This window comes from Morchella importuna (genome assembly GCF_003444635.1).
Source record: "Morchella importuna strain M04M26 chromosome Unknown Morimp01GS001, whole genome shotgun sequence".
Classification (NCBI taxonomy): Eukaryota; Fungi; Ascomycota; class Pezizomycetes; order Pezizales; family Morchellaceae; genus Morchella; species Morchella importuna.
Window position 1 is genome coordinate 3,033,282 of NW_025763398.1, and position 127,243 is coordinate 3,160,524.

The 127,243-nt window shown below is 47.3% G+C and overlaps 24 protein-coding genes across 24 annotated transcripts; 16 read left to right on the top strand and 8 right to left on the bottom strand.

Annotated features, from left to right (window-relative positions):
• Positions 1–2,941: 2,941 nt before the first annotated feature.
• Positions 2,942–8,835, bottom strand: LAJ45_00770 (uncharacterized protein; the record flags this gene model as incomplete). The annotated part of the gene is made up of 3 exons (XM_046110371.1): positions 2,942–8,200; positions 8,262–8,330; positions 8,401–8,835. 3 exons carry the CDS (start codon positions 8,833–8,835, stop codon positions 2,942–2,944), a joined length of 5,763 nt encoding a protein of 1,920 aa, XP_045977064.1.
• A 2,966-nt stretch (positions 8,836–11,801) lies between these two features.
• LAJ45_00771 (uncharacterized protein) lies at positions 11,802–14,940 on the top strand (the record flags this gene model as incomplete). Its single annotated transcript, XM_046110372.1, has 5 exons — positions 11,802–12,094; positions 12,140–12,452; positions 12,554–13,374; positions 13,428–14,712; positions 14,776–14,940. The coding sequence occupies 5 exons, from the start codon at positions 11,802–11,804 to the stop codon at positions 14,938–14,940; spliced, it is 2,877 nt and encodes a 958-aa protein (XP_045977065.1).
• Positions 14,941–16,483: 1,543 nt separating this feature from the next.
• Positions 16,484–18,825, bottom strand: LAJ45_00772 (uncharacterized protein; the record flags this gene model as incomplete). Its single annotated transcript, XM_046110373.1, has 10 exons — positions 16,484–16,561; positions 16,638–16,710; positions 16,773–16,789; positions 16,857–16,871; positions 16,935–17,357; positions 17,418–17,750; positions 17,803–17,960; positions 18,011–18,104; positions 18,188–18,623; positions 18,707–18,825. 10 exons carry the CDS (start codon positions 18,823–18,825, stop codon positions 16,484–16,486), a joined length of 1,746 nt encoding a protein of 581 aa, XP_045977066.1.
• Positions 18,826–19,302: 477 nt separating this feature from the next.
• Positions 19,303–20,295, bottom strand: LAJ45_00773 (uncharacterized protein; the record flags this gene model as incomplete). The annotated part of the gene is made up of 3 exons (XM_046110374.1): positions 19,303–19,778; positions 19,832–19,972; positions 20,043–20,295. The coding sequence occupies 3 exons, from the start codon at positions 20,293–20,295 to the stop codon at positions 19,303–19,305; spliced, it is 870 nt and encodes a 289-aa protein (XP_045977067.1).
• Positions 20,296–21,280: 985 nt separating this feature from the next.
• On the bottom strand, positions 21,281–21,779 carry LAJ45_00774 (uncharacterized protein; the record flags this gene model as incomplete). Its single annotated transcript, XM_046110375.1, has 3 exons — positions 21,281–21,317; positions 21,375–21,428; positions 21,475–21,779. 3 exons carry the CDS (start codon positions 21,777–21,779, stop codon positions 21,281–21,283), a joined length of 396 nt encoding a protein of 131 aa, XP_045977068.1.
• Positions 21,780–26,969: 5,190 nt separating this feature from the next.
• LAJ45_00775 (uncharacterized protein) lies at positions 26,970–28,084 on the top strand (the record flags this gene model as incomplete). The annotated part of the gene is made up of 2 exons (XM_046110376.1): positions 26,970–27,044; positions 27,110–28,084. The coding sequence occupies 2 exons, from the start codon at positions 26,970–26,972 to the stop codon at positions 28,082–28,084; spliced, it is 1,050 nt and encodes a 349-aa protein (XP_045977069.1).
• A 946-nt stretch (positions 28,085–29,030) lies between these two features.
• On the top strand, positions 29,031–30,512 carry LAJ45_00776 (uncharacterized protein; the record flags this gene model as incomplete). Its single annotated transcript, XM_046110377.1, has 2 exons — positions 29,031–29,805; positions 29,863–30,512. The coding sequence occupies 2 exons, from the start codon at positions 29,031–29,033 to the stop codon at positions 30,510–30,512; spliced, it is 1,425 nt and encodes a 474-aa protein (XP_045977070.1).
• A 2,018-nt stretch (positions 30,513–32,530) lies between these two features.
• LAJ45_00777 (uncharacterized protein) lies at positions 32,531–32,908 on the top strand (the record flags this gene model as incomplete). Its single annotated transcript, XM_046110378.1, has 1 exon — positions 32,531–32,908. One exon carries the CDS (start codon positions 32,531–32,533, stop codon positions 32,906–32,908), a length of 378 nt encoding a protein of 125 aa, XP_045977071.1.
• Positions 32,909–33,773: 865 nt separating this feature from the next.
• LAJ45_00778 (uncharacterized protein) lies at positions 33,774–35,045 on the bottom strand (the record flags this gene model as incomplete). Its single annotated transcript, XM_046110379.1, has 4 exons — positions 33,774–34,520; positions 34,599–34,612; positions 34,669–34,839; positions 34,895–35,045. 4 exons carry the CDS (start codon positions 35,043–35,045, stop codon positions 33,774–33,776), a joined length of 1,083 nt encoding a protein of 360 aa, XP_045977072.1.
• Positions 35,046–35,736: 691 nt separating this feature from the next.
• Positions 35,737–37,142, top strand: LAJ45_00779 (uncharacterized protein; the record flags this gene model as incomplete). The annotated part of the gene is made up of 3 exons (XM_046110380.1): positions 35,737–35,802; positions 35,862–36,036; positions 36,103–37,142. The coding sequence occupies 3 exons, from the start codon at positions 35,737–35,739 to the stop codon at positions 37,140–37,142; spliced, it is 1,281 nt and encodes a 426-aa protein (XP_045977073.1).
• A 2,227-nt stretch (positions 37,143–39,369) lies between these two features.
• Positions 39,370–41,952, top strand: LAJ45_00780 (uncharacterized protein; the record flags this gene model as incomplete). The annotated part of the gene is made up of 2 exons (XM_046110381.1): positions 39,370–40,192; positions 40,241–41,952. 2 exons carry the CDS (start codon positions 39,370–39,372, stop codon positions 41,950–41,952), a joined length of 2,535 nt encoding a protein of 844 aa, XP_045977074.1.
• A 919-nt stretch (positions 41,953–42,871) lies between these two features.
• LAJ45_00781 (uncharacterized protein) lies at positions 42,872–45,956 on the bottom strand (the record flags this gene model as incomplete). The annotated part of the gene is made up of 5 exons (XM_046110382.1): positions 42,872–42,996; positions 43,050–45,533; positions 45,595–45,654; positions 45,718–45,764; positions 45,820–45,956. 5 exons carry the CDS (start codon positions 45,954–45,956, stop codon positions 42,872–42,874), a joined length of 2,853 nt encoding a protein of 950 aa, XP_045977075.1.
• A 3,103-nt stretch (positions 45,957–49,059) lies between these two features.
• LAJ45_00783 (uncharacterized protein) lies at positions 49,060–50,192 on the top strand (the record flags this gene model as incomplete). Its single annotated transcript, XM_046110383.1, has 2 exons — positions 49,060–49,640; positions 49,703–50,192. 2 exons carry the CDS (start codon positions 49,060–49,062, stop codon positions 50,190–50,192), a joined length of 1,071 nt encoding a protein of 356 aa, XP_045977076.1.
• A 3,113-nt stretch (positions 50,193–53,305) lies between these two features.
• Positions 53,306–55,308, bottom strand: LAJ45_00784 (uncharacterized protein; the record flags this gene model as incomplete). The annotated part of the gene is made up of 2 exons (XM_046110384.1): positions 53,306–54,888; positions 54,954–55,308. 2 exons carry the CDS (start codon positions 55,306–55,308, stop codon positions 53,306–53,308), a joined length of 1,938 nt encoding a protein of 645 aa, XP_045977077.1.
• An 11,494-nt stretch (positions 55,309–66,802) lies between these two features.
• On the top strand, positions 66,803–67,993 carry LAJ45_00786 (uncharacterized protein; the record flags this gene model as incomplete). Its single annotated transcript, XM_046110385.1, has 4 exons — positions 66,803–67,105; positions 67,178–67,357; positions 67,424–67,598; positions 67,677–67,993. 4 exons carry the CDS (start codon positions 66,803–66,805, stop codon positions 67,991–67,993), a joined length of 975 nt encoding a protein of 324 aa, XP_045977078.1.
• Positions 67,994–77,123: 9,130 nt separating this feature from the next.
• Positions 77,124–80,561, top strand: LAJ45_00787 (uncharacterized protein; the record flags this gene model as incomplete). Its single annotated transcript, XM_046110386.1, has 7 exons — positions 77,124–77,169; positions 77,679–77,861; positions 77,931–78,012; positions 78,112–79,529; positions 79,611–80,142; positions 80,191–80,388; positions 80,447–80,561. 7 exons carry the CDS (start codon positions 77,124–77,126, stop codon positions 80,559–80,561), a joined length of 2,574 nt encoding a protein of 857 aa, XP_045977079.1.
• Positions 80,562–81,635: 1,074 nt separating this feature from the next.
• On the top strand, positions 81,636–86,342 carry LAJ45_00788 (uncharacterized protein; the record flags this gene model as incomplete). Its single annotated transcript, XM_046110387.1, has 4 exons — positions 81,636–83,600; positions 83,660–84,431; positions 84,500–85,738; positions 85,792–86,342. 4 exons carry the CDS (start codon positions 81,636–81,638, stop codon positions 86,340–86,342), a joined length of 4,527 nt encoding a protein of 1,508 aa, XP_045977080.1.
• A 2,215-nt stretch (positions 86,343–88,557) lies between these two features.
• LAJ45_00789 (uncharacterized protein) lies at positions 88,558–93,954 on the top strand (the record flags this gene model as incomplete). Its single annotated transcript, XM_046110388.1, has 5 exons — positions 88,558–90,961; positions 91,015–91,464; positions 91,514–92,154; positions 92,211–93,495; positions 93,551–93,954. The coding sequence occupies 5 exons, from the start codon at positions 88,558–88,560 to the stop codon at positions 93,952–93,954; spliced, it is 5,184 nt and encodes a 1,727-aa protein (XP_045977081.1).
• Positions 93,955–95,483: 1,529 nt separating this feature from the next.
• Positions 95,484–97,182, top strand: LAJ45_00790 (uncharacterized protein; the record flags this gene model as incomplete). Its single annotated transcript, XM_046110389.1, has 5 exons — positions 95,484–95,550; positions 95,626–95,670; positions 95,729–96,009; positions 96,085–96,846; positions 96,937–97,182. The coding sequence occupies 5 exons, from the start codon at positions 95,484–95,486 to the stop codon at positions 97,180–97,182; spliced, it is 1,401 nt and encodes a 466-aa protein (XP_045977082.1).
• A 1,126-nt stretch (positions 97,183–98,308) lies between these two features.
• On the top strand, positions 98,309–100,131 carry LAJ45_00791 (uncharacterized protein; the record flags this gene model as incomplete). The annotated part of the gene is made up of 2 exons (XM_046110390.1): positions 98,309–99,474; positions 99,597–100,131. The coding sequence occupies 2 exons, from the start codon at positions 98,309–98,311 to the stop codon at positions 100,129–100,131; spliced, it is 1,701 nt and encodes a 566-aa protein (XP_045977083.1).
• A 651-nt stretch (positions 100,132–100,782) lies between these two features.
• Positions 100,783–103,611, bottom strand: LAJ45_00792 (uncharacterized protein; the record flags this gene model as incomplete). Its single annotated transcript, XM_046110391.1, has 12 exons — positions 100,783–101,016; positions 101,131–101,316; positions 101,383–101,475; positions 101,538–101,647; positions 101,715–101,766; positions 101,826–101,869; positions 101,941–102,347; positions 102,417–102,517; positions 102,585–103,000; positions 103,052–103,270; positions 103,345–103,399; positions 103,453–103,611. 12 exons carry the CDS (start codon positions 103,609–103,611, stop codon positions 100,783–100,785), a joined length of 2,076 nt encoding a protein of 691 aa, XP_045977084.1.
• A 1,188-nt stretch (positions 103,612–104,799) lies between these two features.
• On the top strand, positions 104,800–108,899 carry LAJ45_00793 (uncharacterized protein; the record flags this gene model as incomplete). The annotated part of the gene is made up of 14 exons (XM_046110392.1): positions 104,800–104,802; positions 104,873–104,955; positions 105,028–105,037; positions 105,369–105,431; positions 105,493–105,633; positions 105,724–105,816; positions 105,874–106,096; positions 106,169–106,635; positions 106,771–106,846; positions 106,897–106,992; positions 107,042–107,083; positions 107,431–108,623; positions 108,741–108,777; positions 108,862–108,899. The coding sequence occupies 14 exons, from the start codon at positions 104,800–104,802 to the stop codon at positions 108,897–108,899; spliced, it is 2,565 nt and encodes an 854-aa protein (XP_045977085.1).
• Positions 108,900–114,130: 5,231 nt separating this feature from the next.
• LAJ45_00794 (uncharacterized protein) lies at positions 114,131–115,368 on the top strand (the record flags this gene model as incomplete). The annotated part of the gene is made up of 2 exons (XM_046110393.1): positions 114,131–114,487; positions 114,541–115,368. The coding sequence occupies 2 exons, from the start codon at positions 114,131–114,133 to the stop codon at positions 115,366–115,368; spliced, it is 1,185 nt and encodes a 394-aa protein (XP_045977086.1).
• A 7,998-nt stretch (positions 115,369–123,366) lies between these two features.
• On the top strand, positions 123,367–123,842 carry LAJ45_00795 (uncharacterized protein; the record flags this gene model as incomplete). The annotated part of the gene is made up of 2 exons (XM_046110394.1): positions 123,367–123,638; positions 123,695–123,842. The coding sequence occupies 2 exons, from the start codon at positions 123,367–123,369 to the stop codon at positions 123,840–123,842; spliced, it is 420 nt and encodes a 139-aa protein (XP_045977087.1).
• Positions 123,843–127,243: the final 3,401 nt, after the last annotated feature.

Below are 127,243 nucleotides of genomic sequence, written 5' to 3' on the forward strand. Positions count from 1 at the left end.
GTCGTAATATTTTTTTGTTTGTTTGTGTGATATGAGCGGAGAAAAAATGTTCCTCTCCAGCACACAAGAATTTCTGAAACTACATATCGCTTTTTATTTTGCATAGTTCATAGCATGTTTTGAGATTTCGTGTTTAGCTGGTCGATCATTTGCGAGGCTTGTCTGTGATCACTTGGCTTGTCAATTAGAATTCGTCAAAAAAACGTAATATATCACACGGAGGCGTTTTTTTAAACGGAATTATTAGTTATCCCTCCCTCTTTTTTTATTTTATTTTTACTTATCTGAAAAAGTTACTTTATTTTTGTTCGGCGGAGACAATGCCGTACTACGCCCCCCTCATTTCTTTAATGTCGTCCCCAGGAGAACCCCGCATTGATATTTGAGGGAAAAAGAACCGAGCTGTCTATTTGTTGGGAGGCAATATTCGCTAGATTCTCAGCTTCTCCGTGTATTCCCGTCAAGCTTAAGTGCTATATGATATGATGGTTATACGTGTCTCTAGAGCATTATTGCTCTCTTGATATTGGCTTTAGCCACTGGTTGTTTTTGTACGTGCATAGTAACTGAATAACTAGGTTTGCGGATGAGTGGTTAAGATTCTCGAGTCTGACCAACGGCCAGGAAAGCCATGATCTCCATGTAGTTACCCTGTTTTTAGAGTAGACTGCGCCTACACGTTCCTCAATTATCTGCGTCCAGTAATCAGTTAGGAAACCCAGGTTTCTAGCCGGAGCATTTGATAATAATCGGGTCGACTCAACTTCATTGCATTTCCCCTGAATTGAACGCCTAACCTGGGATTACATCAGTCCAATAGTAATAAACAACCTACCTTCACGGAGAGTACAACCCCTAAGTTCTGTCTCTCCCTAGTGTATGAGTAATTCTTAGCTCAACCTATAGTAGCTGAGTTTCTTGGTTGGTCAGAAGATAAGTTATTCATGTGTTCCACAAAGCGAACTTCCGAAACCCGGGTAATGATATACGCTGTTACCCTGGAGCTTTTATTGGTATATAAATTGTTGAAGTGAAGAATTGCCAGTCAGCCGGTATATAATGTGCACTTCGGGATGTATTGTGCCTGTGCTTATGCAGCCAACCTTTTAGCGAGAATCAGCATCTCCTGCACTGTAATAGATGGGGCGGATGTCACCTCATTGCCTGCTGCACATACACTCACTCGCTCGAGGAAGGTACTCAGGCTGTGATGCTGCTGCTGCTGCTGATGACTGGAACAAGTTTGATTACAATATGCACAGAGGGTGAATAGCGGTAGACCGGGGAAGCTAGGTCTTGGCCTATCAGCCGTGTCTTCACGTCACTTAGTACATCCACTGTACGCTAAGCCATAAGCATGGTGACACCTTGCCTCATGTAACACACCTCAAGGCTACAGCACCCGTTACTTTGAACGGTCCCGTCGATCATTGGCAAAGCTACATTTACTCACTCCCCAACGTAGCGTGACTACGTACCAGATCTAGCGGACGGTGGTACAAGGTTGCCTTCGAACACCTAAGACTGAACCAGAGAAATCTTAAACCCGATGCATTTGTGGAAAAGGATATATATACAAGTACATGTAAGAAGTATATGTATATGCCCCCATACTCACGTGTAAGGGGGATCTAAAATCACATGTATACTGATTTGTAAGTTACACCCATCCTTTTCTCCGGTCCATTCTAGTGGCAAAGATGCGTGCGCATGACCTGCTCTGATGATAAGAATAACCATCACTAAGAGTTTCAAACTCAGCTATGTACACTATATCGATGAGAAACTGAGGGAAGGAAGATCGAGAGATATAAAGGCATAAACGGAGGGTGGCGTATGTAGAGCCACCCGGTAGATGTATTATGGTGAGGCCGGAAATGACTACTTTACGCCTATAGGTCGGTATCTCAAGAGCTAGGAACACCAAAAGATATAATTACACTGCAATCCTTATCTTGTCAGCCCTTATAGAAATTATTCACAGACAAACACATATACACGCACGGGTGTTACTTTATCATACCCGGGAGCTTAATTAAAGAGCTTTTGTTTCAAAGATCCGATCGGCATCTCTCAGCGAACTCTAGTCTAACCAGCCCCCACGCACCTCCCCTATTGCTATTACGAGATAATTTGAGCGCATCCCTTTGACATTAAAATTCATTTCACAACCATGATTAAACAGCGTTTTTCCGAATTTGTATGTAGTATCATCCCTCCATGTGGGCTGGAGTTGGTCGGTCATGTAGTAGCACTCGTTCTTGGCGCCATGGCGCTTAGGGGATTATCAATGTTTTCCGAAATGACTTTTCGTTCGCAAATTACCTACGAATTACGATCACGATTATGCCACAATGATAAGAGTTATATAATATAACCGAGCAATTAAGCCAAGCAATATACATATGTAACGGAAAGGGTCTAAAATGATATAGTTGTCGATAGACGCGATGTAGACATAGTAACACATAGACAAAATGACACGCTTCACAATTGATATCTGAAAGACTGATATGAGGACAGGTGTTGGATGACTGGCTGGTATGGGAGGGTATACGTATGGCCATGGCATCAAGTAATTAAGGAAGCTTCTAGTCATAATATATCACTCGGTTAACAAACCCAGAAATTAGGAATATAATATGAATTATAATAATAAAGATACATTACACTATGGGAGGAATAATTACCGCCCAAATTCAAAAGATATACCCGTTGCTCCGTAGACAAAATATAAACGCGCCCTAGCTCCAAGACAACAAAAACAACATGAGGACGGTGCTCATACCATCTAAATACTTATAGAGTACTTTAACCATTAACTTTTGAACATAAACATGCTGAAGGTAGAATAAAAACAGAAACCCCCCCTTTGACTTTTTGGAAAATAAAAAAATAAAAAACTAAAGTGAATAAAAAAAAAGAAAAAATACCTCCAGCATCAAGTATACCTTAACGAAAGATGAAAATCTTCTGGAACGTCCGCAATACTACTCCTACCACTCTGCAATCCGCTCTGTAGGCCCATACTTGATCTCCCAATCCCATGCACAGTACTCGCGCCGGTAGTTGGACTTCCCGCCCCCAGTGGCCCTAGCACCGGACTCGCCAGCTGTGCCGGGAACACCGGCGGCTCAATTCTCGGAAATTGCGATGGAAGGACACGGCTACTGCTCATACTAGCACTCATGGCCCCAAGGCTGGCATCATCATACGTGATGACATTCTTACTACTAATCACCACGCTCTTGAAAAATTTCTTCAACGTCTCGGGTTCGTTGCAAAAACTCTCAAAGTCGGCCACAAGAACTTCTGGTGTAACCTCAGGTGGAGGTGACGGACCCGATGGAGGAGTTATACGGTTAACACGGGTTGAGTAGCTTCTGTTAGCCATCATGAGAAAGTGACCTTCGTCATTAATTTGGACGAAGAGGGAGCCAGTCTTGTGGATGTATTGGCTCCAGCGGTAGTTGGGAACGCCCCAAGAGTATTTGACCTTGACATCGGCAGGGAAGTTTCGTGCGCTTTCGATGTCAAGGACAAACCCAAATTTTTTCAGAGCCGCTTTGTGGTAAAAATGGGGATCGTTATTTGCGGGTGGAGGTGGTGGTGGCGGGAATGGGGTGAGGATCGTTGACATCTCCATATTTTCAACCGTTGGTGAGGATGGTTGGGTGAATAGTGGCGGATGCTGAGGCGACGGCGGCGCTTGTGGAGGAGGAAAACTGAATCTGACGACATAGGGGCTTCTGAACGGATTTCTGATCGGAATAGTTGAGACCTCGTCAATGGGCGCTTCAACCAGTTTCAATCCATATCGATCGACTGTACGAGCCCATGAAGTCAACGAGTCTTCAATCAGCTTGGATGTAGTATTCATCCAATCGATTCGAATGTGATAACAATTGTCCGGGTTGTGCAGGCGGTCGTAGTGAAGGTTGATGATTTCCTTGCGGTAACTCTTTTTCCCTGGATCTACATCATATTTCATCACTTTACTTAACTCAACCTCTGCCTTCTTCTTCGGAACTGGAGTAGGCGTGCGAAACCCCGATGTATAAGATCCCTCAGAGCTATCGTCAGTCGTCATTGTGTTGCTTCGGCTTCTTAATGGGCTGATATTTTCATCTTTCACACTTGACGGAGTCGCTGGGACAGATTTGGTATTGAACCCCCCGAACCATCCGGTTCCTTTTGATGTGGGCCTAGGCGCATGGATCGCATACTGTTCCGCGATGCGGTAAAAGTAATTGCCGTCCCTAAACTCGTGGCGCTTATCGACGTGCTGGAAAAGCCCTGCCTTAAAAAGCCTTGCCCCGATATCCTCTGCCTCTGCGCGAGTACAAACTTCTTTGAAATTCTCGAGGATCCAGGTCACCATCTCATCGCCTACAAAGCAGTTTGTGTGATACCTAAGATGCCAACGGCGATTCTCCAGGCGGACACCACGGGGGCCTTGAAGCTCCTGCGCAACTCCTGGGATATCGAGAATCTTCTTGTCGAACTGTTCAGTGGATAGCAGTTGGCTACGGCGCATGTTATTATTTTCCGCCGGAGGGAGACTTTCAAGCTCTTGCGCTACGACAACACTAGGATCAAAAGTTTTATATAGAATCTGCAGGGGATCCTTTTCCTTTCCTTTGGATTTGCTAGAATACTGGCGCTCCTCTGGCGGGATATAACGGTTGCGTTGGAACAGTTGAGTCAACTTCTTGATACCCTCTAGACGGATTTCCTCATCATTTAACTCAGTGATATGTTCCTGCTGACCCTGGTCATGTCGGCCAGGGCGGTTGAACATCCCACTCTTGCGCGCAGACTCTGGCGGATCATTCGGGATAAGAACAAACCTGGCCCTCCAGTAGCGCAATTGCTCCGTGAGTGAATCTTCGTAACCTCCGATATACTGATCGACGTAGTTCCAATTATACTCGGTGATGGGTAACTTGAAGGACGCTTTGACAGGCAGATACTTATCGCTCATGATGGTTTTCATGTAGCTAATATACTCATTGCTAGCCCCAGCACCAACTAAACCTGAACCTGGAATTGCCGTCATTGGCTTCCTGACATAGCGCTTCACCTCAACATTGTACTCCTCATCGCAGATGAGCTGATGGATTTGACTCCCCAGACTCATGAAACATGAACTTCCAGCCTTAACCATATAAGAAGGCTCATAGATATTTGTATCACCGCCGCCACCAGTTGCTGCCTTTACACTGGTCCCAACAACTATCTGGAAACCTTGTGCGAGACGCTGCCCAATCATTGCACGAACAAGCTCCTCGCGGTTGTTTCCCACAGAGTCTTCAGGCTCATCAATCTCGTTCTGACAAATGACGTAGGGATTCTCCTGATATTCGTCGCGGAGCTGCTCAGCGGTCGGGAAGTGTTCGGTTGTGAGTGGAAGCGCAGCTGGAGAACAGAGGCTCTTCCATTTGACAGTCGAGATCTTTAGCGGTTTGGGAAACACATGGTGCCAGCGACGGAACTGGTTCACAACGCTGGGAGGGTTCTTTTTTGGATTACTCGGGTTAAGCACCTGAACCCATGGCGCGAGAGCGCTCGTAGGAGAGACAGTTGGGATAACAGCCATTTTATCTTGATTCGTGGCGATGTCAGTAGCTGGACGGTCCCGCCTCTGCATACTTGCAGCCTTTAAGATATCCATATTTCCGCCTCCACCCCCACGGCCTTCAAGTGGACTCCCAGCGAAGGATCTTCGCCGCTCTCTTTCCCTACTAGCGGCCTCTAGCGAGCTAATTGCGTTATTCTTGATAGAAATTGGCCTACTCCCCCAGCCCAGTTTCTCCGGACTCGGGGCTCCTGCACTACTCCCGTGATCGCTCATCCTAGGGCTCAACGGACTCTTCGGCGGAGCTAGGATACTACTCTCGCCAGTATCAAACCCTCTAGTGACCATAACACCACCTCCCGGGTTACTAAACAACCCCGTTCCAGAAGTGGTTTCTGTTCCCACAAGCCCCGTCTTTGCAGTCGCCTTTGCAGCACCCCACTTGAATCCAAAACTAATATTCCTCACCAACCTAGTTGGTTTGCCCAAGATACCCCCGGAGCCTGGCTGCGGCTGCGGTTGCGGCTGTGACTGTGGCTGCGGTGGTTGAGGTTGTGGTATAACCGTCATATCATGTAGAGTAGTCGGGCCCACATGTGTGGCCTCCACAATTGTAGCCATCTGTGGTTGTGCAGTATGGTGCGGCATAACATCGTTCTCCCGAGCCTCAATAGGACTATCAAGATCAGCCGGCTGTCTTTCGGCTTTCATCTTCCTATCAAAGAAACCAGATGCTGCAAGACTAGCCAGCTGCCCACGCTGCGCCTCGCCATGGAAACTAGTTCCAAGAACCATCGGATCCTCTTCCAGCTTCAATCGTAGTTTTTTATCGTCACTTTCACGGCTGCCAAGCTTACGCTCGCGGGCAGCTTTCTCTAGTTCCCTGAGTTTGGGGAGCGGAGCAAACACAGCTTCGTCGTAGTCATCCATCCATTTGAAAGCGTCTTTAGAATATATTACCTTCCCCTTCCCCTTTCCAGCTGCTATTGACGTCCCGGGCCCGATCTCATCTACATCTGGTGATTTTATAGGCGTCGGCCAAGGTTGCCAGAACGGACTTTCATGTATAAATGGAACGGAAATCTCAGAGACCTCAGTCTCCATAACCCCCATCATCTGCAATTCGTACATCTTACATCTAGGTTTGAAACCATGGCTCTTGGGTTTGGTTTTGATTGTATCTTTCTTTTTTTCGAATTTCCCTGTAAGGTTGTTTTTCTTCTTGACCTTCTTCTCAGAGGCCGCGGACCAAAACGAGATATCGATCCAGTGGGGGACGGCGAAAACCCATTCCCCCAATTGTGGAGGCTGTGGTTGAATCGGTGGTTGGGGAGGAATACTCGAGTTCTGGGAACCGATTGTAACCTTTGGAGGTGAGACGCCAAGGAATTTAGGTTTATCATCTTGGTATTCGTGTGGGGTTGGAGCGGGGCGGGGTGATGGATTACGGTATTTGAAGAGGGGGACAGTGTGGAGTGGGACCTTAGAAAGGCAGACTAGGTCCACGCCCATGCCGTTCATAATGAGGCCATCGGTAGTGGCTTTCAACATGTCATAATCGACCTCGAAATGGCCGGTCCCAGGGGTGATAATTACGACACTGATACCCGTACGAACAAGGTCACGGTCAACATAATCTTGGCTAAACTGAAATGTAGCAAGATTGATAGCCTCAAGAATATTACCATGAATAGCTGCGGAAGGACGACCAGCGATGATTGTTTTCCTTTCTTTCGGCTTTGGCGCTTCCTTTTGAGGCGGGATTCTCGGGGAAGGCTGGGAATTAGTGGATGAGGAAGCAGGCCGAAGCATTTCTGTGATCTGGAGGGGGAACGCGGCCGGGGTCCCAGGGCGGGAAACTGCGGTAGAGATAGCACTGGTAGATATGGGTGTACTATCTGCATCTGGGCTTGGTTCGTCGTCTTCAACAGGCTGAACGAGTACATCCCTTAGGAATACAGTGAATTCACGTTTCAGTCGATGAAGAATAATAGTCCAGTCTGCCGATGCCATTGAAGATACTACGACGCGGTAAAAATCCCGATAACGGCGGCCTTCGCCTATTCCGATTCCACCGGGGGTCCCGAGAAATTCTTCGGATTCTTTCCCGCCATTGAGGATACCTACAGGTTCACCATGCTCATAGACGACTCGGGTGAATAGAACTATCGAGACTAGGTGGTGGGCGTTGATGCGTTTCCACCTTTTAAAGAGCTCTGGGAGGAAACCGTTGACAAGCTTGTTGAAAACGATTTCGCCTCCAACACCAACACCAGCACCAGCACCGCCCGTGTCCAGCCCTTGATCTCCCTCCCCGCCGTCGTCGGTGTCAAAATGCCACATCTCGCGTGACATCTGCACGAAGAGAACATAGTGCGCTGATTCTGAACGAAATATTGGGACCGTATGTGGAGAGAAGTATGCTGACTGAACCTTTTCGCCGCGAACCCAAATATTTCCCACTGTACCGCGAACGGACTGTATAAAAAGAAGTTTTTGGGCGTTGTAAGGACATGTATCGGTCAAGAGAGCAGTGGACATGCGCCACATGTCACTTCGAGAGATATATTGGTCTCGGAAATAAATTTCTATATGACTGGCCTCATGATGTTCTTTTTCGACCTTTGACTCTTATCTTTAGCTCTTTAACTACCAGTGACGAGTAATGGATTAGGGAACTCACGATCGAGACAATCACCGTAGCTCTAGATGGGAAACCAAATAGATTTGCGACATGATTTGCTAAGGAGATCTGTGACCCATAAAATTAAGCATTCCACCCTAACAACCTATTGGAGCTGATCAGGAAATCATTGACATACCTGCATATTGGGCTTCGACCTTTGTTCCGCCGTCAGTTTTCTCACCACAAATAAGAACCTCTTCTCCCCTCTGTCATTCTTCGGCTGCATTGGGAACCCTCTCTCCGTCCCCTCACCGCATCCATTATTAGAAACACTTCTCTTCCTCTCCATATTCTCTGCAGCCACGCCGATCCCCCCCGCGGTTGGAACATCGTCACCGGTATTGTTCCCTGGCAATAGCCTAACTTCCGCAATATCCCCTGGTTTCGCGATACCAGGCGCAAACAACTCGTAATTAAGTATCGCATCTTGACGCGATAGCGTAGGGTTTGCATCAGGATCATGAATCCATAATGTCATCTGCCTTGACGTCTGTGCACCTGGTGTCGGGGTCGCCGGGGGCATGTGGGAGGATGAGGAATGGGGAGGGTGGAGATTTGTGGTAGTCGACATTTTGGGTGCCGCAAAAGAGACTCTTTATCTACGCTTTAGTGGTGGGTCATCGGCATTGAAGAAGTCAAGGAGGGAGGGATTTGACCGCTGTAGGTGAGGAAAGCGAGCTTGGAGATGCCGCCGCCGTTGTCGGGAGGTGCCATGTCGCAAGGTTGAAGATTAAGCGACCCAATCGGTGTTGGCAATGTTATCGGATCCGATTAGATTGTGTCAGGGGTTATCTGAGACAACCTGGGGTTATGTTCCTTATCCCGGACCAGTCTGTAGGTAGGTTATTTGATATCCCGGACTTCCCTCACAACCCCTCCCAGTGTCTTGATACCCGCTTGCATGTAGGCATTGTTATCATATTCTATATGTACCTCATCCGTGCTTTTATTCTATCTAGCGGGTATTACTAGGATCAAGTTTGAATGACTAGTACCCAGACAAACTTGTAAAGGCCCCTGGAATGGGACCGATATACCATAGCCACTTAATTTATGGAGGCTGGTATGAAGAAAAGACCTTCTCCGTGTAAGGGCTCTATATATAATCTTAGGTTGGGCAGTACTTGTGTTTCTTTTTTTTTTGACGTATCGACACCGGTAATAAAGATGAACAGATAGCAGGTTAGTGACCATACCCGGAGGTTATCATGATAGCGAATCGTCATTCATTGGTTGCTTTACGATTATGCTCTCAATAATGATTTATATAAGCTAATCACGACCTATTCGATAGATTCGGTGCGTCATTCATCGTCACTCGGCAGATCAATCATTTACTATCACTCGACAGTGCACTACATGTATGTATCATAACATGGTGGCACTCTCACCAATGTTTGTAGCTGGGCAGTTTATTTGCTTTGAAGACCAGACTGCTGTGAAAACTGCCCATATTGAGAGTGGGCAAAGACAAACCGGGCCCCGAAGTTCAGGTATACGTACTACAGCGACAGCCATGCCTCTGCCGGACCTATAGACTACATGTACATACTATGGGCATCGTAGACTTCATAGTAATTGCATCATGTACTTATAATGTGCATACTTGTAATTAATGACCACGCATACGGCAAAGATAAAGGCCACGATCTCTCATTTTGACAACTTCAGATAAATAGATGCAGCCTCCGAGGAGAACTACATAACTCCTTGATTTGAATATGGTTTAAAACCGGCTCAGCGCTGAGGCTAAGTGGACAAGGAACATGTACATACTTGTGTTGTAGTCACATGTAGCTACATGAAATTCAGTATCTCTTAAACCACTGCCTGGATTTTCGTTGTAATTTAAGAAATAAGAATGATACAGGCTAGAAGACCGATCACCCCTTAGTTACCTAAGCCGATTAAAACAACCTGTCTTGGAAGTTATTATAGCCACATGACACGTAAAACATCATCGAACGTTCAGACCATAGTTTCTTATGTATGTATACTCCTATGGTATAATCTGATGGTGATTACCGCATTTTTGTAAAACACAGGCATCAGCCGGTGCACGCATTTTCGCGTTTGTTACCTCCCCCAGAACAGCCATAATACTATGGGTGGGTAGTGATATTAATTTGACAGTTAGACAATATACCCTTCACCTTTCTGATCAGATTTTCCCACATTTTTAAGGACCTGCTCATCTTGAATTCTGAAACACATAGGCAATTGTGTTCAAAATTTCTCATAGTGAATACTCGAAGTGTTGATTTGTGCCTTTCTAAAAGATGCAGAAGAGGTTTATGATCCCCTAAGGCAAAATTTTCGAGGGTCAACTCCTTCAAGTGTGGCCAGAAGTTCCAAGCACTTATCAATGAACTGATGTGAAAGCAGTCATCTCTGGGTCTGTGGTTGATTATATGGGTAAATCTAATACGGAGCTGCACTAGGTTCTTTGCCATATTTAGGATATCAGTGTTAAAATCTACCCCCCCTCGCACAGGCCGAATATGTAGAGTTCGGATGTTCTCTAAAACATCTCTGACACTGGCTCGGAGGACCTTCTGCGAATATGGAAGCCAACGCTGGTGGTTAAAAATGAGAGATGTATTAGTTGAAAGGGAAACTAGTTTGTTCTTTAAAGTGCTCGCGGCGATCATGATTGCACAGAGCTTGTAAGTTGCTTCTGCTTTCGGCCGATAATCTCCTTCAATAAATCCCCCGGGTTTGACTGGTTCCTGATAAATTTCGATGGCCATAAGCCGCGGTAATGCAGAAAAACACTCTGTGAGAGCCATAGCACAGTTTCTTTCGTGTATACTTCTGAACCACCGAATCTCGGTTTCTGTCTGAAATGGTTTCCATATTGCGTGATAATCTACCGTGGGATTCCCATGCTTCGGGACCAGATTTTGTTGACAGATTCCATCTATTATATCTTGCGGATGTTTAATATGTATAATCACCTCCTCGACAACATGGGCAAATCTCCGCACTTGGGATACTTTCCTAAGTCCGAAGTCTGTCAAGCTTGCAAAAGTGGGATTAACGTGAAGAACTTTGAAGAGTGACCTGGACCCAACTTCACCACAAACTCTGCTAACCAGCCGCATGTTCCTTATGTCTGACCTTGAAGATAAGAACCCATATATTAGGGATATGAGCTCAGGGCAAAGTTCATCAATCATGGTAGGACTTGATGCAATGGGACTAATTATGAGGTGTGATCATCATGGCAAGGCGAAGCCAAGATGGCTGTAGGCACTTTACCACGGCCATATATTCATGTAGGGTTAGGGTTAAAAGGCATACGAACTAGGCTTAATGTGGCAGTAAATGGGTCCCCCTTAATTGGTTGGCTGTTTTCGCGTTTCCTCGTGTCGCGTCTCTCTTTGTTGAATCGTGATCCACTCAATCTGCTATCCCCCTCCAAGTGCTCAGACCCCCTCCTTATCAACACAACCACCAAATTTTCTGCTCAATCCTTTATATCCAAAATATATACCACCACCACGTCGAGCTCAATTGAAATTTTCCATCTCCACAATGTCATCTCTAGTAGACTCCATTTTCTACTCAGATCTCCCCACCCCCGGGGACCCTGCAACTCCCCGACCACCGCCTAGACGTAGTGGTAATGCAGGACGATCATCCTCTCGTGCGCCGGGCCCTACAAGTGATGATGGCGGAATGGACATCGATCCTGAAGATGAAGTGGTTGGATCAAGAGATCTTGCAGGGAGAGCAGGTCGTCCTCGAGCAGACTTGAGTGCTGTGCCAAAGGTATCAGACGAAGCCGGGGACCAGATCATGAACGCATTCGTTGGGTTTCTCGAAAAGTAAGTATCATTGTACAGTTAATCAGAGCTTTCTGACAGGATTAGTTTTGTCGAGGACCCGGAGAATCCACTCCCCCCGCAATCGTCAGCTCCTTCTGGGACTGCACCACCGAGTACGGATAAATACTACATTGCGGCAATTCACAACATGGCAGCGATGGATCTGAGTACTTTGTTTGTCGACTATTCACATTTGGAGTATTGGAGTAAGACCAACGTGCGAGGTTTTGCTGAGGCAATCACTGAGAGACATTATCGTTTCCTGCCGTTCTTGAGAAGAGGATTGGAGGCGTGCATCAGAAGACATGAGCCGGAATACTGGGGAAAGGCTGGAAGAGGCGTCGGTGGTAATGAAGGGGTGAGTTAGTTTTGATTTACTATTCAATTCAGGTTTTGGAGCAATTGATGTCCTCTCGACCATTTAACGCCCAACAGATCTCAAGCTAATTTCCTTTAAAGATTGATCCAGCTGCAGATAAAGTTTTCTCAATTGGATTCCACAATTTACCTCTTACAACCCGTATCCGTTCGCTCCGCACTGCGCAGATCGGAACTCTCACTTCTATCTCTGCAACTGTTACTCGCACCTCCGAGGTCCGTCCAGAGCTTCTTCTCGCTACATTTACCTGCGAAGCCTGCCGTACTGTAATACCCAATGTTGAACAAACATTTAGATATACGGAACCTGCACAATGCCCCAATCTCACCTGTGGTAACCGTAGTGGGTGGAGATTGGAGATAAAGCAGAGTACATTTATAGATTGGCAAAAAGTACGTGTGCAGGAGAATTCCGGAGAGATTCCCACGGGAAGTATGCCTAGGACTCTAGATATTATCTTGCGCGGAGAGATTGTGGAGCGAGCGAAGGCCGGCGAGAAATGCATTTTCACTGGAACATTAATTGTAGTTCCGGATGTGAGCATGTTAGGCCTTCCGGGGCTGAAAGCTCAAAGTATGAAGGATGTGAAAAACGCGTCGAGAGGAGGCGCAGAGAGTACTGGTGTCACTGGTCTGAAAAGTTTAGGTGTCAGAGATTTAACATATAGGCTGGCATTCTTGGCATGTATGGTTACAAGTGATACAAGCGGGGTTCCAGGTGCAAGAATGAGAAAAAGTGAAGAGGAAGAGGAAGTCGCTGGGCTACTGAGGGGAACTCAGGCAGGAGTTGGTGATGACGAGAGAGAGCAGGAGGACTTTTTGAACAGCTTAACACCGGCGGAGATTGCCGAATTAAAAGGGATGGTACACAGTGATCATATTTACTCAAGATTGGTAAATTCGTGAGTAGTACTCTCATAACCTCTTAAGACTTCACTGCTGACACGACGAATAGTCTGGCACCAACGGTGTATGGACATGAAATCATTAAAAAGGGTTTGCTCTTACAACTCATGGGCGGTGTTCATAAAAAGACACCAGAGGGTATGAGTCTCCGTGGTGATATCAATATCTGTATTGTCGGCGACCCTTCCACCAGCAAATCGCAATTTTTGAAATATATTTGCTCTTTTCTCCCACGAGCAGTATACACCTCTGGAAAGGCTTCCTCAGCGGCTGGTCTTACTGCCGCCGTCGTTAAAGACGAAGAAACCGGCGAATTCACTATCGAGGCCGGTGCACTCATGCTTGCAGATAATGGTATATGTGCCATTGATGAATTTGATAAGATGGATATCGTTGATCAGGTTGCCATTCACGAAGCTATGGAGCAGCAGACAATATCTATTGCAAAGGCAGGTATTCAGGCAACTCTCAATGCCAGAACATCAATTCTTGCTGCAGCAAATCCTGTAGGAGGACGTTACAACCGGAAAACAACTCTGAGGAGTAATATCAACATGTCCGCTCCTATCATGTCGCGTTTCGATCTCTTCTTTGTCGTACTTGATGAGTGTAATGAAGCAGTAGACACGCACCTTGCTCGTCATATTGTTAACATTCATCGCAATCGCGATGCTGCCATTACGCCGGAATTTACAACTGAGCAGCTTCAACGATATATCAAATTTGCACGCACATTCCGCCCAGTATTCACAGAGGAAGCCAAGGTACTTCTTGTCGAGAAATACAAACAACTTCGTGCAGATGATGCACAGGGTGGTGTCGGTCGTAACAGTTACCGCATCACGGTACGTCAACTTGAATCTCTCATCCGTCTCTCTGAGGCCATTGCGAAAGCAAATTGTGTGGAGGACGTCACTGAGGCTTTCGTAATTGAAGCTTTCGGTCTATTGCGCCAGAGTATCATTCATGTTGAGAAGGACGATGTCGAGGTTGATGATGACGAAGACGATGTACCAGTGGGAGATTCTGAGATGCAAATGGATGCGGAGGAAGAAAGCACAAGGGACCCCACCGCGACTCCAGGCCCAGCACCTTCTACAAGAGCTAGCCAACCTCCAAGGGAGAAGACAAAGATTACCTACGATCGTTACATGCAAATCCTCAATCTATTGGTTAGGAGGGTAAATGAAGACGAACTTACGACTGGACAGGGTGTCGAAGAGGAGGAGTTAATAACATGGTATCTAGAGCAGAGAGAAGAAGAAATTAACGACGAGCAGGAATTGGAGGATGAGAAGGTACTAGTTAAAAAGGTTATCAAGAGGATGGTCAAGGTTTGTATCCCCACTTCTCTATGCGTAAAGTCTTGTCGTAAATTAATTTGTTCGTGTTTACAGGACAACATCCTCATGCAAATCCGTGGTGAAGGCCTCGTTGGTGAAACCGAAGAAGGAAGTAGCTCAGCTGGCGGTAGAACCGTGTTTGTCTTGCACCCTAACGTTGCATTGGAGGAACTGGGACAGCCTACAAATACCTCGACTGCGGGAGTTGATGGAAATTAACTATCGTGTTGACGCTGTGACGCAGTTATGCGAATCTAGCAGACAATATGTTCTTGTCTAGAAAGCATGGATTACTTTGATACCCAATGAATGCAGTTTTAAATACAATTATCTTGGATAGAAAAAAGAGAATAAAAGTATCGAGTGGAGCGACCAAAATAATAGTTGCCTTTTACAAAGGGTTCATAATCAAATACTCTAAATCCGAATAACTTCACACGTCAACTCGTTCAATAAGATTTCTTCATAATTGTTATCATCTTGGAGAGAATTAATGAGGGAAGCTATAATAAAGGGGAGTATGTAGATCGGATGCAGACTGTATCGTGGCCAGTTGAAAGCACACTAAATAGCCTTTGTATCGCTACTCGATTGGCGTTCACGGCCTTGGCGCTCTTCGCCGTCTTGACACTCTTCGTGACATAGACACTAGCTAGAGGGCACCCGTAGAGCAATATAAAGTGCTCTATCGATTCGTTATGGCTGTTACTATTATTGCCTAACAGAGGAAGATATGAAGCTATGTACCTGCTTCCGGAGGATAGGAGAGATCGAGGTTTTTCAATCAGTTACTACGTAAATACTTTTGTCTATCTTTTCCGCAATCCTCCATTCCCTCTGGAGCCCTCTTTTTTCATTATTTACTACTTGTAAATACTACCAGGTTGGACCTGCCCGATCATTATCCTGGCCGAGACCTGCTTTCGGCTTGAATCTTCAGATTTATACTACCCGCCTCGAGTCTTCGAGTAATTGCATATATCTATTTGTTTAAACAATATAGGTCACTGGCCAAGCTAACTACACGTATGCCCACAGCCCGAATTCATCCCGCCTGTCGTCCGTGGCTTCATAGTATTGGATCAATGAATGTATCAAAAGATCAATAGCATTCTATGTCAATTGAGATGTCCAGTATAAAAGAATATTTACATGTTATGTTCTCATGCAACTTTCACGAAACCACAACTACATGTATCTACATTACTCCTACAGGAACAACGAAATACCCAACATGTCCACTTTCGGACGTGAAATGGTCTTGCAAAGAAATAGGCTTGTAGGAGGTTTTCTATCCTGCCTGTTCTCCATCGAATTCGTATCTAAAGAAGATATTGATTATTCTTTAATGTCGCTTTATGATATCTGCACCGGGAGGTATGGTGGTATCAAATACGGGTCATCTCAAAAGTACATTCTGGGTGAATTGAGGTTATACTCCCAAGGAATAATTGAGAGAATGACTGGACGCCAATTTAATCACGACCAAGCTAGCTCGATTTTAGAATCTCTGCTCTCAGGATCTGGTGGTCGACTGCTATCAACGCTGTTCATAAGAGATATAGCTCCTATCGAGAATGAAATCCTAATAAATGGTTGTACGCAAGCAATATGTATTCTTGGTAATCTTGCTTCCGACGCATACCAAAGGTACAATGAAATCACAGCACGTATGGAGCACCTTGATAGCATATCGAAACTGCCGCATTTTTTGGCCTTCCAGGAATGGGAGGTCTACATCGAGATTTTTAAGATGCTTCAACTATTGAAAAGGGAGGAGGAATCGAGGAGGAATCTTTTCAGGATTCAGCTCATGAACGAAACACAAATTTTTAGAATCCTGAAAGGACTGTGTTAATTTGGGGCAGCTGGAGTTTATTAATCACTGGGTTTCATCAGAGTGTATGCATACTTACTTTATGATTATGCGTTAAACAGTAAATTTCTCTCAATTTGTTTATTTTACAAATACAACTCGCGCAAACGACACTACAAAGGACAATTAGTCTTATATCATATAACAAGAAAGCGGGGGCTAAATAGTCCGGGACCTTTTCATTCTAGTTATCTAATAAAGTTATGAAGTAAGCCTCTCTATAACAATCAGGCACATTTATCAATAGTTTCAGGCTCACGAGTTCCATGTAACTCTACTCCTTGCGTCCCCTCAATTCAATCTTCGCATTCTTCATCTTGATCTTTGCCCCCTGAACCTCAATCTGAGCGCCCTTTGACGTAATCTTGGCAAAATCCATCTCGATCTCAATGCCCTCCATATCCACGGTCCCACCCTCAAGTTTAACCTTTTTCACGTTTTCGTGAAACCTCTCTCCGCCACTAGCAGCACCACTGTCAATATCTTCAGTAGATTCACTATCCGTGTCTCCCTCTCCATCATCCTCTTTCTCATCCTGCTTATCTTCAAGTCTCTGTTTGATTTCTGTGGCAAGGTCCAGAAGATTTACATCTACCCCCGTTTTCTCTATGTGGCTCTCGCGGAGACTCAAATCCAGGACTTTGACTTTTTGCTGTTGCAGGAGCTGTTCGCTGAGTATTACTGCAAAGGGAATACCACTTTCTCTCGCGGTTGTCATTTGGTGCGAGAGTTCTGGTTTTTTTTGATACGAAAATTCAGCCTGTCTCCATCAGTTCTTGTGTTCCGTTTGGAATATGTAGAAATTCCAAGTACTGCAAACCTTAAAACCTGCGCCCCAAAGTTTTTTGCAAACTTGAATCCGCTCTCTTAGTAGCCCGTCTCCGAAAGACATAACATACACCTCGGTTTCGCTCTCCCGTATCTCCTTCCGGGATGATGTCGATAGTTTCTTTTTGATGATATCAAAAGTTTTGTTCACATCAAGTGAGAAGGAAACGACTTGTATTTCCTTTTCCCTTCTAAAATTATTTCGACTACCGGTTGCTAGACAGATACTACCCTCGAGATCTCCGGTGGGTTTAGTTATTTGAGATGGTGACGATTCTAAAGATGGATTTGGTGCTACGACCATGAATACCACTCCAATCCCTGCCTAGAATGTATATGAGAAGCTTTCAATATATGGTAGAATATCAGGTACTTACGAGTGGGGTATAAGAAAGATCAAAGTCAATCCTATCCATTACACCAAACATCTCAAGATAATAAAAAAGGAGTCCCATTTCACGGAGCCCACTTGAGAAGGTCTCATTGACAGTCAAATCCTCCTCAAGTAACAAATCATACTGAAGATGCCTCCCCCCTATTAAAGATTCAGTATGGAAGATTAACTGGAGAGATTATCTTTAGAACCTTTTCTAGATAAGTATTGTGACAGAATACGGGCAGTCTCCGGTGATAGTAGCTTTTCCAGTTCTATCTGGAAATCATCATCCGATTGGAACTCCTATCGACTGGACATCAGAGATATTTTCACCCGAGAAACTACACAGCGGTCGAAAAATACCAAAATCGGAGGTTTGAAGATACCTTCTTTAGCCGCAACAGTGAAATAGCAAACCGAATTGATGCAGACGCATCCTTAGACACCCCACAACTCTCGAATATTCCGTCAGCAATCTTCCGATGGTTAATTCTTATCTTATAATCGTTTATATCTAATTTGCTCAATATTTCTGCTAAGGTCCCTAAGATTTCGGCGTCGGGAAGAATATCGTCGTGTACACCGACAATACTGAAGTTGCATACAGGATCCTCGGGGCCGTCGGACGGATCGATACCGTCCCAATCAGAGCAAGGAATCCGCTGAATACAGTCCCTCATGATCATGTAGCGCTTTGTAGATTTAACCTCTGGGTTCTTTAGAAGCCAGCGTTCTATAGACTCTAAAAGACGGACGCGCGCACGCAAGTGTAAAGCCTCGGGACTCAAATTGTGACGAGAAATCTCTTGCGACGCGACATAACTATAGTAGGTTATCCACTTGTTGGCTTACTTATCCCAGCATAAGTTCGTTATGGTCATTTTCTGGTTTGCAAAGAGGCTTACGGAGTATCCATTCGCACACCTCCATGACGCTTAAAAACCTCTACGGCGGTGTTGAATATCTTGTCGCGGATAACAATGTCTCTTCCGGTCCATCCTTGTTGATTATATGAGTCGTCCATAACACAGGATATTGTAGCCTTCTTGAATGTAAACGGATTGGTTAGTGAATTTTAGCGTCTTATAGAGGATATTGATTATCGATTGGATGTAAAGAGTTCGTTTGAATATCCCGCGTAATCGATGAGATGAGGGGTAACCATGGAGGGCGTCCAGAAACGTCACAGCCTCCATGTTCTTCGGTACCTGCATATGTGTACCTTGTCTTTGAGGTACTATTATGGCCATAATAAGGTAGATAGGTGATAGGCTGTAGGTACTAGAGCAGAGTTAGTCTCGTCTCAGACATTGGGATGGTAGCCCCACATCCCTGGACTACTTTGATTCGACAAATTGATCAACATTTGTTGCCGAGCCAACACTTATGAACGAGCCAGTTTCAATTATTAGATACATAGGTTCTACTAAGTTAGGCCCGTATCCATATGCATAGCTTCGAACATTCCACAAAAACTACTGTACATGTAGCCAAATATTAGCTAGCCCTGTTTCTGTTTGCAGCTCCTATTTTCAATCAGGGCGATGAATTCTAGCCCGTGGTGTAATTGGCCAAAATCCCAATTCTTTCCCTCTTGTTCCAGATACCTCAGCGCGGAAAGTGCATCATCATGCGTAAGCATGAGCTTTGTTTCGACACAACAAACGATCCCATCATCGTCAGGGTTGCGCGGAATTTGATTGAAGAGCGTGCCGCGGAGTACCACATCTTGGTGGGTTTCGATGATGGATCCCTGGAGAACATCTCTGGCATAGGCCTGCGTATAGGACAGATCATGGTAAGAGACTCCGGTCCCTAGAATAGCCCGTTTCAACGCCATGATCACGGCAGGGTGGTGTGACATAATGCCATATAAGACGTCTGTGTAGGTTTTGAACTTTGATAGAAGAGCAGTCGCGAGGCCTACCCCGCGATAGTTTTTATCAACTACCACCTGGGTGATCCAGCACACATCACCTGTAAAGCTAGTGAGTACTTAGCACCGACAATTGCGATAATCATCAACATACCATCCCGCTCATGGTGGGGCCATCGAGTTGCGAATGCATAACCAACAAGCTTGTCCTGAACATAAATCCTAGCCAGAGTTGTTTCTTCGCAAGGAACGCAGTTTTCACGAAGGGTTTTCGCATTCGCCTCCACCGCTGAGCCTGTCGACCATAGTATCAGTAATCACAAACACAATTCGTCGTAGTAATGTCCAGGATCAAGCGGGCGTACCTGGTACACCTTTGTTTCTCTGATTTTTAGCCAGCTTGCTCCACGTCCCAAAATTGGCGTTGAACAGCTTAACACATTCTGCAAGGACATCATCCGTGATCTCAGCTCCTTGAATGACTGTTTTGATGGTCTTTATAGCTGCCCAGCGCTGTGCCGGGGGGGTCCACGGGTTCTCGATCTGCCCCTGGTAGAACGGATTCTGTGGTGAGTATGGAGGCAATGGTTTGTCTTCAAAACCTGTTAAACAAGGCATCGTAACGCTTAAAGCGACAGGCATTACTACCCTGGTTGTTGGTAGCGCTCTCTTAGCGGTGGGTCGGATCGTTGATGGTGATGTTAATTTAAGCTTTCTAGTTCTAGTATACGGCCATACATGTATGCATACTACAGCTAGTTTTGTGGCTAGGGCAACAACCCGCTTAGGGCTATCAAACTGGGGCATTGGCGATTATACATTCTATATGGAAGCGGCATGACTCTTTGCTTGCATGTCTATGTCAGTTATCGCAATAACATTGTTACATCTATACAACATTATAACTTATCACTTTTTCTATGCTAGAATGAACGGAAGTGCACAAGGTGCATCAGCTCTCAATCTGATTGTTTGAATGTCTCAGGTACTGATGATAGTCTACTTACGTCATGAACTACATGTAGACTATAAACCTACATTTTGTACTTTGCCCTGTGATGTTTGCTTGGGCCTGGTTAGTCTTATGCAACAGCCATAACATACGTGTAATCTCACCATGATGCGCAGGTTCTCTGCAGGGACCAGCCGTTTTATTAGTAACGTTTCATGGTTGCCGTTTAAAACAAGCCCCCATCAGGCTCACTCATCAATAATCACTCGGTTCAATTCTCCCACCATGTTGAGATGTTGAAGTCTAGTAGGGCAGTCAGTATTATGGACAGTATCCGGATATATCCCAGCAGTCCGAATCACCGGATATATGTGTCCGGAATGAGTGGTTATAGGCGGTGGTTGCTCTCTTGCACAAAAAAAAGTTTTTTAAGATATGTAATTTATGATATTTCGTGCCAAATTTCTCAAAGTAACCATTAGAGTATACATGCAAATCGTACAGTATGAAAATTAAATCTCCCGGTAACCCATCCAAATCCAGCCCTATGACCAAATTCCTCCATTCCTATGTTGGTATACAAATCGTACATGTAACCCGCCTCCCCTGCCCCTTGCTTAACCTTTCATTTCGTACGTATAAGGTATCATATTATCTTATATGAACCGCCACTTGAAAAGTTTGGAGGCTAATTATAGAGTTAGAATTAAAATATAGGTGTAAGGAATAGAAGGTTTATCTGCACCTTTTAACAAGCAGTCTCCGTATAAGTAACATCGACTCTGCCCAAAGCCACACCCTGTCCACCAGTCAAGGCGTTCAAAGCTGCCAGGGAAAGAACGAACCCAGAAGCCGCGTGGTCAACAGCAGTAACTTTGATAGTGGTAGAGCCATAAGTCACACTATAGCATTTGCCGCAGTTGGCAGAGTTCCATCCCGCAACGGTCTCGACAGCGCCAACGTAAGGGTAATTGGGGACAGATCCAAGAGTTTGATAGCCTTTGGTGTAGAGGCCGTTGACGCCGTCAGAACAGGCGAGAACGAGGGTAGAGAGACTGCTAGTGTCATAGGTAGTGTCGTAGGCTGCAGTAACAGCGAGGGCGCTGGTAGCAGCGGAAACGAGAGTGAGGAGGATGGTGGAGAACTGCATTTTGATAATTGGTTTGGGGAGGTGGAGTTAAGTAATTAGAATTATTGTGAGAGTGGTTTGTAAAAGCGAGTGAAGAGGTAGCGAGTGGAATGTGACTGTACTGAACTCGATGGTGAGTGAGGTGAAGAAAGAAGTTTTGAGGTGGACGAGGACAGTAGTTTATATATTCTGTCCTTTCCACGATATCTTGATATCTTGCCAACCTGGCGATATACTACTAGACTGCAATTGGGAAAATTATATTAATCACGATACTACATTCCCCAGCCATGTTTACCAGCCATCACAGCTCGTATTTTCCATTTCTCCCATGTCATACGGATAGATAGAGTCGGTTATACCGCTTAGATAGTGTGGTGTAGTGACATCTTGCAAGGTTGGTGTACTGGTAGTCTATTTTGCACCACTTGTGGTCATGGTGTTCTAGAAGATTATTACCAAATTGGGTCACGGGGGTACTCAGTACGAGATTCGGATGTCGGGTACATCGTGCAAGGGTCCGGGGTAAGCAGACAGACAGCATGTAGGTAAAGTACTCTAGAGCACTTTACCTTACCGCAACCGGCCGTTACTACCTTCCCCGTCAATTGGAAAGTCAATATGCAACCCTAATTCTCGTGATGGATAACCGTCGGTCCGGGGATGTGCGGGATATTGATCGGACTACAACCCGTATATCTATTTACATGACGGATCTCTGCCGTCCGAGATCTTGTAATTGTGAATTAATCCTAATATAATATTCAGCTCCAATACTGTACCGATGATACTTGGGAATTCACTCCTTTACGATATCGCAATTGAACATCTTAATGGGTTAGCCTGTCGTATCGTCTCGATCTCGTGATGTTTCCTCACAGAAACGACTAAGCTTCTCGCCCCAGGTTTCCCCAACTTTTAAAATCGCTCTAGAGTACATAGGTATGTACTAATAATCCCATATCGCACAAAAGGTTGTAGATCTTCAAAATATTTGCCTGAATTCTCATGAATAGATGAAGGTTAACCAGCACGCCGCCAGAAAGCAGATGCAGTATGTACCTGCTAGGTACGTACATATCCGTAGAGGACCCTATCACGGAAAATAAGACTCAACGGGGAAAGAGCTTATGTTACACAGGGATTCCTTCCAATAATAACCTTCCCTGTCGATCAGTGACGTAAAAGGGCCGTGCGCAGAGCCCATTTATAGAAACATAAAACTCCTGGAATCGGCTTCAGGCACTTTGGGCCGAGGGATAATGTTTTTGTCGGGGTCATCGTGCCCGAAAGAAGGAAAGCCAGTCCCTCGATGTAGATACAGTATAGGGTTTGTTCTGATTCTAACCGATGCTTTACGATGTTCAAATATAACTGCACCACAACTTTCTTCTCTATTGTTATTGTAATAGTTCTAAAGAAGTACTAAGGCCGACTTTCTCCGTACTAAACTGTTGATATCAGACCACGGCTATTCTTTCTCCGGGTTGCTTTCGGAAGGTAAGTACATGGTGTTGTAAGATTCCATACGATATCCTCAGCAGAGAGTAACTTGCCTATTTTCCCGGGGTATTTTTCGAGCTTCGCTTATATCCATGACTGCCTAAACGTATGCCGTGAAATAACGAGATATTGTCATGAGATCTCTCCCGTCAGGACTACCAAGCTTAGTGGGGGTAAACCCCTCATTCATCACAAATTCTGACGGGAGTCAAGTCAAGTCTCGAGCTGTTTCTAGCTCATTCCGTGGTAGCGTTGATCTGAGTGAGATACCTCGATAATGAGGCGGGGTTGAACGGAATTATCTTGTCTATGAATAACTGTGCCATTTAAACTTCCCTATTTTAACAAGCTTATATCAATAATATCTTGTGACCTATGACAACTAGGAATATGGAGCCGCATTAGCTTAGCTACATGTAAAAGTAATCATTCACATCTAGTTGTCATAAATAATCACTCGAAGTATGTGCAGGTCTCTTTGTCAGTCCAACTTGTCTTCATGAATACGAGTCCATCAGCTCACCATGTAGGCAGTGTAATCAATACTGACAAATTTGGTTGAGTAAATTGTGAAGAGTTTTTGTATACTAGGCGAATAAGCAAGCAAAGCCCAATTCCGACAACGGATGAAGCGGAAGCCCAGCGGCTCTTGGGCCGGCTGATGATGATTAACGTTCTTGCTTTTGGTTACGCATGTTATGATGTTTGCTTTTAAATTCTTGAAATTCTAAATTCGAGTGATCGTCTATGACTTGGCCTTCTTCCCCGCCCATCCCATCAAGGGAGTCCTCCAATTCTCTTTATTTCTCCGTTAAAGTGTTGGCATAAACAAACTTGATGAATCCAAGATTGCTTGTTTGACGAGTCATCTCTTGAATTGGAACTCCTTTCTCAGATTTGACCATACTAGTCCGGCGAGCTTCCGACAGGAAGCACAGCGTCTTGCGGATACTCTCATTAGATATGACAACTGATCTAAAGGCTATGGAACTAAGTTCTTTCGAAGCGTTTTCATACTTAAGACGCGCTGGATATTGAGTTCATAAAAACTCCCCGGGGGGGGGGGGGGGTTCGGACTATGAACAATAACTTGGGCTCCTCTGGTAAGTGTTTCGGGCCGTTCTCGAATGCAGTTGTTCGTTGGGAATAGTGATGGGCACGAGACGAGACGAGACGAGACTTGGGGAAGCCTCGTCTCGTCTTGTATTATTTGGACTAGGTCTTGAAAATCTCGAGACAATGGTCTAGTCTTGTCAAAGTCTCGAGACTTTTGGTCATGTGACTTTGTTTCTGGGAACCTCTATAATCATGATAGTTAATGCAAATTAAAAGTTGATTTTCTTTTTTGGAACTCGATGAAAAGCTCAACTTTTCTTGGAATCGTGGCTGGGGAGCATATTTAGGTGTGGAAATAAAGTCCAAAAAGTCTCGAGACTTGTCTCGAGATTTTCAGGCCTAGTCTTATCTTGTCTGGTCTTGTCAACCCTCAGGTCTCGTCTTGTCTTGCCGAAAGTCTCGAGAAAACTTATCTCATGCCCATCACTAGTTGGGAGGGAGTGTATCTTAATGCTGTGGTTCAGGAGAGTTCCTGGCCCACGAGCTCTACGTTGGTGACGGCTATACAATATCAGTTAGCTAGCTGGCCTTATTTTCAGCACTGATTTGCCCACTGGCATACCAATAATTAGCACTTCGTCCGAACCGTTTTAGGGGAAGGGGCTTCTCATTATGTCGGGATGACATCCCTCATAATTTCAATCCTAAAGAGCCACGAACTGTTGGGAAAATCGGCTTGTTGTCCCCCTATCATGTATGTTTACCCCTGATACTACCCGTCACCGTTACCCATTCTTCCAGTGTCGGGCTATTCAGGGTAGTTATCGAATATCGTACTGAATTCCGAACGGCTATCAATAGAGGAACGTTCAGTGCAAGGGGATCGATGAATAACCTGGTCTGTCAGGGGATTGTTCCGTAGTAATTATGCTGCCATAAATGAAATTACATAAATGCGTATGTGGAGGGGATGAATCCAACCAGACCGATTGTGTAGCTAGCAAAGATGCAATAGACACCCTAGCCAAGGAATCCTAACCAACCAACCTAACTTGGAGCATACATGTATGGTACACCTTGACATATTCGATCTCATAAAAGACTTCCATTGAACAAGGCATGACCCGCGCTGCGATTTCTACTGAACCAACACTAATGACCTATACTTCATCGTGAACGACTCTAAGCACCTAAAAGCCCTGAACTTGGTGCTCATCTGAATAATTCGGTCTTAAGACGGGGTGACTGCGAGGTCGCGAATAGAGACTATGGTGCGAGAGGGTTTAGGGCGACCCTGTCAACCCTTTTCACATAGTATCTTAACATTGGCTTTCATAACCATAGAGTCGAGTTAAGGGTGAAGCTCCTAGGACCTAATGTTTGCTTCCCGGAGCCAATGTGGGAATTACTTGGAGTAGCGTGCACAGGGACAATATCTGTAATGCAACTGAGTACTCTACTAGTATTTCGCTGACGTTTTTGAACTGGGCCATTATTGCATACACCCAAAATCATGAGCTTGGCGTATTTTTGTATGGCATGCAATATCAGTCGCGTCCACAAACGTCAGAGAAATACGAGTACGTTCAACTGTTGGTCTCACTCCCCCGCCATGCTTGTCCCTATATATATTATGATGTTCATATATGTCACGTCAGTAACTATTAATGGTAAATGAGACTTAAGGGTTTCCGTCATCAGTTGGAGAAATATGGAGATTCTTCAATGGTTTTAAGGTCGGGTTAAGACAGAAACAGGACTCTAAAAAAATGGGGTTGCATGATTAGGCCAGAAAAACGAAGAGATCACTCGAAGTATCTGCTTCTGAGAACTTCTGGCTACAGAGCACCCCGCAGCTGAAGAAATTTATTTCATTTAAATACAAAGGTCGTGATACTAAGCACATGTATGTATGTACCTGCTAGTTATCTGAGACAGGTTGATTTTAGGAGAGCTTATCGGCCTATCGAATACGCCCACCTACGTCACTACCCGCGCGCTGAGTTTCAGCCTCAGTGTTTGTCTGTAAAGAATGAGGGTGGAGTCAAAGCATGCGTCGCTAAGAAATGTTCGTAAAAAGTCCTATAGCCACTAGTCCTACGTCTTGAATAAATATAATGGTAAATTGCGTAGCTCTGCAACTTTTGTGTTAACTCGGCATTGTAACGTCAACAATAGATCCTATTTCAAACATCGAGGTATTTCACGAAAAATCACTCGCAAACTCAAACTACACGGTACTAACATCACAACATTGGGTCTGAGCTCCTCAGCCCAATTTGGGATATGGCTTGGGCCATTTCGAGGGAAGAATGAGTTGGTATAGTAGTCCTTACATCCTGTTGGCTGGCTAGATTTCCCGATGCGTCTTCCCGAATCCACTAGCAGTATCAGTACATCAGTGCAAGTGCCTTACATGTAGTTACTCGCCACCCGTGATGGATGCTAGTTCTAGTTTGTTCATGGATTTAATTCTGGCGGGGATTTATAACAAACTTGTATCTTCGGCCTTCCAACGTCTCTTCATTCTTGCTTTCAACCGGGGCTTCTGAACAACCTTTAACATTTGCACATCCCACTATCTTGGGCTTTCAAATCCAACTGTTATATCAGCGTCTCATCAGCGTGTTGGAGACCAACAAACTTTGAAAGATGCCTGCGAAAGCCCCTCTCGACGAGAATGTCAAGTTTTTGTATTCATGCCTTATCCGTAGTGACTACAAGACTGTATGTCTACCTGAACATCCATTAATAATCTTCATTTAATAGAATTCTAATTGGCATATATACAGATTGACTTTTCCCGTGTCGCTGCGGACTTTGCTATCAACCCCGCTGCAGCACGCATGCGTTGGAGCCGTCTGAAAAAGTCCATCAACCCCGACGATACGCGGCCACAGTTCGCCTCCGATCCATTGCCGAAAAAGGCTAAGAAAAAGGTTCCAAAGACGCCCAAGGAAGAGAAAGAAGAGAAAGAAGAGAAGTCGATTAAGGAAGAGGTGAAAGAGCTTGAGTTTGAGGATGCTATCGAGGATAAAAGCACCCCAAGAAAGGCCAAGCTTAAGGCAGGCAAAAGAATTGGAGTTGTGGTCAAAAATGAGCAGACTTCAGATGTGGATGATGATATGGGGGGTGGGGTTAGTTCTGGGGACAGAGGTGATGATGAAGAAATGCTTCGGGCACCGGGAAACGAGCAACCCGCCGCTGCAGCTGTAACGGCAACGGCATCGGCTCCACAGATCCAAGAACTTTTCAAGACTGAAGAGCAAGATGACGCGGGACCACTCCAAATTATGCCAGAAAACACTCAAAATAACACCAGAGACTTGCAAACCACATCGTTTTTGAATCCGCCTGACATGTTCCCAATACCTCCAGCAACCTTTATTTTGCCCCCAGTTACCTCACTCCTCGATCAAATCGCAGTTCCAGAAAAATCTGGCGAAGACGACGACGATGATGATGGTTGGGGTGCGACAATCATAGTCAAGCAGGAACCGAATCCTGATCCCAAGACCCCCACTAAGAGAAAGTTCTCTGCTACTCTGGGCAGCACTTCTCCTGCAAGTTCTGTGTCCTCTTTTTCTCCCCCATCTCCCTCTCACAGCTCCCCGTCGCCGTCGCGCACCCCTAGGAAATCTGAACGCACTCCTCAAAAATGGCAGGCAATCGTTAGTAGAAGTCGTCAGCCGCGTAGTAAGTCGCGGAAAATTTACAGTGAGGAGAACGAAGACGAAGATGAAGACGACTATAATCTTGCGTTATAGTCACCGCTTTCAAGGGTGTGTTATGCAAGTTATATGTTTGTGGCTGCATCCTATGGACAGGATCTATATTCTTGTCTAGCCATGTATGCATATGTATGCTCTAGGAGATTAATAATGATCAGTAAGAGGGGAATATCGGGACCAGATATGTCGCAACATTTAAGGCTTGGGTCTAGATGTCTGGAGTGAGATTCATAATGTCCTGCCATGTTTCATTTTCTTCATTTCATTTCGCTTGCTTTGGTAGTAACTAAGGGCCCGTATTTCCTATGATAATTGATATGTCTGCAAACGCCTTTAAAATCCCCCTATTGGTAGATGTGAAGAAATCTGCGCCTTCTGATGCCTGTTGAGCTACAGATCAAGTCTCAACTAGAAGAAAGCCTGTTCCAAGCCCTCGACTATAAGAGTACATATAGTACTTGTGTCTTTTCCAACTTCCAAATCGTTAAGTTCAGCTCAGTTACACCTTTATTCCCTTGGAAAACCTCTTTGATTAAATCCTGATTCACAGTGTATCACTCGGCACCGGCGTCATGAACTCGCGCACTCTGTCCAATTGAAAGGCATACGTAAGGGAAAGTTTTACTGGTGTAAAATAAGCCTAGTATCGAATGAGTATCTACTCCTACAAAAGAAAAAGTGACAGGGGATGAGATCTGAATCTTCAGAGCCGTATGCATGGATTTGAACCCTCAACCCTAAACCCCAGTTCTTTATCAATGACATTGATGGTGGGGCATAATTGTCTTGGCAGGTGGGCATCTCGCACCCCGCAGCTAGAAACAGAAAAGAGTCATCGCGCGCGGTCTCCTAATCAATAAACGCTTCCAGCACAATCTTCAAACTGAATACCTCAGCCCTTCTCCGTAAAGCAGCCCGCGTACTTCCTCGTCGAGTTTCTGTGCTCCTGCAGCTCATACAGCGAAGATACACAACCACAAAGATGGCTGGCTACACACTCTCAGTCGCACCAAACGACAAGCCACTCCAGCTTCTCATATCGTCATTCAAGAACCTTCTCACTCCCACAGTCACTGTTTCCGAGTCTACCCCGGCAGTGTCCCAGCTTGTGTTGAGCAACGCCGACACTGTTGCGGGAACAAACACCATTGTTTCGCACCTGTCAACACTCATTCCCGCGTTCAAGGAGGACCAATACACAGACCTCGAGAAGGCCGAAATCACCCAATGGCTCACCCTCACTGCTTCCTCCCCGATCATTGAGGACACTCTGCGCTTGTTGAACGATGAGCTCAAGCTCCGCACCACAATCCTCGGCGAGAAGCCTTCCATCGCAGATGTGGTTATGTATGCCCGTCTCAAGGACGATGTTGCCGGATGGACAGATGACCAGAGGACTGGAGAGACTGGCTACAGGAACATTGTCCGCTGGGTCGACTTTATCCAGAACTCGCCTGTATTTGGGCTCAACCTGCCAGAGGGTGAGAAGGTCAAGATTGACCCCAGCAAGGTATTGGTGTACTTGAAGCCTGAAGAGGCTGTTAAGGAGAAGAAGAAGGAGGGCGCTGAGGGCGAGAAGAAGGTTAAGGGAAGGGCTGGTGCTGCCGAGAAGGCTAAGGAGAAGGTTGTTGAGGCCAAGGAGGTTGTTAAAGAGGAGGTTAACAAAGCTGCAACTGCTGTTGCCGGCGACGGTAAGAAGCAGCAGAAGAAGGAGAAGAAGGAGAAGGGCCCTCGCAGAGAGGCCCCACCAAAGGAAGGCCCGTATATACAAAATATTTTACTCATTGGAAGGACACCGCTAACATAATCTACAGAACCTGTACTTTCACCCTACCAGATTGACCTCCGCGTCGGTCACATTCTCTACTGCACTCCTCACCCCAACGCCGACTCATTGTTCGTGTCTACCATCGCCATGGGTGACCCAGCTGACTCGGCTCTCGTCACTCCTCCTGGAACATTAACCCTCCCCGAGTCTGTCCTCGCTGCGCATAACCCTCTCCCTCCTGTGCGCACAGTATGCTCAGGTCTTAACGGACTTGTCCCCCTGGAGGCCATGCAAAACCGCAAAGTTGTTGTCGTAGCCAACCTCAAGCCCGTCACTATGCGTGGTGTTAAGTCCGCTGCTATGGTCCTCGCCGCCTCCCCCGTCGGTGACGACCACGGCAAGGTCGAGCTCGTTGCCCCCCCAGAGGGTGCAGTAGCTGGTGAGCGTGTGTACTTTGAGGGCTACAAGGGTGAGCCTGAGGCAGTGCTGAATCCAAAGAAGAAGATTTGGGAGGCAATCCAGCCCGGTTTCTCAACGAGCGAAGAGAATGAGGTGATCTTCGACCGCTCAAAGGCCGGCTGGGAAGGTGATGCGGCAAAGGGCAAGGCGCCAGGTGAGGGCCCGGTTGGGAAGCTGATGGTTGAGGGCAAGGGAACATGTCGCGTTGAGAGCTTGAAGGGAGCTACTGTGCGGTAAATAGTAAACAAAAGGTCGGGTTGGAGCACGTGCTAGATTTTTTGAAAATTGATATTCTTTGCTGCTTTCTCATATTTGTATTCTACTAGCATTGCGACACCAAAATCAAGAAATCGCAGATAGAGAATAGAGAGTTCCTCTCCGCATTCTCACCCGACTATAACATTATATCCTCTTTATTTATACTTTGCCGAGAATGCACTAGTAGTAGTCTAGTGTGGTATGTCGGTTATTTCATGGGTGGACTGTATCACGTGATGGGCAAATAATTTTGTTTGTTATAGGCCCTTCGGTAAAAGGTCAATGATAATTTCAAACGACGGATGGTAAGTAAACTGTTGGACTCAAAGTCCAAAGAGCACTCACCCAAAATAAACTGTCAAGTTTACCCTGAGCAGTCTATTCTGAGTTTTACAGAAGTACATGCATTCGGGATCTACATTTCTTATTCTCAACACTCGGGGTCCATTCGAATGGATGTATGCGCAGCTCAACCGTATACCTGCATACTCGTATGAACCTGTACTGTTGACTTATTCAGTTGATACAAGTCGAAACCTTTGTAACTTGAAAACCTTTCACCATGTATGGGAATTATATCTCGGGGTGAGAGGTTGGAGTTTGCTCCATGGCTGATCACTCGGCCCTCCGAGTGATGAGCGGTGACTGTATCACAAACTCTGTTGGATGACCAATGATGAGATGGTAGGAAAAGGAGGATTGCGGCCTTTAGACTTTCAAACTTTCGCACTTTCAAAACTTTCTCTGCTTACTGTTTTGACCGGAGTAAATGTGTGCCAGGGACATAGAGCGGTTGTATGGACCTACCCTCTTGACCTTACGCTACCTACACAGGCCGCCGTCGTTAGACGGGCTACACATGCGTCGGCCTGAATCTGGAGCTGGTGTAGACTACTAGCTCTACGCAGGCTAGCTAGGTAGTTGCAATCGACAAAAAGCTCCTTCCCCCCTTCCTCCATTCCCTCCCTCCTCTTCCCCCTTTTCTCTATCCACTTCCTCCTGACACGGTTTATCCCATCCGCCATCATTGAAATATCTTTCCATTTCGATAACAGATTCAACGACTTGACTTTGAAGATATAAACACACATTTGTGACGGAGAGACTTGGGTTGTCTATCTTCCTCTATTCCTTCCCTCCGCCTTCTTCTCACATAGGTATTTGTGACGGAGAGAGACTTGAGTTTTCTATTTTCCTCTACCCACTCCCTCCTCTACCCACTCCCCCCCCCCCTCCGCTTCCTTCTCAAAAAGACCTTTGTGACAGAGAGACTTGAGTTTTCTACCTCTACTCCTTCCCTCCGCTTCCTTCCCACATTGTTCATCTCATCATCATATCACCTTTTCATTTCGATAACAGACTCAACTTCTTGAGCTGTTATTTGAAGATATAAGCATATACTTGTGACGGAGATATTGGAGTTTCGTCGAACGATTCGAAGGTATGTTACCCACCACCACTTTTCAACCACTTCTCCCCCTTCACTGCATCCCTATTTTCATCAATTGCAAGACTGACACTTAGTTTCTTTTACACAGATAGTAAAAAGAGAGCGTACAAAAAAAAGGAAAAAAAGAATAAAAAGAAATAGTACTTATTTCGACTTCTGTCAAGCACAAGGTCTGCTATTCCTAATCCTCTTTTCAATAAAATCTGATATCCCGTTCACTTCATCCGTATTTTAATCTTATTCCGCTTATTTGAATAGAGTTATTAAGTCTAACACTTATTACGTTTCTTTTGCACAGATAATAAAAAAGAGTCGATAGTATACAAATACAAACACCGCCTTATTTAGACTTCTGTCATACCTAAGGTCTATTATTCCCGCTCCCTTTTCAATGAAATCTTATTAAATTTCCCTCTCACGTCATTCTTATGTTCATCTTTTTTCTACTTATCATAAAACCTTGCCATGCATCAAAACTAACTCATTTTATTTAGATTTTCATTAAAAAAAAAAAAGAAGAAAAAGAAAAACCACATCCATACTAAAAATGGACTGGACAAGAAAACTCAAAACCAAATGCCTCAAGCTGATCAACGCCAACAAAGAGGAACCTACCCCCGAAGATCTAATTCCTCTAGTAGAAATTCTACCCCGCCAACCAAAACCCAAGCCCGAGGCCCGCATTGCGGGCAACTCAAGGCTCCCCAGATCCGGGGGTCCCCGCAGCAGACCGGGACCCCCCAAAAAGGGTCATCGCCGCTATAAATTTGGCGATCTGGAGAAAAGGGAGACGACCGACGAAGACGAGGGCCAAAACCAGGAAGAAGAGGAGGAGGATGACGGGCACGAGGCGGAGATGGATGCTATTAGCATCGTGCATATGTTGGATGATGAGGTCCCTGGAAAGGGGAGCGCAGCGGAGTAGGCTATGGCGGGGAAAGAGATGGGTCTGGTACAGGGACTAGCAATGGGGATGTTGTTGGGGATGCTGAGTAGTTGGAAGGTTTGTTTCCCTTTTGCTTTTTCACTCTTTTTCTTTATGTTTTATATATATTGATTCGATCGTGTGCTAATCTTCGTTTTTAGGCTGGTGACTACACATTACTAGTACCATGGAATTTTCCAACGATTATGTTTAGTTTTACGAGTCTTCCGGCATTTCCTCCTATGTTTCCTAAATCTCTCGGATTTCTGTAGCCATCTCTCCTTGTCTTTGCTTGGGTTTTCTGGGCTTCTGGTTTTACGTTAGCTGCCAACCTCTTTCTTTCTAGCTGTATCAATCGAGTATATATTGGTTTCCTTCTCTCTGGCTTTTTTTTTACTGTGGATAATTCTGTTTCCTCGTTACTTCCTGCATCTTTACTATACCCTCCCTATTTCTTCCCCTTACACCCTCCCTATTTCTGCCCCTTATCCCCTCCCTTCTTGGGCAATGATGCACATGGCAGCTACATGTAGCTTTGAATAGTTCACACTGAGATCTCTTAAACAGCATGTATAACCGTTAGTAGCACTACCAAGACGATAATAAACACAGTAGCTAGCCCCACAACCAAGGAAAGGAACCCACTACGTGTAACTTCCAATAACTAATATAATATCCCACCTCCCCAACACGAGCTCGATGTGATACCGATACATATAAACACCCCCTCACCCCCAAAGAAACAAAAAAAAAGAGACCAAACTCAAGCAAGCAATAAGCAGCAAAAGAGGAAAAAAAGAACTAGCCATAAAACACCCCTACGCTACGTACAATACACCTCCACCATCTACGCCCCACACCACGTCTAACCAAACATATCCTCCGCCCTATTCCTCCTCGCCCCACCCCTCCTCCGCCCCCCCTCCTCAACCACAAGCCCCTCCCCCTTCGCCGCCCTCAACTTCTGCGCAAACAAATCATCCCCCCCTCCTCCACCACCACCCCCTCCCTGCCCCCCACGGCCCTTAATCCTAAACCCGTCCCCACTACTGTCAAGATTAATCCGCTCCTCCAACGACTTCTTCACCGGCCCCACAACACCACCACCACGCCCCGGAAACAGCTCCACCGGCCCTGGACCCGGAGAAGGCGAAACCTCAAACCGCGAGCTCGCCGCCGGCCGCCGCGGAAACAGCTCCACGGGCTCGCTGCGCACGCGTCCACCCCCACCCCCACTGCCACTACTACCCTCCTCGCTGCGTAGCCTCCCGCGTTCGCCGGCGGCGGCACGCTCGGGGAATAGCTCGCGGTTGCGGCTGCGGTTGGGGAAGAGCTCGATTGGGGAGCGCGAGCGGGTGCGTGTGCGTGGGCGGGGGCGGGGGCGCGGGGAGTATGAGCGGTCGCGCGAGACGTTGCGGGAGTTGCGGGAGCTGGGGGTGTTGTCGTCGTCGTCGTCGTAGAAGTCGTTGGTGTAGGTGTGGCTGCTGTCGGCGGCGGTGCGGCGGCGGTCGTGTTCGCGGGGGAGTAGTGGCGGCGGTCGTAGTCGTGGTCGTGCTCGGCGCTGCCGGTGCGGCGGGGGCGGGTGCGGCGGGATTCTTCGCGTTCGCGGCGGCTGTGGGGGGGGGGGGTGTTAGCTTTGTACTATACTGTTCTGTGTATGTAGGAAGAGGGGGGGGGGGGGGGGACAAACAGGCGTGCAGCTTGCTCGACGCGGTCCTCCTCGGGGTTAAACAGGTAATACCGACTACGGTCTCTCGCACCCGCAATCTTCTTATCGCTCTGGCGCGCGACCCGGACCTCGAGGCGCGAGTCTGGGTGCGACGCTGCCAGCCTCGCGGGGCGGAGCGTGAGCGCGGGTAGCTCCTCGTCGTCGAGTGCCAGGGCGCGCAGCGCTTCCGCGGCCTCGGTGGGGGTGCGGTATACTAGGCAGCCTGGGGGGTACTGTTAGCACTCCGCAGAAGAGAGAGAGGGGGGGGGGGGACGGACAAGAGGAGTCGTCGATCCATTCGACTTTGAGGATCGGGGCGGCGGTGAAGTGGGTTGAGGCGAAGGACTTTACGTTGGCGGTGGACATGCTGTCGACGCCTTTGAGGTAGATTTTTTCGGGGGCGAGGAGCTCGCTTTCGATGTCTTGCATTGGGTCGCCGGCTGCTGCTGTGGATATGGGGGCGGTGGTGGGGGGTCGTCGTAGTCCATGAGGATGTCGTCGTCGTCGTCGTCGTAGGAGATTTGGACGGTGGGGTGGGCCATTGTTTGCGGTGGGGGAGCGGTGGTGGTGGTGAAGGGGTTGGCCATGGGCGGGGTGTGGTTTTATCTCTGGCTGTGAGTGGGAGTGGGAGTGGGAGAGGGAGAGGAGAGAGAAGGGAGAGGGGGGAGGGGGGAGATGGAGAGGGAGAGGGAGATGGAGAGAGAGAGAGAGAGAGAGAGAGAGAGAGAGATGGAGAGAGAGAGAGAGAGAGATCAGGGGAGGGGGTGAGTGAGTGGGTGCTGGCTGTGGTGTGGTGTCTCTTGTTCTTCTTCCTCTCCTATTCTGTGTCTCCTCTGCTGCTGCTGCGTGGTGTTGAGTCTTTGTCTTTCTGTGTCGTGGAATTGATTGTCCTTGCTTGGGTTGTCGTGTTGGTATGACGCGCAGGTGGCTTGGCTGCGGTCACGCACTGAGTGCAGGCAGCAATGGGCATGGACATGATTGTGCTGGCAGGGCGGGTGTTGTGATTGACTCGCCATCTACATAGATACATCTACAACACCCCCCCCCCCACAGACTGCAGACAGACAGCATCCATCTACACCATCCATCTACACCACCCATCCACACACCTGCAGACGCAATGCCCGCGCCCGACTCCCCGGTGCTCCTCGTGGCCCGCTTCCTCAAGTCCAATGGCTACGACAAGGCAAGCTCCCAAACTTATCTCCTCAAGCTCACCTACTAACCAACAATCCCGCCCCACAGACTCTCGCAACCTTCCTCCAGGAGACAAACCTCCCCGCCTCCAGCGTCGACCCCAAAGACCCCACCACCGCCCTCAGCCTCGAAAAGCTCCTCGACGAGAAGCGCCTCTTTGACCTCTCCCTCACCCTCGAAAAGGTCGAGATCCTCGACCACGAAGAAGAGTTCACCACACCCTGTGCGCCTCCTCCCCCTCCCCCATCAGACACTCTATATACAACCCCCCACTAACCCCCCACCGCAGACCCCACAATCCCACGCCTCATCGCGCCCCCCAACACCCCGCAATCCAACGTCCTCTCCGTCACCCTCGCCCCCACCCTCGCCCCCTGGCCACACCCCGTCCTCATCGCCACCACCGCCGACCGCTTCCTCCGCCTCTACACCCCCACCGGCACCCTCCTCGCCGCCCACCCCGCCCTGCACCCCTCCGCCATCCTCTCCGTCACCGTGCTGCAAAACAAATGGCTCATCACCACCTCCATGACCGGCCACCTCGCCCTCTCCACCCCCACCTCCCCCACCCCACTCTGCACAACCCGCCCCCACACAAAATACGCCACAAAGGCCGCCCTCCACCACAACCACAGCACAAACACAACCCTCCTCGCAACAGCATCCTACGACGGCACACTCGCAGCACACACCATCCTCTACGACCCCGCCACCGGCGACCCCTCCTTCGCGCACATCGCAACCCTAACGCTCCCGACCCCGCCGGAGGCCCTCGCAATCATCACACCCCCCGGGGGTGGGGGTGGGGAGCCGCTGGTGGTGTTCTCACGCCGCGACAGCACAAGCCTCTACTACCACGCCCTCGCACCGGGCCTCCCGCACCGCGCAACCGCGAACCTGGCGCCGGCGGCAAACAGCTGGGCGGCGTTCCACGCGATGGATCTTGCGCCGCACCCGACCGACCGGTCACTGCTGGGCGTGGTCACGTCGCATGTGCCGGCTATGAAGTTCATGCTTGTGCGCGTCCCCTCCAGCACCGGGGAGGGGGAGGGGGAGGGGGAGGCAGGGGCAGCGGTGCTGAAAGAGGTTTTCGTCGGCGCGCCGCAGAGCGCGTACTCCAGCGGCGCGCTGGCATGGCGGCCGTGCGGGCGCGGCGTGTGGGTGAATGGTGATGACGGGGTTGTGCGTGGGGTGGAGGTGCGGAGCGGGAGGGTTGTGGCGGGGTTGAGGGTTTGTGAGCGCGGGGAGAAGGTTAGGGCGTTGTGGGCGGGGAGGGTCAAGTCTGTGGATGAAGAGGATGGGGAGGGGAGGAGGGGGAGTGGTTGGTGACGGGGGGCTTCGATAAGGGGTTGAAAGTGTGGAGGGTGCGCAGGATGGGGGAGGAGGTGGGTGCTGCGGAGTTGGAGGTGGGGGAGTTGATGAGGTAGGTGGGGTAGGTGGGTGGGTCAATGATTGGGATGCAGGTTTATGGATTTATAGGTTTGTTGTAGACGGTGAAACGTGATTCTTTTCCAGGTGAAGATTGTGAAGAGTGTAGATACGGGTTTTTTTAAAAAACAGTATCAGGACCAGAATTTGTACAGAGTCGTCGTGCGCACGATAACTTACTACTGCTACCGCTCGCGATACATACTGTACCAATTGCCCTCGCCGCAGTTGAGGCATGGCATGCAGTGAGAGGTTTAGGTTTCTAAGTATCCCTTACAACTCCTTTCAACGCAGAGAAACATCGAGTGTAGATATACCAATTCCCCTACCTACTAACATGACATTCACAACCTCTCCCACCACTATCCCCCCCGGGCCCAAACCCACAGTCCTCCCCCCCCCCCCCAAAAAAAAAAAAACCAGCAAGGGCAAACAAAAAAGAGTAAAATGCGACAAACCCGGATTGAACGGGCCGTGACCTCCAGATTTATTTATTGGCACCCCGGGTAGTTTTTGTAAACCAAAGACGGCTTCTCCCAACCCAACTGAGCTATTATCGCGCGCGTTCGCTGGCTGGGTTCTTCGTCCCATCTTTTGCGTGGTGCAGGGGTGCGGGGGCTAGCTGGGGTTGGGAGCGAGCGGCCAATTTAGAGTGGGTTTGGGGAATTGGGGCTTGGCGGGGCGTGCTTAAAAGGCGCGATGGGGGCCCTTCCTTTCGCACTCTCGACTTTGCGACTCGATGGCGGCTCTGCGCTCATGATCATGTACATACAGTAGCGACTAAAAAATCGAATCATCACAGTCTTTTCCCTTCCTCTCCTTCTTCTTTTTCCTCTCCCTTCCTCCCTCCCTCTTGATATGATACACACCCTTACCAACACTCTGGTTCAAAGCCCTGATCGTGGTTTGTCCCTATTTTGGTTGTAAGGCAGATTAGTTATCATTATTACAGACTCTCTACTCACCGCTGCCTCCCACTTAGTTGATGGGGGCGGGGGTCCTTTTCATGCAGTCGACATTTCAGATTCGTTCTTTCTTGCTTGGTTTGTAGTTTTAGTACATATCAATTTTAAAAACTCTTCCTTTGGGACTTTTTTTTTTTTATGTGTCTGGGGTGTTTGTGTATGTGCGCTTTTGGAATGAATGGAATGGAATGGAATGGAACGGAATGGATGCTCACGAGTGTGTGCTAGATGTGGGGCCCGTGTGAAACTTGAGCGCTCGCGCGGGTTATGGACTACAATGCGGCGCGGGGCGTATCTACAAGTGCCTGGTCTGCGGCAATGTTTGCTTGCTATCGTCGAGCCGGCGCACATACAGCGGAGTCTCGTTAGCAGCATGTGGCCGGGAACGTCATGCACCTATCGAGAACATGCTTTCATCAGGCGGTCATTTTGTTCATGGGATGGGAAAACGATATGATGATGCTGCTATCGAGTAATGCTACTACCGGGCCTCCGCTGCGTGTAGCTACATAGCTGGTGGACGTCGACCTACCAGAGTCTTCAGGCTTCAGTTGTTGGCTGGCTGGGTCTTTGGAAACGGATTCAACACTTTTGATGTTGCTATCAGAATCGCGGATACATATCTTGTGGCCCGTCGCCGACAGACTCGCCAGTCAGGAACAGCAGCATTAAGAATTGCCATCAGAGGAACTGCAGATATCTGGTGGCCAGACTAGATACAACCAGAAAAGGTCTACGACTCGTGCGGGCTTGTCGTGGATGTAACGTTCGAACCTGTCGTGGATATAAAGCTCCACGAAAGACTACCAGAGCAGGGCCACAATGAGAAACTGCTTGGACTGGACCTGTCACTACCAAAGAAAAGGACCCGTCATCCCATAAGTGGACATCACGACATCAACTGTGTCTTTTTTGCAGACCTCCACCCCCCCCCCCCCCCGCCGCACCGAAAGCTTTACTGCACTGTCAGGCCAGCCAGTTATGCCTCGCACCCAGCTAGCCAGCTCTATCAATATCGTTATCCCACCCACCCTCATTACAGAAACACACACAGCCAGATCAAAAAAGGACCATACATAGGTCACAGAAATAACAGCCATCTCACACTTCCCAATCTTCAAGCCCGCGGAACTTTTACCTATATAACTTGGCCTCCCCAATATATGCCCCAACACCCACCGAGCAACCATGCTCAGTCTCCTCACCAGCCGCTCCACCTCCCGCTCCCAGCGGCGCCCGGACTCCCGCCCCGCCCCCTGCACATCCCGGGCCAGTCCTCAAAAGTCCAGTCCCTAATCGCCTTCTTCAACCTCAAGTCGCAAGAGCCCGTCGTCGTCTCCTCGCGGCCCTACTTTGACCGCCACAAGATCCCGCCCAACAAGGTGCGCTCCATGGTGCAGAGCTGGCTGCGCGTTGCGTCCTCCGCCCCGTCGCTGGCCAGCGAGGGTAGCGTCGGCGTCGTTGTCGCACGCACGTCACACACCTCGCCCATCACGCTGCGGGGCATGATGGAGTTCCCGCTGCAGGAGGTGGATGGTAGGCTGCGTGGTGTCAATGGCAAGGGGTGGAAGAAGTCGGGGTGGGGCGTGAGGGAGGAGGCGGAGGAGACGGAGGAGGCGGGTTATGTAGTGACCCCAGAGATTGAGAGTGGCATGCCGTTGTCGCCGCCGGTGCCGATGCCGGAGGTTGTGCAGCCGCTGACGGCGCCGAGGTTGAGGAGGTTGGAGAGCGAGATTACGAGGTCGTCGTCGCTGAGGGTGGAGGTTTCTGCGTCGCCGAGTGGCAGTGAGAGGCCGAGGACGCCAGAGAGGGGGGATATGAGGAGGTTTATTGAACCTGGGGAGAAGAGATATGTTGAGCCTGCAAAGAGATATATTGAATCAGAGGGAAGAAATGATCCCAGGGCGGCTTATGCGGGGCACATGTCGCCGGCTTCGAGGGCGCTGTCGGTGGTCTCGAAACGCTCCACGAGGAGCTCCTGGAAGGGTGCGTTTCAGTCTGTGAGGAACACCTTCAAAAGGAGACCCTCTGCAGCTGGATCCTCTGCCATGACGGGTTCCTCTGCATTGACGGGGTCTTCAGTTTCTGTTGCTGGATCCCCCGCCAGGGCTGGATCCTCTGCCTCAAAGCTGTCTGTCGAGCTGAAGCCTGATCGTGATCGTGATAGCAGAAGCAAGTATACCAAATCCATCCCCGCCACTCCAAGCCCAGGCCCACCAGCAGTGGGCTACATCACGGCGCCCGACACCTTCGGCGCCTCCAAGAACCTCATGGCCGCCGTGCAGACACACGTCACCCGGCTCTCCCTGATGGAGCAGCCCGCCGCGGCCTCTGAAGAAAACCTTGTCCCCAGCGACGCCGAGCAGCACAACGGCGCAGCAGTCAATATCAATATCAGCAGAGCTTCCCACACACTTCCACCACCACCGCCGCTCTCACAGAGCATCGACGAACCCAACACCCTCACCGCCGTCGGCGAGCTCTCCCGCTGGGACAAGAGCCCGCGCTCCGCCCGCCCGCGCGCATACACAAAGCGCGCCACCACGGAGCGCCGCGCCATCCCCGAGTCCTTCCGCCGCCGCCCGCACTCGCCCACCCGCACCCGCACCCACCCACGGAAAGAGAGCCCACTGAAACCAGTCTCCCCACTCCGCGTCATCAAGGACAAGTCCGCACAGAGCACCATCACCCCGTCCACCACCACCGCCTTCACCACCGCCACCGCCACCGCCGCCGCTCCGCGCAACGTGACATTCACCACAACAATCCCAAACCCGGACCCATCTCGCCTCACCCGCGCATCCATGGACACGCTCACGTCGTTCGAGCTGCAGCCGCCGGCATCACTCAGCTCGTCCAGCGACGTCCACGCCCGCGAACCCCCGCCGCAGCCGCTGGGGAAGAGGGCGCCGGCGCCGGCGAATATGCGCTTCGAGTCGCTCAGCTCCCTCGACACTCCGCCGCCGACGAACCCGCCGCAGCCGATCCGCTCGCCGACGCTGATCCGCGAGATGGCGTTTCCGGCGCTGCGGATGCGTGGGGATGCGGGGCAGGATACGACGCCTGCTGAGGAGGGCGAGGGGGGGAGGGAAAGGGGCAGGGGCAGGAGGAAGGGGTGGAAGGTGAAGCGCGGGAAGACGGCTGCTGCTACTACTGCGGCGGCGGCGGTGGCGAGAGCAAAAAATTTGCCTAGAGAGAAGGAAGATAAAGGGGAGAAAGCGGTGCCGCCGAAGAGGGTGATATATGCGGATACTGACTGGCGCACGGATGCAGACGCTGACGCTGCCCAGGCGCTGATTGATCTGCAGGGTATGCAGATGCAGTTCAACGACGGGCAGGGGGGGAGCCCCGCCTCCGCCTCCGCCTCCGCCCCCGCTTCTGCTTCTGACGCGCAGCAAAGTAGTCCTCAGGAAAGCAGCCCCCAAGAAAGTGGGAGTGTGAGTAGTCAGGGACCAGTAGCAAGGAGGGATAGCATGAGCCTGAGCCTCAGCTACATCATGCCCGTACCTGACGATGAGGAGGGCGGGTCAGTGGAGGCGTTCCGGGACCTGGAGATGGGGCTGCCAGTGGCGGGTGCTGGTGAGCTTGAGCTGGGGCGGGAGTGGTATGGGTATGGGTATGGGGGGTATGGGGTGCGGCCGCTGGGGGTTGTGGCGGCGGTTGGGAGGGTTGTGACGGCTATGGAGGAGGAGGAGGGGCCGGTGGCGAGGGGGAGGAGGAGGAAGAGGAGGGGGGTGGGGTCTTAGAGTAGTTAATAGGAGAGTAATGGAAGGGGGAAGAGAGGGGGGGGGGGGTATTATTATCCTTTTTTTGTTGTTGTTGGTGGGACTGCGCTTGGGTTGGGTTGGAGAGTGCAGTGTTGGTTATGATGGATGGATTAATTCCAATATTGAAAGAATGGCAAAGAAATGGAGAAAGAAAAAAATTGAAATAAAAATGATTAATATGATGAGGTTTCCAATCCAGGTCAGCGCCCCTGCCACCAACCATCTATCCTCTCCCCAATGTGATCAGTTCTTAGATACAGTATCTCCCCCTTTTTTTTCTTTTTTTTTCCCAAATCGTTCTTTTGGATCGATTGTCACATTGCCATTAAAGATGCAGTCTTGATCGTTGAGTTTCCAAGCTGGTGTTTTGTTGGAACAAGCAGACCAGCCAAGCAAGCGGACTTCCTAGATGGGCTAGAACAACGAGAATAGTGCGCGAGTGATACCTCATGATGTCAACTTATAACGTCGGGTCTTTGGGGATCCGTAATAACGCGCGGTGTTGTGGGTGCTTGCTGCTATTCATCCAGCTTTATTTTCGCGGGTTCCGGGCTGCGCAGCCTCCCAGCTTATCCCCGACCTTGTTTGCTGATATGCGCCAGTGCTTTTGATTTCGTAATCTCATGGCTTCGTATTAAAGCACCTTTTTTTTTTTTTTTTTTTTTTTTTTTTTACAAATATCGCTTCAAGGTTCTACAAATTGGAATACGCAGTATACATCTACCTGCCGTAAAAGGAAAAAAGAAAAAGACAAAAAAAGAAAAGAAAGAGTCATGCCTTGAATGTCCATGAAATAAGTTTTAGCTCCGATCAAATGCCATAAAAAACTCCGTTCACCCCGCAAACCCGACCAACCCCCAACCCCCAACCCCCAACCCTCACCCGCTTTTCAAATCAATCACCAATGCGACCACTTGCCATCCTTCAAGAACCGCACCTTCTCCAGCACCTCATCGAGCTTCCCCTTCCTCCTCGGCCCGCCATCCTCCTCCATCGTGCTCAGCTCGCCGAGGCTCGTGGTAACTTTTCAGGCACGATTAGAACACCCCCGTCACGGAAATCGGAGCGAGAGCTACCTTGAACAGCCGCACACTCTCCGTTCAAAGCCTTGATGATCCTATTGAGGCCAATCTCCCTCGCCATCCTGAAGGCCGTCTTTCCCTCGAAATCCTGCACGTGCGGGTTGGCATGGTACTCCAGGAGGAGCGCCACAATGGCCTCGCTGCCAATGTCGACCGCCATGTGGAGCGCTGTCCGGCCGAGAAGGCCCATGGCGTGCACGTCTGCGCCCTTCTCGAGGAGCTGCCGTGCAACGATGACGTGCCCGTTGAAAACACATACGTGGAGCGCGGTGTTACTGCTTGTGTTGCGGGCAGCTGGATCGGCACCCCGCTCGAGAAGGAGGTTTACTGTTGCTGCGTGCCCGTTTCCTGCGGCTACGATTAGAGGTGTTTGACCCTCGCCGTCTTGGGCTTCGATGTCGGCTCCACACTCTATGAGTAGCTTTGCTACGCCTTCATGGCCGCTGAATGCCGACAAATGCAGCGATGTGTTGTTCTGGCTGTCCCGGGCAGAAATATTGGCTCCTCGATCTAGAAGGAATTTGACCGTGGTTCCAAGTCCATTTTGAGCTGCCATCATTAGGGGGGTCAGGTCCCAGATGCCCTTGTCTTCAATGTCAATGTCAGCTTCATCATCTAGGAGTACTTTTGCTACGGTGTAGCTGCCATTGAGTGCTGATAGGTGCAGGGCTGTATTCCTGTCATTATCGCGGGCGGTGATGTCGGCACCCTTCTCCAAGAGAAGTGTAACGAGAGCTGGATGGGCGATATCTGCTGCCATGTGGAGCGCAGTTTTACCAGTATTATCGCAGGCAGTAATATGGGCTCCTCTATCTAGGAGGACCTCCGATGTGCGTGTATGCGAGTTGCGTACTGCTAAATGGAGTGCGGTATTTCCGTCTTTGTCGCGGGCAGTAATATCAACATTGTGCTCCAGAAGGAGATCTACTGCTGCTTGGTGTCCCTTCCTTGCCGCCCAGATCAAAGGTGTTTGATCCCTATATCCCTTCCGATTGATTATACTAGCTCCTTTATCCCGCATGAGCAGCAACCTTATCGATCTCTCGTTACCATGTAATGCTGCACAGTGGAGGGCCGTATCGTTGTCGTCGTCGCACACTGAAATATCCGCCCCGTGCTCCAAAAGAAGCTCCACCATTTCGTCATGACCTTTTATTGCTGCCCATATCAATGGGGTTCGATCTCTATAACCTTTTTCGTCTATACAACATCCCTTCGCTTTCAGAAGTAACTTAGCAGCCCCCACATTACCGTTCAACGCTGCAGAGTTGAGGGCCGTATCGTTATCGCCATCGTGAGCAGAGACGTCGGAACCTCGTTCCAATAAATACTCTACTGTTGCTACGTATCCCTTTCTTGCAGCCCAAATTAAAGGTGTACGGCCTCTGAACCCCTTTTCATTGACAGAAGCACCCTCCCTTTGCAATAGTAATTTTGCTATTTCATCGTGTCCATAAAAGGCTGCAAAGTGAAGAGCCGTATCATTGAACTTGTCGCGAGCAGAGATGCTAGATCCCCGCTCTAAAAGGAAATTAACCATATTGCAATGTCCCTTTCTTGCAGCCCAAATCAATGGTGTTCGATCGAGCTCCCCCTTCGCATCAATATCAGCACCAGCTGCTAAGAGGTGGCCCGCAACTTCTGTGTGATTTTCACGCGCTGCTAAATGAAGGGCCGTGTTATTGAATCTGTCCCGGATAGAGAGATCAAACCCTCTTTCAAGGAGTATTTTTACCACCGATGCGTGTCCACTTCTAGCCGCCATAACTAAGGGCGTCCGATCGTCAAGACCCTTCTCGTCAACAGCAGCTTCTTTTTCTAGCAACAGCTTCACCACTTCATCATGGCCATTCAATGCAGCAAGATGGAGAGATGTATTGTGATTGTTAGAATGGGAGTTAATATCAGATTTCCACTCCAAAAGGAGTCTCGCAATAGGTGCATAACCTCTGGCCGAAGCTCTCATTAAAGCTGTATGGCCTTTGGGACATGTATCATCAACACAAACACCTTTCTCGAGCAGCAATTTGACTATTGCTTCCTGGTCCTCGCCCACTGCATGATGTAGCGCTGTTTCTCCCGTCTCACTTCGTATATGAACGTCGCCCCCGTTTTCAATCAGAAGTCTCACAACCACCTCGTGACCCTCTTTCGCAGCCTGAATCAGGGGCGTCTCCTGACAGAGGTCCACCTCATTGACATACGCACCCTTCCCCAGAAGTAGCCTGACGATTTGCTCATGTCCATTTTTCGACGCAACATGGAGAGGCGTCTCTTGCGTGTCTGGGATTTTTGTTTGCAGCGGGTCCGCGCCCTTCTCAATTACTAGCTTGAGCAACGATTCGTTTCCCTTTTTGGCAGCCCACCAGAATAAATCATCCTGGTCTTGACACTTGTCGATGGAGTCGTAGAGCAGAGATATCAGGACATTGAACATGCAGCGACTAGTCTGGATAAGCGAATTGAGGTCCTGTCGGCCTAGTTCCTTGGCGATCATGAAAAGTAGCTCGTTGGGAAGTTCGGGTAATGGCATGGTGACAGGCTTGGGGGGTGGGGGAGGATAAAGCCTGGGTGAAGCTGAAGAGGTGTCTGCCTATAGCTACATGCTGTTAGCCGGAAGCAAAATACATGGCATGGCGTGAAACGATATGCCTAAACATACCTACTTTACTTGTGTAGCAGATATATGCGTGGCGGCTCTCTACGCTGCTATCAGCTCAGGCGATGGCACCAAGTTTTGACGAGGCTACAGAGCTTTATTTACTCCAGGAATGTAGCTGGGTGCGTCATATGCTGTGCAGCCTTGGCGGTTGGGCTAGGGTTTTGGAAGGACCCCAGCAGCTGGTGATTGATATAAACGAGTTCTGGAGAGCGGATGGTCAAATTATTTGTGGTAAACATATATGAATGGGAGTTTCATGTGGTTGTTACATGCTTGTCGGGGAAGTGCGTATGTCTTAATGTGCTAAGAGCTTATTAGCTTTGTCCAGCCCGCCCACGAACTCCACTTACCCATTAAACACTTTATTCAAACAATATGATAGGCTAGGGCTAAAAGATCTAGAACAAAGCTAACTGGTTGTATAAAAAAGAGCATTAGTATTTATTAAAAGCCTATAAACTGACTTCATCTATATTAGTTCAGCCTAGAAAACACCTTTCTCCGGGGCATATTTACCTATTTGCCCATTGTGGAGTGTCTGCCCCAGTACCCGCCCACAACCAAGCGAGAAGACGCCCAATATCCAGTCTCACACGGCGATAGATTTGTGTAAGCACTAGTTTTGAGGAGAACTACAAGGAGCCCGGCACTTCTCATGCCTTTATAGCAGTCATTGAGGCGATTAGACAATGCTGAGTGATTCTTCATGATTCGACGCCGCTACGTGATCATCGATCGATCCTACATAATCCAGAACACTGCGTGATCCTCCATGACTCAACCCACTCTATGATCGCATATCTCTGAAATTGTTCCACCCACTTGAGCCAACACTTTGAATCGTTAGCTACATGTACTTATGTAGCTAGCAAAGCCTTGCAAGTATATACACATATACATTGTAGTTTATCCTGTTCTAATTATCAACCTTCTCCTGGAACTATCCCGGAGCCCTCTACCTTATTTCTCTTGTATTTTCGGGGTTGATCAACACGCTGAAGAACGTCCTTCGAACGGTTAGTACCCCGAATAGACCATGATAGCTCAATCATGAAAGATCACTCATCCCATTTCGACCTAATTTTGATTTCTGTAAACATCACATCGCCTATGATAAAAATTCTCTAGAATAATCCTCAAACAATCCGTGGAGTTCTGAGTATCCAGTGAATAGTATTTAAAATAATACGTGAAATAACCCTTGGGAATTTTGGTACTGGTAGTAATTCGAGACTACTTTATAGACTCTAATTCGGCGCTAATCATCGAGTATGTCGGTTAGATGATTATTATAAGAGTACATGACAGGAATATTCGGGGTCTGGTCAGCTTACTTTCCACTAATTGTTACCAAGGACCCCTCGTCCCCTTGGTATTGGTGTTTAGTCCCACCTTTCCCGGTTCTAAAGGTTCAGGCCTCCCGTCCACTTTTCTAGGATATATAATGATCTAGAAGAAAATGAATATATACAGATAAACATTAATCTACGTCTTTTGATTTCCAGTCCATGAACATAAACTTTTAATTAGTTCCTCCCACAGGTCGTTAACTAATAAACCTCATGCGGTTGCACCTTAAACTCTCTCCCGTTCTCCCGAACACTTTGCCGCTTTTTATCGCGCTTCATTGGTTTCCGCATGTCTATTACATATATTAGCACCACATAGTAACAAAGAGAGAATAGTTGCTTACCATATGCATCTTCTTCCAGTTCTCCAGGGCCGGCTGAGTAGTATTCTTGAACACATCGATACACACTATACCCCAACCCCTCGTACATATCTATCGCCAGTCTATTGGAAACGCGGACGTATAGGTCGACAAAGTAGCCATTATAAACGGTTGTAGTAACACGTTCGAGCTCGTCCATCATGGTTTTGGCCAGACCGAGACGGCGAAAGTCGGGTGCGACAGTAACAGCAGTTACATGGCCATGCCATTCTGTATATTCACCTTCGGCTTTCCCAAGAACTATTTAAACAAAGAGCTTCGTTAGCAAATCCTCATAAACCCCTAAGAGAGTGATTGAGATGAGTAGCAGAGAAGGCGACATACTATACCCCATAATCTTCCCACTAGCACTCTCCATAACCGAACACAGTGTTGGCCATTTTGCAAGATATTGAAGATAGAAGCTTGGGACGTAGTTCTCAGTTAATACATCGAGATTTGTCAAGTTGAAACGGAACAGGTCCAGCGCATGGAAAGGTCGTAGCGAGCTCATTTTTGCTTTTTCGTTTCTTCTTCAGTTCCGCTGTCCCCAATCTCGACCTTCTGAGTTCTTGGTTCGGTTGTTTCTTTGTTTTTGTTTTTGCGCAGGTTTAGGTATGTAGTTGATTTTTAGTTCAGGGAAAAAGCTTATGTACAAAGGGGGGAGTTGGGGCGGGTGCGGGGTCCCGCGTGTCGTGTGTCTGTTATCGATAAAAAAAAAAAGTTCATTGAGTTTGGTGGGGCTCTTTACATGTAGCTGCCAACAGAAAAACGTGACTTGATGTCGTGACGTGTGGGGTTACAGTCCTTTCTATGTCAATGGCGAATGCGCGCTTAATGGCCAATCAGAAACCCGTACTGGCCCATTTTGCAAGTTAAAAGGAGTGTGTAATTAAGAATAATGTCTAGCCGTTTAAACCGGAAATGCACAGATGATCTATCCGGATGAGACAGCATGATCTTACACCACTGGCTGGTTTGGTCATTTGCCGTTGGTCCAAGTTCGCCATTGACCAAGAAAGTACTTTACACCAACAGAGATGGGTGAAGCAGGAAGGGGCATGTCCTAGGTGACGTTCTTTGCTGGTACCTGGCCATGTTGGCATTTTGTGTTATTATTTAGACTTCATCTGCACAGATCCTAATATTAAGGATAGGATATTGCTTTTTTTAATGAAAATCAAACCAAAAAAAGATTGCAACTCGGGTTTCATCTGATGATCGTCACATCACGGCTTACTAACGTGGGCATTTCTCACGTGTAGCTAGCTGTAGGGGTCAACCCATTGCATCGCATATCAACGCAGCCTTCTGGGTTTCCCCCTCATAAGCGCCCCTGCTTCCCCCTCCCCCACCCTCTTCTCTAGACTCCTGTTTCGCGAAAGGCCTGGTACCTGGTTTCTTTTTCTTCTGTGCATAGCCCCCCGGCCTACTTGTGGAACAAGCAGAAGTTGAGGAGCACACCTTAAGGCATCTACTCTCGTCTCACCAAGCTCCTTTTCTCCCTACATCTCTCTCTTTCCTTTGCGCATACCCATATCTATCTACACGGATACATTACGGATAACGACAACGAATAAAATTATAAACTTATCTCAAGCACTTACATCTGTAGCGTTTATTAAAGAAAAATGGCACACTCACTCTACGAAGTCACCGGCCTGGACGAGTCCTCCCCCCTTCCCAATTTCACTGACGAAGGTCCCTCCATATCGTACGAAGATGACAGCATGCTCATGCCCTCTACTTCAAACCCCCCGGGCCACAAGGACGATGGCGGCGGTCTCGGTGGCCTCGGGTCACTTGCAGACGAGTTGGCGGGTGCCATGTATGATTCTGACGAGGAGTACGACGAAGAGGGAGGCGAAGTCGAGATGATGCTCGGAGAGGCCCAGGTCAATGGAGCGCATCACCATCATATCGTGAACGGGTCTGCGACGAAGGATGATTCGGTAAAGAAGGCCCCCGTAAGGCCGTTGTCTGCGAGTGATTATGACGGGAGTGAGTACGGTGACCCTGAAGATCTGGGGAATGGCATTAGCGTGGGGTTGGAGGACAAGATCAACCAGATTGAGAACCTGGCGCTGAGGAATCGTCACATGCTCAAGGAGGAAGAGACCGGAATTGGGGAGCTGGCGGGGGTCATGCCAAGGCTGATGGAGGGGCTACAGAATCTGGCGCCACAGAGTAGTCTAGAGACAGGAAGCACGAGGTTCGTCTTTCCCCTATTACCGATATAGGATATCTCTTATTGACGCACGGACCATATGATAGACTGATAACAGCGCACGCTGCGTTAACGTCCAACATGGCTCATCAAGCGAGAACCCTCCGTGACCTCTCCTTGTCTATAAATTCGGCGTATCTTCCCGCGGAAGATACCTCAGATCTCCTCCTACCTCTCCTTGACCTCATCCCTCGACCTTCTCCGCAACCTCTTGCCGAGCTATCCAACCTCCACTCCCTCACGCTCTCTCTTGTGTCGCAGCTCGCATTCCTCTCGGATTCCTTACACATGGCTCGACAATCCTCGATTGCCGCGAACCGTAAGCTACGTGTTGCCCGTGAAGCCTGCGCCGATTGGAAACACGAGCTCGAAGCAGTCGAGAAGGCGAGGCGGTGGATCGAGGAAGGCGACTGGGATGCAAGATGTAAGAGAAGGGAAGCAGCGGGTGTTTGTGCAGAAGTAACCGGCGGGTTCGAGGAGGTTTGTAAGGGTTTTGAAGAGAGGTTAAAGGCGCAAGGCGTTGGTGTTTCCGCGTAGTTCTTTATTTTTACCATGTACTTTACCTTCTTCGCCTCCTCCTTCTTCTTCTTTTTTTCCTCGTAACTAGGGTTTTAGGTTTTTAAGAGATTGCTACTTTCTTTCTTTTCATGGGTGTGACACTATCTTTTATTGCTACTTGCTGGAGTGGGATCTCATGGGGGGGTATATGGCGTGGATAGATATCATTTTTCATTTTTTAAACTTTCTGTTTACCTTGCTTTTTATGCACTTCTTGTTGATGCTTAAAGTAACACATTTTCATTCAACACTGATCAAGGTTTTGGAAGCTTTTTTTTATGTTGTATAGTAATTAACTACTCAAGCACATGTAAATAGTAAGTGTGTACATATTGAGCTAGGTGCACTGGTGCGTGCAATATCAAGCATATTGATCCCAAGGGTAAAGGATTATCATATATCACTATTAGTTCTCATCCGTGCATCCCTTGATACAACCGTGCGGATATGTACGACGATCGCGATATAAGCTTAAGACCCTTGACTAAAAAGAACACATTTACTCTTTATTTACCGTCAGTCTACCACTACAGCTCCTAAGTTTGCCAACTAAGTACGAAAGCCATCCATAGAGTACAAGTTGCGTCACCTAATCTATAACATGACCCTTAATCTCTTTGTCGAAAGCCAATTAGCCTAGCTAATCTAAATTCTTCCTAGGCCCCATCGTCTATTCCATAATTAAACCTCAACCCTATAAACCAAAACTCTTCCGCGCAGCTCAAGAGGCTTCCACCTGAAGTGGACACAACCACGGCTAAATTGGTTAAGGATGTGGTGATGGACAAACACGAGAGAGAGTATACGCTCGATGAACATAAAAGCATCAAACCGCACTGTCAGGGCTCTATAAGGTTTGTCACGACAGTTCTTTGTACGCGTTGATGTATACCATCAGTATTTGGATGTGATATTTACTGAATATAGAGGCACATAAAGAACACCCAATAAGTAGGACTACTTATAAATCGCCTTTCAACCAACTGGGGATTATTTCAACATCAGTTCACCGCTCTACCCCAGGTTTTCACCTACCACCACGATAATTACGAAAATGTCTGAGGAAGCGGATTAGATAGAGAGTATGCTAGAGGACGAAGAGGAGGAGGACGAAGAGGAGGAGGACGAGGTAGAGGATGAGGTGGACGATGACCAATATACTTTCGAGGAGCATGTGCGTGGTAACTTATGGTTAGTTGTGAGGCAAGAGTATAGAGCGTTTTTGGAAATAAAACGAAATAGAAACTACACATGGGAGGAGCCTCCGACACAGGAGCGTGTACGCTTATATGGCGAATACGTACACGTAGCTTCCAGCTGCTGCCAGGGCATGTTAACCCACATCCTATACACTCGAAATATCGAATTATTAATAAGAACGTAATCTAGGCTGCACTTGTCTGTGCAAGAAGCCAAAAATAGTGCCTGTGAAAGATGGGGTCGTCAGTGACCATCAAGATTCAGCTTTCGGGGAACAGACGTAAGAATCCCTATGAGGTTCGGCCGTTTTTCTGCTAGATAACCATGATGACTCTTTAGGGATATATATCCTTCCCATCTAGTACTACCCACCGATGGGATGGATGCTGCAACGAGAGAGCAGTATTTACTTGAGTTATTCCTAGCTATATGCAGGAATAGATTTCCCAAAAGAGTCAAAGCCATAGCTAGGGGAAGGAAGCGTGGCTGTTATACTAGCGGTCGATATTGGCTGTAATTCAAGGTCAGGCACTATCCTGAAAAAGATCTTTTTAGAAATATGTTTTTCCCCTCAATTCTTGCCTCCCCTTCTCTGCTTGATCCTATACATACATGATACCGTTCCAACACGGTCACGACTGCGTGACCGTACTTACTCCTCCCCCCAGTAGCCCATCCTCTAACCCCTAACCTTACTTCTAGTCCTTTGGAGAACCACAACAACTTCACAGATCCCGGGCAGTAGACTGCATAAACCATACAAACCAGAACGGGGGTACTGAGTCCGAATCGTCAACGACGCCGAGTGATAGCCCATGACCCATATTTCCGACTTCACAATCTCAATTCCACAAACCTCTCTTGGCTCCCTCCGATCCTCCGCCGAGTCCATCCACCCAGAATAAGTTCCATATCTCGGCGCAACACCACCAGTCAAACACATAAGGACAAAATAATCCCCTGGCCAAATCAAGCCCAGACGAAAGCTAAACCAAGCCCAGACCAAACCACAGCGCCCCCATCCACAGAACCAAAGCCAAGCCTCACTTCCAATTCTACTCCCAACACCCCCCAGCACCCTCCCCGCACCACTCCCCGCCTCTCTATGACCCCCCTCTCTGCCCCCTCTCTATTCCCGTTCCCGCCCCCTAACCCACTCCAAACTATGACTAACCCAATGACAAATCCCCAGTCCAGACCCTCCCGCCCCATGCACGTCGGACAAGGACCGGGTCCGGGTCACCACCCACACACACACACACACACACCCACACCCGCACCCGCAAATGCCAAATCCAATCCCGCGATTCCCATTGGGTTGCACAGCACCCTACTGAAAAAGGGAGAGGATCAGGCCATGTCGAGTGATGGGTTGTGAGTGGAGTAGGGTTGGTGTTTGGTTGGTTCCCCGAGATATACCCGGGTGGGCAAAAGTACATGGCGGGAGCTAGCGCATGACAAATAGGTGATGCTGCTCTTCCCGTGTGTGTGTGTGTTTGATGGGCTAGGGTGGGTGTGTTTGTTGGGTAAGTTGGTGTAGGAGGTGAGCGGGTATGATTGTTTCTGGTTCTGTTTCTGCTTTTTTTACGTGCTACATGATGTCTTGGTGGTGTTTTCTATAATTACAGCATGATGGCATAAAAATCACAGTTCGCATAGTGGTATAGGTAATAATCAAAAAAAAATCACAGTACACGCATACATCATTGGCAAGAACGCAAAAAAAAAATCTGAGAAATACTGTTTCCGAGGATCTACAAACCCCCGTACCGCAATAATTTCTATTATTCCACCACATTATCCTACTACATAAAAACCCTTCGCAACTACTAACGCTGACATGATATCTCCAGCCATTAAAACACAGCGGGCATGTGCACCAAAAACCGCCCTTAGGCCTCGATGCCCATCGGCCTGCCCATCTCCTTCTCCAAAATAGCGTCCATGACTGGGCCGGTTGCTCTTCCGGTCTTCAAGCTGATGGCCTTCTCGACAAACTTCTTGCCTTGAAAGCCGAGCTGCTCGTCGGTCCAGATGTTCTCAACCTTGACGTCATCGACGCCGACACCGCAGAGGCCGCCCTCGGCGCGCCAGTCGGAGGTGCGCTTGATGCCGAGGTCGTTCCACACGGTTTCTAGGGCTTCGATAAGGTGGGTGCGGTATTTCTCCGTGTGGCCGGGAGTGGGGGTGATGCGGAGGCGCTCCTGGCCTACAGGGACGGTAGGGTAGTTGATCGCCTGGACGTAGATACCGTGGTCTTCGAGAAGGCTGTCAGAAGCCTGCCTAGCAAGCTCGGCACTTCCGACAAGGATGGGTACAATATGAGATGGGTTGGGAATGACTGGAATGTCACGATCCTGCAGTGACTCTTTTACAGCCCTAGTGTGCAGTTGTTGAAGTCGGCGGTCGCCATGGTAGTGCATTTGGTAGTCAATTGCCGCATCTGCACCCGCCATTGTAGCCGGGGGCAATGAAGTAGTGAAAATAAATCCAGGTGCGAGGGAACGGATCATATCGACGAATAGTGAGCTTCCGGCAATGTAACCTCCAACGCATCCGTATGCCTTTCCGAGTGTACCAGTGATAATATCAATTCGGTCCATGACTGTTCCCTCTGGCCTGCCAGCGGCGTGCGCTTCAAAATCAAGATGCTCTGCAACACCAGCGCCGTGTGGTCCGTACATGCCAACAGCGTGCACTTCATCCAAAAAGGTGATTGCGCCATACTTCTCGGCAAGATCGCAAATCTCCTTAATAGGCCCAACAGAACCACACATACTATATACTGATTCGAATGCAATAATCTTAGGGTAGTTGGCTGGAATTGATTGAAGCTTTTCCTCGAGATCCTTGAGGTCGTTGTGTTTAAAGACAAGCTTCTTTGCCCCAGAGTGGCGGATACCCTGGATCATTGAAGCATGATTGAGAGAGTCGGACAGGATCACACAGTTGGGAAGTTTTGAGCCCATAGTTGCCAAGGTCGCATCATTAGCCACGTAGCATGATGAAAAAACAAGTGCAGCCGGTTTAGCGTGAAGTTTCGCAATGGTGCGCTCAAGCCCAATTGCATGCTTGTTGTGGCCGGAGATGTTCCTAGTACCACCAGCACCAGCACCATAGGTGTCCAGCGTCTCATGCATAGCCTTCAAAACATTGGGGTTGCGACCCATACCAAGATAATCGTTGCTGCACCATGCAGTGACGAGCTTGTCGGGGGTGTCGAGATGCGCCTGGGGGAAGTCCTTGGCAAGACGATTGATGTTGTTGAAGTAGCGGTAGGACTTGTCCTTGAGCTTCTTCTGAATTTCGTTGTTGTAGAACCCCTCGTAGTCAAAGGCGGTTCCGGTAGTAGTTGCCGGGTTCATCTTGACGGGGGCAACGTTGATGGGGCGAGTAGGGCGGGCGCGGGGAGCGGCGGCCATGCTCTCAGCGATCTGGGCAGCCTTGAGCGCTGCAGCGCCATGAGGACAGATTCCTATTGTAAAATTAGCATTCTATTCGACTCAATTCCAACTGGTGCGCAATTGAGGCTGAAAATACCCTTAGAGGTGTCAAGAACACCTGCCTGGAGGTGCAGGGTCTCAATGCTCGCGGCCTCGGCATCCTTCCTCTCGGTGGCCTGAAACCCGGCGGGCTTGCTCGGCACAACGTATCCCCTCTTCTGCCCAGCAATTCCAGCGCGGGCACCAAAGGTGGAAAATGCAGAGTTACGGACACTCTGAACGGCAAGGGCCTTGGACATGACCGGGCAACGACGGGCAACGACTTGGAGGTTGCTCATGGTCCCGCCGCCAACACTTGGAGAAACACCGGTGGAGAGGGCGCGGAGGGTCGAGGGAGAGGTTTTCTTGAGGAACGGACAAAGACGACGAGATTGACTTAGAAGCGGCTCCATTTCGAGTACGGTTTCAATGAAACGTGGGCGAGGGTATTTAGCAATATTTAAACCGCTACGGGGGATGGGATGGGGTTGTTGAAATGTGGCGGGATTATTTTCTGGCTAGAAAACAGTAGGGCAAAAAAAACGAAACTAGTGGGTTTATTCAGAAAGATGTTAACTTGGTTGATCTAGATTATGTGATCAAATCTAGAATGGGATGCTAAACAAGAAATGGAGAGAGAGAGACGACGGGAGGAAGAGGAAGATGGAATGGATGGGGCGGGGAGAGACGGCGTATAAAAGGAATTTCGTTGACGTTCGGGAAAGCCAGGTGTTTGAAAAAGGATGGATGGGGGAAGTGATCGACTTGGACCGAGGGGGACATTCCCTCACACCTCCATCAGGACCACCTCCAGTGCACCACCGGCAGCACCCAGTGCTACTGGCACCGGCGGTCTGGGCATCTTAGACCGCCGAGTTATCCACAACCAATTACAGCTCAGTACCAACCAAGTATATCAGTAAATCGGTGCCAAAGGGGGGGGGAGATCAATTAGTCAATTAGAGGCATCTATTTGTCCTTGTCAGGGTACGGATGTCTGTCTAATATGTGGTCATGCATGACCTACAACCTAGGCAGTAGAGTTTCCCTACTGTAGTCAAATAACGATCGTTATTAAGGCCAATAGAAAGGTACCTGTAGCTACCGGAGGACTGTACAGGGACGATCACTTATTTATGTAGACAGCAGATTAATTCGAACTTGCATTGTACCTACAAGTCTGACTGTAACTGTACTGTAAAAGACAACATCCAACAAAGCGAAAAAGGGAAGGGTGAAAAAAAGCTCTCCCATCAGCATGAAAAAAACACTCGACGTCTGAAGAGCGCTTCCGAGTGTGCTTCCGTACATATGCTCCCCTTGAACAGGATAAGCGCGTGTTGTAAGGGAAGAAAAAAAAAGAAAATTCGTCAAACCATCACTCAGCAATTGTTTACCTCTCTCTTCCTATTGGCTGGCGCGGGCCTGCCTGCCAATCCCACACACCACCCCTCCCAGATCTAAGATCCCCCGCCGAAGGAAAACCCAGTGCCCACTCTGGGTCGGGAAAGATGAAGAACCAGAGAGAAAAATACCCGCATCCAGAAGGACCCCTACCTCTTTTACTTGCTACCGCCGCCCGCTGCATCTTTTAGCTCATCCTCTCTCGCACATCTTGATTCGAATCTCGTTTCCTCGGCTCCCGGGTACACGCTGCTTACTGGTACTGTTGCTGCTGATGTTCTTTCCTGTGCCTGGCGTTGTGCGCTTGCTCTTCTTCCTCGGTCGCTGGATAGAGCAAAGAGAGTTGCTTCTTCTGATGATCTCTAGCAGTATTAGAGTAACGGCGGCGGTCGCCTGTGTATCCCCCCAACCCCAACCCCACCGCTCCCCCTTCCCTCGATTGCACTGTTCTGACGTCTTTCTTGTGAAACTCGTCCCTCAGAGCCCGTTCTTCCTTCCTTCGCTTCCTTCCCTCTTCTAGGCACTCGTTTCCCAGGGACCCTTCAAAGCGTTCAAACAAAACACCTTACATCACACACACACACTTCTCTCACTCCGCCAAAACGCATTCCCGAGTGCTGCCCCCCCCCCCCCCCCCTGTCCGCCTTCTTCATAAACTCTCATCAATCGTACCATGTGTAGCTTTGACGGCTCCCGTCGTTCCATACAAATTCCCATGTAACTTTTCCATACTCTGCTCACCCTACATAGAGTACTCTAGGCGCACCTTACCCCCACAAAATGTCAACTCTCTCTAGCCCAGATTAAAATATACCATGTAATTTTGTGTTGTTGGGAAAGAAAGAAAGAAAAAATAAAATAAAAAAAGAGGTTTTAGAATTTCCCGCTTCGGCCTGTTACATCTCCCCGTCCCTCCGTCCCGATTGATATTCGTCCCCCAGTCCCTACATACAGTAGCTTCCCTACGCTCCGGAGGTCTCTCTGTCACACATCACAACAGCTTGGTTTTCAGGTCCGCCATTCCCGTGCTTCTGTTTGGCTACCTCGACTCTCTACGAGTTCTAGCTAGCTCCGCGGGGATTCAGCTGTAGAACAGAAGAAAAAAAAGAGGACACACACACACACACTCTCCGTAAAAAAAAATGAAAAAAAGGATCCACGCCGTGCCCTGCATCATCTGTCTCTCGCTTGCTCCCTTCAATCCCCTCGGTCCATTGCAGCGAAGATCGCTTCGGCTTCGCTTGCTCCTCTTCTCATAACCCCTACCTACGGTTCCGCTGCCGGCCGGAGTGTTCGGCTTCCGAAGGTTTCCCCGACGCTGCGATTGTGTGCGCCCGCCCGCGTTATGCTGGATTCTACGGATGCTGCGACACTAGAGTAGAATACTGATACAGCGATACTTATCCCTACAGCAGATACTCTACTCAGGCACTGTACCCAAGTGTCAACTCTACATACTCTACTAGACTCAAAGTGTAGATGTAACCATCCAATCGCACCGCCGGCATTATGCCCCCGACGTAGAGTACCTGGCCCTCCTACCTGCTTACAGTAGGCAGAGTATGTAGAGCAAAAATTGCGTCAATTTGGCTGCATGTGAAGCTGTCCCTCCCCCCCCCCCCTCCTCTCCCCCGAGTCCCACCCTCAATTTAAACTCAAAAAAAAAAGTGCGGAGAAACGTGCACCCCACACCCGCCGTTTATATGAAGAAACCATTTTGTTTCGCACGCAGTATTTGTTTTTCTGTTTTTTTCTTCCCCGGAAAACAGCGCCCCCCCTGCCGGTCGTGGGGAAACCGGTCGCTGTGGGGAAGGAGAGAAGGTAAATGTGGGGGGGGGGGGGGTTCTAGCTAGGTGGGTGTGCAGGCACGAGATCATGATAGAGATATTAGAATACCGGAACAGTTCTCCATTGCGGCCGTACAAAGTGCTGGCGGGAGGTGGTGGTGGTGGTGGAGGGGAAAGCTTATTCTAAGCCGATTCCACTCATGACACCAGCTCACAACGGGTCGAGCTGATTGATGAGCGAGTTCTACAGATGCGGCAATTAACACATCGCTGCTTAGCTACACGTACATGTGATCTGGCTGTAGCAGCGTGGAGCGCAGTAGTGCGTAGGTACATGTTTTGGCGGGTGTTGAGGTGTTGAGGTACGGCGTGCTGGTGTATCCTGCATGGTCTTGGTCATTGCGGGCGAGTGATATATCATGATGCAGATATATCGTAAGGCGAACGTGTTATCTCTTACTACTTACGCCATAGTTTATACTTTATGCGATGATTGTACCTAGAAACAATTCAAATGACTTCACACACTGTTATCTCTTACTACATGTATGTAGAGCACACGTATCCCAAACTACAGAAATGCCATCAAGTGCATACATCATACTTCGCACCCTACAATTATTGGCGAAGACATCATGTCCAAAGCTATTGAGTAGACGAGCTGATCAGTGGAAGGGAGAAGCTTTAGCCACATATATCAAGAACTTAGCAGTGGGCCATTTGGTTCCCCCCTTTCCTTCTCCCATACATGTAGTTTTTATAAAAGTCCTGGGTAGAATCATATCGCTCTTACAGCATACACCTCCACGACCGTAAAAATATATCAGCATTTAATAAGCACCGTACCGTACCGCACCGCACCGCACCAGACTATCAAGAACCGCCGCCGCCACATATAGAAGAGCGGAACATGATCTATATATAAATAATATGAACATAGAACATTTATCACAGGTCGACATCAGCAACAGCAGCCTTCTCCAATTATATTACCACCTACATGTTACAAAAAACAGCCACCGCAGGCCCAGGAGGTTCTCAGATCTCATCATCTACTGTGGAAGGGGGAGAGCCCCGACCCGGCTTAGAAGACCAGGGTCGAAATCGGAGATGAAGAGGTGTAGGCCATATGGCTGCAATGTAAAAAAGGTGGAGAGGGGGGGGGGGGGGGGGGTTGATAGAGAGGAAGTAGTAAAAGTATAATGTAGGAAATAGGAAAGAAAGAAGACGTTCAAACACCGTTCCTATCCCTAATTGTAAGAAAAAAGAGTTGTAAAAAAAAGAAGGAAATAAATAGGAAAACAAAAGCCCCTGCCAGAAGTGCATGAGTAACGCGTACTGCCAATAAGAAAAACAAATACCCAAACCTAGTCCCAAACCCATAGTTATTCCGTTTCCACGCGCACGTTTCATTCCATCCAAGTAAACAAAGGAAATAAGATCTGCCAGCTATCAAAATGATAAGTAATAAAGGAAAATAAAAATACAAGATGTAAACAGAAAATAATTAACATTATTGAGTCTTCAGAGTTTTCTCACCACTTCTTCTTCCTTGGTTTCCCCCTCGAGCCACCGGCCGCCCCGCTTTCTCCTCCCCTACTGCCAGAAACGCCTGTCTTCATCGACCCAAACCTGCCATTACTTTGCCGAGCAAAAACCATGCCTTTTCTGCTTTTCTTCGTTGAACCACCCGAGCTGCTCCCTGCCGAGCCATCCCCTTTTGACTCCTCGGACTCTGATTCCTCCAACTCATCTCCAGCATCTGGATCATCGTCTTCTTCATCTTCTTGATTGGTAACATCAACGTCCATCCTGTCCAAGCCCTCAATCTCATCCTCGTCTTCTGTAGACCCCTCTGCATCGATATCCACATCTTCATCATCCGGGGGATCGGAAAGAACACTTGTATTGTCATGATCTCCAACCCCGTTAGTAGCAGCACTTGTAGCAGCTACAAACGTAGCTAGAGTACTCTGTGCTGGTGCTGGAAGGGTAGAAAGACTGTTGTCCACCTTCTCCTGGTCAGGGCTAGGGTTCGAGCCATCAACTGTTCCCAGCGGAGAAGGGAGATCTTCAAGTCGGTACCCCCCCATAAGATCTTCGTTTTCAGCAAAATCCATATCAGACTTTTTAGTGGGCTTCAATCCATCCGAAGCACGCCGAACCTTGACTGTGGGTACATCTCTGTTTATTGGTGTGCGAAGATTGGCAGATTTTTCTACAGGCGACCCTGCCTCTGGGGTCTTTGGAAAAACTTCGGTTCGTTGTGGGATAGACGTTTCAGCGGTTGCTGAATCTGCCACCCCGTTAACAGATACATCGACAGCCCCTTGATTCCGTATTACATGAGACTTTTGCAATGCTGGCCTTTTTGATGGTGAAAATAGTCTTTTCTTGGTTGGTGAAGATGAAAGTTTTTTGGATGGAGAGACAAGAGTTTTCTTATCAGGTGATGCCAGTGCCTTCTTCCTGGGAGATGATGTTTTTTTTGATGAGGCCAGCACCTTTTTTGGTGAAGGAGTCGACTTATCGCCATTTATCCCAGTAACTGGGCTCATTTGTCTCGGAGTAGGTGTGGGTGTTTTCCTAATACATGGGTCAACAATGTCAAGTTCCCTAGGCTCATTATCATTCATATACCACGGTGGATGACCATCGGTCCAATAGCCCAGCACCGTGGTGCCTGCAGCGGGTACTGACATATTCATATTAATCAATGGAGGCGATGCTCCATTGATACCCTCCACCCCCGCCTTTGATTTCTTCGGGGATGAAATAGCCTCCTTGGTGAATTGCATAGAAGGCTGGTTATTTTCTGCTCCCTCAACCCCGTTTTGTTCGCTCAGTGCGTCATCGTTATCGGCTTCGTCATTACCGCCTTCCTGTGCATCATCTACTTGGATATCTTCGTCCTCTATTTCAACCTCATCCTTGTTAAAGTCCATGTCTCCACTATTGTCGGTGGAGAGATTCCAACTGATACCGTTGGTTCCAGTAAGAATGCTTGCAATCTCGGCAATTTCCCTTTCATCATCTCCTTTCCCATCCGAAACCCTCTGCTGTGTAACCTTAGCTTCTAGAATAACCGCACTAGCAGACATAGATATTGAATCAGTCCTCAGATCTATCTCCTTTAATCCGGCTTCGTCTAACAGCGGCTCGACTTGCTTCAATATCGTGGTCGCCGCCTCCTGGCTTAGATCATCCATGTCCTTCTTTTGCTCTAGTATGGGCGGGGTGTAGGAAGGTATATTGAACTTATGCTCTAGTAATGGCTGGCTTGGAGCGGAGTTTAATACTGAGAGCATGTCCATGGCAAATGTTTCTACGGTTGGATACAGTCGGTTCTCGATTCGGTCCAGAATAAGCGAGAATCCCTGTTCAAAAACACGTTCATGATCCTGACTACACGTGTACCCCACACTGTAACGTTAGCTATACCACATTAATTTCACATGAAGGCCTGCCATCGGACCGATATTCTAAAAGGGAAGCACCAACCTTTCTGCCTTCTCCAAAATTTCCCTCATCAAAGATACTTCGGGGAAATATATAGAGTCCAATGAATCTTTTAGAGCCTTTGCGTCCTCTACCCTTTCCGACTCTCTCATTTCGACTCTCATAGTCACATCTTTTAGCTTCCCCAAAATGCTAATCAACCCATCCGTAAACTCCTTGCGTTTCCCTAGCCTTTTGGTCCCAAGTGTGTGCCCCATCGCCGCATAATTCTTTCTCGTAACTTCCACACTTGTAAAGCTATTCATCTGTAACTGTAGCCTCTTTAGCAAGCTAGCACCACGACGTGCTTCCCGCTTAAGGGTCCAATATTTGCACGCTTCAGCAACATATTCCTCTTTCTTGTAAACCTTGAAGCGGGAGAGAAATTCGACAACGGCGGTGTAGATGACATGTGGTATTACGGGTGCACCGGAGGGAAGTTTCCACACTGATTTCGGATTCGCGTTGCGTTTGCGTTTATTGCCAAAAGTTAGGTTTAGACGGGGGAGATTGCCTCCAACAAGGATGCCATTAGGAGGACTGTTTTCTTCCGAAGGGTCTGGAAGGGCCATTGCAGCGGATTGAGAGTCGCCCCAGTTACGACCAGCCATTGTTTGATGGTAGAACTCCATGGCGTCCATGACAGCTTCATCGACCTATAAAATTATCAGTGACTGGATAGGTGGAAGGTTTTATAGAGAGCTTACATCGTTCTCTCGTCTCCAATCGGCAGGAACATGCTTGTCGCAGTATGCCTTCAGCCCCGATGCCTCCAATTGCGCACCCGGCCCAGAGGTATTCTTCATTTTCATGTGCAGCCGCGCCCGTCGGCCACAAGTAACATGGAAGGCTATAAAACAGCTTTTGTTGCTGCATTGAATGCATGCACCCATTTTTTGCTTGCAAATATAGCATGTCTGCCACGCCGAAGTCAGCAATGAAATGATGCCTAAAAAAAATACAACATGGTTGTAAAATCCAACCAGTTGGAACTCACCAGCCTCCATCTACTCTTCGGCACTAACTCCATCCCATCCACAGGTTCCATATAGGCCGGATTCGCTAATCGAACTTCTGGTATCCAAATAGCACACAAAAGATGACTCCATCTCGTTGTAGTGGTCTGTTTAAATGCCCCATCGGTATTTGGACAAAATATACAATGCGCCGTTTGTCTTGGTATCGTAAGGCATTTTCTACAAAGCCATTGCCCCTCAGGTATATATGGAACGCCATAACACTCTTGATGAACGGCAAGGTTACAACCATCACAGAAAACAATGGCGTTACTATTTTCGCATTCCCCGTCATCACAGATTGCGCATTTACTGTCCTCAGCCCCTTCCTCTTCCTCTTCATCATCACCAGCTGTCCGACGGCGTCGTGCAGAAAAGGATGTAGAGTGGGGTTTGGCTATGACCTTCGGGATCTTCTTTTCCAACGTCACCCATTCCTTTTCAATTTTTGTCATTGTTATTTCGAAAATTTCACGGGTGATGGGGGCGGCTGAGGTAAGGAGACGAAACGCATTGGTGGAGGTCAGCCATTTATCGTCTTGTTCATCCATGTCATATTCCACACGGTCTAGAATATCGACACTATTGAGTTCCTCATCGATGCCAAGGTCGGGGACATCACGGAGGAGGGTATTAGGGAGCGTGAATAGCGATGTTTGCTGGTAACCCATTAGCGCCATAGACCGATCTACCGATCCAGGTGTGGTTGGTTCCAGCCGACGACGACCCTTACCGGATCCCATGGAGTAGGAAGACGGTGGGTTATTGAGGCCATAAGGACCAGTGGATCCGACAGAAGAAGACCACGCAAATTCAGAGAATTGAAAAGGAGTTATCTTGCGATAACTTGGCTTCGGAAGGTTGAGCTTCTCGGCTTCAAATGACGCCTGGGTTGATGTTTGGGCCCGTGGCCGTCGGACCGACTGTGGGTGGGCAATAGTTTGACGGAGGGGGGGTTTGCCAGCATTTGATCGATGTGCACGTAGGGATGCAAGGGTGGGGCCATCATCGCCCCTACGAGAAGTTCTTATGGGGCCAGGTGTGACGGGAGGCTGAGTAATTAATACTTCTTCTGTTGGGGTGATGGCGGGTGTTTGTGGGATTAGTTGGTGATCCACTTGTGAGAGGGCCGGGTCGATTGGTATCTGAGTTGTGGGCTCTGGTGGCGGGGGAGAGGTGAGAGCAGCTAGGGCGGGGTCGATGGGGAGGTTGATATTGTAGAGATTTAGCGGTTTTTCGACGCCTTCTGCAGTGAGGGTTAGGGTAGGTGTGGGGGCATCGGACATGTCGATATCTATGTCATTAAAGGATGACGCGGAGACGGTACCGTTTAGAGCTGAAGAGTAGGCTGTAAATGATGATGTGATAACTCCAGGGTTTGTATCCAATATCTCATCAACATTTTGGCCATTCCCATCGAGACTCATTCCTATATCCCATCTCCTCGAACCTGTGGTAGACTTCTCTTCCTGCGGTTCGATCTCTTCCTTCACATCCACAATTTTCACACTCTTCCCGCACTCCGGGGGTTTATAGCTTGCTCCATCGACGTCCTCTGCGGACAAACATTCCAGCGTAGCATCCACATCTAGATCTGGATGGAACTCTATATAGCTCTTCTCCTCCCTTGGCTTGTAAACTCCATCTGCCACCGGCACGCTCGGAGTCACTGGAGCTCTTCGTCTGTTTGGAGCTGGAGTAGTGGTAGTGTTGTAAAGGTTTGCTGGAACGATCGATCCCGTGGAGTGATCTATATATCTTCCACCACCACCAGCACCTCCTGGCCTGTAACCATTCTGGTAAACAGGTCTTCGGCGGCCCGTAGGAGTATAGCTTTCCGGGACAGATGCGGGGAGAGACGAGGTACGTCTCCTACCACTGAGCAGACTATTTGCACGACCTCTTAGCCGCGGCCGGCCTCTTCCTCGACCACGAGTTGAGGGAGTACGTCCACCAGAACTAGGGGATGGTGCCATAGTGCCCTATTTGTTGCGATGGGTGAGACTAGGCTACTATACCATAGTCCAGCAAAACTAACGCGTTGGCAATGGTGATTTCGATGAGGAGAACTTAATTGAATGCTAACTGAGAGTGAGTTTGATGCAAAGAGCGAATTTTCTCTTCAACACAGTCTGGGGGGAGGTTTGAAGGAGGGTTGAGGTCGCGACCGTTATCAGATCGCCAAGAGATTGAGTGAAGAGCCCAGCTGATTGCATGATTTTTGATGACCAACCCCCTATGATCCTTGCTTGAACGCCTCTCTCAGCTGTAGCAGTACGGTATAACAAACAGAGGGACTTGGGCCAATAGAAATAAAATAAAAACCCTAGAGATCTTGCAGCTTGGCTCTTTCTTGCCATAACTATCCAACTAAAAGTATTATCGAGTGATGGCGAACGACTACATGTGTATATTGTCAACGATCACAAGAATAATCTATTCACCACAATAGCCCAAATGTATATGTAAACCTTTGATTTATAGTGAAAGTACGTCTTAAGTACATCATAATGTACATGTATACTTTGTGTGTAGGTACTTCTTAGCCAAGCTGTTTGTTGCCATGGTCATACGAATGATCCAATATACATGTATGTAGAGGTTGGTATATTCTATATATAGTTTCGATTCTACTCGTAATTTTTTTGCGTTTCCGGACTGGACTGGGTCCGCATATGGGCGTAAATCGTGCTTGACAACCATATTTTGGTGGTATGCGGACCCAGTCCAGTCCGGAAACGCAAAAAAATCACGAGTACATACATCCCTTCGTTCGTCAGAGCAAAAAGGAGACATATTAGGCCCACGACGGCGTGGTGATATTCAGAAAATCTAGCTACCTACAGACTGTGGAGACACCAGAATAAGTGTAGGGGGGGGGGTCACAGAAGGTGGTTTCGCAGCAAAAGAGGTTCACGGAGTGAGGGTTAGGTGTACTACTGAGTAAAAGTTGCCTACTAGCTCCCGGTCGTGGGAACGCACGAAGGGATGGATATACTTGTGCAGGTCATTTTAAGGTTATGTTGAGGTGCACAGAAAATACATGTACTGGACAACTCATACACTTGAACCCTTAGATTCATAAACTGATTATAAGTGCACTTACTCACGGGGTGAGTTACTTTGGGATGCCAAAGCAAATATGTAAATACTGCAAACACGGTCATCAGAGAACTACATGTAGATACGCCATCACCAGGTGAGTGAGTCTATCTACATGTAGCTATACCTGGTAACACAGCTAACATAACATTAGTATTATTCCACGCTTATAGCTGTGATGCAGATACACGAGATTTTCGATTCTAAAGGTACAAATTGCGGCTGTTATTCGGGCACTGGCGAACCTAATCCGAACTCCAAACTGATGCTATTCGATTTTCGCTAAATCGCACATGGCTACAAGTAGCTCAGATACACGCATTAAGAAAATATATTACCTCTATAGCGGAAATATTACTATTGCACCACATCACTGATCAGTTTATTCTGCGCCTTCAATTAAGGTATCTTGGGTCTGATGGTTTTAAAGTATCGGGGGCGGTATTTGGGGGAGTTTGCCGACCCGTGCAGATATTTTGATGTTCCCATGGCCCCTATATGGTCCAAAACTGGTAGACATGTGTATGTAGCAAAGGGTCTACGTTGAACATTGATTTTTTTTTTTTTGAAGGAACATGTACTGTAGATGCCATTGTATGTATGGCCGGATAGGGTAGGTATTGCAGGGTGGAATACAGCCTGCAAGTATGTACTCTAAGCTTTGGATATGGAGGTGCATGTGCGACCGCTTATGTAGGATGTAGTACCTACATGTCGGGTACTCATGTAGGTACCATAGATGTATCTAATCTTGATCTGCAGCATGCATAGGGCTTGCTTGGCGGAAATGACGTGATTGCTGACATGGGACCTTTGGGAACTCTGGAAGGGGGAAGTGGATGAAGAAGAGTTTGAGGTTGTTTGTGCTCAGCTACTTCTTATGTTTGTACTCTTCAAACATCACTGTTACCGACCCCCCAACACCTCATCCGCACAATAAATTTAAATTTCGATAAACGCTTACCCCTCTAATAGACCGCACCTTAATAATAACTGCAAGCCCTACGGAAACACCTTGTTTCATACACTCCAGTTGTCAATAATCTTTTCTTCATTCACGCTTCCCCACGGGTACCATTTCAACCATAACTCTTCATCAAATGACTATCCTCTTTGCTGTTTCTCAACACGATTTCCTTGCCCTTTTGATCTCACGCCTTCTAGGCTGGTCTTACTTCCTCTGTTGGTCAATATCCTTCTACCCTCAGCTCTTAGCTAACCACCAACGCCAGTCCGTCACCGGGCTTGCGGTTGACTTCTTTACTGTTAACGTCCTCGGATATATTTGTTACACTTTATCGTCATTTCTTTTTCTTTTCTCACCAACTGTGAGAGATGAATACGCTCGTCGACACCCTGGTGCCGAAGAGCCGACCGTAAGGTGGAATGATTTGGCATTTGCTGTTAGTTATGACCTCTTCAGCCGATTAATAAGTCGGGTTTCTTTACGGAGGTTGAGTTGCTAATGACAATAGGCACATGCGCTACTCATAAGTTCAATAACTCTATCGCAGTTTTACTTCTGGGGTTACAAGAGGCATGCATCACAGCATATGTCGCGGACTATGAGTGCTATTGCTATGAGTTGCGTTGCCGCCATAACTATCGCTGTGCTGCTTGCCCTTGGCAACAGCAACTGGGAATGGATCGACGTTGTGCGTATTTAACCACTGATCTGGGAGAGTGTTACACCAAATAGTCGTTAACTCAGATCCATTTAGGTTTATACACTGCAATATGTTAAGCTCTTAATATCCATAGTAAAGTACATCCCACAGGCGTATCTTAATTATCGACGCAAGGCAACCACTGGATGGTCAATACATAACATCCTCCTCGATATCTCTGGTGGTGCATTGTCGCTTGGGCAACTAGTGTTGGATTCAAGTTTACAAAGTATGTAAACCCCACTGCTTCAACCACGCCATGCTGTCCATGATTCCCGAATAACTATGATGCTAAACTATATTATAGGCGACTGGTCCGGCCTAACTGGTAACCCTATCAAGTTCTTCCTTGGTCAAATTACAATCATCTTCGACATCCTATTCATAATTCAGCACTACATCCTTTACCGTCATGCCGGGGCCCCGCGATCTGCTTTTAATTCTATCGAACGAGGTTACAGCACCATTTCTACGAGTCAGGCTTTACCTTCGGCATCATCACCTTTAGACCAAAACCGCCAAGTCCCTCGCGATGTCGCGGTACAGCATAGAGAAGAGCATAGAGGCCTGTTGGGCTCGAACGTCGGCGGAGCGATCAACGATGAACCTAATGTCGGAATTTAGATGTTCGGAACACAATACAGCATGGGGCTTTGTCTCATTTCCCGGGATACTTGATGGCTTGCAGACACAGGATTTGGAGTTCTTTTTCATGGGTTTTGGAAAATGATAGAGTTGAATGTACCTCTATTTATTTTGAGTTATAGGGTCTCGGAATTTTCTTCTTTGGTGCTTCTGATGAAGGCGTGGCATGATACCCTTTCCATTTTTATCCATCGAATTTTGGCATACAAGTTTTAGAATATTCCCTTCTTTGCATATATGTTATTTGATGTTTGTATAACAATATGCTAGACCTAGACTTTATCCATTTTGGATTCAGGCATTCTCTATAATATACATGATGATTTGGTGCACTTATAATTATAAAGTATCGTCATATATCTCAGAGGGCGGCGGCCATGGATTCACCTCAAACATAGGTATCCCTCGCGATCGTTCCGCCTAACAAATTTAAAAGGTGGCTTCCATCCCGTTTACCAGAGGGTTGCAAGAGGATCTGATCGCTAGGACGTCCCAAATGGGCTTTAAATACATGTATATTATAACGGTAAAGTAATTTTCTCATGAACTATCACTCGCCCAAACAACCCAGTACCTCGCTCAAAGCCTGCATGCACTAATTGCTTGATGAATCGCGCCAAATAGACGTACATTATATACCAGCCGTCTACATAACTACATGTACATGTACTAAATACATGGACCTACACCTGGGTATCACAAACCCTTTGGTCTCGTTCACAGTGTATCGCCCCTGCAGAAGCTAGCTACGACCCAGTATACAGCATTTCCCTACGCCAAGAGCGTGTAGGTGGCCGGTTAGGGCCTCAGTCATGTTAAAACTAGGTTTTCTTGTCGAGCTAGATCTAGCTAGATCTAAGGATTATCAATTGCTTCATACGCTGTCACTCGATATAGTGATAATTTCATCTTTTAAACTAGGCTATGCCAATTCGGAGAAATATTCACTCCGCTCCCTCAAAAGTAGTTATATGAGACGGGCAAGACCAGGATTACAGTGCGCGTGTTTACGTATCAGTACTTAGAATCTTGTCGCAGGAATTAAGCATATATGTAATTGCCCCACCACAGACCCTCAAAGAATTAAAAGTTAACAGTCCATCCTACAATCAATCTATTCCACTTAAATAGCGTGGTGCTTATATTTCTGGAACTCTTTAACCTGGTCCACCGGAAGACAGAAGATATAGGGACGCGCCTTGGAATGATAAAGTATGTATGTACTTTAGGCTTTCAATCTCCGCTTGGCCGGTGTATCAGGTCTATAGATCTAAGAATTCTATATTCATAGAACCATGCGCCTCCTTCATTCAATAGTTATAATCGGCACCGACAAAAAAGTCCACCTTCTCAGTCTTGAGCATGAAGAGTCGATAACATAGCTATAGGGAGTGGAATCTGGATCGATACAGCTCCTTATTGTAAGTCAATGTTCTCAAAACAAACTTCGTTTTGTGCTAGGTATCTGTGCTTGTAAGCACCATGATAAGCTGCGATTATCTATATAAAGAAGTGCAACACAAATTGCAAAGAGTGTCCGGGGATCCAACCGATTCTTGGGGGAATTTGCTTTGTCAACTCTCGAAGCTTATGGAGTTAATAGATCTACTATAGGTTGATAAATTTGGATATAGGCCTGCAATGTATCTGTGGACTGTGTGTATTAGATATAGGTCCCTGAAATGTTATATATAAGTATAACATGTAGTATATGCGTTAATACTGGCCGCACATGCACTAAAAATTGTTACATTACCTTCTGCATGCATGGCATTCCCATGTCTAGGACTTTACAGAGTGTGGTATAATACTACATGTAATAATCTGCGAAGTACAGCCACTCAGCAAAAGTGTTCGTGATATAGTTTTAATGTCAGTGCGCAGAGTGGCGCACCCGTTATACTGATGTTATTAAAGTTGAGATTCAAAACAACGAAAAATATATAATATAGTTTGTGACTATATATAAAAAGAAGATAGGTCATTGATCTTATTCTTCATTAATTTGGGCGCCATTGGTCACTGGGAAAGTCTTCTCTTGGGGGGTTCTTGATGGTCCACTGCGGTTACATATGGAGAAATGTCTCACTCCGAAATCGGAATCACGAACACTTTTGCAGAGTGGCTGTACATGTTTGTACATGTGTTTCAGCTTGGATGTTCAATATTATAGCTAGAAGATTTGGGCCCGAATCAAAATTATAGGAAGAGTTTCGACCTATAATATATATATAGCTGCATATATGTATATAATGCATGCGAAGTGTGTAGACTTTTAAGATTGGGCTAATTGTAGATCCAGCTAGAGTACATGTACTCTAGCAGCAGAAGGAGATCTGCATTATGCAACCATTGCTATCTAATGATAGATAAGATCAACTCATAATATAATATGTACATGTAGCTATTGATAGTCACACGGCGCATGTTCTAAGAAATTCAAATATTCGGATATTCGGGCCATTTCAGGATAGTGTGCTGTCCCCCTAAACCTACGAGGTGGAGAGATATGTGTGCATATATACATGTACCTCCGACACATGATTTTTCAACAGGCGATCCTCCAGCTGACCGGGAATCTCATTGAAATGTGGTGGCATTAATATTTAAGTAGCCCCATGGCCAATTATTTCACTGATGGATTTCTCAACCCCCTGACTCCGTCACGCGTGCAGTATATATATACTACATGTATCTCTGGATCCTGAACCCGAGCGCCCAACTACGTAGTACGTACATGTACACAGGTTAAAAGACTTTAAGAGCCACTAATCCTTTGGGGGGATGCCGAATAATTTGCAGATGATACAAGAAATGGTTGATCCTCACGATCGATGAGATGAAATATAGATCGTGTATGTAGGCATACCAAGCTTTGTGGTCACAGCTTTATAATATGTACATGTACTCTACCATCAAATATTTTAGATATCGATGAGTTTAGCCTTTCTGAAATTCTGGTCAACTAAACCAAACCAAGACGGATTTTCTCCAGAGTACGCCGGGATTAGTACCTGAAAGTGGCAAGTCAATACATTAGGAAGGTTGTACGTTACTTTAATTGAAGACTGGATGAGGCATAGCGCCTAATCCTCAGATCAGGGATGGTACAGAAGATTAAAAAGATATTATAATCGAGGGTGTGTAGGTACAGCTAAAAGTACCTACACATGTACCACTGAGAACCGAATAGATCAAGGCTGAAACTTTACGAAATTTATATGTATTACTTAAGTCCGTGCAACCCATTAAGTAGTAGACATTGCTTCAATACCGATAGAAAGAGGACTAGTAACGAGCATGCTACAGCACCTAGATCAGGTCCACACTCATATTGTTATTAACCTACCCTCGCTGCAAGATAATTTGCCTCAAAGGCGCTTAAACGGATCGAGCATTTTGTATCCGTCCATTGCCGGACACATGGACATATGAACTGTAGGGTATAAAGGTCATAAAAGTACGTGTGCCACGTACGTCACACGATTATGTGCAGAAAGTGAGTGATGCTGTTGTTACTCATGAGCCTCAACTTCTCCCGACCCTGTACCATACAGCTACATGTAGCTGCAGAGCTGCTCCTTACCTGTAGGTACTCTAGATCAGTGTGTACTAGCATGTGTGATTTGGATGCATACATATTCGTATGAAACTAGATATTGTAGGCTTTACATTATTATATATCAGTACCAGATTCTTGGTCTCTTAAAGAATCTATACCCGGATAAGTAATTATCACGACCAAGAAGTTGAGTTGTAGGTACATTACATGTACTTATCGTGCTCTGATGTACCTGATCGACGTGGCTGTGTTTGGCCTCTTCGCTTAAAAATGGGCTGAGAATTACGACAGGTAGATCTCTGGGCATTTGAAACCTTCTTTTGAGCCTCGATTTCGCAACCTCACCCTAGCTTGATATGGCGTTTTATAATTAGGTACAACTTTTTATTGGAGATCTAGCAAGTCAGAGGGCACAAGTTCCTCAGTTTATTCCCGATATCGGTCTATCATGATCAACGTTGTATACATAAATATGTACATGTAGGTACGCGCACGCGGAGCCAGATCATGACCACACACACATATCGTCAATCTAGGTCCCCAGAGCATCATTAGAGGACATGTACCTGCAGTATAAAAATTGGATGTAATAGACACGGAGTTCATTTATAGAACCTCTGACTTAAATCCGAATGCTAACTATTATACCGTAGTAGTAATACCGTAGTCCCGTGTTATTCTGCTACTGGATACATGTATCCCATAATCCGGTGCTTAGATGCTGTCTATTTGACAGAATATTATAATTACTAAAAGAGGAAGGGTGGCAGCCGAATATGTGTGTGATCCAGACACAAGCCACAGCTGAAAATACGCCGCCCGAATCAATAGGCAGCTTTAACGGACTATGGGATACCATATTGATTGGGACATCAACGACTGCTTCCCGCAAGTTCTAAAAGTTGTGCGATTTACGGTTTGACAATTGCAAGTGTGTATATTCGGTGACCTAGTGGTCGGGGTTCGTCGGACCAGCTACAAAAGGAAGGTATGATAGGAGAAACTTTGAAGATAAAGCAATTCCCCACGTTGCCAGTTTAAGTTGTATGTAATTGAGAAGGCGTGCAGAGCTGTCCACTCCTATCATGCCTGCCATGTGTGGTTAATTGGATGAATTTCAATTATGCCTGACTGCCGGGGGTAAATAACAGCTTACTAGCGCGTTGCAACCACAACATCAGGTACCAAACCGGACAGACTTTAAAATCCGGCGAGTAGTCAATCTAAGTTGTACGAGCGGCATCGACATAAAAATGATCATATTGAGTCAGATCCGCTCAAGAAATTCCGGATTTCGGTAGTATGCAGACCTGGCGTACTCGCGTCAGGGAAAAAGAACCAGAACATGCAAGTGAGAAAGCAGGGATTATTTGTATGGAGTGGCGCTGAGCTACCATACAAACTAGGCATTTGCATGTTCTGGTTCTTTATCCTAGACGCAAGTACCTTGGGTTGATTGTCAATGATTGATTCGGAGTAGGCAACGACCTACACAGCGTGAAACTCCCCTCGGCTAGCTGCAAACCAAATTGCACTATTCAGATCATATTACTCGTGTTTTCACAGCGTTTGTGAACACAACCGGCATTACATACACACAAAAAATAGCCAAGACAACCTTTTTGTATGGCATGCAATAGCGGTGGTGTTCACAAACGCTATGAATAGACGAGTAGTAGGGTGAATATATCTATAAAAAGCTCTTCTAAAATATACATACGTTAGTAGAGTACACTATGATGGCCATGGGTCTTCATCTTTCCCCCGCCTGGATTGAGGCGGCTACTGTATCATGATTAGATCGTGGGATTACTTGATGAGCATCAACCTCTCGACATTTTGCCTACATGTAGGTACTCTATGTACTCTAGATGTAAATTACCGTTGGAATGTTTTTTGCGGCAACATGAGGCTACAGCATCAGCAACCAAGACAGGGATGCCAGCCCTCGTTCGGCAAGGCGGCTTAAAAGCGGCTCATGTATGCAAGTCGGCGTCGAACGCTTGAGGCTCTCACATCGTGCCTCACCCCCCCCCCCACGATTCAAGTTCTCATTTTTGCTAAAGTACCGCATCTCTCGAGCGTCCCCCATATTTGTTTAGGGTGTTAAAAAGCAGAAACTCGTGGTACAGTCGCTCACCTACTGACGGCGGATCCTGTCTGATGGTTCTGTTTGCAGTAATTTGCCCTTGGCGTCCAAAACCTAACTCTTTTATTGGCCTCAATAGACAGGATCCGCCTTCACCCCGTGAGTGACTGTACAGCGAGTTTATCTCACGTCGTTCTGTCGTGGTCCAGACTTGTCAAATCCATGTATGTACCTACTCCACATATGAGCCGCTAAATAATAAAAGTTACACAAACCTTCGTATCATGTCTCAGAGTGCTCTAGCGTGGTTCCTGCTCTACTCTACAGTAGAGCCAGAGGCTCGTGCCGCACACCATATCTGTCACTATTCTGGATGCCGAGTGAAACATGCATGTAGGTACTCATCAGTAACTTCAAACACTCAAAACGGGCAGTATGGCAGCATTTGAACCATCTGAACTGTACTGGTAGATACACTGAGCTAGAGGCTGATTTCTGTAGAGCAGGAATCAGGTCGTATGTAGAGTAGAAGGAACCCCTATAAATATCGGACTTTGAAATAAAGACCACTTAGATTAAGCTTCTTGGATGGTTTGAATTGGAGAGGAGCGGTCCCGCGAGCTGCAAATGTTTGCCCGGCTCCAAAACCGATCGGGGAGGATTATGATTCCCTGTGCTGTAACTTGGGTAGATTGCACGTCATGCATAGCACCTTGACAAGGAACTGTAACCCTTAGAAGCTCTGTGAGGATTAAGTAAGAAGGGGGAAGTTGTGCATGGTGAGAGGAATCCACTCATCTTCGAACTCGGTTCCACTCCTTAGGCGCCTTTGAGCCTTTCCCTCACACACACAAATCAAATTCATAAAGAGCAAGTACTTGAACGAAGGCAATTTTTGGTGAGCATAGGGGATTATAAATTGCACACTTTACTAACAGTACCAGCAATCGTGTTTGTTAAGTTATATGAACACTTGGAAGTAAATTTTGTAGGCCTGGGCGGGGCCGGTTTACTGTGCACCTCGTTTAAAGTTTCACAACCTAATTGTGTTTTGCCGGGGGCTATGCCGGTCCTCTTACAAGACTTTTTTTTTCTTTCCTGTTAATCAAGTCGTTAACGACGTCGAGTATGAGAGAAATATGGATAAAGACCAATTACTCTAACGTTATGGGTAATTAATCAGTTACTGTATTCGAATATTACTTATTTGATGGTTTTGGTGATTTCCGAAGTCCACCATAAAGTACATACACGCACGCACATGTGCCGATACTTGGGATTCGAGACTTCACAAAGTTACGAAGTGATGAGACGGGTACTGTAATATCGACGGTGGCGATGTTGTTTCTGTGTAGCGACAGGCCAAGCATTCGGAGCATAAGAGCCCCATAAGAGCCCCTCATTTTTCGCCGCACTAACGCTGCTGGAAGGCGTGGAGTAAGGCTTTGGGGGGTGCACATACGCGGGCTGACATACATGCCTAATACTACTAGACTACCTAGTACTTCCGATATTGAAGAATACAAACCTCATGATACGTCTTGAGTAGCACTTGTCTAGATCATTAGAGGAAACTATAAGGTGCATATATGTACAGTGACCAAGTAGAGATAGATATAGTATATAGAATATCGTTTTCTTCCCTGGTTCAACTTGTAACGAAATCATCCAATCCCACTTCAGCTGTTTTCCGAGCTAATCCTCATCTCAACCGCCCCCATCCTTGCTGCATTCTCGACCCTGGTCAATATCTGCTTTTTGAGCCTGCGACATACAGGCTCGTTGCTGCAGCGCGGCTCTTTTCCTAGAGCCGGACCTTCCTTCACGTCCGGTTGTGTCAGATAGGTATTCATGTCCATGTTCATTCTTGTTGAGCAGCCTCGAGCTCGATCCCCCTTGCCCGCCCTGTGCAGCATCGCAAAGTAAATGATCCTTGCCGAGAATTTGAAGCCGCAAACACGCCAGATCGTTCGGAGCCTCCAACTGACATCCGCTCCCCCACCTCCACATCAAGGTAGCTGCAGTGAGGAAAGTTGTGGGTAGTTCTTCGCACAAGTACCCACTTACTTACGTTGTAAATAATTCTTTTACATATCACTCACCCTCTCATCTTTGTCTTCACCATTCCTTTACTCCCGGCTCACAATTCGGACCATTTCTTATACTTACAGAACGCCGACCCGAACCCGGAAACATCGGTCCCGGTTACGGAACCTTACAGCTCCCGTCGTGGTCTATAGTCCATCTGCCCATCTACCTCTAATCAGCCGCCTTCTTCCTCCTCCTATCACGCTTGAACCAACCATATCTTATCCATACATAGTACAGAGGAAGGAAATCCAATATTATTCTTACTTGCCTGGCTGTCCCACTCAGCACTCACTATATGTGGAGCTCGGACCCAGAGAGTTATGCTGGACGTGGCTAGATCTACCTAGTATTCAACATACTTAGTAGTAACAGAATAATCTTGATTGTCAGCCGCCCTTTTTTTTCTTTTTCTTTTTGTGCTGTATTTCTCCGGGAAACATCCTGTCTATAAACAGGACCTCGACCACTCAATCTCAATTTGATACATATTATATCTTTACAAAGGAAAGGAAAGGAAAAGTACGAGAAGTAAGGGAGTGGGAGGAAGAAGTGGAGGAAGGAAAGCATACAACATAACTAGTGAGTGAAAGAATAGAGCTGATCGAATTCACATCTGCGACAAAGGAAGGAAGGGATAGACACACTCCCCTTTCTAGAGCTGGCTGATCACCCGACTATTGGCTGCTGGAGAGCCGACCTAACGTATGGTTGTGACGCTAGTCCCTAGACTTCAATAGCGTACAAGTTAAGGTCTCGTCGCCTTGAGCCTCCAAAATCCCGCTAAGCAAGAAGTACTTCAAGAGGTCGCGAACTTAGCCCTCCACCCCTCAACTTACGATCCGTCTGTCCTGCCACTCCCTTTTACATTTTCTCTCTCCTTTCTCTCTCTACCTTCTATCTTCACCTTCTTCAACTACGAGCAGACTGCCATTCTAGGTCTTTGTTTCAACTACTGCTACAACTGCTACCATTACTGCCATTACTACCATTCTCCATTACTGCCATTACTACGTCCATTACTACCACTACTACTACTAAAATACTCTCTTCTCTGTTTTGAGTTGCCCTGCTATATCTCTTGATTAGTCCCAAGCCCTCCCCCTGTTATTCTTCGAGGCTCTTTTACCCACAACACAACCGTTGCAGCGACGCTATCATCCTCCCGTCATCCCTCCCCTCCTTTCAGCCTCTCAGCCTCATCATAATCGTCATCATCACATCCAAAAACAAAAAGTTTTTGGCTCGACGCAGGATCGTATAACGAAAATTGCTGTTGAGAATTAAACGATTAGGAAAATCGAAAAAAGCTACGATAACTGTGGCCCGCATTGGCTAATTGAAAGTTCGTTGCTTCTGGAAAGGTTATTATGCTGTGTGCTGTTCGGCGTCATCAGTCGTTGAATACGTCAATTTGTGAGTGTGTTTGCAAGTTTCGTCAGTTTGACTCGTTTGCTATTATTACTTGTCGCATTTCTTCATTTTTGGAGAAACCTCCGCTGTAACGGCTAAAAAGTGTACTTGGTCGTCGTTATTGTTCGTGGATTCCGGTTGGGACGGAGCACGGTTGGTCGTGCTTTGTGGGGCTCTGTGCTTGGTTCAGAGCCTCAGCATGAGCCGCATCTCACCACTCTCGAGGTTGAATCCATCAACTTTAGGTCCTAAATGAATGGAACCACGTCGGTTATCCTGCTGCATCTCTGTATCTTAACTTGATCGTGTTGCCACTTCTTATGCTCATAACTTTGTGCCTCTACCTTGTCTTTTATTTTCTCATTCAAATTTATTGCCTTTTTCTTTTTCCCTTTCGATCCCCTCTCCTATTGTGCGCGTCCTTTATTGCGAGTTTCCTCGATTCCCCCACCAATTTTGATCGGATAAAGCTGACCTCGGTATCTACCCTTTTCTCTTCGTCGCCTGCATAGGTCTTGATTCAGCACCATTCGATTCCCCTCCTTTCTCTGTGCAACTACTGCCAAAAATAAACGACATCCACGACCGTCGCTTCAAGGCTGGCATTAGCTTTAGGAAAGTAAATTCGGATTTTGACATTCAATTTCAAAAGGATAATTTTAAACAAATTTGTTGCCTCTTTACTCAAACCTGGGGTAAGTGAACCCCCGTCACCCAGGATATGCGAAATAAGAATGAGATCTTGCAGAATCTGATTAGGATAGACAATTCAGCCGCAGGGTGCCTAACCCACGGTTCGAAGGACGGATCCATTAGCGGCCTAGACCCCATCAAATCTAAACCCAAGTATAAGAAACCAGCAGATAAAAAAAGCATTGGTGAAGGGCAATACATTGAGCAGTCGCATGCCAACTACAGGTTAGAGCATGCGCTAAAATCTCTCAGACTTGGGACAGAGCAGCGACCAAAGGACTTCCCTATCCCTTCAAATCCTCAAAAATCTGCCGCTCCATCGAATCCCAATTCCTCAACACCACCCCCAGAGGCACTACATCAATTAACTTGCGTCTCGCCAGTCCCGCCCCCAAATCCAAAAAGCAAAAGACAAACCCCCGAGGGCCTACCGTTGACGCCCTCTCAACGACCCCCAATCCAAAACGAGGCTATAGACAAGATAACTACGCTGAATTCCCATCTTTACGATCCTGGGCCGGTGGACTCTAACTGTTCCACCCCCACCGTGTCCACTACGTCTTCTCCAGTACTTGAGCAGGCTCACCCGCAGCTTTTCCCTGATAATTATAACCAGGGTGAGCGCCGCGATTCCATTGTATCACAGGATTCTACAGTGGCCGCTTCAAGTCCGCGGCCGAGGGGAATTCCACGCGCATCACGGGGAGACGCCGTCCTTATTAGTTTCCTCGCACCCGATCAACCTCAAATTGCACTTAGGGCCGGTGAGAGTCCATTATTTTGGCTCAGTGGGAGCGAATCTACGGAAACAGAAATGGAGACAGAGAATGGGGATCATGACAGGCCAGGTGGGGGTGACGGTGATAATGATAGCAGGAGTATGAGCAGACAACAATCCGATGAAGGTGTAAATGGCAACGGAAACATGGATAATGGCGAAGGAAACTCAACCGATGGCGGCGCAACTAAAGGTGGCGATGGAGGAGGAGAAGGAGGGGGCGGCGATGAACGAAAAGGAAATTCCGGAGATGGGGGTAAAGAGAAAGGGAATGGAGCTAATGGGAGTGGTGGAGAGAATAACGACAAGGAGGAGGAGAAAAAGGAAGAGGACAAGAAAGACAAGAAGAAGGCTAACGAAATGGAACAGCTGACTTCGGATGCTGATGCAATGGATATTGATGAAGGTCCCAATGGAGGGTCCGTGAATGGGGAACAAAAGCTCAAGAAGGAGAATGATGGAACAAATGATGGCGATACCTCTATGGGAAGAAAGGATAGCAATGCCATGGAGGTTGAAGCACCTTCTTCCGAAGCAGCGGTGAATAATCTCATGGCTCTTGCGGGGGCGGCTGGTAAAGATCAACAGCCCTTTTCATCAGGAGCATCGCTTCCGGCCATTTTCCCCACGTCCACGAGTGGTGGGTCATGGGCACCAACGCCTCATGCCCAGTCACCTCCCGGTCAACATCTCAAATTACCGTTACCCAATTCCTCTCCTTCTCTCCCCTCAATAATGAATACCCCTTCGGCAAGCTCGCCGCCAAATAGTCTTCCTGGAGGCGATGGGAGGCACACGACTTTACCACCAGTATCGTCAATCCATGTTCTTGCAGATATTGCTGAGAAGGAGTCTTCTCAGCAACAGCAAACCACATGGGCTAACAACAATCGTATGGCCCCAAATGCTAGAACGGTTTATCCAACCGTGTCGTCCCATGTGAGTGTCGCGCCTTCTAACAGATCGGCTCAAGCCGCCCAATCACCTGGACTCCCCCCTCCTGCACAGGCAGCCCACGGATACGGCCCTGACGGAAACCCTCGCCCGCCTATGCATCACCTCTCATTACAGCAGAGACAGATTCTCTTGAGCCAGGAATATTACCCCCCGCACCATCAGCACTACCAGTCTCCCTATCCACCTATAAAAGATGCAAGTAGCAACGGAAATCCAAACTCCTTTGGCCCAAACTTTGGACGTGAGCTTCCAGGTATCATGAGTTCACCACCTCCCAGTGGAGGGGCCAACTTTTTTGCGCAGCAGCATAATATGCCATCAACGATAACTGGGCGAAGAGATTCAGCATTCGAATACTATTCAGAACACACACCGCCGTCGGGCCCAAGTACAGGAGAAACAATGGCCAGCTCTGATGAGACTGTAACAAGTCCCAGGAACCGTGCAGGAATGCCAGCTGGAAATCAAGGAGCATTATCTGCTGGCGTTTTCAAGTGCGAATATCAAGGTTGCAAAGCTCAACCTTTTCAAACACAGTACCTATTGAAGTAAGCCAAAATATACCAATACATAGTTCACTGTACTGACATTTTTAGCTCTCATGCCAATGTACACTCGTCCGCTAGACCCCACTACTGTCCTGTAAAGGGCTGTACAAGGGCAGAAGGTGGGAAGGGGTTTAAAAGAAAGAATGAAATGATCCGCCATGGATTAGTTCACGATTCACCCGGATACGTCTGTCCGTTTTGTCCCGATAGGGAACACAAGTATCCAAGACCAGATAATCTACAACGGTATTCTAAACAACCTCTTGAATTCTTGAATTTGATTTTCTAACATGAGGTTTTGTAGGCATGTGCGAGTTCATCACATGGATAAAGATAAAGACGACCCGCAGTTGAGAGACGTTCTATCCCAGCGACCTGAAGGAGGAAACAGAGGTCGAAGACGAAGGCTGGGGGCGTGAGACTTACATAGGGAATTGTTACGATATGGGGCGTTTTACTTTCGTCATGCATTCAGCGACTGTTAATGAGTACATGATTGTTTTCTCTTCTTGCTGTTTCCATATTTGTTTCCTTCGGTGTTTTATTTGTTTGTTTTCTTTACTCCTAGGTTTGGGTGTGATAGTTGCAAAGGCTCTGGGGGTGGGTTTTTTCATTGATTTCATTTTTCCTTTCTCATTCGGAAATATTTAGTGGGGAAAAAACAGGAAGAGATATACAGTTGACTGGATGATCAGTAAATTAGCGAATTCAGCTCCTGGAGAGCGCGATCGAAGGAGAAAGGGGGATAGTTGTGCTTTAATTTCCCGTCTTTTATCCCCTGTTGAATCGCATTTTTACTCCAGAATTTAGGGCCCACTGGGGTTCTATGTGCAGCCTCCTTTAGGTTTTGTCTCTGTATGTAGTACTGTTTTGATTCGAAAAATACTTGGATTTAAGCAACACCAAAGCATGGCCTATATTTCTTTTTTTCTTTCCATGATTTATCGATTGTCAGTACATGTACATGTAGCTATAACCAATGTATATACATAAGTGTAGGCATAAGAATATGCGTAAATACATGTACATTCCATGTATTAGTGCGTTTGACACATGTGCAGACAATAACGTCAATAAAGTACATGTACCGCTGTATATACACGATACGTAGTAGCAAAATGTTAATTTCCAACTACTACAGCTTGCCCATCAGCGAGCGCTGCCCCCGCTACCCCCAGGATGCAACGGTTGCCACCCACCAAAGTTTGGTGGACGCTCGCTGATGGGCAGCGCTCGCTGATGGGCAAGCTGGTCTATGTATTTGCATACATGTAGTTAACCTAGAAGGAAGGTAGTGTAATGTACGATGGGAGAATCAATTATTAGATATCTGCCATTTGTGGTTAAACAGATGGATTTTGATTGGGCCTGACTGCCTAAAGTAAAACATACGTTGCCAAGCCTATTTGTTGCCCCAGCAACATAATCTCAGCTTTCACTGTTTCCAACACTTCGTTTACCCTGTCACTCGCGTTCAACCACCACAATTCAAGATGGACGAAATAACCCACCTTGCCAACGAAACCCCATGTCCTATCCGTTCTTTCCCAGGAGGGAATCAACAACAGCTGCAGACTTCCTTCCCGCTAGTAGCTTCTGACAATGACGATGATGACGATGAAGACCTTGATTACACCAGAGCTCTACCTGATGATTTCCAGCTTTTTCCAAAAAGAGCAACCAAAGTTCGAAAGTCTGGGCTGCACGAGCCCCCGAGACGGATGACAGGGGTACAGAAGCAGGACCAAAACCAAAATCAGAACGGACGACGTCAGACAGCGCTAGAAAAGTCCGAGAGAGCTCCAGAGAGAGTTATCGATCGAGCGCCAGAGAGAGCTCTCCCAGAAAAGGCACCAGAAAGACCCCTTCCTCAAAGAGTATCTACAGAGAACAATTTCCACATTGATGTCATTCAAGCCTTGCAGCCGCCGCAGCAGCAGATAAGAGGACAAGGATTGCATCAACAACCAAGAAGGATAGGAACTGGAATGGCAAAAAAGATTGAAACCAAAAATCGACGTAGGGTTAGTACAATGCTTGCGGCGATGAGATCCCAGGTTCAAAATGAGCAGGAAGTTCCGGTTGTTAGTCCATCAGTTGTATCATCAGCAAGGTCTTGGCAGGAAAATGATAAGTCCATGCTTGGTGATAAGGCGAGGGGTTCCTCAAGTTCCCAGGCGAAGTCAAATACCGAAGTTGCGCCGGTCGAGAAGGAGTCTTTGTATGTACCTCCAAGACGAATGCCGCTTCACGCTTCGTCGCGTGGTCTTCACCAACCGGGGGCTGATGTTGCCCGTCGTGGGAATTCGGGAGGGAAGGAAAACATTCCTCCTGGAAAATTTCCTGCTGCGTGGAGCTTTGATAAGAACGCGGGGAGAACTTCTAGTGGGGGCGAAAAGGAAACCAAACAAGCAAATATCAATACTAGTATCGGAAACATGAGACCGCCTGCTTCCAGGGGGCCACAACGATTCGCACGGGAATCCTTAAAACGGAGCAGCGAGTCAATGATACTGGATGATGATGTTTCTTTCACATCTAGCTCTACACCATCCACAGCAGGGTCTGGAAACTCTTCGCATACTAGATCAGATAAACTCCGACTTCTTAAGCGTCGGAGGCTTGGCATGCAACTCCTACCAACACCGCCTTCTTTGACGAAAGAAGAGGAGGCCGAATTGGCGCCATTTTCACTCCCAATGGATATTCTTCAACCCGGGGCCCCTTTCCAAATCTTAGGTGGCAAACAGTCTAGGCAACGGCTAAATCCAGTATTACAAGAGGATTTGCGTAGAGCTGAAATGTATGAGGAGTCGTGGCTTATGGCACAAGAATCTTCAGTTTCTCAACTCTTAAACTCTATTCTATCTGACTCTACTACTCCACCTCATGAACTTACAGTACGGAAAGACTTTGTGCGAATATACTCAGAACCTCCATTTCCGTTGCTTTTCAAGCGTCTACAGGCTAGTCTTCTTTATGGGGCTCTATCTGTGCCAAAAGATATCCTCGAAAAGAGTTCAGCAGCGAAATTTGGAGGGGTGGGTATCGGCCACAAAGGTCAAGGCTGGGGGTGGGCAGAAGACATTGCCATACGCAAAAATTTCATGGCCCTTTTCTTCGATTGTTATAGTCTATCGGCTTTGATCCCGGGGTTGGAAGTCGTAATTGGAAGGGAGATGTTTCCGGACCCATACAAGAGCGCTACAGAAAAGAGAAAGCTCGCCGAGGTGTTCTTAGAACGGTATCTTGTGAAATGTGAAGATGTGTTGGCATGTCCGCCCGTTGAAACAGCTAGGGCGAGGGGTGCCATGGCCAGTTCGCATGGAGATAACGAGGATTGGGGGAGCCCAGCATGGTTATTAAGGAAAAGTTTGCTGAGGAGTTTGTTACTTGTGTTGTTGATGGACAAAGGAAAATCTCAAGGTGCGCTTGGAAGCTTAAAGTTATTTAAAAAGGCACGCAATCCCTTAGTAAACCCTATATTCGCTTAGAGCTATTTTTAATTATTTTATAGTCGTCGCCGCATAAATCCTCGGTATCAATCCTCCAGTCCTTGTCAAGGCTGCTTCTGCCATCGATAGGAGATATTCTAAGACCATTAAGTCACCTTAATTACCTCCCTGAAACATCGCAACACCCGTTAGAAGAGTATGAGTACGAAATATCGAACCTGGCAGTAGATATGCGTGATGGTGTACGTCTTTGTCGAATTGTCGAGCTCTTAATCTATCCCCAGCCTCCACCAGACTCAGAAAATGCACTAAAGAGTATTCATCAATTACCCTTATCTTCCAACTTGAAGCTCCCTGCGGCCACAAAAACCCACAAGTTACATAATGTTTTATTAGCCCTAGCTGCCCTTGAATCCGTCGGGGGGAACCCGCGCAATGTTACAGCAAAAGAGATCATTGATGGGTTCCGCGAGAAAACGGTTGGACTGTTATGGGGAGTTGTTAGTAAATGGGGGCTAGAGCTATTAGTGGATTGGGGGGAAGTGAAAAAAGAAACCAGAAGGCTCCAGTATAGGTCAAAGCGTCTTTCGAGCGGTGAGGATGAGGACATGGAGGAACCGACTAACTACGCGCAGCTACTGTACAAATGGGCAAGTTCTGTTGCGGAATTACATGGTTTATGTGTTGAAAACCTTACGACAAGTTTTTCGGACGGGAAGGTGTTTGCCAAGATTGTGGAAGAGTACGAGCAATTTTTTCCAGTGAATATAAGGAGAGGGAAAAGCGCAACGTTGGAGGAGAAGCTGAAGGCACTTGGATGCAGCTCGTACTTTGGTAAGATCCGCAAAAAGGATATCTCTAACTACATAATGCTGATCGGCTTGGCCATTTTTTTTTTATAGCTGGGTTGTTTGCCAATTCAGAGAAAAACGAGAGAGTATTTGACGAGGATTTTATTATAGCTGGATTAGCCTATCTGTGCTCGAGACTGTTCCAATGGTCAGTAAAGGAACGGGCGGCAGTGGCAATCCAAAGGGCCTATCGATCTCATGCTTTTCGCCATACTTCTCATAAACGGATCGCCCTTCTCATTCTCGCTCACGAGTGCGCTATAGTTGCCAATACACGAAGTAGGGTTACGAATGCTGCAATTATCATCCAACGGGCTTACCGACAATACCTTCATCTTCAGATAAAGAGACTTATTAATGGCATGACGAAAGTCCAGTCTATTATGCGTGGTGCTCTTACGCGTATGGTATTTAAAAAACAGATAGCAGCAATTGCCATATGCCAAAGAACATGGAGAGAAATAAGGGAATCTAGATTTCAGGATAGGATCGGTATTGCCAAGGAGGCAATGATGAGTTTCCAGGCTGTCGCCAGAGGTTTGTTATTGAGAAAAAAACTAGAGCAGCAAAGGAATGCCTTAAGGACACTCGAAGAGTGGTGGTTAAACCAACTTGCTCAGCGGGAAATTCGGACAGAATATCTGATCTTGAGAAGTGCAACTATTATGATTCAAAAATGGTGGAGGAATCAAGTTGCGGTCCAAATCCCTCGTCGGGACTTCTACCATACACGAAACGCAATAGTCAATGTTCAAACTATTGCTAGGGGTTTACTGGTACGTCAAAGGTGCGAGAACAAAATTCGAGCGGCATGCGTTATCCAGCAGCAATTCAAGGCATATAGGGCGGGTCTCATGGGCCGATTAAATTTTCTTGAGTTGAGATGGGCGACACTCAATGTTCAACGTCTTCGCCGATCCTATGTCATAGCACGGCAGGAGAGGGAGCGGTTCATAGCCTTGAAGACCCAAACAATAATTCTCCAACGTAATTTCCGGAGAATTATTGAAAGGCGTGATGCGACAATTCTGATTCAAAGAAGTTGGAGGAAGTTTGCCTGGCTGGTTAGATTAAGGAAAATATTTAGAGAGGTGGTCATGATCCAAAGTGTGTGGAGGGGATATAAAGTGCGAGAGGCATCAAATGCAAGAGTGAGAATTGCGCGGCGAAGGGTTCAAAAAGCTATATTATCCCAGGTGGCGGATAATGACCGATTGTGCGAAAGGGAAAAAAGGGGACTGGAGTTAGTCAAATCACCTGCGGGCTATGGAAGAGGTGTTATGCAGTTGGGTATGTAATCATAAACCAAGAGTTTGTGGTCAGTACTAACCACTCATTTATAGATATCGTAACCAGATATTCAAGAGAATGTGCAGTTAGAGTCGTCAAGAACGAAGTCGCTATGGCGGCACTCCTCTCCAATATCGAAACATCCCTTAAACAAGCACAAAAGTCCGTCACTGCTGCCACCCGGAACCTTACCCTTGCGGTCAATATAATTCACAACATTTCACAATCATCTTACGCAGTCGTAATACTCGCAAAACCACCTCAGAGACCTGCGAAAAAAACAGTGGCTGGTCATGCTACTATTCCAAGAGATGTTTTTACTATAATTCTAGATGTCATCGATACTATGAAGCTTGCGGCCGCGAATACCCCACAGTTAGAAGTCCTCAACACTTCGATTTGCGTCCTAAAGCGGGCTGTAGCAAACAGTAGTGTACGCCAAAGACTTTTAGCAAGGAAAAAGTGGGTAGAGAAACTTGGCATAGTTATGAAGGGGATCAAAGCGGACGAGGAAAAAAGGGTTAATACCAGAGGTGGGGGTGGGAGAATGGAATTGGTAAAATCTTCTGCTCTTGAGCAGATCATAACCGCCCTGCATAGCTGATTTTTTCGGTTCTCGATACTTTTTAAATGGGCTCATGACTACGATTTTTCTTGCTTGGGGCTAGGGGGTCGGTTTTCACATTTTTCACTACGCACTATTTTGTACGGCACGTTTTATGTTTGTTTATTGCCCGGATAGTTGGCACCGTACGTAAACGAACGAAGGGAGTTTTATTCTACGCACTGGTTTTGTGGGTGTTTAGGACTAATGATTTTTGCTTTCATTGATGTAGATTTTGTTCGCTATCTCATCGAAGTAACTATATGTACTAGTTTAGATACACGTAGTCACCAAGAATCTCACACTCAATTCGCAGTTTGTGTTATCTATGGAGATTGCACGTGACCCTGTAATGAACGTCAGTGGCGTGGAGAAGCAACGATTTAGAGTACATGTAGAGTCGACAAGCGAATAAACACAAGCCTCGAAGCTAGAGCATTGGTGCCTGTCGCCCGGTAAATTTCGAACACGTCTGCGGCTGCAGGTCCCGATAAAGGTGTGTTACCGAAAATTTAAGCTTTTTAAGATGCCTAGGTTTTTTTTTTTTTTTTTTTTTCTTTTCTGAGGCGGGTTTATTGCCACCCTTGTTAGCTAGCCAGTGACCTCTGGGTTACTCGCTTGGCAGTACTTACTCACGGCATATCACTCGGGTGTTTGGGTATTATTTACGGGTAGCAATTGAGATGAGGGGTTTGGAGGAGGTTTATAGAATTTACTTGATCAAGTGAGGGCCTTTTACATACTCTTATACTAGGAGAAGCAGTAACTACATGTAGCTTATAGCCAGGTTAAATACATGTAAACTCTGATGAAAACAGTATTGCTGTTTCTAGGGTAGCTGACAATTGTTTGTCGCGCGGTGTTGTAAAAGATGAATTATTTCTTACCGTATTAGGATATATAGGAGGCACTGCTTGGAATGTTGGGACGCCCTAAGAATATGACCCGGTTTGACCATTGATTGAGCTATTCATCTAAGATAGGAAGAATATTAGGCCTTAATGCGTAGATAATTCAATTTAATGAGGTGAAGTGAATTGTCGAGGATGCCAAGGTGAGGCTGGGAGACAATGCCAATGGGCTACTCCAAACATGGCTAGTGCAAGGCACCTGATTACTCGCAGTGAGTAGCGGTACGTAGTGTACTCTACTTGGTAACTTTTGGTGTCTACGTTTACATGTAAATATCTAACAATTAAGTTAGCAGGAACCTTCGCGAAAGAATGTTAGAGAAAAAAAGAATTCTAGAAAGGGACTCATTCTGAGGTTGTAGACCTTACTAGCCGCATCATTTTCGTTGTCCCCCAAAATAATCATTCCCCACCCAAATCTTTACTCACGCGATTGGATTCCAAGTGTCAGTGTCAGGTTTGTGGTATGCGGGAGTCTTTTTCCCATTAAGAATATTCGAGCTTGGTTGATTCGATTTAAACTGTTGTTTTCGTTCCCCTTTACACCATTCCCCAGCAAAGCCCAGTTGCGTCGCGCGGCTTCCTCCCTTGTCCTGTCGTGTCTCGTCTCGCCACTCTTCACGCGTCGACCCCCGCGATCTTGATTCTTGATAATCAGATTGATCTCCCGCGCTTTTCTTTTCTCTCTGTTTGTAAACCGACACTGCCGGCGCCCAAGGCATTCAATTTCTTCCTTCCTTTTTCTCTTTTTTTTTTCTTCTCACGCCTTTTCTTTCTGGACTTACTATTCCTCCCTCTGTTGTCCTTTGGTACAGTGTTCAGCGCACTTCAGTCACGGATCCCTTCGTCGCTGAACAAAATACACAGTACCTACATCATAGATACTCGCTCTCCAGATCCCGCTATCGATATTATTACTGCCACTGTCGCTGCTCTCCCTCGCGCCCTCAAAAACGTGCATTTCAATCAGAACTGCGATCGTTCGCCTGGTTAAGGCATCGTGTCAGATTTAAAAAAAAAAATCTTTAATTATCAAGTATGTTGAGGTCCTTGCTCTCTATAGCTCATCCGTATATCACGTTTTATTTCTAGCTGTCCTTTCACCTACCCTCTCTCCCCCTCAACTACTACTGCTCTCCACAACCCCCCTTCCACACACGCACTCTCTCTTCCTCGTACCTATCTGCTTCGGCTATTCTCTCTCTCCGTCTTACATCTTGTATAAGTCGGAAATATTTACAATCTATAGCACTAACTCTTGGCCATCCTTCCCAGGAACTCGTCACTCCCGCAGATCGCTCTAAATGCCGGTTCGTGGTGCGGCAGCTGCTTCGGCGCGCAAACGGAAGCGTATTAAAGACGACCCTCTCGCGTCAGATTCCGACGACGAGAACTTCAATGATGCTCCATCTCCGAAAGCGACTAGTCGTAAATCGAAGCCTACTGGCAAGGGCAAGAAGAATACATCCAGTGGCAGGAGAAGACAGGACACCTATGATGATGATGAGGAGGACGATGACGACGAGATCTCTGATGATGACGGGGAGTCCATCGATGAGGATGATGAACCAGTAGAGGTTGGTCTATCTGGGCGGCCAGTACGCAAAGCAAGGAAGTCCAAGGCTACCAACTATGCCGAAGACGATTCAGAGGAAGTCGAGCGTGTGGACGAGATTGAGGACGACGATGAGGACCAGCAGGCAATAAAACCAAAAAATTCAAGAAAAAATGTCAGAACAGAAGCTCCACCTACGAAAAAACTAGTCATCAAGCTAAGAGTAGGTCCGGCTCAAGTTGGACCGAAACATGAGGCCTCAAATCCTCCCCCTAGGAGGTCTACCAGGGCTGCTTCAGCAAACGCACAGACGCGTCCAACTACTTCTGGTAAAGCACCTACAAAGACGACGGGCACCCGTGGGGGTAGCGTTGGGCCTCCTACTGGTACCGCTCTTACAACAAGAAGAAGCAGTCGACTAGGACATGACAATGAGCCATTTGTCAACTCGGGAAAACACACAGAAGTCCTTGGCCACGAAGCAGTTATCTTGGAAGAGGGTGAGACTTCATTGGAAACATCTGCAACCCATATATCCAGTAACGGCGATTACAAAAGGGAAGAGGAGGATTCAATATTATCAACAGCAGCGGTTCATGGAAGTTACGGTTCAAACGCCATAGATAATCACGATCAGAGTGTACCAGCGGAAGTTACTGTGGAGGTCCCCGCTACAGATACCATCGAGGCCGAAGAAGATTTAGATGCGCCTGGAGACGAGGAAAGCGTGCAAGGAGATCTCGATGCAGGCCACGAGGCAGACGAGGACGAAGACGTCCTACCTAGTAAACGAACCCGCACTAGAAGTATCGGTGGAAGCGGGCTTCGTGACTCCACAATCTCCCCACGGACAACGAGATCAGCCGCAGACAGAGAGCGAGCATTGACCATGAGTGCTGATAAGCGGAGCCACAAAGATTCTCCGTCCAAGGGTGGGAAACGTCTTGGACGGTTGAGGAAAAGTACTCGCGGGGGTAGCCGGAAGGCCGGGGGTGAAAGTGACGAAGACGAGTACCGGGAAGAGGAAGGGAGCGGCGATGAGGAATTGTCTTCAGACGCAGGCTCACCAAAGGCACCAAGATCAACGCAGGCATTTATAGCCCAAGATGATGAAGACTATTCCGAGGCGAACAACACACGACGTGGAAGAAGTCAAGGGAAGCGGCCAGAGCAAGCAGCTTCTCAACTAAGAAGCAAGCGACGACTAGATTCCTCGGATCATGAACAAGTGAGCCAGGCTGAACAGTTGGAGGCGGCGGAAGAACTCGAAGAACTAAGGCCCTCACCTAAACGGCGGAGGGCAACCAGAGGATCTGGGCCGTCTGGGGGCGAAGCTCCTGACAGGACTCTTAGAAGACGAGCTCAACCTGTTGACTATCGGATCATGCGGCCAGAAGCCGGGATATTATTTGACGAGCCTGAAGGGGGCGCATCAACTCCCTCAAGGAGACGTACTGGAGCTGCTGCTGCTCCAGGAAAATCTCTTTTCGATACGTTTGGCCCATTTGGTGGTGGGAGTGGGCCTGTGCCCTTGTTTGGTCGACCAGGAAAATTCAGCAATTTGCCTCTCGATATTGACTCTGATAGCTCAGACGATGAAAGAATGCAAAAACCTAGTGGTGCTGGAGGAATGCCTGGTATTGGCGGAGGAATGGGCATGACTCCCACAACTGCTGCAGGCCCAGGACTACTCCCTTCGATAGCTCAGACACACAATATGGACGCACTCCAAGGGACACCGGCAAACCTTGGAAAGGTTACAAAGCCGGCGAAACAAACGCTTGCAGATGCGGACCCGTTAGGTGTTGCTACGGATATTACTTTTGATAGCGTTGGTGGTCTAGACGACAAGATCCACCAACTTAAGGAGATGGTCCAATTACCTCTTTCTTACCCGGAAATTTTCGCTGCAAAGAACATGACCCCACCTCGTGGTGTGTTATTTTATGGACCTCCAGGCACTGGTAAAACATTGATGGCGAGGGCTTTGGCTGCTAGCTGTAGTTCGGAGAGCAGAAAAGTTACTTTCTACATGAGAAAAGGTGCCGACTGTTTAAGCAAATGGGTCGGTGAAGCCGAAAGGCAGTTGAGATTGTTGTTTGAAGAGGCCAAGAACAATCAGCCAAGTATCATCTTTTTTGATGAAATCGATGGTATATTTTCGCCCCTTTTTGTTTCATGATGTGGTATCTCACTGTATATATAGGTCTTGCCCCTGTCCGTTCGAGTAAACAAGAACAGATCCATGCTTCAATTGTTTCAACGTTGCTTGCTCTTATGGACGGCATGGACGGTAGAGGCCAAGTTGTGGTCATCGGAGCAACCAATAGACCAGATGCGATTGATCCAGCCTTAAGAAGACCTGGTAGATTTGACAGGGAGTTCTACTTCCCGCTTCCTGCAACCGAGGCAAGAAGAAAGATCATTGATATACACACAAAGGGATGGGAGCCACCGTTGGAGAATGCATTTAAGGATCAATTGGCAGAATTAACGAAGGGATATGGTGGTGCCGATCTCAGAGCATTGTGTACAGAAGCTGCGTTGAATGCCGTACAAAGAACATATCCTCAGATCTACATGACACCGGAGAAGTTGAAGGTTGATGCACACAGTATCAAGGTTTTGGCCAGAGATTTCATGGTATCCTTGAAAAGTGAGTAACTTGTGCCCATATACTTACAGAACATCTCTAATTTTCCTAGATATGGTGCCTTCTTCCGAGCGGTCATCATCTTCGGGTGCATCGCCATTACCAAGGCATATCGAGCCATTGCTTTCCTCCCAACTTGATTCCATCAAAGACGCTCTTCAGTTGATTCTACCTGACAGGAAGCGCTTGTCTGTTTTTGAAGAGGCGCTGCTAGAAGATGACATGGGTATAGATGGAGGCTTTGAACGTGAAAAAATGATGTCGGATTTTGAAACTGCTCGGGTCTTCCGCCCAAGGTTATTGATCCATGGGCCTGCGGGTATGGGCCAACATTATATCGCTGCTGCGATTTTGCACCACTTAGAAAAAGTTCATGTTCAGTCATTCGACCTTGCAACTTTAATGGGTGATGCAACGAGGTCAATGGAGGCTGCTATCGTTCAGTTATTCGTTGAAGTAAAACGGCGGAAACCTAGTGTTATTTTCGTTCCTGAAATCGATATGTGGTACTCATCGCTGTCTGACCATGCCCTAGCTACATTTAGAGGCTTACTACAGAGTATACCTGCCAATGAGCCTATCCTTTTTCTTGGAATAACCGAACAAGAGGTTAAGGCCCTGTCTTCCCAAATGCTCACAGAGTTTTTTGGATACTCGCGAAAGGATCGCTTTGAACTTGGGAAGCCCGATAAGGTTTGTTCTCGGTATTTTAAAGCCTATATACGTAGGTTATTAACGGTACTATGCAGGATGCACGATTCCAGTATTTCGATAACGTGATCTCGCATATTCGCAAGGCACCTACAGACTTCCCGCCCGATGCCAACAATCGCAAAAAAAGGGTTTTGGAAGTGCTTGAAAAAGTAGCGCCACCTCCACCCCGCGAAATGACAAAGGAGGAAATCAAAGCGCAAGAGCAGAAGGATCGGCAGATCAAGAACTGGCTTAAAATTAGGCTTAACCCAATGATGGAGTCTATCAAACAGAGATACCGCCGTTTTAAGAAACCAGTCATTGAATATGATCTCATCAAACATCTTCTGGACCCCCCTCCCCCGCCCGATGTCGAGATTATAGCCTCTGATATCCCACCTCCACCAGCACAAGAGCGTTACAGAATCTTCTTTGACGATACTGATGAGCAACTCAGAGTCCAAGACACAGTGGCTAATAAGACATATTACAATTTGGACATCGATGTTATCGAGGAAAGGTTATCAAACGGGTTTTATTGTACTACTAAACAGTTCCTTCAAGATCTGGAGCATATACGATACGATGCAGATATAAGTGGCGACAAAGAGCGAAAGATGAAAGCTAATGAGATGCTCACGAATGCCGAGGTCTTTGTTGCCGATGTTGAAATGGATGCTGGCTTTATCTTACAATGCGAGGACATGTTCCGGCGAGAACAAAAGAAAAGGGCCGAAATTCGGGCGAAACGTGAACGGAAGGCCAAGGCATTAGAGGACGCTCGTGAAGCCGCCGAGAAGGTAGCATCATCTGCTAATCGTCCAAGTAACGGAAGTCCCGCAAAGTCCAAGGCAAATTCTCATGAGAGTCCAAGCAATGGGGGCTCTTTCAACTCAAATGGTGCCCTTGAAGATGGAACCATACCATCCTCAAATCCTGAAAACGAGTTACAAAGCCATGACCACGCAAATGTGCCCGCGACACCACACTCGCGGATGGACCCGCGTCTGGACATGGACTCGTCGTGGGTGCCCTTCCCGAGTCAACAAAGTGGGTCAAACAGGGCAGCAACGCAGTTAACTCAGATGTCCGCTGCAAGTGGAGCTTCCGTGGGATTAACTCCATTCAATAATGGTATTGGCGGTAGCGGTAGTAATATGGTACTCAACTACGCGTCGTCAACAACCTCCGGGCAGAGAACAAGTGATGGGGCACAACAGAGATCGACCAACCACTCAAACAGCAATGGCACACAAAACAGCAATAGCTTCATCAACCCAAACTTAGAGCCAGTTTTCCCAAATCCTGAACAAAACGACTCACAATTACCTGATACACAAAGTAGGTTTATCTTCCTAAAAAATATGGACCTTTTTTTTCTAATTGGGCTTTTTAGTTGTTGCCTCTTCCTCTTCAGACCTCAACAGTAGTCAGTCTCTAGCGTCACAATCAACACCCCGATTTTCTATCGAATCACAAGCAGGCAGTTTATCGCAGGGCTCGCAGTTCGGTAGTTTTACAGCACCACCAATATTTGAGCTGCCAGCACCGAAAGCCCCAAAGCTTATCCTGGATAACGAGAGGATCGATAATATACATCACCGGTTATCTGAAAGTACATCTGGGTACTCCGTTGAACAACTCGAACAAGTTAACGCTGCGATGATGGATGCCATTTGGAAATCTAGGATTCTCTGGAATAGGAATGAGGTTGCGGACAAAGCTATGGAAGCGTTTGAAGAAGTTGATAAAGACATAAGGGAGTTTCAACAAGTGATGACTGCCAGTGGAAGTTTCTAAAAGCCTTTCCCAGCACCTTACTCTGTATTTTGTTTACCCGGGTTATGCAAAATTTTTGATTTGGGATTTTTATATGGGATTTTTCTTTCTTGTGTTTCTATATCTTCATTTCGTTTACTGTACTTGGTCGTTATAACTTCTAGAGTGTGGTAGAGTTGGTTTGCGACTTCTTTTATCTTTATTCTTTTCCTTATTATTTGAAATCCCTATGCTTTCAATGCTGCTGCGGGTAGCGAATAACGAAATGAGTGGGGAGGAAACTTGTGTGCAGGACGCAGGGATCAGAGTTGGATGAAAGAATAATTTAGTAATTTTCGACACGCTCTATTTTGTTTGTACGATCACGATTTTCTATGTTTTCATACTTCAACTCCTCGGACCTTACTTTGCCTTACTTTTCTTCTTTTTATGCCCACGTTTGATGCCCTTTTCCTCTTTTCTTTCTTCTTTCTTCCCCCCTTTTTTCTTTTCTTTTTGTTGGAATCAATGGTATATGCGTTGGTGGGAGGGCCGTGCTTTCTATTATAATACCTTCACCCCATGTCTTTATTTTCAATTGAACGAATGCTTTAAGCGTTCTATCCATTTACGTGCGAGTTCGGTTCGCCGAGAAGGAAAACAAAAAAATAAAACAAAAAACTCTATTATTCTTGGCAGTATATTATTCGAGCTGTAGAAAATTACTTATCAGTATTTGTATGTATAGTTCTAGGTCATATATCACCGTACGGTGCGGTGTCGCAACGCACGATGACTTTTGACATCGCGCTGTACATATACCCACCTGTGTACGTAGGTTTATGTACACCCGCAGGAAAAAGTGACGAAACAACAAGTGACTACCAACGTGGTTAAGCAGCATCCATGACTTTTGAAGAGAGGTCATAAAAGGTGTTAAATACACTTCAGAGGCCGTAGTATGTACGCTCTTCCCCACCTTGTAGTTCAAGTACTTCTCGTCATTGGGGTTGGTGTTAAGTGCAGGCGCTATTTCATCACTTTTTTCCTGCGGGTGTACATACATACATACGCATATATTGTGCTTATGGGCAGGACCGGCTCTACCATGGCCGAAAAAATACAGAAATATGATCAGCATGAACATTGGCGGTTTTAAATATCCCATGGCGACTGCTGGTGCAAGGACTTTTGCCGAAATTATGAGCGAGTAGGAGTCTACACACACGCGGTAGTTGGGTTTACTATTGTAAATTTAGGTCATCATGGGGCCGGGACAGGTTTCTGCAAGGGTTGTTAAAGCAAACTACTAGCCTATGGTATCATTTAAGGCTCCAACTGTTGCTCATGTTGCGGTTTCGGTAATGTCTTGTCTCATGTTAAGTGGGTCAATGAGTTAATAACAACATTATGTTGAGTGGGCCCATGGGCCGCTTCGAGTGATATTCTGTGCTGTGGCTCTTTCATAATGAGCCACCACTGCCACACGCTGCAACCTAACCCCAAGCCAAAACAGAGCTTCCCCCACCATCATCTATCACCATAGTTCCAAACTCGCAACAGATACAGCTATGGCTTCAAGTACCATCCACGCATTTTTCGCCCAGCGAAGAGCCGACAACTCCCTCGTCGTTCTCGGTTTGTACTAGCTGTTCTTGAATGTTGCACGGGCTTTAATAAAAAAAACTAACCGACCTGTTTCAACCCCGCCAGATCCTCCAAAGTTCGACCTCGAAAGCTACATCTCAAACTATACCGGCACGGCGTTTGTTCACCTCATACCTGTGGGCTGAAACTAACATCTCTTGTACTGTAGGGCGAACCCAGATCGAGAGACTCCTTCATATTGGACTACATTCACCACCGCTATGCATCGAAGCTCTGAAACTGGCCGTCAAGGCGCTGAAGCAGACGTCGGATGTGCCACGATATAAGCTCGTAGTCGAGCAGCTCAATAAGCTAGCCCCCGATGACCCGGAAGCCGTGATGGATGAGGAATGGGTCGAGAAGACAAGCAGACGGGTTGCCAACAGTACCGAGAAGATTGAAGCAGACTTGAAGAGCTATAAGCACAACCTTATCAAAGAGAGCATCAGAGTAAGCTCCATTGACCCAGTTGGGAAAGAAAAAAAAACCGGTAGGATGACGGCTAACCCATCTTGCACGGCGTAGATGGGCCACGAGGATCTCGGCAATCACTACTATGCTTCCGGGGATCTTGTCAACGCATTCAAGTCATACTCCCGTATGCGTGACTTTTGCACAGCGCCTAAACACATCCTCGATATGTCCCTCCAGATCATCCGCGTCTGCATTGAACAGGGAAATTACATGTCTGTCCAGTCGCACATTGTGAAGATCCGCAGTCTTTCCCGCTCCCCCGAGGAGGAGGAGATATTGAAGCCGAAGCTGTGCGTCGCTATGGGCCTCACGCAGCTTGCCTCGGGAGCTTTCAAAGAGGCAGCAAAGAGCTTTCTGGAGACTCCACCGACCCTTGGAGCAACATATAATGATGTCATCTCTTCCAATGACGTTGCGGTCTACGGAGGGCTCTGTGCGCTTGCCAGCATGGAGAGGTCGCAGCTCAAGAAGGAGGTTCTCGATAACAACGACTTCCGGAACTTCTTGGAGTTAGAGCCGCAGATGAGGAGGGCCATCTCGTACTTTTATACGGCGAAATACTCGAATTGCTTGAAGATTCTCGAGGAGTACCGGAATGATTATTACCTCGACGTGCATTTGGTGAAGCATGTGAATAAGCTGTTTGAGATGATTAGAAGCAAGGGGATCGTGCAGTACTTTATCCCGTTTTCGTGTGTGTCGTTGAAGAGTATGGCGGAGGCATTTGCGACGAATGAGAAGACGCTTGAGAAGGAGCTCGTGGGGATGATTGGGAAGGGGGTCTTGAACGCGAGAATAGATACAAAGAATAGGGTATGCTTCTTCTATACGGCTACTTTGCTAAAGAGGTTCCCAATCTCGTTATTTGGGGTGTGGTTAGGCTTACAATGTTTAAAATTCTAGCTTCTCACCGCAAAGGAAACCAACCTCCGCACAGCAGTCCACCGGGATACTCTAGCGATGGCGCAAAACTACGAGCGCACCGCCAGAATGAGGCTGATGAGGATGAACATTCTCCGTGCAGGTCTGGAGGTCCGGGGCCCCAAGGGGGGACAAGGCCATCCTTCGGGACCTGCCCAGGGCCAGGGATGGGTTGGCCATTCCGGGAGGCCTCAGGGGTTTATGGAGAGGTTCCACATGGGTTCTTGAGCGGATGATTCACAAATATTCACTTATATCTCCTTCCTTTTCTTTTTTTGTCGGGTGTTGTTGTTATTCGTGATGGCAAGGACCAGAGGGTTGAAAGTCATTCGTTTTCATTTGAGAGTAGAATTCTTAAAATTAAAAACAAGAATCGGGGATATTACTGCATGATTGTTATATGTAGTTAGCTACATGTAATCGTTAGGCAGGGAAAGGCTATGAATTCGGGCATCTCAATGAATAGAATAATCGGGTAAAGCGGGGTTCTGGATCATGAGTGGCCACAGCGCGCCAAAGCTGTTTGTGGTGGTGGTGATGCGATGGGCTGGCTGTATGTAGTAACGACGGGCGTCTTGGGCATCCTCACAGCTGCGAATCATAAACACTGTTCATGCTTGTATTCCGGTAGAGTGATATCACTGTAGATAGTAGCTTCCATGCACAACCCCAGCTGGGGGAGGATGTAGGGAGCCGTTAGCTAGCGTGTAGTTACAGTTATGTGTACAATTGAGGTTGAGGATGTTGTGGCAAAGACATAGTAGCAGCATGGCGTGGTGCTGAGGCAAGAGTATTTAATTACCTCCACACTATTACCATCACGAAACGAAGCCAGCCACTTAGACACCCAGTCCCAAGCAATGTATTATATCCAGCTCCAGCTACTTGATGCCAATGGTCTTCTCTGAACTGTTTCTGTAGTTGTTGTCTTGGCGGCCGAGTGATCGGGCTTGAAGCAACGATTTCGTTTGAGTTTGCACTCGAGGTATTTCTACATGTATCCTGGGATATAGATATATCCATTACTTGCCGTACGAGCCGAGCCAATTCAAGTCACTAGAGGCCATGGGATACAATTGCGGTGCACTTACCTCTTTCCGCACGAAATAAGGTTGTTTGTTACGCTCTTATGCGGAGGAGATCATGGGATATAACTCGAGAGCCAGCGAGCCAGGGATTGTTTATGCAGGGCGCACCGGCCTCTTTTCCACTTTCTGCATATCTATCGATAAGCTACATACTAGGATTGCATCAGCCCAGCCAGCGCAATCCTATATAAATGACGCCTATCCCAAAACCATGAACCCAGACCTCTAGATATCTCACTCTAAACTAATAACATCAGCACAACACAATGCCGCCGCCCCCGACGCTCCCAACCCTCCCCCACGACCTCCTCCGCCTACTCACCACCCACCTGCCCACCGCCTCCTCCCTCGCCGCGCTCTCGCTCACCTGCCGGTCCCTGCACGCCTTCGTCTCGCTCGAGGGCTGGCGTGTCTTTGTGCGCACGCGTTTCCCGGCGTTTCCTGCCGCGGCGGGCACACCCGCTGAATGGCGGGCGTGGGCAAGGCAGCAGACGATTGTTGAGCGCAACTGGCAGCGGCGCGGGTTTGTGGCGGCTGTGGTGGAAGTGCGGTTATCCAGCGGCAGCGGTGGTGGTGGTTGGCGGCGTGATGGCAGAGGCGGCGGTGGTGGTGGTGGTGCTGGAGGGAGAGATGGTAAATGGGCGCCGAAAGGACGGCAGACGCTCGGCTACGTGCCGGTGCTTGATCTGTCCGAAGCGTATGGCGGCGCGGGCGGTGAAGAGGAGACGTTAGTTATTGGTGCAGGGCCTGACATTGTTGTGCGGCGGCGAAGCGCGGGGAAGCACACGGTGCGGTGGTGGGGGTTTGAAGACCGGAAAGAGCAGGCGGGGCGGGACGACGTGACGGCGTTGCGGCTGCTGGAGGGCGGTGGCGGTGGCGGTGGCGGTGGCGGGGAGGTGGCGGTGGTGGGGAGGGCGAATGGACGGTTGGAGGTTGTGGGGCTGGGCACGGCGGGGAGAGAGCCGGGCGGTGTGGGCAGGGCAGAGGTGTTGACGCGGTACGAGACGGGCGGAAGGCAGGTGAAGGATGTGGCTGTTCTCGGTGGCGGCGGCGGTGGGGGTGAGTCGGCGACGGGGCTTGTGTGTGCTGTTCTCGGCTCTTCCAGCGTGTCGCTGTATCCGCTGCACCAGCCAGAGGAGGCGGCGAATGGCGGCCCTGTGGAGGCGGTGTCGAGCATCGCGTTGGCCGACGTCGGCGGCGGCATCCCGTGGAAGACGTCGTTCCTTTCGCCGGCGCTCGTGGCGCTTGGAACGACGGGCGCGCAGCCGCTATCGGTGTTTGCGCTTGCGCGCGAGGGCTTCCGGAGGGACCCTGTGCGCACGTTCTCGGCGTCGCAGTGCGCGGACGTCGAGGCGCTCGGCGTGTATGCGCTTGCGCCCATCTCGGGGAGCGGGAATGTGCTTCTGGCGGGGTGGTATGATGGCGTTTCACGGTTTGCAGTCCCGAGTTTTTTTTGTTCCTTTCCTCCTTCTTTTTACTTCTCCATACTCTAGCCCCGCATGCATAATAAATAGGGGTAATAATAATAATAATAATAATGAATAATAATAAAAGACTCCACGACCTCCGCACCCCCGCCCCCTCTGTGGCAGAATACAAAGACCCCATCGACGCCCAGACACCCATCTACGCCCTGCACCCCCTGGGCCACACCCGCTTCCTCGCCGGCGGCGCCCGCCACTGCATCCTCAAGGTCTTTGATCTGCGCATGTCCACCACCACCACCTCCTCCCCCGGGTGGGCAACATATCTTACGCCGCCAGCGCGCTACCGCGCACACGGCGGCATGGGCGGTGGGGCCGCGGCGTGGGAGAGCCCGCTGTATTCGCTGGCGGTGGCGGCGGGGGGGAGGAGCGTGTATGCGGGGGCGCAGGGGAGGGTGTGGGAGCTGGATTTCTTGGGTGCTGGTGTTGGTGCTGGTGCTGGTGTGGGTGGTGGGGGGCAGAGGAGGGATGTGGGGACGCGGTTGGGCATGTATGAGTTTGGCGGGAAGGGGGTGGTGTATCGCCAGGGGCCTGAGACGGAGATGGGCAGGACGGGGGCGGAGGGGGGGAGGCTGGATGGGAGGTGGACGGCGGTGAATAGATGAGAGCTAGCTGTAGACTAGACTACAATATAGAAGGTGTGCGTGTGTGAGGGCTCTGGGCGTGTGTGTAGCTTGAGGGATTGGATTTTTTATGTGCTTCTCCTTTTGCGTTTAGATGCTATAGCTCTTTTGGCATTTAGATAGAGTAGATCTTGTCCTAGAGGTGGGCTGTGTCTCGTTCTGGCTGGGCTCAAGCTCGAGAATGCCAAGATATATAGGCGAGTGATATCTCATGACGATGTGCCGAAGCTCACCTTCACCTAGCCCTGTGGATTGGCCTGTGGATGCGGCATAAGCTGATTTTTTTATATTTTTATATTTTTAATCTGTGAGGAATTGTGCATTCGGGTACAGCCGTCTCTACTCTAATGCTTCCTGTTTGTAGGGTAGTATACTGGAAGGGCGGGTGTGTCACGGTAGAACTGGATGGAGTGCTGAACAATAACTAGGCGGGATGGAGCAGGAAATAAGTACCACGCCATACGAGCAGCAAACCGGCAACACACGCAGAGTCCCAGATATCCTTCATATAGAGTAGTATTCACAAAGCTTAAACACACACACACATCCACAAACCCCACCCCACCCTACACTGCCCTACCCTACCATACACTGCACTATATATCTACATACATCGCCCCCCCCCCTCCCCCACTACGACGAAAACTCCAAAACGACAATACTCGCCTTCGGCACCTCCCACGCCCACTCGCTCGCGCCCGCCTCGACCTCATCGAGCTCTAGCGCCCGCGGCGAGATGGCCGTCTGGTTGGTGATGTAGTTGAAGCCGTTGCGCACGTCGTGCGTCAGGATTGTGCCGTTGACGCCTGTGATGGCACGGTCGAACTCGAGCGTTAGGGGTACGGCGGAGTTGGCGGCGTTGACGAGCTGTTGTGTTTGTGTGTGTTAGCTTTTGTTGTAGTGGGGAAAAGGAGTGGGGAAGAGGCGAGGGGGAGAAGGGTAGAAGGGTAGAAGGGGAGAATGGTAGAAGGGGAGAGTTACCTTGACGTATATCACGTCTCGCCCGCCGTCATGTTGCGCGGCCCACCAGAGGGGGTTGAAGGTTCCGGAGAGGGGCGTGATGGGGAGGGTTTCGGTGCCGCGGTGGTGCGAGAAGAGCTTTTGTTGGTAGTAGCTGGCGGAGAGGGTGGTTTGGTTGGGGTCGGCGGAGAAGCTGATGAGGTCGGGCTGTGGAGGAGTGTTAGAAAAAAGACCAGTTTGGAGGGGAAGGGGTTGGGAGGGGGGGATGTGTACCGTCCATTGGTAGGAGTTGTAGTTCTGGAACAGCGGTGCGTAGGAGGAGAGTTTGACGGTGTTGGGGTTGCGCTCCATGCCGATGCCGAAAATCTGGGATAAGCTGTGCGTTAGCTCCAGGTTGGAATGCTAGGTCGAGTACAAGTATCACTTACGGCTTCGCCGATGGCGGCATCGAGGGTGGGGTAGACGATTCGCCCGGGGCCGGACCATTGTACGCTGCCGGAGGAGCTGTCGACTGAGAGGACAGAGTATTCGCCGACGACTGCAGAAGAGAGAGAGAGGGTTAGTTATCTTGGAGGTGATGTGAAAGGGAGTATATCAGAACTTACATATCGTTACGTTCTGGTACGAGCTGACGCCAAAGTTATCGTAGAGGCCGAACTGTAGTATGCGAGTTAGGAGTCTCCCATAAATATCTCAGGGTACAGCTAGATACTTACGTTGTTTTTATAAAACTGCGGCGTCTGGTAATAATGTGGATCCCCTAACGTACGAAAAACCAAATATCAGCAGGCTATACTCAGATATATTCATCACGAAATGGCCCCAACTTACACATCTCCCCCGCCGGGATCTCCATCTTCGGCGTGATATCCGGGCCCGCCGTAGCAATGAACGTGATATCCGGATACTTTGCCTTAAGCTGCTCATAGTACATTGGGAATCTCCAATTATAGCTCCCTCCCGAGAACTGGTCCTCATTGCCAATCTCGACCAGCTCCAACTTATAAGGCTCAGCGCGTCCATGCGATGCCCGCAATGCACCCATGGGCGTGCGGGCGTCGCCGAGGATGTACTCGAGCTCGTCGAGCACCTCGTCGATGAAGGGCTGGATGTGCTCGCGGGGCACCGTAGAGGCAGGATTACGCCCATTGGGTGCGAGAGTGTAGCCGGCGTAGACAGTGAGGAGGGGCTGCATCTCCATGTCTTCGCAGAAGTCAAAGTACTCGAGTAGGCCGAGACTAAAGGTTCTCTACTATCAGTAACTGCAGCACTGCCAAGGACATTTCTGTTTTGTTTTTCTTGCTCACCCATTGGTGTTGAAGTACTCCCACTGTCCGACACGGCCCTTACGGTAGCGTAGGTCGCCGATTGTCTCGTTCCACTTCCAGCGGGTTTGGATTGAGAAGCCCTGTTACAAGCCATATCAGTATCACGCCTTGAGGACTCCCAAAAGAAAGAACGGCGAGAAAACCAACCTCCAAGTTATTTCCCCCCGGGAACCTCAAAAACTTAGGATCCAGCCCCTTCAGCGCCTCCGCCAGATCCTTCCTGATGCCATTCGGCCGATCCTTAAACGTCGGCGGGAACAGCGAGACCAGCGAGAAGTAGAACGTCTGCCCCTTGACCTCGGCCGCATCCATGGTGATCGCAAACGAGTTATTGATACTCGGCGCTGCGACCTCCGGCGCCAGCGTGGCCTCCAGCTTGGTGTAGTCGAACGTATCCAGCTTGCCCGTGATAGGGATCTCAGTGGTGGTCCATACATCGTCTGTGAGGTTGGAGCGCAGCGAGAGCTTGAAGGCGCTGAGGGCACCGCTGTAGTACTGCTCCCAGGGCTTGACGTAGAAAGAGGCAGCGTACTTTTGCGGACGTACGTCCATGCCCCAGTAGCCTGTGGGTTGGTCAGTATCACTTAATTCAGCTATGAGTGTATGTAGTTTACCTTCATTCATGAACCCGACTTCGCCGGTGGCACTGCTCCCCACATCTACCCTCAGGACAGCCGGTAGTGCGTCTGAAAGGGGGTTCAGCAGATCAATGGAGAGCCTGACATCTCCAATTGCACGCCATGCGTCTAGGTTTGGGCCGTAAGGGATATCTGCTTCCTGTGTACCATATGGATACGGGGTTGACCCGCTGTTGAGGAGCTTCACCCCAGAGCCTACATTACATCTCGCCGTATTAACAGACAAGCACTTTGACTACGAGTGCTAAACACAGGTTGTATGATCATGCCTTGGAAAGCCCTGTTGCGGATCAACTCGGCGTAGATTCCACCATCACCAGAGTGCTTTTGTACGCGTTAGAGCAATGTAGCTGCAATCGATGGGGGAGCAAGCTCACATTGATATCCTCAAAGAACAGCCCATACAGGTTCGGCGCGGTCTTGTTCCTGGCTGCTGTGTCTTCGGTGTTGATCTTGAGATGGACAGGCGTCACGGTCTGGCCCAATGCCGGCGCAGCGATGAGTGCGAGCAGCGCAGCCAATTGATGCAAGTACATATTTTCAATTGCGTCTTGTTTGACGAGGCACGACTCTCTCTCTCTCTCTCTCTCTCTCGCTCTACTCAAGTGCATCCGCTCCTTTTTAAACCTTAATTTCTGGGGCCATTTTTATTTTGCGGGGTAGAGTACATAGCTGTGGGGAGAGCTCGAGAGGAAGCGCGGATAAATCTACAAGTAGAGTACCAAGGCCGTGGAGTTACAGCTGAAATCCGGCTGATCATGGCCGGACCAAGGGGCGGATTAGTAGGAGGAGGAAGAGGTGGAGCATTGGAAAACTCTATATCAATTCAGATGCCTGCTGTGACGTACGTTCCTGTGCGGTGGAGATCTTTTTGCTTGTCCCGGTACGGCGTGGGCTTTAAGGTACCTGGATGTGTAGGGTACCTATAGTGCCACATTTAGGTGATAGGTATAAAGATACTATAGCTGTGTACCTGCCGAAGCAGAGGATGTATGTAGATCCTGTCAGGGCAGGGTTTGGGTATTAGCCATGGCCTATAACCGGGCGCGCTCGCTTTAGTAGGGGCCGATTCGGGGCGAATTTTTGCGTGTTACGAGGTGGGTAGATGGCTGGCCTCGTGCAATGTACGGTTTATGGAGTGGGTAGAGTAGGATGAGTATAGGTGCTCTGGAGGATTAGGTGGAAGATGCACGATAGGAGATGAGATAGTGGGGTCTTGCTTGTCGGCTTTCGTGGTTGAGTGGGTGTCTGTCCGTCTATTCTCGTGAGTGGTTGGCCCGGTCTTGGAAATTTATTAGTCGAAAATGGATTTAGCTATTTTGTTTATAGAGTTACTGGTTAATTTATGATTTAGGAAGTTAATGTTATCAGTCTTGATGGTCGCTTTCTGGGTTCTTGATAGTAAGTGGTGTGTCGATAGTAACTTTATGTAAATTTATGTAGTGCACATGGAGTACGTATGTTCTGAAGTAATAATAAGACTGAAACTTGATGCGGAGACTAGGTAGTCCGAGTGATATTTCAAGATTGCGTTGTACTAGTAAAAAGCAGTGTAGCACAAGGCTGTCGTGGCAGAGGCCTCACATCGCGTTCAGAGCTACATGACATTGTATATACACACGCGCGTAGCTACCCCGCTACCTGCTAGAAGTCCTCCTAACTCTATCACCGAAAATCAAGTCGCCTAAATCAGATTTCGACGATCCAACAAATATCGACTAGTCATGGTAAGTACTGATCAAACATAATTGAAATTTCAAAAGAATGTGTAACTAACTGAATATATGGAAAATCTAGGCTAAGCGTAGGAATAGCTCCGCCCATACCCCTACGTTTCTCCGAGAACTCTATCACCCCCCGGGCACAGAACCTACGGTCGAGTCAGATAACTTTCCCCCATTCAAAAATTCATGTATTTAATCTTCCGCTAATTATATGTACTTGGTTTGTAGTATCGTTTTTGTCCATGGACTTAATCCTCTTAACACCCAAGATTTTGCCGAGAAAACATGAACCCATGCAAATGGAACCCTATGGCCCAGAGATATATTGCCTGAGAACGTCCCAGACTGTCGTATTCTACTCTTCGGTTATAACTCGAACGTCGCATTCGATGTCTCTAACCAAGGCATCAAAGATCATGCCAACACCCTCTTGGACAGGCTCTGCAGGAATCGAAAGGTGACAGAGGTAAATTCGCCCGTGATCTATAGAGCGCTATAGGAAGAAATAGCCCCTAGAAAAAGGGGGCCAAAGAGATTTTCTTTTGGCCAAATTCGCTGAATATCGATAGGAATCGAAGGTTCGACCTATTATCTTTGTTGGGCACAGTCTCGGCGGTTTAGTAGTAAAGCAGGTTTGGCACCACTCAGGTAGATGTATAACTAGATGTACCGTATGGATATACTAAGATTTAGGCACTGATTAACGCAACAAACAACTATGAGGAGTATGGGGTTATCAAAGAAGCTACTCGAGGTCTGGTTTTCTTTGGTACGCCTCATAGAGGCGGAAACGGGGCCTCACTAGGCCAGATCGCTGCCAATATCATTACAGCCGTTTCTGGGGCAGATCAAAATGAAATACTCAGATCTTTAAGTAAAGACTCTATTCTTACGAAAAACTCTAATGACGATTTTAGACATTAGTCTGAAAGATATCGTGTTTTAACTTGTTACGAAACGAGGAAGACAAAGGTCAATAGATGGCTTGGCGGTATTTTTGGTTGTGTTTTCAATGCGGTAATGACCTTATGATCTGAGAGAAATTATGGCTACTAAGTAATTATAATATTGTAGATAGTAGTAGACGCAGATTCTGCAAAACTTGGGTTAGCGGGCTCTCGCGAGCACCAACTACCGATAGATGCGGACCACTCTGGAATATGTCAATTTGAATCTGCAGAAGATGATAGATACGAACCTGTTGGCGGCGGAATTGGGGAGCTGGTAGAGCGTATAATTAAAGACAAGACAGAGCCGGAAGAGTCTGTACTACCTAGGGATAGCAGAGTTGCTGCCGGTACGTAAATTCTTCAAAAACCGGACCCACCATACATTTGATATTAGCATACCTTGCTAAGTTTGACGAAAGTTAAAACGCTACTCCCAAGCAGCGAATTGAGTGTGGAAAGGTCTCCGAATTTTTCTGGAAGGGAGTACGAAATAAACCGCATACACGAACATCTCACAACTTTGTCGTCGTCGCCTCGGCCATCCCGGAGAGTGGTCGTACTCCACGGCCTTGGGGGAATTGGAAAAACTGAGATTGCTCTTGCTTATGCTTTCAAGTACCGCCATGAGTACACTGCAGTCTTCTGGATTGATGCTACTAATATCCAAACCGCAACGCTTGGGCTGTTTCAAATAGTCCAAGGTCTCATTAATGCCAATCTTACCGATGAGCATCTTGCGATTGATTGTGCAACGATTGCACAACGTCTAGGCCTATTGGGTCTCATACAGAAGAATGGGCTCTTGAATAGCAATTTGGGCGAATCCCATAAAGAACGCGTTATCAAAGCAGCAAAGAGGCTGCTCGAGATGGAGGAAAACAGGAATGTTCTTATTATGATAACTACGATGATATCGAATCCTATGATCTTTTCCCCGGATTTTCCCCCAATACAGGGAACATTCTAATCACGAGCCGGAGAAAAGAAGCTGTCTATCCTCACGGGATGGCCATAGAGGTAGAAGGAATTGAAGAGGAAGACGGTATTAAACTTCTTTTTAAGTACCTCACACCTGGGGCTCTCCGGGTCATGGCCACGTATGTATTCACATTCTGATTTTAAATGGAAATTCTCTTACTGTTGATAGAGGATTTTGAGGGTATTGAAGAAGAAGTGAGGGAGATCGTCAATCTCCTTGGAAGGGTACCTCTAGCAATCGATTTTGTAGGGGCTTATATCTTTCGTACGCAAGTGAACCCTCGCAAATTTCTCGTAACTTTGAACGAACACAGAAGCAAAATTCTTCGAGATATTCCTCGAGATGCACTTCCACGGTATGGAAAAATGTATATACATCGTGGGACACGTCTTTTAACGACCTAAAAGATAAAAATCCCGATGCTATTAAACTACTTCTTTTCTGCACCTTTATGCACCACGGCGAAATATCCCTAGAGTTCCTTAGACGTGGATGCAGAAAATTCTCATCGATAAAAGGCGAAGAAGCACCTCCACTTCTCTTATTCTTTGGCACGAGCAAAACCTTTTAAACACTCGCGAGATGATCTTAAGAAAGACGACATCGTTTTTTCAATCCACCCTCTGGTTTATTCCTGGGCTTTTGAGAAATTGGGAGATAAAGACAAAGAACAGTATTTTATCTCGGGTGTTCTACTTTTAGACTCCGCGCTTCTGCTGCCAGATACGGCTGAGAGTATAATAGCAAAACGGAACGCTCTGCCACATCTAGAAACCTGTTTTCAAAACTTCAGCCATATAATGACAGCGCGGCAGGCTTGTGCTCACAACGGAGTGTTTAGATCGTTTGTGAATTTTGGGAGTATTTTTTGTCAGCATGGGGAGTACTCCAAAGCGCAAAAATTGGTTGAATACGCTCTTGATAGGCGGGAGAAAGTGCTCGGTCCAGACCACGGGGAAACACTGGTAACGGTAACGGTAAATTCGCTGGGAATTCTATACACCAGACAAGGGCAGGAGCGATATCCCGAGGCCGAAAAGTTGTACGAGCGAGTTCGTGCCGTGCAGGAGAAAGTACTCGGTCCGGACCATAGTGATACACTGAGAACGGTAAACAACCTGGCAAATCTATACACCAGACAAGGGCAGGAGCGATATCCCGAGGCGGAAAAGTTGCACAGGCGGGCTCTTGCTCGGTATGTGAGGGTGCCCGGCCCGCACCATATAATTACACTAGGAACGGTATATTGCCTGGCAATAATATACTATAAGCAAGGGCAGGAGCAATACCCAAATGCGGAAAAATTGTACAATTGGGCTCTTACTGGGTATGAGAAGGTGCTCGGCCCGAACCATAGTGATACATTGGCAGCGGTAAATGGCCTGGCAACTCTATACTCCAGACAAGAGAAGAAGTATTCTGAGGCGGAAAAGTTGTACCAGCGGGCTCTTGCTGGGTGGGAGAAGACGCTCGGCCCGGACCATGGTGAAACACTGAGAGCGGTGGGAAACTTGGCAATATTTTACTCCAAACAAGGATGGGGCCGATATCCCGAGGCGGAAAGGTTGTACAAGCGGGCTCTTGCTGGGCAGCAGAAAGTACTCGGTCCAGACCATAGGGAAACACTGAGAGCGGTAAATGGCCTGGCAACTCTATACTACAAACAAGGGCAGAATCGATATCCCCAGGCGGAAGGGTTGTACCAGCGGGCTCTTGTTGGGTGGTTGAAGGTGCTCGGTCCGGACCATAGTGATACACTGGCAGCGGCAAGTTGCCTGGCAACTCTATACTCCACACAAGAGAAGAAGTATCCTGAGGCGGAAAAGTTGTACAAGCAGGCTCTTTCTGGGTATGTGAGGGTACTCGGTCCGAATCATAGGGAAACACTGAGAACGGTGGGGTGCCTGGCAACTCTATACGACTCCCAAGGAAGACATCCCGACGCAAATTGCCTCCGGTCCGAGTTTAGATTAACATTACCCTATGATACAAAGATTTTGGTGGCATTTTAGTCTTTTAAATGTGGTGTAATTTCAACGGCACCTCTCAGTAAGTATCTCCCGAGTCCTACTATCATATATAGTCAGTCAACTACTCCACCACATGAGCAAGGACCACTAACAGCCAGCGCAGTCCAGGTAAATACAGACCTATCCATATCAGTAATATAGAGCGGGCGTTCGTTGGAGCCCAGGACACCCTAGTAGTGCGGCTTTTATATATGTATTTTCATTTCCTTCATGTCTTATTCGATATGTCTCGTATATTATGGGCACGTACACGGTTGTGAGGTGTCAAATAACCTCTTGATGTCTCAGCGATTGCATTATAGTTTATTGGTTATGGCGTAATGTCTTTTCTTTTGTGGATATTTTGGCTCGTTTTCAATATTAAGTTGTATCGATCATTGGCACGAGGTTGTCTTGGGAGCGCGGCAAGCTTGATATACATGTCTGGCTAGTCCTGAACAGTAAACAACAGAGACCCCGTAAAGGCACACAAAGTTTTAGAGCTTACCTCCCTCAACTTTGACCCCGCCCCCCCCCAAAAAAAAAAATCTTCATATCACAGCAATATTAAAAAAGTCTAAGAGCTGGTGGTCCAGCTTGATACGCTACAAAAGCTCTGAGACCGATTTGAACGATCGACCCTGCGATCTGCAATCGCATGCTCTAACCCCTGAGCTACCAGAGCTTCTGAATGGGGTACAATTACATTCACTGATTGAAGGATGTAAGGGCTTGATTACCTACTCGGCCCTTGTAGCATTTAGCGGTCTTGGCTTCCCCACCGTTGGATCTTGGCGCTTGGGTTCGCAGTGATGATAATTAGCATCACTGGATATCACTCGATATGGCGCCACCATTGGACTCACCGTTAGGAAGCGCGCGCGGAAAGAGCGGGTGATACACATTCATAGATAGAGAAACCTGAATAGGTTTCAGAACCCACGCTGTTGGTAGGGAGATCATCGGTACACGTATACACCAGAGTTTAGTTATGCCTTGACCTGGTAAAATAAGGACATGAGGTATACTAAGTACAGTGTAGCTAATCAACTGCGTGTTTGTGCACGTGGTCAGTGAACTGTGAACCCTCCTTCTACTCCCCAATCAATAGTGATGGGTATAGCAGGGCGGCCAGCCGGTATATAGCTGTGTTTCCTTAAGTATATTGCAGTCAGCTGGCAATTTCGCAATTCTGGGCGCAATGGGGTGACCACGACGTGGAAGAACCATCGGATCGAGGGGAGCTATTGTTTCTTTGATTGTTTTCCGGATTCCATAGCCTGGAAGAACTAGTTGATCCGTATATATGTATAAGAGGCGATGGTGAATTACCGGCGATATATATATAAGCTGTAGCTTTGTAGGAAGATGACCATATCACCTAAGAGCGACTGAAGTCTACATGTAATTAACCAACTGTGACTGGTGGATTTCTTTGTAAAATATAGTCAATTGATCAAGATTTCTCCCACTTTCTCGTAAAGTTCGGACAGCTGAATTCGTCCCCGCAGGCCCCTAGATTGCAAACTCACCTGCTCTGGAATCAACAGCTTGACCAACCTGGCACAGATAGAGATGATTTGTACTGTATTCTCTACATAGCCATTGCATGTTATCAACCCGCTCTAAAGACCCAGTATAATGTGTGGAGTCCACGAGAGAAGCTCCTTGTACTGTCTGACGGTTGAGAATTAGCTTCGTTTCTCTGTGCTCACACCTTGAGCTGGAGCTGCCGTTTCTTTTCTCTTCCTTTTTCCCTTCCTTCTCCCCCGTTTTTTCTAGGGTACGATATGGAGAAGGAAGACGGGTATACGCTACATAGATACATAGAGTATTGCGACCCGCGGCGCCAGAAGGAAGAATATCACGGGGCGTGTCGTAGCCGTGGGGGAAGCTGACCTGGTTGCATTGTTAAACGGGAAGGGAGAGCTTCGTTCTGTCTTCCAGAAATCCGATATTGCCATGGGAAATGTCCCTATCTTTCTGGCTGTCTTCCTCCTCCGATACTTCCCCTTGTCGACTCCTATCATCGCCAGTTCAGATGCGTGTCGTGTCTACCGAACAGGGTAGAGCCCTGTCTAGGTATCGGGATTCCGTGTATCTAATTATACCGTACCCGATATTTTGCCTCGACCCCGATCACGGAAATGTGCGCCTACACGGCCCAGGCCACTGCGCAATATCATGGAGGCGCTCATGCAAAGCCGCGCAGAAAAGAGCGGATGCTCTGGTGCCGGTGCCGGTGCCGGGAATTTGAATCGGGATTTGCTTTTAGTAGTTATACGTTACGGCCTCTACCGCAGTAGCTGCCGGCTCTCGTGATTGGTAGATCCGGCTGGGATGCTGGGTCGGGAGCTATTGTGTCGTATTTATGCCGTCCGCACGGGCGTATCTATATATAGCGTGTAATTCATGTTTTCTAGTCTCGATACTATTTAACGTATTCGACGGTGGGTATGTACTGAATTCAAAAACACGTAAATACGAAGCTCAAAGCCAGACACCGCTAAATATGATGTGGTGTTGGAATCTATACATAAATACACACTAGTGGCCGCCTGGGATACGGAATATGAGTGGGGTAACGATCAACTTCAAGTTATTGGAATTCACAGCTCGAGCAGTAGTGGGGAGCTTAAGCCTGAAGGTACGGGACTGGAATTCTTCATATATATATGTATTAGTATGTATTATATATATCGGTCTAAGTGTGTTTTGGTGGACTACAATATTATGTGGCTATGGAGGTACATGATGTGCTTGATAAACACGCCTACAAGACGTTCTTTAGCTAGTTAGCTTGGCCACCGTTGCTTCAATTAGGGAAACTAAGTGAAATGCCTTTTATGAGCGGCCGGCATGAGTGATTGGTATATTACAATATATTTCTCTCGCCACGACACTACAGGGCTCGCCGCACCTCCCACTTACAAAGCAAAAGACCTAATCTTTATCAATCAAGGCTAGCCTATTTCGTCATGTGCCCGTCAGTAGGCTAAGTTACGAGCAATATCGAGCAACTGGTGTAGCAATATAATCCATAATTAAAGTTTACCAAAGGATATTCTCCACCGCCTGCTGAGCCTAGCTAGGAATCGAATTTTGCCAGACATGAAGCCTAGCCAGGTCGAGCGGAGCAGTAGAGTACCGTACACATATCGGCGGGACACACCTGCGAGTCGGCCGGCACGGCATGTCCGTACGTAGAGTAGTACCAACCAGCCGTTGTTGGAGGCAATATATATAACCCCGCTATATATGATTTTACTTCTCATGGGGGGGGCCGCATCCTTGGATAATCTGTACAGGTTAGTGTTAGCGATCCGATTGACTTTAAGCTCAAGATATATATTCGGTGCCATCCATGCAATATGGCCAGTATTGATTAGGCAATATCAGATACGGGTTTGTTATGTTGTGGTACGTCCCTATATGGGATTCTGCCGGTTGCTTATCCCCCCAAAGAGTGCGTGAGGAATCAATTAATCGTAAACGGATAAGAGCAGCTGATCATATCATGTCAGACCCGGATCCGAATTGTGTGTAAATACATGTACTTAATGGATGGAGTAGAGTAGACTCAGTAGAGTACCTCTGTACCGATATGCGATATGTGGAAGAAAGTACGGTGGCCCCCACTTAGAGAAGAAGGTTTGTTACACGGCTGTGGGTTTGCGGGTGGGGATGGTGCATGATGATTACTGATTTCCGGTTGGAAGCCGCGGTGTAAAGAGTGTTTAGAGCGATGTAGGTATGCTTCCATCCCATCTCATCTCATGTCAAGATGTAGGTACTTCATACCGGGAAGCCGTATATTCCCCGAGCCGACTCTTGAGTGTTTGCGCCTAGCTACTTGGTTCACACACCCTGGGATCTGCATTTCTAGAAAGCCACCTCGCCTGCTCTCTGCCCAAACACAGAAAGGTTACTTCAAACACAGCAATCCCCATCAATCTCATGGCTAATTACAACAGCATGGTGGAGGTTTCTCCAGCCAGAGTATCCTGACTCAGACTTGCTCAGTCAGCTGGCTACATATGCACAGATTTAGTTCCCGTATCCTGTAGAGTAAGTACATGTATGTAGGTACATACATTACCTCTCTCTTCCAGATATAGGCGTGGTCGTATTCGGCAGGCTACATAGACACCTCCTGATATCTCGCCTATTCTACTTTCTGCGTGGTGATGGTGGTACAACAATTGCAATACCCTCTCTGTTTAAGCTTCTTTTGTTTTCTGACAGCCGGCGAGGACTCCCGCAGCTCAGGGTCTGTGCAACGTAGGCACTCTAGGAGCTAGGGACCAATTGTTCGCAGCATGGTATGGGGACTACTTAGATGTTGACAGAGACTCGGACTGACGGGGAGTCCGTACAAGACTTCTTTAGTTGGTTGGACACTCCCGTCTAGGCGTCTGTTAGGGATTGTCCCTGTTGCTGGTCTAGCCTGTTGTTGCTGAGGCGACAGGCCGTTAACGCAACGTGGGGCGGGAGATGATCAACAGAAGATGTATCGAAGCACATGTCGTAAGCATCAAGTATTGGGGAGAATTGCACTTGGGAATCATCTGTGACAGCATGAAAGGAGTCGACTGATGCTTCCTCCATCCTCTTCTTATTCTTTTCATCCCTTTTCCTCTGATCATATATACACACATGTTCTCACCAACAAACGCTTCCTAGAGCTTTTTTCATCCATCACCCACATGGTGCTTCCCTTCTTTTCAAAACGCACACCTACACCAGCTACGGTATAACTGCGGTTCATACGTACTCCGCCCAATCGACCGACCACTTGACCCCAAATCTTGTTTGCTGGCTGCGTGGGCTCAAATTTCACCCATTTCCCCCCCCTCAAAAATCTTTCCTGTCGCTCTCGCAGTACCGCTGTCTGTCGTTATCTCTCTTCTTTCCTCCCTATCCGGGAACCAGTTTATTGCGTTCCGACAGCTCGGTAAGACCGTCTCACAAAGCACAAAACAGCAGTTGGGCCCTTTCTTGGCCGCACCCGGAGCCCTACACAACCGACGGAGTCGCGGGGCGGAGAGACGACCCAGGAAAAACTGAAAACAGTTCGAATAAACGAAAACGAGGTATCGGACCACAGCCAACCACCCTCCCAAAAAAGAATACGGGGAGAGAAAGAGGGCAAGGGCGTGTAAAAAAGAAAAGAAAGAAAGAAAAAAATCCTTTGTGAACCTTTTTTTGTTAATTGCTGTAAGGGGTGTGGGGAAAAGCTTCTTCACTCTTGATTAAAAAGAGCACGGGATAGATAACCATATAGTTTATATATAAACCCCCAACAACCTTTTTTTGTGTTGAAAAGAGAGAGCCCCCCGTCCCGGGACCCTCTCTTGCGAGAAAAGAAAAAAAGAGGAATGATGACGATCCAGATGGGCACTCTTTCCCAGACACGTTCGCTCCTCTTTAGCTGCCTTCTCACGGCATTAGTAGTCTACACGCTGTCCACACGGTTCAGCTCGCCGCCCCGCGGCTTCGTTCCCACGTCTGGCTACAGCCCTGAGCTTGGGAGGCCCTATGCAGAAGACGAAGAAGTCATACCGCACGGTATCTCGGTGTTCAAGCCGGATGGATACAAGAAGCATCTGGTGCTGCCGAGAATGTCGAATGAGGATGTGTCTTGGCTGACATATCTCCCGCCAGAGATGATGATCACGCCGAAGCCGTACATTGTGGATGCCGACCTTCGTAATCCGCCTGTGGGGGCCATGACAACGCCGATAAATAAGGTACGCCACCGATATATATTGAAATTGTTTAATAAATGTTAATATCATTGTAGGGACATGAGGTGCTGGTATACCTCACCTACATTATCGAGCATTACGATCATGCCCTCCCCGACATAATAATCTTTGTCCACGCCCACTCGGCCACCTGGCACAACAACGACCTCCAGCTCGCCTCCACGCCCGTCATGCTCCTCGAAATGAACTACCTGCGCGTCCTCCGCCACGGCTACGTCAACCTACGCTGCCACTGGCAGCCCGGCTGCCCCGCCTGGATCCGCGCAAACACCACCGAGACCGACATCAACAAGCCCGAGGAGGCCCTCTTCCGGAAAGGCTTCCAGGAGCTATTCCCCGGCGAGAAAATGCCAGACATCTTCTCAACCGCGTGCTGTGCCCAGTTCGCCGTCACGGCAGACACAATCCGAAAGCACCCCAAGGAGCGCTACGTAAAGTGGCGCCAGTGGATCATCGACACGGAGCTCGAGGACAGCGTCTCGGGCCGCATCTGGGAGTATCTGTGGCAGTTTGTGTTTCCGGGGCCGGAGCGGCTGGGGTCGCTGGAGGAGCGCGCGACAAGCTGCCCGAAGGAGCATGTGTGCTACTGCGATGGGTATGGGTACTGCTTTGGCGGCGAGAGGGAGTATGAGGCGTTTATGGCACAGAGGCGCAAGGCGAATGATCTGAGGTCACGCTTGCAGCTGGCGGAGGAGGATACGGAGGCGGTGATGGACGATTGGAGGAGGGAGGGGATGGACCGCGTCCGGGCGGAGATCAAGGAGTTGGATGATTGGTGTGAGGAGGAGGCGGTGAGGGCGAGGATTCGAGGGAAGGACCCGAAGATGAGGAAGCTGGAGCTGGGGAGCGAGTTCTCAGGATAGGGTGGGGCGGGATTTGTGGCACCTGTTATATTAGCGATTTGGTGTCCCGTTTTGAGATTTTTTTGGTCTGGGGATCTTCTTTTACATATTTTATATATAGATTCAGTTTATTTTTGCAGTGATATCATTGTGCTTGGAATGATGGGAATATTGCGATTGCCATAGCTTTAAGGCTGCATGCAATTAATGGATTAAAAAAAAAGGAAGGGTGTGGGAGACCGAGTGATAATCTATGATTACATGTAATCAGACATGAATCAGTATGTGCTAAGACTATTTTTTTATGCTAATACCTGTCATTTATTCGTCCGTTTGATTGTAGTCTCGTACCCGTCCCAAGTTGCTCAGGTTTGATGCCTATGTAGTCTTGCTCGGGCCGTTTGATCTGCGGTCTACTGAAGCATCAACGGCACAGATACTTTAGCGGAAGGGCCCTAGCTACATGTTACGTGATCTTAGTCTGGCGTGCACGGTGTGTTAGCTAGAATCAGAAGCGTATGTGAGCAGCCTAGGACATACTAACAGAGTCGGGTACCTAACCAGGTACTCTAGGTGAAGGCAGTGTATATATCGGATGCATGGTGGAGATGGCGCAGTGCATGAATATGGGAATATGCTTGGCCGATGCTTTCCCGCGACGTGGGGCTTGGTGGCGCCCCTAAAAATTGTTGGTTTGGTGCCAGCAAGCTCTCTGAAACATGTGGGCCGGAAATTAAAGGAATCGGGAGGGATATCAGTATATGTATGTATCCGAAAAGCATCTGGGAACGTATCCATAAAAGTGCCAGGAGAGACGGCGGCGGGGGCGTTGAATATGAGGAAAAGCATTAAATAAGGGGAAATGTGTCGGGAAAGGCACTTTTGGTTTGTTTAATACTTCTTTTCCCAACACCTGCTGCGACATGCACTTTAGAGATTCGTTCAGCAATCGTGATATGAAGGGCATATGTGGGACTATATTCATTGTCCTTGAGCATTATATATTTACACAATTACTTGCAATTGACTAATACTATACATCTAGTTTTATGAATTAGATACACCAATAAATGCAGTTATGGGAAATCGAATATATAGATGTCTTTTCGAGATGCTTATCAACAGATCCACGTATTCATACATATCTGCAACAAGACGCGCCAAATTATATGAATACAAGTACTACATGGATTGCATGCACCGGAATATATCCTATGATAGTATTATGTGGATATCACCGTTACAGTAGACATCCTGCAAAATTGGTTCGTGATTATATCTCGAATACGTATCGAGATGACCACAAAGGGTATTCCTAGTCTGATGACATCACCTAGCGTATAGATTAACGGTTGGTTTAGGTGTGGTTGTGTGCTGCATGTGGTGTCAAACGTATCATTGCCCGCCATTGCCAAGCCATCTCACAGCCCGACGTACTAAATTAGCTATAAAAAGAACAACAGTAATTACTGGGAATTAACTGGATGGGCGAATATCGAATGATATAGACAGCTGTATATGGCCAGTGGGGCCCTCCCACCTAGAATAGAATGTAGAAAGCAGTGCCTGTACGTCCAGTCGAGGGCATGTAAGTCTTTCTTAAAGAGAACGACTGTATTTACCACGTCTCGGTCATGTATATTAGGGAGGGGGTGGGCATCAATATAAAGACCACCGCTATACCAAGACTTTCAAAGAGTGATCGGATAGAGTAGACATGCAGCTATTTTGAGTTTAAATCGTGTTTCTGGAACCATGTGGCGAACGATAGTTAGATGCATCGATGTGTTATAGACGCTTTTGTCATCTTTCAGCTAGTCAGGCTAGATCATGTGCACCCCTAGATACCCTGTCTATATGCAAATATCAACAGACATCCACGCGATGCTAACCATAACGTTGCAACCATACCCTGTACAGCTGAAAGCAATGCCACCGGACACTAATTACCGCGCATTGTTCCCCACAGTCGATGCTACGGATGAGTTACAGGATATATCCTAAGACCCGGGCGGATGAATACTGACATATGTTCTACTAGCTGTAAGGCTGAACATAGATGTGTAGTCGGACATGCCGTGGACAATGTCTTACATGCCCTGATGCTTAATATGTACTCGCGACCAGCAACAAGAACCCGAAAATGCACGTCCTAATCTGCAATTTCCATTAGAGTAGAAGTCAAAAACACACCAAAGACTTGCAGCTGCATATTCGGGTTCTTGTTGCTGGTCGCGAGTACCGTGTACGACACGTTACGCAATCTTGAATTTTGATGGGCCGGCGATACTAGTATGCCTACATAAATGTACCTAGGAGCCAGCGATTGAGAGATTTCGTGTTGATTCAGCTTGAAGCTGTGTCTCCCAATACTCTCATATGATCGTATGCTACATTGGTTATGGGGGTGTCGAGGGTTTGTGCTTATCTTGACAAACACTAGCTAGTTATGCCCACCGAGTGATCAATCGTGATTAAAATTGAAAACACGAGTGCAATACGCCATACACGCTGATCGTAGATGATCGAGATCTTTCCCGCCAAATAATACACGAAATGTTGCTGGGAATCTACCGTGGATTCAAGGATAATGACACAATGCCATGGAGCTGGGTCAATTGCGTCAAAGAAAAGGTGTTGGCGAGATAACTGCATTATGCAGCAGCATGAAGGGTGTGGTAGGGCTGAAGATTTCCGCAGTTTTTCCTCCAGATGTCGCTAATTATATCTACATTCAGCTTGGACAGGTGAAAAAAGCAAAAGTGTTATACTCTACCATATGTACCAGCGTTGTTGTCGGGAGTATCGGGGTCAGCATTTTATTTCGAGCGGGGTAGGCATATATCAATATTAGAGCTGTACTATGTACCGTCTGCACCTGCGCAAACACTTCGGATGGTGCCATGATTTGCTGTTTTCTAAAAAATTTCTTTTTCTTGTTGCGTCTTCCACGCCTGTACCCGGCTGTGAGCTAGTTGTGCCCTTTTTTAAGGACCTGTCAATCTGTGAAGAGATATGCGGGTTGGACATCCTTCAAACGATAATGCATCGCGTTCCCCCACGAGTACGTGGCTTAGCTATGACCAAATTGATCCAGTACCCATGCAGTCCAATTGCCAATTCTCGAATTGGACTGTGCAGCTATTGGGATGCACCAAAGTTTACTCGGTTTGATTCTTTGGAATCGGAAGTAAATATGTCGCGGAGTGTTTCCATGGCCTAATTCGGCCAGCACATGCTCTAGCATTTCAGCCCGCTTAGTAGAGATTGGCTTGTGTAAAGCAGTAATGGTACATCAAATACTGCTTTGGGGCCGGTTACGATAGAGTAGTTTCCTAATCAAAAAAGTTTCAAGTATCAAAAGATCCCTGGTCCATGTAGCTTCAACCTTTTGATTGAAGGTTCGGTTTAGAGTTTTTCCCGATATATAATTAATATCAAGAAGATCCCATGAATATTAAGACCTTATTCCGTGAACCTTGCTACCATATTCAAAGATAAAGAAACGTTTGCTAAGGACAGGCAACTTCCGTCATCGGGGTTAATCACATGTATTTTTGATTGTATTTAGCAACTCCATGATTCGATAGCTCCCGTTCAACCACAGAACCATCGATTTTGGCCAGTCTAGGGGATAGGAATGGGCATATGAGCTCATTTATATTTCCTAACACCACGAGGATATATGAAACCTGTCAGTTTATGCCAAAAGTCTCAGGAAAGACCTCCTATTCATGAAAATAATAGCAGTAAAAGTCAGCCTCGTGACCTTAAAATGTTCCAGCACCACGGGAACAGTGGCCTAGGCCCACTTGGACCAATAGGCAACATTGAGAAGTATGGTTCATATTGTCAATTTCTATCAAAGTTATTCCTTGTCAAGATAGTGTTTAAATCCTTATATTGAACTTTAGGGATAGCCGTAGATCAAGGCAGAAGCGGCCATGATAGTTGGTATAAACTTTTCTGACTACAAACGGGCCAAGCTCCGAGAGGTAACCTAGGGTTCCGGTCCTAGAGATATGGAAGCCTAATGAGGACTTGCATCTCATTAAAGGGAAATGTTTCGGGAATGGTGATTTAAGGGACACGCATTGAGTAGGTCCAGTACTCATTCATGTTAAATGACTGGAAGCTAATCTGCGCCTTGTTCGAAATAACTGTTATACCTAGCTTTGTCAATGTCAGTTATAACCACACGTACGAACATTTTTACTACATTGGGAGTAAACTTGACCCGATAATTGACTTAACTCTAGAGCCGGTGGCGATACTCGATTTGTACAAAGCATTTTCATGAGATGAATTGCCTAAAGCACAAAGCAAACTTGGACTTTAAGAGAGCCTTCAGGAGCTGGAGCAACAACGAAGCGGCCAGCGGCCACGCGCCTAAATCCAGGTCTGCTTTTGAACCGTTGCATGCATGCATACTGAGTTAGATGATAGTCCCAATAACCTCTGAAGTTCTTTCGATGTTATTTTTTGTGGCTTGAAAATGCGCGTTTTCCAGCCAGTCACAAGCCAGGGATGGTACATGGTACATACCCCAAATTTGGAACTCTTGTCACATAACACTAATCTGGCGTTATACTAGTCTCCAGCCCCAAATCCCACATAAGCTAGATATCTCTATTGAAGAACCCACTTTGACTCCATTGGAGCCTTTATGCTATCTACCGCCGTGGTTGAACGGAAGAGCTGGAGCTGAGAATTATCCGCTGATCGCAAAAACCATGATAGCTGAGATCTGTACTTAATTGGAATTCTATACAGATAGTCGAGTGATCTTGTCAGAGCTGTTTTGCATCTGTGGACTCTAAAGCGTAAAAGCAGAGTACGTATACCTACTACACTGTGTTGTGCACGTCACACAGCCTGGTTTAGTACCGGCTCTGGGAGCTAACCGTGTCAATGATCCCACCACCGGGACATATATCCCTGTCTAAGCTCGGTTAGCTTTGTGTAAGATCATGAACCAACTACAACGAGACTCAGATCAGTCAACCGTACGTGCATGAGCTCAAGCGATTCCGTTTTCAATAAGCCGCAAGGCTGAATAAAAACTTGGCTATCTTTGGCCAGGGATTATCTCACTAACGATTGGCTTAAAGGAGTCATCAAACTGCGTCAAGAATCTCCTTTAGTAGTAGCTAGCTAGATTTGATGGCACAGGCCAGCCAACGTTTCGAGTTTTTGCGGTGTATGCAGCACCTTTGCTTTATTGGCATTACTGTGGGACACATACTGGTATGATATCTGCGGATCTTGTGATTCGTGATCATAAACTCTGTCAGTGCTGTGAGTGACGTTGATGGTGGTAACGTTATGGGAATTAAACTTAAGTATACATGTAGTTTCGATTATAATCAAGGTTCGCTGAATATATTAGAACTTGTATATCATGAGTTAAGGTTATATCGGGGGGATTTATGCTGGTATTAGAATTATAAGTTTGAATCAATGATTGGAAATTGGTCACCTGAATATGCGTGATATCTTAAGTACTCAAGCCATATATAGTGTCAATGAATCGCACTGTACCTAGGTGCCATTTCTATCATTAACGTCGAGATTTGACGCAAAAAGTATTGTAAAACCTTACAAAATATCGTGAATAATATAAGATTGTCTACCTAAACGTCAAGAATTATGTACGGCCGGTATTCGCCTCGAGGATATGCAGCGTTTCTAAGTAACTCGGCCGGAATCTTCGATCCAAATGTTGTATGCCCATGTAAGAATGGAACCTAGAGAATAAAACTAATCAAAAAGCAATGGGAACTTAATACGGCGAGCGATATATTCCTATCCTACTTTTGCAACGTAAGTGGTCGACATCAATTAAACTAGTTTGACCAAGAAACCCAATGAAACTACCCCCCTCATACCTTAGGGGTTTCAACCGTAGCTGGCTTCCCGTATTGGATTTTATATTGAATCCATAGGTCTCACCGCCTCGAGCCAATGCACTCACTATATCTTGAGGTTGGCTGCCTAGATATATGTACCCCCTATTGCTAAGACAACTTATAATATTGGCCAATATCGAGTTACAGGACCTAACGCACGGTGACAAATCTTTGGGCTAGTCATTGTGAAAAACACTTCCCAATAACTCCTGAGCCTTTTAAACGAATAATATTTAGAATCTTCATATGTTCGTTTGATATCAAGCAATTTTCGGCTGATTTGTGTACACCAATGAATTTGCTGCAATCCCATAGGAAGCGGAGGATAAAAAACTCTATGTAATATAGTTGATAGGCGGGCTAGGTAATGTTTTTCTTCGCGGCTCAAGGTTTCTTTTGAGAGATAGAAATATTACGTTAGTACAAACATGAAGACAAGAGGTTGTATGGCGACGGTTTCGGCTGAGAAAGGTATTATAAAACCTACGTATCAAACTGGTATTCCTGACCTAGAGAGATCTAAAGGTTCTTGACGCCCGCCGCTGCGAGTTTGAGATGGTGGAGGCTGAGGGAGAATATGGAAAAAAATTCGAAAACCATATTGGGTTATGAACGTAAGAGGAACGACCACGACAGCTATCCAATGGTATTGGCGTTTACCTTAATGGGGTACGTGCATAATGAGCGGCTCTTTGACTGGGTAGGAGATGACTATCCGGCCGCAATGAAGTTCTGGAGATACATATCTCAAAGGTTGAGTCCTGAAAGCTTGCAGACATCCTGTAGATGTGCGTTGAATCGTTGAGATAGCACGGCAGAAGCCGTCTTTCGACCCGTACCCTGTCATGGCTGCTGCTTGGCATATGCAGGTTGATTACCCCGATTGCATATTATAAAAACGAATATAGCCATTTTTGTACACCTAGTGAGCTGTAGGGACCATATGCAACTGCATTTTCCCCCTCTATGGCTTCGGAATTTCGCCTGATAATTCTCATAGATCGAATACTCTTCCTGGATTTTGTTAAGCTAAAAAGAATTATTCTGAGCCACTTGGTGTGTAGCTGATATATCGATATCATACATGATCGGGCCTTGAAATTACATGTAGTGGACCAAAATATAGTTGTGTGCCAAGTGACGCATATTCAATATGTGGAAGAGGATTGAGATGGTAGATCGTCATTCTAGAGATAGCGAACCTAAAATTTGGAAAGAAACAAGGTGCACCTTGGGGGGTAGCCTTAGCTTGTATTTGGGGTTTGTCGATCAAGCATTTCCTGGTCTGATATACGTACCTCAACACGTGTATGTGCGGTTATTGAGTCTTATTGGGGTTATATTCATAGAAAGTCGACCATGACCCGCCATACCATGCCTGTTAAAAGGCTTAATTGGCTGGAAATACATTTGTTCACATTGAACCTAGGCCTAGGGTCAAAAGTAAAAATTGAGAAACTAAAGGAGGACATCGTTTTACGTTCTGTTTTACCTGAAGCTTAGAAAGCTTATCATTCAAAGTGGGAGTGCAAAAACCGCCTTCCAAATCTTCGGGACGTGATGGTTTACAAGAAGAATTCGAAATGCCAATCACATAATCACTGCCTCTGGCTGTATGTACAAATGGTTTTTCATTAGAATCATACAGATACGCATAAAGAACTACAAACTCTAGGTAGACATTGACCTAAAGATCACAGACATTGCTGGTGCGCAGGGTCCAACTAGTCGCGCTGCCAATGGGTAACGTTCTCGCCACTCGGTCCCCGCTGGCTCACATCCATCTCTTCACTAGACCTGGGGTTACACCATGATATTTCCTTCCTTTTTTCCTTCCATCCTTCTAGGTATTCAAGGTAACAATCATTGCGCAAATATGATTCGGTGTGCAACCTGTAGCTCTGTGAATGAGCCGCAACGATACTATCGTGTTGGACATGCTATTAAATACCCACCTCCCTGCGGATGAGATTCGTTCATAAAGTCAATAACTCAAGTATCATCGTCTCTCTCACTATCAATTCTTACTCACATGACTTACAACGCAAACCAACATCAAATGGAAGGCCCCCCTTCCCCTTCCACCGACACAGGAGACGATGATCACAGCATGACAAACTCTTCTGTATCTTTCGAGGAGACGTACTCGCCTTACGAAAACACAAGCCGTCAGCTATCTCCAACAAGCGATACATCCTTCACCACCTTTAGTTATTCGTTCCCTTTCTGTAATTATGGTCAAGGCAGGTCGGGAGAAATTGGTGGTCAAATCAATATCACACAGAATGTGTATACGCATGATGGATCTATCGATTACGAACACTTGGTTCCCAGGGATACGCGTCTTCCCAGCCAAGAAATATCGTCCCCTGAACTCTTTAAGTATGCCCCCACCATATCCGTTCCCCTAGTATCCACCCAGAACTAACATTTCCTAGCACATGGCCGATACCGGGAACAGAATACTATATATCACAAACAGAGGCCCTTTCCCCTTGCTCCATTCCTGAAAGCTCAACCTATCAACTAGCCCCCCCCAATAACTCTAGCAAAGGCGACGAGTGTGAAAAGGAACCCAAAAAGTAAGTAATTCCTGGAGTTGAATTATGATTTCGGTTTTTGGTCGCTGGTTCATGTTCCTAATTCTGGATTATGGTTAATAGGCGCAAATCTGGCAGAAAACCCAAAATTTGCCAGCTGGATGATTGCAACAAACACTTCAGAAGAAGCGCAGAGCTCACAAGACACCAAGGATCAGTCCATCGAGAAAAACTCAAAAAGAAACCCGTCCTTATTCCCTGTAGCTACCCTGGCTGCTCTAGGTCTGGAGAAAATGGGTTTAAGCGTAGGGACAACTATATGCAACACCTTAGAGGCCCTCACAATGAAGTGATACCCAAGAGAAAAAGGGGCCGGAGTGTCCAACAGACCCCATACGTTCCAGATATCGGTACTCCCAGGTGGCCTCTCGATCACTTCGAGTATTAATTCCATTATCATCATAGTCGAGCCGGGCGTGAGACTCATGATTACATCTCGCTCTATGGACCGATAACTGAGCCTGCACGATAGTAGGCGGGCACCTTTTGGACTCAAAGGCACTGGATTGCCAAATCCCTCGCTCAATGCACACCCCCGTCGTTTCTGTATGTAGACTTAAGGAGGTTCATGAGTCTTCAACGCTTTTCTGCTCCAATGGGCCCATGTATTCACAGCTTCCTTTGACAGAAAGAATTGTATGAGTAATTTTATGAGCGCATGTAGTAGTTTCTGATTGTCTCTCTTTTCGAAACATTTCATTTGTATCGGATTGGCTACTGGTCTATTGTCTGCGGGGTTGACTCTGGTCGGTTGTAAGCTATGTGTGACTTGTATTGTCTTCCCTAGGCTACTATACATATGACTGGTATGTAATTAAAAAAAAAAAAAAAACTAAGCGTCTCTTTCAAGTTATGATTATGTTATCGAGTGAATGATGGGGAGACATACGCTATAAAGTTAACATTTCTACCCCCTCGAAACTCTTAGCTCGGATAGGAGCTAGACAAATGGATGACCCCTAGGCCTAGATATTTATAAATCATCGAATGTAAACCGCGTGGTTAGCTTGTCAATAATCCTATTAGAAGCTACCAGGCAGAACTTTAGTGATTATACAGGGTAGCTCCACGTATCCTTTGGTTCTTTGGATGATTTGTTCTTGCCTCAACCTAAGGATATCGGTCGTTTGGCACAGTGTTGAGTTGGTGTCGTCTTGCTTAGTCATTGGTGCATGAGGCATTGCCCTACGCAACCCTCACACAGAACGAGGTAGACAATCTTCCTCTCGACGTATTTAACTGATGATCCTATTGAATTGTTCCTGCAGAGGTGAGCCATTGGTACCTGAACTCCCCCCAAGACTTGACTTTCTCTTGTTATGGATTGGCGAAGGTCTATAGCACAGAGGACTATCAGAAATCAGAATGCAAAAGATGAAAGTAGCATTGGACTCGATACTGTGGGGAAATCCCTCAAGACGTGTTGTTTTTTGCTAACGTTGGTGAGGAATAGTTTGGAGATGTCCTGAGCTGCACAAAGCATCGATGGAGTTCTTGGAAAATATCGATGGGAATGCAGTGGTATTTGTAGTAGGGAGCCACTAGGCTTGAGACAGCTGAAGAGGCCATTAATCTATAAAAAACTCATCCCATTGGTCTATTTCTATCTTCAGAAGGCTGATCTACCAGCAATATAAAAAAGCTATGCCTTATTACGGTTATTAGTGTTGCCTTGAACTCATCCGGCTAGAACAACCTCCAGCCCTATGTACCGACCAAAGTAAGATGTTGCCCTGTTAGACTGGGAGGTACATGTAGTTGCCTTGTGTCATACTGCATATTGTTGAGAGAATAGTTGACTCCAACGTAGGCATGCGCAATGGTGCATTACTGGGTCGATAGCACTTCGTCCCAGATGATTCATAAATCAGGTATGGGGAACTCCTGTAGCATTGCCCCAGATCTTAAGAGCAGTGCTAGTGGCTAAGTGGGATTGACCAGATCATCGACTTTACTAATTTACCTTTCAAAACTTCATAGACGAATACCATGATCAATCGAAAGTCGATATTTAGAAGCAGGTTCACACAAATCTCAGACAACAATAATTACAACCTGTCAATCTATCGGCTCTCCCGACTCTGCGTATCAGCTACGGTCGGAGCTTAATCCTATGGGTGTGCATAACGAGATCGAGGTACGCCAATCAAACAGATTCCCGCAGAAATTTGCACATGTATGGATCACATGATCTGAGCTGTAGAGTAAGTGCAAGATTGTGATAACTGGCTGTTTTATATCCCGTTATGATAAATATGTGTGGATTTGACCTAGCTAGTGTTGGGAGATAAAGGAGGTGCATGCGAAGAATACACGTACATAAGGTACTCGCGACCAGCAACAAGAACCCAAATATGCAGCTGCAAGTCTTTGGTGTATTTTTGACTTCTACTCCAATGGAAATTGCAGATTAGGACGTGCATTTTCGAGTTCTTGTTGCTGGTCGCGAGTACGCATGTGCATGTAAATGACGATGCGCACTCATCAGTACCTACAGTTTATCGATAAATTCTACGGCTAAATTTTATTATAGATTCTAGATATTGGTACACGAGCCTATCATATTGAGAAGATTATCATCACATAGGAGCACGAAACAAGATGGTCAAATAGAAACAAAGATCAATAAATTCCATGGAGTTCTCCTACTCTCGAGGCCAAGACAGACACTTGTAAGCAATCAAAGTTCAGCCCAACTCGACGTTTACTTTTTAGCTAAAGGCAAAGAATAAGCTGGCCATCATATCAGTGGTGTTCCAATCCTGATTAAACATTAGCGAAGATAATTAGAGGTGTTCGTCAGGCTAATCTCAGTTTGTCCTCAGTTTCACAATTCATTTTCTCAGCTGCAGTTACCGCTAAACTCGCCCAATCAGATTCCGACTAGAATTGACCTGGTCGAGTCCCCATTTATATATAGCATCGAGCCTAGCAGCTCCGCACTTTCTTGGTATTTACACTAGGGTATAGTGATATGGCTTATATATATCTAGCTAGGTAACATAATTATCTTGAATAGCGGATAATTGTGCACTCTAGCCTTAGGCTCAACTATTTACACTTTTCGTAGTACCAAACTTGTGGTTAAATGACGTTATTATACCTACCACAGGGTTTGATGGGCCTATTTCGTGAAGTGAGCTCCTTGGCCTACCAGATATGTACCTATATATTTCTCGGTGCGCGTACTAGGTATACTAGTTGAAATGTAAGAAGTTGGGAACCAATCCTTTGTGTGGTAACTCGTCCCTGCTCTGTGTTCATTTAAATACCTCTAGTTTTAATTTAGCAGCTCGGACCGGTTTAAATTGCATATCAAATCGTCGATTTAATGGGTTAGCTAGTTAATCCATGCCTATAATAAAGATATGACCAGAGTACGAATTT